Source organism: Centruroides vittatus, unplaced genomic scaffold (genome assembly GCF_030686945.1).
Source record: "Centruroides vittatus isolate TY-2023 unplaced genomic scaffold, ASM3068694v2 contig_3254, whole genome shotgun sequence".
NCBI lineage: Eukaryota > Metazoa > Arthropoda > Arachnida > Scorpiones > Buthidae > Centruroides > Centruroides vittatus.
The window spans coordinates 173,477-317,655 of record NW_027122087.1 but is presented as its reverse complement, the minus strand read 5'-3'; the positions used below and the strand labels follow the sequence as shown (position 1 = coordinate 317,655).

The 144,179-nt window shown below is 26.5% G+C and overlaps 3 protein-coding genes and 1 non-coding gene across 7 annotated transcripts; 2 read left to right on the top strand and 2 right to left on the bottom strand.

The window, feature by feature from the left end:
* The first annotated feature begins 4,385 nt into the window (after nucleotides 1–4,385).
* Nucleotides 4,386–16,664, top strand: LOC136973630 (anoctamin-7-like). The gene is made up of 18 exons (XM_067268367.1): nucleotides 4,386–4,538; nucleotides 4,608–4,926; nucleotides 10,032–10,122; nucleotides 10,525–10,625; nucleotides 10,713–10,788; nucleotides 10,862–11,213; nucleotides 11,286–11,327; nucleotides 11,410–11,513; nucleotides 12,324–12,535; nucleotides 12,619–12,771; nucleotides 12,846–12,882; nucleotides 12,969–13,078; nucleotides 13,151–13,308; nucleotides 13,724–13,877; nucleotides 13,957–14,086; nucleotides 14,165–14,298; nucleotides 14,375–14,455; nucleotides 15,378–16,664. The coding sequence occupies exons 1-18, from the start codon at nucleotides 4,435–4,437 to the stop codon at nucleotides 15,567–15,569; spliced, it is 2,550 nt and encodes an 849-aa protein (XP_067124468.1). The 5' UTR covers nucleotides 4,386–4,434; the 3' UTR covers nucleotides 15,570–16,664.
* Nucleotides 16,665–25,898: 9,234 nt separating this feature from the next.
* LOC136973628 (chitin deacetylase 7-like) lies at nucleotides 25,899–42,708 on the bottom strand. Of its 2 annotated transcripts, none has more exons than XM_067268363.1 (4): nucleotides 42,530–42,708; nucleotides 32,253–32,474; nucleotides 27,551–27,884; nucleotides 25,899–27,473 (listed from the first exon to the last, which is right to left on the bottom strand). In XM_067268363.1, exons 1-4 carry the CDS (start codon nucleotides 42,600–42,602, stop codon nucleotides 26,621–26,623), a joined length of 1,482 nt encoding a protein of 493 aa, XP_067124464.1. In that variant the 5' UTR covers nucleotides 42,603–42,708; the 3' UTR covers nucleotides 25,899–26,620. The 2 variants fall into 2 exon arrangements, with proteins under 2 accessions (XP_067124464.1, XP_067124463.1); XM_067268362.1 differs by lacking the exon at nucleotides 42,530–42,708 and adding an exon at nucleotides 33,442–33,692.
* Nucleotides 33,475–33,546, bottom strand: TRNAT-CGU (transfer RNA threonine (anticodon CGU)). The gene has a single exon. It is a non-coding gene; the product is annotated as a tRNA-Thr (tRNA).
* Nucleotides 42,709–53,717: 11,009 nt separating the features above from the next.
* On the top strand, nucleotides 53,718–139,294 carry Pdzd8 (PDZ domain containing 8). Of its 3 annotated transcripts, XM_067268365.1 has the most exons (26): nucleotides 53,718–53,917; nucleotides 77,888–77,951; nucleotides 90,142–90,318; nucleotides 98,437–98,555; nucleotides 100,126–100,204; nucleotides 101,192–101,284; nucleotides 103,334–103,510; nucleotides 104,359–104,439; nucleotides 104,558–104,771; nucleotides 106,392–106,501; nucleotides 109,782–109,868; nucleotides 110,991–111,073; nucleotides 111,150–111,246; nucleotides 115,373–115,538; nucleotides 118,496–118,698; nucleotides 118,790–118,933; nucleotides 119,984–120,090; nucleotides 122,830–123,126; nucleotides 126,506–126,578; nucleotides 128,873–128,967; nucleotides 131,401–131,483; nucleotides 131,576–131,676; nucleotides 132,462–132,638; nucleotides 132,777–132,968; nucleotides 134,067–134,577; nucleotides 138,135–139,294. In XM_067268365.1, the coding sequence occupies exons 3-26, from the start codon at nucleotides 90,172–90,174 to the stop codon at nucleotides 138,182–138,184; spliced, it is 3,486 nt and encodes a 1,161-aa protein (XP_067124466.1). In that variant the 5' UTR covers nucleotides 53,718–53,917; nucleotides 77,888–77,951; nucleotides 90,142–90,171; the 3' UTR covers nucleotides 138,185–139,294. The 3 variants fall into 3 exon arrangements, with proteins under 3 accessions (XP_067124466.1, XP_067124467.1, XP_067124465.1); XM_067268366.1 differs by lacking the exon at nucleotides 53,718–53,917 and having other exon boundaries at nucleotides 77,879–77,951; nucleotides 132,789–132,968; XM_067268364.1 differs by lacking the exon at nucleotides 53,718–53,917 and having other exon boundaries at nucleotides 77,879–77,951.
* Nucleotides 139,295–144,179: the final 4,885 nt, after the last annotated feature.

The window sequence follows — 144,179 nt, the reverse complement described above, 5'->3', positions numbered from 1 at the left end:
AAATCCGCTCTAGAGACCCGAAATAGAATCCGGACGGCTCGAAAAGTTCCAGAAATTTTTCGGAGTCCCGGATTTGTCGGACCTCTGGCCTCCCTATTGTGGGCCTGGCCGAATCCATATGGGACTTGTTAAAAACAAATAATTAAAGAAACATGACTGCATTTCTTAAGCAAGCTCGACTGTGAATCAGAAATACATATATTTTTAAAAATTAATTCTGCATAAAAGTAGTAATTTATAATATATTTTTTCCAGTATTTTGTGCTAAGCCGTGTTTTGTATAAAAAATATATGTTAAATTTTTCTTTTGTTTCAAATATTTTAAATTACCAATATTTATAAATTAGTTTATCATTGTTATCAAAGTTTGGAGTAACCTATATAAAAAGACATATATATAATTACCTTTTCTATAGAAGTTACTTTAAAGACATTTATTTATTTTTGGGGGGTATACCAAAATACACTACCTAAAAGTAACTTCTACTAATGGATTCTCTGACATATGGATTTGAAAAAAAAAAATTTATTTGGATCCTAGTGGCAGTAACTTGAAGTATTGTGCGCTCCAATTTGTTGTTAATTTCCATTGTTTTCTCGAGGTTTACGGTTTTAATATGGAGTATATATTCGTTGTTTTATACTCTTTTCAACGTTATCTATTTAGAGAACGTCCATAAATTATGTAATACTTTTTATACCAGGTTGTAAACATTTCGATTTTTTCTGGAAGTGATTAGAGAAAATGTTCTAGAACTTTCGAAGTGAATATATAAGTAGAGTAACCAAAGAGCGACTCCTCACATATTTAATCGGAAATAGATGCGTTAACAATATCTAACAATATGAAACTGTCAAAAGAATGCATTCGAGTGCTGTTGCTTTATCATTTCAAAAGTAGCGACAACGCAACGAAGTTTCAACATCTCATCTGCAAACAAGGCCCTACCGAACAATTTTGGTGTCCGGGGCAAAGTTTATACCTGGTCCCCTGATTCAACGTTGATCACAAAAAATTTATGGAATTTAATTCTACGGATTCATTTTGGAGCTCACGAGGTCGGTCGATACCCGGGGCACACCTCTTCCCTTAGTTACGCATTTGCCTGCAAAGCGTTTTTTAAAGCGTTCATGGATAAATAAAGAGCTGTTGCAAATGTCAAAGGAGCAATAATGCAGAAGAATGCGATGATCTGTGTTTGTTTGGTGTCATCATAATGAAGTTTCTTCTAACCAACATCATTGTCACGTAACAACTCTACTGTGAACAGCTCGATCGTTTGAACATCAAGATCAAATAACTTTGTCCAAAAGTTGCCGAAGGCCGTCACCGCCACGACAGCGCGCCAGCACACAGCAAAGATGACCTTAGAGAAGCTGGCCAGTCTGATCCGGGAGGTTCTGCCTCACCTTACAGCTCAGACTTGGTGCTAACTGACTACTATTTATTTCACACCTTGCAGAACCACGGTGCCAATATACAGTTTAATGACAATTCTCTAAGCTCGAGATTTCTTCAAAGAAAAACCAGTCATTCTACGATCACGAGATTGAAAGTTTTCAGCAAATATGGCGAAATATGATTGATATTGATGGTGATTACCTACCAGGCTGAATTGCAATTGTTGTTGAGTTAATTGTCAACAAAGTTATTTTTAAAATGTCTAAATTTCACTTGTATAATCTGATACTTTTCAACAACTACCTTATCTCCCGTAACAGTACGTAGTTACGCTGGCGCATATACCCACCCCTAAAATTACGTAACGCCTATCGTCGATAAACTTTCTTAATTGTACTAAATACTAATAATCGAACGTTGTATTTATCAATATTTAGAAATTACATGCAAAACATAAAAAGCAGTAACATAAATTGGAGTTTTATGCAATTAGCAACAAGCTAAAACTGTATATAATACATTATTAGTATATTATGGAATATTTATTGTTATATCTGTTTTATACTACTAAGTCATAATTGCCTACATTTTCAAATTCATATATTGTATTTTAATATGTAATTTTCAGCCATGATATCTATTTTATTTCGTAATTTAATGCTGAAAGGGTTGTAAGAGATCAAAGTTCCAGGCAAGTTTAATCTTTTAGAATATCAAAAAATGATATGAGTCTATTAAATTACTTTAGCTCATTATTGTTAATCATAATTTGACATAGAACTATGTTTTTCCCCGCGCTGGGTATCCGTGCACTGAAGTTACGGAAGGTTATGGGTACACGGATACAATGGAAATACGACACATTTAAGAAAAAATATAATTTCTTACAAGACTATACATTTACACGAGTCTTTATCCTTCCTATATATAGGAAGGATAAAGACTCGACTATATAGGAAGGTCTTCATCCTTCCTATATCCTTCCACTATACATTTACACGAGTCTTTAGAAATGAAAATATATCACACTTTAAACACAAATATCTTCGAAATAACTTATGCGAAGGATAATACACCATTAGAAATTTTATAAAGTCTCATTTATAGCGAAACAAGTTTCAACCCAACACCGTTTAATTGTAATTTGTAACTATTTCAAATCCTAATTGGCGACTTTCAGTAATTTCTTTCTATTTTAAGTTTTCCTAATTAATTTCTCGATCGCCATTTTTATACTCTCAATATTCACATATATTTATAATTTTATTTCAAAAAATGTTTTCATGAACTTTGGAATAGAAAGTGCTATCCGACTTTAAACAATTTGGAGAGGTAGAATTTTAGCTAAACTTATCTGCCACTCAAAACCGCGTTACCCTATATAGTGCTTCAACGTGTTTCCCATGCTCTTCAATTGGGAGTTTAAGTTATTTTAACTGCGCTTTTATTCCTCGAGGTTTATGTGAATCTCAGGATTTCATATAGAAAATGCTGAAAATACTTTTATATCTTAAGATTATTCGAAAAAAGTAGACATCTTTTATCTTTAAAACATAACTAAATTTCCCGACTGTAAGACATATTTTTCGATTGAAATCATTATTCGATTATATATTCCAATTTTCAATTAATGATTTAATTTCTATTAAACAATAATGATCTGATAACAAATTAAAATTTTTTTATTAATAAAATTATCTGAATTTTTCAAAACTTAATTCAAAGTGTAATTCTTATTTTCTATTCAAAGAACATTTTTGAATAGACTAAATTGTCAACTTTAGCTGATACTTGTGAGTATATTCTTTCAACTGAATATACATAAATTATAAAAACTATAATATAATAAATTTAAAAAATAATTAAACACATTATGAACATAATACATTAACATAAATTTAAGTTATTCTTTATTTTATATTTTATCACAATAGAATATGAAATGATTGGAACATAGATTATTTCTTCTCGTATATAAATTTAAAAAAAAAATAAACTGAATTTAATTTTTAAAATTTTATTAATTTTTTCAAAATATTTTAGATTATTTATCAGTTAAATACTTTTATTCAATGAGGATTTTAAAAAATAACAATATTTATTAAATTCAAGTACCGCTTCACATGACAAATTGCGCTTGCTCGGGTTGTGTTTTCATTATTCGAAAAAAGAATTAATTTAAATATAAAGGATTAAAATCGCTTCTAATTTTAAAATAAGAGAATATTTAGAATAACGTTTAATTAATGCAGAAATAAAAAATTTCAAACAAAATTAATCTTTTAACATTGGATGACCGTTAAATCGCTGGTTTTTTAAAAGAAAATATATAGCTTAAATATTCAAATTTCATATAAGGTAATTTTTATATTTTAAGCCTGAAATAATAATAAGAAGAAACTTTAATTAATCATCACTCAATTATTCTAATTCTCGATAATTCATATTTTCTAAGGATGGTTCTTGTGATTCTTTATCCATTAATAGATTAAAATCCGTTATAAGTTTGGAGTTAGATGCACCTGGTTGAGACTTTTTACTTTCCGGTTTGGTTCTGTTAACCGGAGGTCTACTTCATTTAGCTGGTGAACGATGCATTTTCATTAGTTGTTAATATTTCTTCGAGAATGATGATTTCTATACAGTTTTAGTAATTTTGGGTAATAAAATTAGAGAAATGCAGTAGTTTCTTAATTCTTGTTGAAGCACAAAGCAAAAGTCACCAACAGCACCCACTGTCCCGATAATTCATATTTAATCGATATAATATCAAAGGCTTATTTTCAAACGAATTTTAATAGTAAAATATATTTCACAAAAAATCTACAAAATCTAATAAAATTAATTCATTTTACTATAAGTGTATTATAATATAAATATCCAAAGAAAAATATAAATCGTTTATAGTCGTTTTTATTACTATATTATCACTAATTTTTTGTGTTGAGTAATGCGAACCAAAGAGGGCGTTATAGTCGGTCAGTCGATCGCCTGCTAGTCGACAGACGAGCAATGCAGTCACAATCGAGCAGATGATTGTCAAAGGTGAAAGTACCGACTCTAAAAGATGTAGTATAAGTAACTTAGACAATAAAGTTATGTTTAAAGTAAAAGTTTGCAGAAGAAAACGTAACAAGTGAGTAATATATCTAATCGTTAATTAGGGATTTCGACGTTCTGAACATTAAAAATCTTCATCATTCAGTTTGTTTGTAAAAGTGCCAAAGATGTCAATCGGCCAAAACGCTAACAATAAACCCATAGATTATGTTCTGGTGTACGAAAGAATTGATTACGAATACGGTGACGACGACGAAGAAGACGAAGAAAATAACGAGAACGTGAAGATGATGAAAGAAAAACAAAGACAGATGTTTAAAATGGCAATGCAAGCGGAAGGTCTTGAATTGGAAGAGGAAAAGATCGGAAAATACGTATTTATAAAAATCCATTGCCCTTTTGGAAGATTATGCGAAGAAGCCCAAACGTTAAAGATGGAATTCCCGCTACTTGGACTCGATTGGGTAAATTCATTTATTTATTTTTTTGTTTTTAAATTTTAAAGGAAGCGGGATTTGACAAACGGATGTTACTCAATATCATACATTTCCTATATAAAATAGGTGAAATATTGAAACCTCTTTACCCAGTTAATTATTTTTTTTTTAAATGCCCGTGTATGTTTACTGTTTGTATTTATAATTGTATTTAATGTATAAAAATATATAGGTATGAAACGTTATTATTTCCAGGTATTCGTACATTCTTAACATTGAGCAAATACAAAGCCAGCACGAGTTACTCATTCGCACGGAAAATAAAAAATAAAAAAATGAATAGTAATAGAGTTACTCTGCAACTAACTGGTTTTCTTGGCAGTGTCCTTGCCAGCGGCAGAATAAGTGGTTTTATGAGTTATTGTTGTGTATACAAGTTTCCAAAGTATTGGCAGATTACTTTGTAATTTAGACTTAAATACGTAAAATTGGATGTTTTGTGATTAACTCAACATCGGAAATTACTGTTTCAAAATTTATATTAGTAATTTTTGTGATAATTATCATTTTTAAATCTAGAGTAACCTATTTTTTTAAAAATTTATTACAGCATTTATTAATGCAACGTTTAAATAAGTTATTTAAATCACTAAAAATATTTTGTTTGGTTATATTAATTAATGTAATTAATTTCTATGAAGAGCACAAGTTTTCGTGCTCTTTCTAGAAATTTGTAATTTAATCTCGAAAAGAGTAATTTGGGATTGAAAGATATAGAAAACTGCTCTTAATGTATCCTCCTACGGAAAATCATTTAGTAAAACTGAAATTCGAAACTGTTTAGGTCTTTATCTCCTAATGCTGCCAAAACTAAGCTGGAAAAAAAGATGATAAATTATTTGTATTGATTATAATTTTGATAAATCGGTTTTTAGTAAATATAAAACTGAAGAAATGACAGATAGAAAAAAAAACTAAGCCTTTAATTTATGTCCTGTTTGTATGGAAAAGTGATGAGGAAATCTTTTCTTACACACACATGAAAGTAATTACTGTTCTTACTCAATAAAGACGTTGTTTAGCGTATTCATTCGTGTAAAAAGTAAAAAATATTTCGAATAATTAAATTTATGTGTAAAACAGATAAGAAAACAGTTGAAGGTGTTGTCTGTTGTTGCATTTTACAGTTTAAAATTTTTATTGAATTTGAATGTGAATATAATAATATATTTATAATTTATTTCACGGTAAAATTTATAATTTATCAAGGACATTTTTTATGCGTTTTATTCTACCGGAAATAAATAGCGGAATATACAAAAAACAAAAAATATTAAAATAAATAGGAATACTGGATCTAGTTATAATATATTTCTCCATAAAATTGTGTTTTTGGAGCATTTTGTAATACTTAATTATTTCATTACTAATAGTAGATATTGATAGAAGATATTGATAGTAATTTGAATGATTTCTATAGAAAGCTGTTCTTGTTCCATTTCCATAGTTCAATTTGCATTTTTATTGTATAAATAAGACTATTCGTTGTTACTCTTTTATTATCTTAGAATGAGACAAGGAATAAATTTATATAAAAAAGGCAACTAAATAATTCTGAATTTTGTATTTTATCAAAAATATAACGAAAATAATAAATTTTACTTTCAATTCAATTATCTATCATCAAAAATTATTCAGTTTATTAATACAATATTGCTTCTCGACATGTTTCAGTTAATATAGAGCTTTTAAAAAGATAAAAGTTTATAATAAAATTTGATGATTAATAGTAAACATATATAAATTTAATATTAGGATCGATCTGTCATCATAATTTCAAGAAATAAAACCATTAGCGTATATAATGAGTATTTTAAAATTTGGTCAGTTAATATTAAATTTCGTGTTAGTAATATCGTTGAATATATTTTTAATCATAGCAGGAATAAATTTAGTGTAAAAATAGTTTTGTGTTAAAATTTCAGTCAAAAGAAATAAGTTTTTAGGTTAAATTATTTCCATAAATTTTGTTATAGAATTAGCACACTTTATCCCAATAATGTTTTATCGATTCTAATTTAAGTCAGCATGCGGGAAAGTACTAGTTTTATGAATGTTGCCTTCACGTTATCGATGTTACATCATGCAGAGTCTTTCATCAAGAAAACATCTACTTCATTATAAAGTCTCATAAAAATTATTCTGATCTTGAAAATATTCTATGATTAATGGAATTTTGATAATTCTCTACATTACATACTGTTGTTTTTATTTAATTTCCAGAATTTTAAAAAAATTAAAAGGGTGTTCATTTATGCAAGATATTGTAGTAATTTAAACCGGTGTTTTTTTTTCCGCATAAGTTATGGCTTGCGTAAGTTTTCAGTTACTATTTGTTGTTTGAGAATAATATACTTACAAAATATATAAAGTTTAAAATCGTGATACTAACTTTTTAAATTAAAGGACTACCTCTTTACAGTATTTTCGTTGAAAAAAAACATAAAATGAGAGTTGCAGACAAAGAGGCAACACAGACTACACCTATTAATATCTATTAAACATAGTGGAAAATTTATTAGTTTATGTAATTTGTAAATGTGGAGAATCCCGTAATTCTAAAGTCCGAAATTAGCTGAATTTTTTCTTGTAATTTTAAGAGGAAAAAAAATGATTCGATAATTAAAAGGTAAATAAGGCTCATTTACTTCCAATTTTATTTTATTCTACACTAAGCAAAGAATAAGTTAAGTAGAAAGCTGATCTTAGTAAATAAAAAAAAAAACTCGTTTTCTGTTTATCTTAAGAGTTTAGTATTTTTAGAAAACTATATTTAAATTATTTTTTGTTTACAAAAGGATCCCACTATTGGGTAGTGAAAGTGCCTTCAATGACTTAAATTCGCCACTGATCATGCAAATCAAATAGTTTTCTTGGGAAGTTATCAAATAAGTTAGTTAATAATTTATATCTTGCAATTAGTTGTTGCTTGCTTCTACAGAATGCCCAAACCTATCACAATCCATCCCTAAACGATACTTGTGTTAATGCTGATAACTTATGATACTATTTTTTAGTATTCATTAATTTGAACTCGATAGTAAATGTATTTATAGAACTAAAATAGCTGATTAAAGTTGCATGATTTGAAAATTTTATGTCGTCAATATTAAGAAAGATTTTTTTCCCCCAGTTTTGCTCGACAATTTCGTATCTGTTTCTAATATTGTATATCGAAACATCACGGCGTTGTATTTTACGTTATTCAATAATAATGCAAGTATTATTCGTCCAAGTAACAATTTAAATAATTACATTAACAGATGATAAACAATATCCACTAAACTAATTAAATACATTTTCTAAGATTTATGCAAGTATAATTATACAGTAATTGAATAAATTATAGTCATATTTGTTAATTAATTAATTATATAGCTTTGTCTTTTCTTATAAAATTTTATAAGTTAGCTTGTATGTATGTTGATTTGAACTTTTGATGAAATTATTTTATAATCGACATATTATAATCCGTTTTTTCCTTAATATAATCTTTTAGAAAATCAACTCTGTTAATTAGTAGGAACTTGTGTACCGGATATTGGGGGAATGTGTCATCTGGCTAACATACATATCAGTTTGTATTGACTTTCAAAACTTGTACATTATTTATTTAAAGTCAACCTTCTCCGAGGGATCTTTCTTTTTTATTTTTGTCTTATAAATCACTATAACTTCAATCGATAGAACGTAATTATCTTTACCATGTTCAACGTAGAAAATCCTACATTTTATATAAAACTTTAAAACATTTTTATATTTTACTTTATAATTAAATGTGAAACAAGTCAAATTCGAAACTGTTTCATGATTAATTTCAACGATCCTTTTATTTGTTTATGGTTTCATATGTTGTTGTTATGTAAGTCTACAAAAGTTTTCGAGGAACATAAAAATTACATTGCGTGTGAATATTTTATTAAATTTTGTTTGCGCAATTTAATATTTTTCAAATAAACACGCAACGCTAGACTATAATAATTGAAAAAATCTGGTCCTATTGTTGCTACTTATACAATAGAATCAACTTTAAGAAATTATAAACGATATTATTTCTCGCGCGCTTGAAAATTTATATTTCATCAAATTCAATCAAAATATACAAAATTCGTGAATTCAAAGATACACAAAACATTTGATCAATTTAATATAAATCATTAATTGCAGTACCTAACAGTTCATAATAAAAATGTTTAATTGTTGAATAATTTTAATCAGTTTTGTTTGTATTTTCTAATAGGTATATAGAGAAAATAATAGGTTCTTAAATCTAAAACCAAATATTAATTATGCAAATAATAATTTTAATGTAAATCGAATTCGTTTTTGTTGTAATTTTAATATTTAAATGAAGATAAAAATGTCATCGATTCTTTCGTTTTCTGTTTTATTCGGAACATCTTATAAATATTAATGCGATTTAATTAAATAGACAAACGCCCTATTTTTGTGGCCTACTTGTATTCGGGTGTGGTTTCTATCAACTTCCTCCGAATGATGCTATTCCATTAACAAATTCAAATTACAGACTAAAATGCGAATTCAGAAATTGAAAGTTAGACGTGTTGGCTTTTAAAAATATATTTTGCATGCTCAAAAATTGTGATGTTATATATTATTACTGTATTATTTAAAACCGAATTTCAGTTTTTAATCACATTTTTATCTAAAAAGTCACGTGACTTCCGGTCCAGACCGTAAGTTCTTATATAGTTAGTCGGGGCTCCGGCCCCTACACTTCCAACACCCGATCTCGGTTTTCATCTAACTCCGTTGGAGATTAACAAAGAATAGACGGACGGACGACAGTTAGAATGTCGTCCGCCTGTCTGTCCTTTGTTTCGGTATTCTTATAATAAAATATTCGTATTATAAACAGAATTGTCAATATTTCTTATTTAAAGTCGAAGCTTTATATTTAGGCATTTACAATGAATTTTTAAATTAAAAATTACATAAATTTACAGATTTAAAATGTATTTGATTTTATACCTACGCTTTTAATCCCTATTCAATCACGCATTTTTTTAAATGTCAAAATTATATTAATTAAATTTTTTTTACTTTAATAGATCATTTCCGAAATGGACGAACCTAGAGAATCTCGACAATCATTTTTGGGCGAAGATAAAGTAAAGAAAATGTTCGGCATGGACGAAAAAAGTAAATCTTCATTATTTTATTATTGTACATTCAGTTAAAAAGAAGGAAGATTCCCCGTAGTTCTAAATTTAGAATGCTATACTATTTATTTCTTTGGATGTTATACTCTGCCAAGTTTTTCGAATTGGTCTGGTTCATTCTAACATAACATTTAAAAAAAAATTATATATATACATGTAGGTTAATTCAAATTTGTTGAAACGTTTGAGTCATTCGACGTCAATTTAATTCACAACTAAATATTCATTATATAATGGAAATACTGTATATAAACTATGATATCAAACTACTCGTATATATAAAATAAAATATAAGCTAAGGAAAGTTATATAAATTATATAATTATTTTTTTATATTTAAGATATTTCATATCTTTTACAAAGCAATTTAATTATTTTATAGGCAGTCATATAATAGCCCCCTTTCTTAAGGATTGCAAAGATTGGTTTATCACTCAGGAACAACGCGACACATTTTTTACGCAAGCGACTCGATGCTTATTGGTAACAATATGGATTAATATTAAACTTTGAGATTTTTAGAGATATAATAAAGAACGACATACAAAATAATGTACATAATATTTGCAGGTACATAATATTTTAATCAATATTGACATGGGAAAAGTCGCAAATTTAAGTAACTTGACGTTCACCGAAAAACAAGGCAAGTTTTAATTTATCTATTTTATTCTTTTTAATTATAGAGAAACCGATTGTAACGGCATATTTTTAATTAGGATTGCTGAATATGCTGTTAAAAAAAATATATTTGGATGCCTTTATACTTCACGACCGTTCTTCTCGAGAAAGTGGCGATGAAGTTCCAGTGCGTTATGATAATTCTATTGTAGAAATGAGCGAAGATATTTCCTCTTCTCCACCAAGTGTTCCCTCAATAACAGAAGATACCAGGATGATTTTGGATCGACAATGGACCAAGTTTCTTAAACGCCAGCCTCTTCCTTTGATACGAGATTACTTTGGAGAAAAAATTACTTTTTATTTTGCATGGGTTGGAACTCTTATTATATCGTTGTTTATACCAGCTGTATTAGGAGTAGCTGTATTTATATACGGAGTTATCACGAGGTTCATTCAAATTATATTTACATTTAAGTTTATTTTTGTATAAGAGATTTATAATCTTTCAATTTTACATAGATTAGTAAATGACGAAGAAATTATTTTTAAGAACGGTACCGTGTAAGTGACGTTAAAAAGTATTTGTAAACGTATGTTATTTGCTCTTATTGTTGTTATTTATATAAAAATGATTATTTTTCAGTATTAAAGATGACAGAAAAGGTTTCCTATACGGTATCGATGTCATTAAATCGTCCAGTGATAACATCTTTACTCCAGCTTTTGCCTTCATTATTTGCCTTTGGGGTAAGTTAGATTTGTAAGGTAAACACAAGTAAAATTTTGTATTATGCATTTTAAACTCCGTAATTGGAATAATCTAAATAAAAATAAATAATTTAGAAACCATCAAAATTTGTTTAATCGTGATTACTTAAATCCTATAATTGGTTTATTCTCTTTTAAAAACAATACTAGTAATTACTAGCTTTGTCTTTGAAAGAGACATAAACTGAATTCTTTAAACTAAACGGTTGTGTGACCATTTCTAACTTGATGTTTACTCGGAAATTAATGAAGGTTATTTTAACAATTTAATAGACGTATCTATAAGAAATGCCAATTATACATTTATACGAAATTCATTTTGATCGTAATTCTTTTATCTAAATAAAAATGATGGCCATTTTTTAAAATTTAATACGAAATTTCGAAACAAATTTTTAAAATTTATGTAGGACTAATCATAAATTTTTAACTTTTATCATTTTGTTTTAAAGTTTTCATTGTGCTTTTATTATTTTGTAAAAAAAAAAAAAAATTGTATTGCTGTTAATTCATAAATAAGGTACTTTTGAACTACTGGAATTCTTGAATGACTTCTATATACATATTTTACATATCCCTTATTTTATATATAATAGATACATACTCTATTAATATAATAGAGAATTATAATTTGCGTGAACATTTTCAAAAGTTAAAAATTTTATTTTTAAACTTTTACAATCTTTTGAATTTATATGGAAAGAAATGCGTTGTTCGCTGTGTATACTTTTAATCGGCTTTGTTTGGAGTTATGAATCACTTTTTTACTTTGTATTAATTTAATAACAGGTACAATATTTTTAGAAGTATGGAAAAGAAAACAGGCTACTTTAGCTCATCAGTGGCATGTTGAAAATTTTGACATGGCAGAACAAGAACGTCCACAATATTATGGAACAGAATGTTATCAAGATCCTTTTACCAGACAAATGAAAGAATATTATCCTTTTAGACGAAGATTTTTGAAATATCTGTTTTCAAGTTTTATTCTAATTATTATGGTATGTTAATTATAAATTATATCTAGTTAAGATGGCTATCAATAAACTTAATATTATTAATATTTTATATTACAATCAAATAGGTTTGTGTTGTCTTCATTAGCGTAACATCTGTGATACTGTACAGATTATATACAGATGTAAATGTATGCAAAGAAAATACAAAATGTAAAATGTTGCACGGTACTGTTATTGCCGCTACTTTAAATACTATATCTATCATGATATTAGGAAAGGTATGTAGTTTTATTTATTCTTAAAAAAATTACTTGTAAACTTATCACTAACCACAATTTTTATGTATGCTTAGATTTACAATTTCCTAGCTGTTAAACTTACAGATTGGGGTGAGTGACCATCCTATCTATATTATTTTATCTGTCCTACTAAACTAAAAATCGATGACATAAATATATTTATTTTTTCTTTACAGAAAACCATCAGACCCAAAGTGCTTACAATGATGCTTTAATCATTAAATTATTTGCCTTCCAGTTTGCTAATACTTATACATCTCTATTTTATATTGCATTTTTTAGAAAGGTAAGTATTTCAAGTTTAAGGGATGACGTTAGATTTTGTATAAGATTTCAATAATTTTTGTTACTTTAATAGGATTTAGGGGAAAATGGAATGTTTGGAATGGGCAAAGAATATCAAGATAACTGTGGTGATCAGGATAATGATAATTGCATGTCACTTCTGTCTTTTCAACTTTTAGTTTTAATGATTATGAAACCCGTTCCCAAATTTACTTCAGATATTATTATTCCGTAAGTTTAACTTTATTTATATTTACATTGTGTTTTTAAATATTCATATATTAAAAAATTTATGATACAAACTGTTTAGGTAATATTAAATGAACTGAGCTATAGATAATATAAATTAGTGGTTAAAAACGTATGTAGAACTTTAATTAGAAGAGCTGCACAAAATATATTTTCCGCTAAATTCAATTCCTTTTGTAAACACTAACGGGAATTAACTTTTTTTGTATCATTTTATTGACTTGTTTATGATGTGTTGCTAAGTTACTAAATCATAAACTGTAAAATCTATACGTAAAGCATTTTTGCTTAATTTTTTAAATATCTTACTTAGAAATACGTTTATAATTTTATTAAATAGATCTATATTATATATATATATTTTTTTATGAATTTTATTTATATATAATTTTTTCAGATGTCTGAAGAATGCATTCAGATCACTCTCAGGTTTGAATCAAATCAGCAATTCAAAACAACACTATTTGATGAGAGAAATGCTTAAGCCAACGGACGAAAATTTTCGCTTGGATGAATTCACCGAAAAAGTTATACAATACGGATACATTATGGTAAAATTGTCATTTAATTTATAAATTTGAAATTAATTATATAGTACATGTATTAAATGTTGAATTTGGTAATTTTTAGCTGTTTGCTGCATCGTTTCCATTAGCACCGCTTTTAGCACTATTATTTAATGTAGTGGACTTAAGAGTCGATGCCAAAAGACTATTATGGTGGAATAGGAGACCAATTCCTTACAGAGATAATGATATAGGTAGGTTTTTATATAATTTGCATTATAATTTTAAAATTTTGTTACAGTTACTAATTATTTAAAAAAATCTCATTACAGGCATATGGTTTTACATTATTCATTTTGTTAATATATTAGGCACTATTAGTAATGCTTGCCTAATAGCATTCACATCTAAGTTTGGAAGAAAATATGCTTTGACACAACAGCTTATAGTTATTTTAATCTTCGAGGTTTGTAATTTAAATGTATCAATTTTTGTTTAAAATACATAATTTTTATTGAGTAATTTATACGTTTTTCATTCAGCATTTTGTTTTCGCTGTAAAATTTCTATTGGACATTGCCATACCTGATACTCCAGAATCCGTTAAATTAGATAGGAAAAGAGTAAGTATTTGTAGTTATAATATTGTTGCTGCTAAGAAATATTGAAAAGCTTCGGCTTACTTTTTAAAATTTCATTTAGAAAATATGAAATTGAATTTACATTGTTATTTGGAAATAGAAAATAATATAATTGGGCTGCAATTTGAAAAAAAATATTGACCTATAAATTCTCACTGTCGTCCGTCCGTCTGTCCGTCTTTCCTTAATCTCGAGAACGGAATTAGATAGATGAAATCCGAGTCAAGATATGAAAATCGTACGGGCAGGAGGCCCCAATTAACTATACACGAACTTTCGATGCAAACCGGAAGTCACGTTATTTCAATTCAAAACTTTTCCCCTGAAAGCAGTTAATAGATGACCGGCACGACTCTGTTGCGAACGGAAAAGTATGATGTACAGGGGCAAGTCACTTCAATACTAATTTGAGGTGGAGAGGATATATTTGAAATGAAATAAATTAAAAATTGCAGCCCGTATTGTGACAATGTCACAATAAATAATTGCTCGTTTTATTTAATGAATTATAATTTACATTACTGTTTTAATTCGATTAACTTATAAACACCACGCCTTCATAAGATATCTAGTAATATACATTTATTTTCTAAAAACTTGTACTGTACTGTACTGTACATGGATGCAGTAAATATAAGAAAATAAAGTAAAATATATACAGTATATAGGAATTCGAAAACATTTTGATTTTAAAAGGGTTCGTGTAATCATTCAGTGTTCAATAGTCTGTGAACCGCCGCTGTAGGTTGATACTTGGAAATTTGCAACTAGAGCACCAACGTTAGTAGTTCCGTCCCTGCTTGGCCATTAATAAAATTATTTATCATAATTTGTATATTTGAAAATGTTTGTCTAAAAGTTATCCTGATTCGCATAAATGTAACTTGTATTAATTTCTTTTTAGGATCGCTTTGTAGTCGCTCACTTTATGTCCGTAGTTGCTGGTGGCGGCGGTGGAGGTGGTGGTGGTGGTGGCAGAACTGATTGGACGAAATCTCATCTTGTTAGCAAAGGTTCGAGACGTTTTAAAAATCCTCCAAAATTCAATGAAAGTGACACGACGCTGCGTGTGGAAAGTTCAGAAATAGAAACGTAAAACCAAAGTTATTCAAAATCAAATTTTCGATCATCAATTCAATTTGCAGTATTATAGTAATGAAATTTTCACGTGAAAGTTTCGTTTTAATTCATTGCCATCTTCGGTTACATAACAGTATTTCTGGCATTTATCTAATTTTAATCATCGTTTCGAAGATATTAAATATTAAGTCATTTACAATATTTGTATATAAATATATTTTTTATAATGAATATTTTTATTTGCTCTTTGTAAAATTATTTACCTAGTCATTTAACGTTACCAAAATATTTGTATTTTATAAATATTTAATTTATAATTAGAAATCATTATGAAAACATCTAAATATTTCCATAGATGTTTACCCAATATATTTTGTTATTGGATACTTCAGAAAACCCAAATTTTCCTAATTTTTTTATGTATGTATCAATAGCTTTTTTTGAAATAGTACAAAATAAACTGGAAGTTAGAATTTAGGAACTGAGATAAAATTAACGTTAAACGAGTTTTATAACCATGTACTTATTTGAAATCAATGACATGGGGTAAACAAAACTATTTAGAAAAATATTTTATGGTAAAATTATCAGAATATCTTTTAATCTGTACTTAATATGAGATAATGTTTCTCATATTACTTATAAAAAAAACCATAAACGTTCAAATGGTTAGCATGATTGATAGAATTCGTTTAATATTAACATTAACTCAGGAGTTTAACTGTCCAAATATTCATTTTTTACGTGTGAAAAATGGCTTGTAAGAGAGTTTTATAAAACTATAGGTATATTGCAGTTCCTGTTTTAACTACAATCTTCACTTCGTGATAAACTCAGTACTTAGACTATACATAGGCCAAGATAATTGTTATTTGTTACATAGGTGTACAGTTATAAAATTTAAAAAATTGGAAAAGTTAATGTTAACAAGATATCTAAGATTTATTGCAAACTATATTTGAGCTTTCATCGTATGCATGGAAATTACATAAGCCTTAAAATAGAGCTAGCGAATGCGAAATGTATGCCTTTTTAATATTAAAAATTCTATTTATGTACATTTGTAAGAATTTGTAAAATAATGTGTGTAATAAATTAATTTTGTCCATGATTGTCATATCTTTTTCAAAGATTAATTTGGAATTTATTAATAGGCCTGGATCTGAAAACACTTTACGTATAACTTTAGCAATCGATAATTAGAAATTGCATTAACGTTACTCTCGATTATTTTATCTCGATATTTTTAAGTAGAGCTCATTTGCAAATATTTAATATGCACTTCAAAAATATGATATTAAAAAAATACATTTTTCCAAAATATTAATACAAGTATTATTTAAAAATTTTCTGTAATTCTAAATTTATATGTATATATATATATATACTAATGATCATTATTTTTAAAAACAAAGATTATTAATTATGATTCAGTAATACAAAGTGAGTAGTTTGAATTACAAGAATTTTAAAATAGATGATTTTTTTTTCATTTTCTCAATTCCTGTATCGTGATATTCCACTCTAACAAGATAAACATGTCCGTTAGAATTCGGTGATTGTTTATACAACAATATAAATAACTTCTGCGATTTATTAAATATAATATCACCTTCGATCGCGTGAGTTAAACTAATGAATACAAACTATTTGATTAAATACAAAATACGGGAATCGTGTCATTCTAATGATATTTTCGTATTGTTATTTTTAAATAATAATACTACTACTTAATAGTAATATACATTATTCTCAAGATTTTTTTTTGTGTTTTATGTGTAGCAAGGTTAAACATATCTGCATTTTTAGTGATATTTTCTAGTCTTTGAAAATAAACGATTTTTGCGGTGATAATATTGTATATTTTAATATGATTATTCTTTAATTAATTAAACTCGAAGTGGCCAGCCCTTGGCGAGGCTAGAACACCAGTCTCGCCAAGGCCACTTTGAATTTTCCGGACCTCCCGGGAGACATTTCTCCACTTGTTCATGTGTCGCGTTGCTTTATAAAACCAGACCAAACCGGGTTTTCTTCAAGTTTGTAAATCTAAATAGACGTTTCCCATGAAAAGTTCTCCCGGGAGGGATTCTTCTTGGCTGATCGCCCATGTGTTCCGTTGCTGTATTACGAAAAACCAAACCAAACTACAGTAGAGCGTCGATAAGTGGAACCAATTGGGGACTGGGGTCCTTCCAGTTAATGATTTGTTCCAGTTTCCGACTTTGTACGAAAAAATACATTAACCTGTCCGATGTTCAAATTTTTCTCCGTTGCGTATCGCTTCCTGTTGAATTTTTCTCCGTTGCGTGTCGCTTCGTGTTGAATTTTCGTCGATTTTAAGCCTAACGAAAATTTTTATAATAATCATCGAGGCTATCGTATCGTTAAAAATTATTTCTGCATTTTGTACAAACAAAATAAATATATTAAAGAATATAAAAAACATGAAAATTATACTTTAGAAGTAAATTTAGTATCAAAAACATTCGATTCAGCACGACAGTCCGACTGAAAATCGTTCCATTTTCCGGCCATTTCACTTACCGACGTTCCACTTATCGACGCTCTACTGTAATAAACATATTTGTAATTTCGTGATTCAAAGTCCCATCTGACTTTTTTTTTTTTTTTTTTTTTTTGATTTTCGAACATTTTGTATGTCCATACAAGTCATTAAATTCCCGATTATCTGATCCTCTCAAATTCCTCGGTTGTGACGGGGTTGACCTCGCATTTCATTAATTATCATCAAATAAATGACTTTCTATAAATACAAATTATATCACAATTACGTAGACATTCTAAATTACTTTAAGAGCAAGATGTTTTGGTTACAGTGTGTTAATATTTTGTTTCGTTTGACTGATTAAATGGAAAGCATTTTGGTCAGGAGGACTGACGTCACTTCTGTTGAATAAAAATGGCGCGTTAGTGAAGAACTTTTACGAGTAGACGAAAAAGAAACGAAAAACTACAGTCGATTAATTAAACGTCGTCGACTCCGCATAAGTCGACACCCCAAAGGGAAGTGGAAATGTGTTAAAAAAAAGTTGGAAAAAAAAACCACAAAACTACAATTAGGAAAATACAGTAGTGCGTTATACAGTAGTATAGGCTTACAATACATTGTGTCCTCCATTTACAATTACTCTGTAGACGAAAAACTAAAAAATTCGTTTAGTGTTGTTTGTTTTGACCACTTAACCGTCTCGGCTTTCTTTTTCAACGATCACGAACGCCTTGAAAACATCATCTTCGCAATTGTCAATTGTTGGCAAGTAGTGTTTAAGGATTCTTAATGCCTCTAGCCTGAGAAAATGCAAAATTGGATTCTGGTATGACGTTGATGTAGATTGTATATTTTCTTTTTGTTTATCTGTTATTATTTTATACATAAAAATACATAAAATGTTAAGGCATTTTTATTAATATATTATTATATTATTAAATATATTAATTATATGAGTTCGCACCACACGTGCGGAGTGAATTCATTTTTTAGGGAGGGGGTGACGACTTATCGGAGTGTGGGACAGCAAAAGTATGTCGACTTATCCAGTGGTGACGAGTTAAACGGTGTCGAGTTATCCGGGTGTCGACTTATGCGGACTCGACTGTATTTCTGTATGCGAATTAACTGTGAAGGTATTTATTTATTTATTCAGACATTCAAACCTTTTCAAAGAAACAAGGATGGCGTGGTGATATACAGTACATAAGGACATGCGTTTGTTGAGTACAGTATAATACTAGTCGTCATTAGGAGGTGCACCAGATAACTGAAATCTTTGTGCTGTGTTTCAACAGAAATTTATTATTATTTTTAAAAATAATCCAGTAGTTAGTTATAACAGCAAAAATACATTTTTGTAAGCCCTACTCGCTTGTATCAACGCTCAGTGCCGTAACTAGGCATGTGCATCGGGTGCAAAGGCACGGGGCACAGGGTCCAGAGCCTAGGACGAACGGAGACTTGAAACGGGGTACCTAAAAATGATAAGTATTAGACTGTATTTTCATTATCAAAATTTAAATTTTGCTTCCACGGGCCGATTCCTTAACGTTTTTGTTTAAAGTTTAAAAAATAAATAAATAATCGGCCATTTCTATCGTATTTTTTAAAAATAGTTTTTCCAAAAAAGGGAGCGCCAAAAATAAAAACTTGCCCAGGGTATATGAAAAACTAGCTACGGCACTGTCAATGTTAATAGCTATCATACAATGCTAAAACTCTATACTAATTTACCGTTTAAACCTGATAAGTTCCGGTTCAGAGCTGTCACAACTACCAAATTATAATAAAAATACAAAAATATTTTACATTTTACAAATATAATATAATTACAAGAATAAAAATAAATAAATAAATGTAAATATATTGCGCGTACGATATTATAATTTAAAGATATAATTTTAATTTTACTAGTTGTTTGCGTTATTGCCATTATATTGAATAATATACAGTAGTTACTATTTACAAGTTACATTAGTATGTACAAAAAACATTACTAAGGTTCTTCATTGATCTGGTACGAAAAGAGATCCATGGAGGCAGTGGCGCACTCAAGATCTTGGGGGAGCCGAGTTAAACGGATAAAAAATTTTTAATGGGCATTCAATACGATTCCCATCTTATCTGACTGCTAATTCATAAGTAATGTAGAAATAGTACACACGACACAATATATATAAAACAAAAAATGAATTTTAATTAGAAAAATATGTTTTTTGCAAAATTTACTAGTGTTTCTTTTCCTTTTATTTTTGGGGATGCCAGGGCACCTTGGCCCACCCCCTGGTGCGCCATTGTATGGAGGTGACAATGATGTTACCAACTCTAATTGCACAGCTGGTAATATCACATTACTTAACCGGAATTCAGTTATTTCTATGTCTTTATCATTATTTTTTATTATAGTTTTATTTTAAGATTTATAATTTAATGCTGTTTCTTCATACTGTAAATATGTAATAAATCACTATCCTTCAACGTAATTGTATTGGAAAGATCTTGAAGGATTATTCCATAATTCTTTCAAAGTCAAATGTTCATCTATTATATGCATTTTTAAAATGTTTTATCAGATTTAAAGTTTTTATTATTATTATTTTAGTAAAATATAAGAACATTTGTGATTTTTGTTATTTAAATTTATTAGCTCCTATCAAACCTAATCTTTAGCTACTAACTTATTCGGAAAACTTAGCTCAGGTATTTAGAAATACATAGATAATCTGTGGTCTTGACAGGCGAGCAGAGAGCTAAGCTATGAATTTGGACCAGTGCTTTCGTGCTTTTACAAAGTATAATTTTATTATTATTATTATTCATAATTTATTTACGTAATTGTAATATTCTTCAAGAGAGGGCAGCACTTTGTTGAGTATTATTTTTTTTTAATCAATATCTTTACTTTTAGAAAAAAAATAGGATTTAATTCGAATAAGAAATAAAATTTTATTCCAGAATTTCTCCTTATTTTTTAAATTTTATTTTGAATAATAATTACATAATGATTCCATCAATAGTCTTTTTTTGTTTTTCTTTTGTTTTTTTTTGTTTGTTTTTGTTGATATTATACATCTGATTGTAATGCAAAAAATTAAGATTTATTTTAAAAATTAAACATATATTATTATGTATTATTATTATTATATGTTTTTTAATGTGATTTTTTACTTTTTCTGACAAATTGTCACTATGTGACTGTTTTTTCCTCTGCCTTACCTACAACAATAATTGATGTACGCAAGAGAGCGGAATTTAAAGGCATAATTATTATGAAATTAACAATATAATAATCAAAATCTGTTTGTTTATGGTATTTGTTTTTTATTTCTCAACAGATGGCGCTACTTCATAACAGGTCGTAATATTTATTTATTTATTATGTTATTATTTTATTATTATTATGTTATTATTACTTATATTTTTTTTATTTTTTTATTTATATGCGTGGTACATCGATATCGATTCCCTATAACTCTTGCTATTTTTGTCCAGTCCAACGTCAATGACGTCATTTTAGCTTAAGTTGCATTTTTAAATATTTTGACAAATGACATACAGTAGAGCATCGATTATCCGACTCCCGATTAACCGACTTATCGGTTAACCGACCGCGTTCTAGTCGGCAAATTCAAATGTCCGCTAGTGATGTGGCGCTACAATATTTGGTTATGTCTTGGCTACTTTAATATTATTTTTGTTAAATTGTTGCATGTTTTAGCTGGCAGCACTGGCTCGACCATGAAAGGGAGGCTAGTATTTAAACCAGGCCTAATACACTATACTAATAATGTATTTTTCATACTTTTCGGTTATCCGACTTTTCAGTTATCCGACCAACCCTAGTCCCCAATTGAGTCGGATAATCGATGCTCTACTGTAATTTTAAATTTAATAACGTTTCATCGCGACCACGTGACGCTCTATTATCCAATCGGAAGTAATGATCTATCGAACCTAATATTTAAAATATATTATCGTGCATCAATTAAGTTCGGATGGATAGTAATGGCTACTTAATTTGTAGAAATATTCGCCACTCTTGAATTTCTTGAAATCTCTACTCTTCCCAATTCTACTGGCCGGATGGTCAAGCGGTGGCAACCTACATCTCTATCCGGGATCCGGGATCGAAAAATCCCCAGAAATTTTTCGGGGAGTGGTCGGTCAGGATATGTCGGGCCCCATCCCTCACCACCCAGCTGCCCCATTGTGGGCTTAGCCGAACCCATAATGGGCCTGCTAAAAGAGACCCTCTTAGTGCCCAAGAGCGGAAAGAGTTTTTAAAAAAAAAGAAAAAAGAAGACTCGACATATCTGGAAGAACCTCCCCTCGAAAAATTCTTCGGGTTTTATCCAGCAAGCGATAAATACATGTACCAAAACATTTTTACAACATTATAAAGTATTTTAATATATATATTAATGAGAATGTTTGTTTGTTTGTCTGCTATACACTACTAGGCCATTCGACCAATTATCACGAAATTCGGAAGGTACGTTCGCACACTTCTAACGCAGACAATTTCGTAATTCCACCCCAAAATATCGATTCAATTTCTATAGAGCAATTAATTTATCTATATTCAATTCGCTGCCTTTATACTTAGCGCCATCTATTGGCAACAAATTTAAGAAACTAGTAAATTAAATATAATTCTTACAAAACAGAATATAATTTTTAAAAATATATATATATTATATTCACTTAATGTAACTGTGACAATGATATAGCGCGAAATAGACGCGCTATATCATTGTCACAGTAATACGACAAGGCAAGTGCTATGTACAGTACTACCTGTCTGCGACAGGTAGCACATACAGAGGCGGATCTAGGTTTTTCGGGGCCTAGATCTTATTGAAGTCCAATAGGACCCCATTTTTTGTTAGATTAAGAATCTTTAAATTGAGGTTTAAAATTCATTTTTAATAACATCAAAATCAGAGTTGAAATATATTTATTTATGAAGTGGTGTTGAATGACGAACTTTATATCTTATATAAAAAAAAAAAAACATAAGAAATAAAGAAATATTTACATTGATTAATTACTGACCAATTACGTTATATTGATTACAATAAAACAAAAAATACTATAATTTATCATTATTATTACGTTATTAATATTTACTACTTTTTACTATACAATAAGTGCTCATTGTTAATGAAAAAGTATTCAAAATTTATGATAATAATTCAGCTTTTGTGGGCCCTTGACACTTGGGGGCCCAGGGCTTAAGCGCTATTAGTCCCGATGTAGATCCGTCCCTGAGCATATTGCACTTGCCTTCGTAGAATCGAAAGTGGTAACCTGTGAAAAGTCTGTTAATTTAATTTTTCACATCTAAAAACTCGGGTTTTTCATTTCTGAATAGTACTTTTTTGACTGTAATAAGTGCCCTCCAGTAGCCGAGTGAATAAAACCACCGAACTCTGTGGGTTCGGGCATGGCCAACGGCTGGTCACGTGGGGTTTTCCGGGTTTTCTTTACGTTAGTAACACCTAAATAGTGCCCAGCTTGCTATAAAAGTCTTCCTGGGATGCATCCCCTTCAGCAGATCTTTCACAAGTCGCATTGCCGTAACCAAATGAACTAAACTAATTCTAACGAGCGATTATTTACTTTGACATCGTCACAATGCCGGGCTGCAATTTTTCGACACATTGTTCTCAATTCTTTTAGTGGTGTCTTGCCCCTGTATATCATACTGTTCCTGTTAGCAATAGAGTCGTGCCGGTTATCCATCTAACTCCGTTCAGAGAAAACTTTTAAATTGAAGTAACGTGACTTAAGGTTTGCACCGGAAGTTCTTATATAGTTAATCCGGGCCTCCAGTAGCCGTGTAAGCAGGACTAAACTTAGACGTAGCTATAACATATAACAGGTCTTCCCTCCACCAAATAATGAACGACATACGCAGAAATGTGAGGCCCTAAGCTATAAAGTATCGACTCATAACGCGAGGCCCTAAAATAATGTAAAATTGATTAATAATCATAAAGTGATAATAATAAATAATTAATAATTTGAATAATAATTATTTAATAAACGATTGCAAACTTTTATAACAGATGGCAGCACAATATAAAAAGTTGACACATGTTTATTTCTTAGAAAAACAATTGAAGGAAAAAAGCAGTACTTTTTGGCGGAAAATTTAAAATTGGTTTCCAATGGTTTGCCTGATTTTATTTGGCAGGCCAAATCTCAAAAGCGATTCCGAATTTGAATAACGTTTATAGAGGATTTTAAGCTTATTCTTGATTTTAGAATCCATTCCTAAAATATTGGTCAGAGTTTCGTTACATCCTTTATACGTATATTTAACATTAATCACGATCTTATATTGGAAATATATAAGCTATTATAGCTCATAAAGGCATTCATAATTTATAAACATTATAATTACAATTATAACTTTGCAACTTTCTATAATAAATAATTGAAATTTAATTCAAACAACAGAATTTCATCATTTTTTTAAAAATTACTAATGACGAAATTTATTTTTATCTAAATAAATACTATTGTGATTGATAGTTTCTGTTATTTTATTCCGTTTGACAGTGTTTTCATATTAAATAAAATGAAAAATTTTAAAATAAAAACTTGAAACAAAGAAACAGATTTAAGTTTCTTTCTTCTAGAACTAAATCCTGATTTATTACATTTGGCCTATTACATGATTTGGCCTATCAAATGAATCTTTTTATTTATTTATTTATTTATATAGTAACCCCTCATATCTAATTGATTTTTAAAATATCTTAATGTTTTGTAAGAGAAAATTAAGAAATTATTTTAAAAATCTTAATAATCTCAATTATCTCTACCACATATCATCACTCTCAAAACTTGAAACCGAAAGATATGGGCATGTAAAAATTATACAATTTGGTTCAAATTGAATCATAAATTTTACAGTTGCCTATAATTATCAGTAAAAATAATTCGTGTATAAATGTAATAGCTGTAAACAGATTTTACTTTTTCACATTTATTTATTTTGATAAATTTCGAGCGGTTGTTATATAAGACATTTCATGAAATTGAAAAATTACGTAACAAACATAATTTTCAGTTTCGTGTAATAGATCGTAAACTTTAATTTCATGAAAATAATAATAATATTTTTTACATTATAATGTATTTAATGTATGCCATATCGTTGCGACGTAGACGATGACATATTAGTTTTTATAAAGATCAAAATCCATAATTTCCTTTTATTAATACAAAGTAAATACGGATGAACTAATCAATCAAAAATACTACGGTATTTTTACTTTTAAAACTTCAAAGATAATTTAAAATTTTCGATATTTTTTTTGCATAACTTCAAAATCGTTTTATGGAAGCAGAATTATAAGTCTATAAGGTATTAGTTATAAGATCCCTTAGTATAAGCTTATAAAGGTATAAATTAGTATAACGTATAAAGTATAAGACCTGTATATTATATTAGTTTATAGTAAATTGTATTATAGACAATGTTGCCTGTGTTCTTATATTTATATAGGCCTATGCATGGTCAACTTTATACTGCTTACTTATAAATAAGTAAATAAATTTCTTGAAAACAGTATAAAATTTTAGTTTTTGGCAAATTATTATAACTACAATCGTTGGTTTTAAAAGGTATTATGACGTAATTAGCCTATTATCATACATTATGTATTCAATATATTAAAATTGCAATCTGGTATATGGTGCTTATTAATTTTCGATTCCATCTAAGGTTTATATTTATTATTAATTAGTAATTGATAATAAATATAAGAAGACGGATGAAAATGTTTAGCTTGATCAAGATTTAGTTCATTTTACCTTAAGAAAAGTCTTTTTTTCTCTTATCTTTCTTTTTCTCCGGTAATTCAATGATGAAATACAATTTATTGGAAAAAATAACAATACATAGAAAAATAATTAAGAAACACATATAATTAATGATAACCCCTACATGAAATAACATGTCTCACATTAAATATTTACAGGAATATACTGAATTTTTTCATTTAAAAATCATTTTTATTCTTTACAGTTTGAAATGACCGTTAATCAAATGATACAAATATTTACAATACAGCGAAAAAACTAAAATTTATTGTCATTGCGCCATTGCAAATATTTCTTCAAAATAATAAACTAATATACTTTTTACCAGATTCTTTTTTGAAAAATTATCAAAAAAATTCTCAAATTTCTCGTTGTATACATTATAAAATATAAAATAAATGATAATTTAATGAATATAATTATCGTTAAATGTTGAAATAAGTAATACTTATAAATCTAATTCTATCTAATCTAACGTTTTCCCATAGTTAGATTAACCTCTTCGTTTAGGAGGGTTTTTTCTATAAGCATTCTCAACATATATATATATATATTTTCGTGTAGAATTGCAACACGATTAATCAGTAAACGAAAATATGTTTATATTCTGTAAAGTCACTGTATAAAAAAATGTGATTGGCACATCGCCTTATCGTTCAATACAAGAACTGGTTATTTACAGTTAAAGAAGAAACATAATCATCTTAAAAGTTCATCTATTTCTTCTTTTTGGATGCTTCGTTATCACGAGCCAGTTCTACGATTTTTTGTCCTTTGAAAGAGCCATCGTAATTTCCCAGCCAAGGATACTTTAAGGGGCATTCGGTGCATGTTTCCATATAACGAATTTCATTGATGTAACCGGCAGTAAATGGAAGTGCACACGTATTTGGAAGATTACATGCCGGTTCTCTCGTTTCGCATTGCCAAGGAACATAATTAGCCAGCTGCGAATTTGGAGTAGGGTTTCTCAACCATAACAGTGCCTGTTGCATGGTGACAAACCAAGCATCTTTGTATTTGGTTAACACTGCTTCTATAAATTTGGTTAAGGCTTTAATCTTAACACGCTCGTTAAACCAGTTGACGTGGAAATACAGTCCAAATGGAGCCTTATTTGTCGAATAGTGACGCAAAAAATTTTCCATCAAGAACTCGTATATGATATTGTCGTCATCTGAAAATACACATTGATCTGCTAACACACAGGTACCACCCGTTCCATCCTCGCTATGAAGTGTGTTAAGTGGCATTTCCCATATTCCCGGAAATGCCTGAGTAGGACAACTACCCGATAAGCATCGGTGAGGAATCTTATAATCAAAAGTATAGGGCCAAATAGGAGTCGTACTCATAGGTGCTCCTAGGGAACTATCGTAAACAAAACCATAATCGTAGATCATATTTAACATGACGTTGCCTCCCGGTTTTAAATATGGTGCTCTAACTCCAAGGAGAGAATCACGAGATACATTGCCAAATTTATGAAGAATTTCTCTCATTCCAACCATTTCTTCAGTCCAATTTTCATAAGAAGCCTTGGTCCACCATTCTTCTGGTCCTCGATGACTAAAATATAGTAATATATTATACGCTAAATTAATTTATATTCTTTAAAGCTACGTTTATATTAATTAAATACTTACCTAACTGAATGGATTGCAATTTCGTGTCCAAGGGAATAAAATTTCTGTATATGGAAATAGCTACTGTATTCATGAGAAACGAAAAATGTTGCTTTTATCGGGCATCCATTAGGATTTTTCCTACTTTCATTCAAAACTGATCGATAATTATCGTATGTTAAACCATTAATTGCACCGTCGAAAGTGATAAAAATCATTTGTGGAGTTTCGCTAGGATCTAAGTCTCCTGGAATTCTCGTTCCATCAGAACTACAAAAACAGTCTGGTAATTTGCATTGAGACGTATCACATTTTTGAGCCGCTAAAGGATCGGGTGCAGGAGGTTCTGTTGTTGCTGAAAATGATTAATAATTAAACAGTCTGTCAATAACGTATTCATAAATTATCTCCACTTATTTATAGTTTATAGATAAGAGTCTGAAACAAATACAAAGAAAGATTGAATCTAGGTTACAAATTAAAAGTTAGAACAATTCTGGTGTGTAGTACGGGATATTGACAGATAATTTATCAACGCTTGGAGATCAATTTTGCTATATTTTGGCCAATATTTCTTTCAGTTCATGAAGTTATTTCATGTTGAAAAATAACTTCAAATAGAGTATTTTAGATATTAAGAAAATTGGATAATAACCAACGCATTTCAGTTTTCATTGTATTTAGTTATTGTCTTTAATTTTTTTTTCTTATTGTGTATTATTAAAATTTTTACTAATTTTGTAAAACAACAAAATGGTTGTAACCCAAATGTAAAAGTCGACCATTGTTACGGTTATTGAACTCTGTCCAAGATTCGTTGAACCGAATAAAATTTGGTTGAACGAACAAAGTTGATTAACTTCTAATATTTTACTTTAACGAAATGTAATTTTTTCAATGAAATTACGCGATCAAATATGCAATTTGATTTTTTTCAAGTATGAATCAAAACTATAAAATTAATCTAGAGGCTTTCACACGATTGGTTTTAAAATTTTATTTACCAGTAATTAATTTTTATAAAAATAAAAAATAGGGATTATAATTAAATAATTTTAATAAATTATGGCATTATAATCAATGCAATTTGGCTGCTTTTATTACAAGTCTATATGATGAATTTTATCATTAGGTTACGTTATTTTTAGTTTTGTTTCTACTTCATTAAGTATGACCTTGTCTGGAAGAAATCCGACGCATTGATTTGTTAATTGAAATTAAGTTCTTCGCATGAAAAATATAAAAAGGGGGAAAAAAAAGGTCAATTTTAAATGCACATTTTCGCATAACTAACCCAATAATCGATAATGTTACTTTAATGAGCGATAATTTCAAAAGAGTAAAGAAATTTTCGCTGTTGAAATCGAAACTACAAGGATTTCTCTTAACAACCACAAAATTACTATCTCTAGAATGTTAATGCCGTTTTACATTAAGAAACTATTTGATTTTGAAATGTTTTCTGATTCATTAATTCTATTTTTAAAATCATTGGTGTTTTCTTTGCTTCTTTTGAAAAACCCCCAACACTCTTAGCACAGTGCAAATATCCTTTCTATTAGTCTCTTTTGTAGCATCAAGTAATATAGAAAGTATAGCAATAGAATTTGCATAGAATATTTTCCTTATGAGAATCATATAATTTTTAAGATTTAATCGTAAATTTTAAGTACAATTTTATATTCAAATACATGAAATCTCTTTCGTATAGGCCAGTTCTAGTTTATTCACATCTAAACCTAAATTTTTAATTAAATATACGTACATAAATCTTACGATTAAGTCGAAACTGATCACGCATCATTAACAATATCGGGAATAATTTATCCAATCGAGTTTTATGATTTTAATTATCCTTATTTTTAATATTACGATATTAATCTTTCCATTAGTTTTATTTACTGGACTCTTCTATTTCTAGGACAGTAAGTCTCGATACTGTTTTTTTTTTTTTTTTAATTATAATTAGTCTACGAAATTATCAAGCTTCGATTAGTGATAAACTGTGTCAGATGTTCAAAAACAAGCAATGGGGGGACTGGAAAGAGAAGTAATCTCTGTTAAACCTAATACAGGAAGAATAATGAAACTGTTTTTATTTCATAACTGTCACTTCCATAAACAAAGAGATTTTAAAAAAACAAGTATCGAAACGGGTCATTTCCTAGTCGATAACATATAAAAAAATATGGAAAAATCCCGTAGAGAAAATATGTTTTGGTACAAGAACTGATGGATTATATTATTAAAAGATTATCATGGAAAAATAATAATAATACGAGGAAAATGTTTAAGGAATTAATTAACTAACGTGGGAATATTATTATAGAAAATTTTATTTTAAAACAAGATATTCTGTAAAAATGAAAAATGACATATATAATAGTACTTATTATGGTTATAGTTTGAGACCAGGAAAAGTTTTATATGGAATCTTATCAAATGTGTTAAATCCTAGGCTAGCATCACTAAACGCCAATTGCTATCTTTCTGGAAAATTAAATAAAATAAACTAAGATAATTGTGTAGAAATAAATTATCAATGTAAAACTAGTGAAATTTGATGATATGAAATGATTTTCATCTCTATATCTGATATTAAAACATTGTCCCAATTGATTATCTTGTCATTCAACTTTCCTACAGTATTTATCCAATTATATTTCTTCTCTGATTTTCCCATAAAGAAATTATAAGAATTTATTGATTATTTCTGATTCTCAAAACTTATTTTCTTAAAAATTATACGAATTTTTGAAGTGTGTTTCAATGATAATAAAATCTATAGATGAAAAATAATCATCATCTCAAAACCTAAAAAATAATATTAAAAATGGAATTACTGTACAGTAATATTAAGCATTATGATGGTGGACGTTATGAATTCATTAATAAAACCTATACCTTACATTATAAAACCTATTTTATTGACACAAATAATTGTTTCTAAGGAACTAATACTATAATTAATTTTTTTTTAAATATGTAGTATATATTTTTAAAATTATAGTATTATAATAATAATATAGTTTACTTGATTTGATGCATTAAAAATTGTTTTTATAATTGTGTGTTGTGTGAAAGTAAGTTCTTAGGAAGTAACTACATAATTAAATTACCTTAATTTCAGAATATTACATAATAATAAAAGCATGCTTATAAAATGAAAAATTCTGACAATTATTTTAAATGACTTATAATAATTAATAGAAATTATTTATAATAATCAAGAATAGTAGGCTATGAAATTTATAATTGCTTAATTAGTAATGAACATTTAAGATAGAATATTTTTAATAAGATTTAACACAAAGATCAATATTATATTAAGGATGTATGTTAAAAGTCATATATCATCCCAAACTGTTTTCTGGAAGATCATACTATGCTAAACTCAGCATTATTTTAAAGAATAATGTTTAAATTATTCTTTAGTATCTTCATCTTAATATTTTTTTCATTTTTACTTCAGGAAGTTTTTCTTTGTATTTGTATGTGTTTTTATGGAGGAATTTGTATTAGCAAGATTAATGTACGATGTGATTATTAGAAATAGAAAACAATATATTTTCTTATTTTAAATAACTAATGTTTCCTTTAAACAATATTTATTACAGGAAGAAGCTTAAATCTCAGATAATAAACACGCCTAAATACAGCGACTGTTTGGCGAAGTTTCACTTTAATAAGACGGAAGAAGTTAAACTCTTGGCCTGGTTGGCCGCTCAAACGGAATTCAAACATCATTTTAAAATTATCATTCGAATTTGTTTAGGAAATAATTTGAACACCGAAACACTTCATTACTTTTCTAACGATCCAATTTTCCTGCTATCGTTTTCAAGTGTTTATTAATAAATTCTAATATCCTAATTTAAAAAAAAATAATAATAATAATTTTGTTAATGTCTATCTAGATGCCCCCTTAACGTACGGTTTTCTAGCAAAAAAAATATAAATATATTAAATATTTCGCATTATATATTAAAACTAAAATATTCAAGCGTAATTTTAGATAACTCGTTGCTTAAATTAAGACAAATAATTCTCAACAACACGAATAAGAGTGGACTTCCTTGACATTATGAAATCGTCTACGACCCTGAACATTTTATTAATGGTTGTTCTCAAGAGATAAACACGTATCTATCCATTTGCGCAGAATTTCAAAGTAGTTAAATTATAATGCATAATAATAACGCGGGGATTTTACTATTGGCGAACTCAGTTTAATCAATTGAACAACAGAAAAAAAAGAAGCAAATGCTTAATCTTTATAACGAAATTAAACAGTGTTTTACTCGATGATGTCGAAGACATCGTTAAAGTAATGTATTCTAATTTGAATTTAAAATAATTCCTCCTAATTTCAGAATAAAAAGAAAAAAATAACATATATGTTTTCACGATCATCGTTCAGGCAAAACGAGGTGATTTATTTTTATTACATTTTCTTTACGCCTATTGAGTGCATCAGTCATGGATGATTTTTGACCTTAAGTTATAAAATGTGGTTGCATTGGATATAATGTGTCTTCTACTCCGAAAAAAAAGGCTTAAAATGGAGCAAAAATATAATTAAAATCAATAAGCAATAGGATAATAAAGAGTTTACTTCTAAAATAAGTAAATGGTGCGGTAATAATTTTTTTTTTTTTTTTGTAACTATCTGAGAAAATATCTGTAAATCATCAAAAGTCGGCGATGAATGGAAATTACTTACCTACGGTTACAGGCCCGCAAGCCAAGTCTTTAGTTTTTCTTGTGCAAAACTTTTTTATATCATCGAAATAAAGAGATGGAGGACAATTTTGTGTGAAAGGATGCCCACCCGCGCAGATAATAAATTTTCTGCACGATTCTGGATCGGCAAATAAACCGTCTGGAAACGGGCACTCGAAATCGTCATCTTCTCGTTTATGTCTTCTCGATGGACTGTTTATAACTAAAAATAAAAACGTATATATAATATATATATATATATACATATATAAAAATTTTAATTTTATTCTAATTATAATCTGGCATAAAGAGTATTAAATTTAAAATCCTTTCTAATAAGCCTAATATAAAAAAAACTTTAGTTAATTATAATTATTTAATTTAAATTGCTTATTAATAATGCAAAAATTTTTAGTGTAAAAAAAATTATTAATTAAATTATTTAAAATAATTTTTTCTTAATTATAAAGAAAAAATTTTAATAAATCAATATTAATTTCTCGCCACCAGATGGCAATAAGCTAAATTTTATCTACAAAAAAAATTATAAATTTGCATTTATTATACAGTTGCTATACAATGGTTCCTTCTACACGCGACGCAACATAATAAAAATATTTACTTTCATATAGCAACTAAATTATTATTATTTTTTCAAATTATTGATCTCTTTTTAATAACATCAAAAAAAAAAAGTTCAATATTATTATTATTATTATTACACGTTTGTTTAAGCATTTTCAGATGTATTTTTACTCAAAAATGTCCTAAATTTCTATCAAATATTATTTTTATTATTTTCGAACTTTAATTATGAAGCTCCCCGGGATATTTTACAGTTGAAAAATCTGTAAAGTACACAATAATCAAAAGATCCTGTCTAGACAGCTGGTGTTTCGAGTACACTCTTTTACTTATACATTAAGTTTATTATAATAATTTGAACTATTATAAACTATATATAAATAAAGTATTATACAATTATTTAAATTGGATCTATTTATTTTCTATTTATATAAATAAGGAAGCATATTTAAGGTATATATAGTATATTATAAATGTTTGAATTGGATGATATCAGTCTTAACATCGGTTAAGTTACTATAAAAATAATTAAAAATCTTTAAATAAAAAATTTTTAAAAATTACTAAATACGTCTAAATGAGTTATATATTGATTAATAAACGACACAAACAAAAATTTTTCGAAAAAAAAAAGTGAAAGGCCCAGCAGGGATTCGAACCCTGGACCTTTGGTTTACGAGACCAACGCCGTACCACTTGGCCACTGGGCCTCCGACCAAGGTGGCTTGTATAAATGTCTTTTATTTTCATCACATCGCTTAATACCGTATACATTTTAAAGTTTCTCGTTTATTTTAGTCGTTTATTGAATTTAAAACGACTCCAATAAATCTCTTTCAATCAAATACTTCAACCGCTTTAATTATTTTATCAATCGAATAATTTTATTCAAATTTTACTTTCCGAAACGGAAAAAAAACATGTCAACATAATTTATAATAGCGAATTTAATAATAATAATAATATTAATATTATTAAAAAAAGATATGAAAGATATCAATAATTCTTACAGTGTTAGAAACCATTAGCATATTATAATCGATTATCGCATTTAACGTCACAGTATAGAACATAGATGACGTATAATTCAATAATCCTATAAACGTCACTCGAAACGTATAATACGATACTTACACAAGCGATTATTACGTTTTTCTCATTCATACATTAGTAATTTTATGACTTAATATTGAGTTCAAACTCGGGATTATTTTATGCTGCGTGTAGTTACTATAACCCACGCTGTTATCGATCAAAGGTAACGAGAAAGTATTAAAAATAAATTTAAAAAAAAACAACCTTCGGATATAAAATAAATAATTACTTCCTTTCGAGATTGTAAAATAAATTTAAAGTGAGCTTAAAGTGCTATCGAGTTCTCAAAAGAAAAAAGTAGGCCATGGTTGCTACATCTATGAAAAAAAATTAAATAAATAAATAAATAAATGTGAATCTTCCCGGAAATAATCCAAATTTTATATTCAAAGGAAATCGAGATAACAATTTTAAAATATTTTTAAGGTAAGTTCAAGCTTATTTCTGGTTACAAATTAGTTAATTAGCATTTTTTCCTTTTATTTCCTTTTTTTTTTTTTTTTTTTTTGCGTAAGAAATTTAATTTGCTTAAATATAATCCGAGTCATTACGTAAACTATAAATAATCCCGAATTTCTTGTAGAAGAGGAGTTTCATTAAAAGCTTAATTCGAGAAAACGAGAAAAATAATGAAGAAAATAAAAAAAACCCAAAACTTTTAGGTTCAGTTGTTACGTTTGACGATCTTTGACACGGTAAACAGCCTATTTAGGAAAAATACTTTGCCATTTTAGGCCACACGAACTCATCATGAAAGTTCACGAAGGAATCGGGCGCGCTTAATGATTAACCCTTTAAATTTTAAAGTACACAAACTAATAACAGTCTGCATAGACCTCATTCGTGATTACTTTTATAAAAGCGAGGATTTATTATATTTTTTATACCTTTATCGTTTAAAATCTTCCACACAATTTTATCACTTTGATGTGAATTATAATTTTTTTTTTTTTTTTTGGTCTTTCAACCATGAGTTAGACAAACAAGTTATGATAAGACCTATATCGAATAGTCGGTTAGTTCTGCCTTGTGCCAAAGAAAAAAAAATTATCATCATCGATTGAAAATCATATGAAGGTAACTTTTCTGATGATGGTTTATATATAGAAATGCAGTAATTTATTTTCTTATTCTATAAATATTTGGCCGCCTGTAGTACTTTCTTCTATTAATTGCATTATATAGTTGCCCTATACATTGCACACTCGATGTTTTAAACAAATAACCTTCAAACTGTTGTTTATAATTTAAAAAAAGCTTTGCATTATAAGATTATTGATTAGTTACTACAGAAAATTGAAATATTAACGGTCAAAAAAATACTTCTCTGTGGAACGGATCCAATTATTCACCTGGCACTTCCCCCTTTCCTAGTGAGATCGCATTTATTTAATAGTGAAATATGATGAATATTCTCGTAATTCGCCTTTGTTTAAATTATTTATAACGAACAATTCTTTATGTTTCCACACATTCTCTTTTTTTATATCCTCGTATAATATTTTATTGCGATAATTAATCATTTTTCCATTATTGTAAAAATCTTAATCGTTGTTAAAACAAATTAAAACTTTCGAATATCTTGCTTTATGAGGTTATGTCATAATATTTGAATTAATATTACTGAATAGAAAAAAATATATTATTTTATTATTATTGCTAGGCTCATATTTTCTAATATTTAATATAATAACACGGAAAAAATAGCCATTATTCGAAACAATAAATAAAAGGCAAGGAACATATGTCTTGGACATCGAGTAATTAGTCACTCGTATGTCGATTCGTCATCTTATTTTATTTGCCATGTAAATAATACATGTTCGTGGTATATTTGTTTTGTTGAGGCTTTTAATGTCATGAATATTTATAAATTTCTTGTGAAAGCATTACTCAATTAAACCTATGCATATTCAGAAAGCATCCAACGAAGCATTCGAAGCTATTTAACAATTCTCTTTAGAAATTCCATCTTTCTTTATCGAATATTTAAGTTTAATAAACCAGTTACTGTTATTTTATTTTATATTAAAAGCTTTGTTTCTATTTATTGAATCACTTAGTCATTTGAATTTAAAGTTCCGAATTTAAATTACAATGTAATAAAATGCTATTAATCCAATAATTAAAGGTCCTTATAATTATTCAAATATTTTTAATTTTTTCCCTTTGGGTTCTTCTGGATCCGTCACTGATTTTGCACTTCATAATCTTTAAATCTAAATTTTATAGGATGAAAATAGTGTATGACTAATCTATGTAATATGTGCAGTAATAATACAAGGTAATAATAAAGTATATAGATAACCACTTTCCTAGTTCAATGAAAATATCATTTCTATAAGTAAACTTAATTGCTGTTCTGAAAGACAATTGATTTAAGATAGATTTGGATTGTATCATTAACAAATATAGAATAGGTTTTTGAACCTTGATTAAAACTTTATTTAATGTTTATTTTATTTTAAAATATTAATGTGATTCTTAACTTAATATAAATTGCAATAAAAAAAAAAAGCTAGAAGCTTTATTTATCTATAGACTCGTAATTAGAGTAGACAAATATAGAAGAAAATATATTTGTCTAATTTACTTATAAAATATTTTTAAAATAAATAATTTATTATAAAAAAAAACTTAAGTAAATGCCATTCTTAACGATGAAACAGGTTAATTCGGCATTTCTTTAACGTAAAATAATAGTTTTTGTGAACTGTGGCCATTACAGATATTGATTTACTTAGTTTCATCCAAATTAGTTTTCTGTTTGCTTCTTTTTTTATGTCCATTTTTCATGTCACCAACGAAAATAATAATAATAAAAAATACTATCGTGTCACTAAAATTTAATTATCCCGGTTTCCAACTAAATTAAACTAGTTTATAAGTAATTTTCTTCTGTTTGCCCAAGGCTTGTAATTTTAGTTGATTTATAAGACGTAACTGGTGCGAGAATGTCATTTGCCATTCTAGATACTCTATTCATTAATACTTGATTATCCACGGTTATAGATTTTTAACACTCAGTTATTTACAGTTAATAAACCAAAGGTTGATATTATAAATATTTTATTTGTCCATTAATTATGTGTTTAATATGTAATTTTTGTTTTAATTTTCTTGCTATGAAAGCTGACGGCCAATCGCACAGAAAATGCTCGCTTAATTATTTTTGTAGAAAACATTAGCAAGTTTTATTTGTCAGTAATATTACAGTTTAAAATTGTAATTTGATGGGTTTTGCTTGATTTCAGGAGGATCAAATGATATATTTTTACGCTATTGATATAATTAAATGGGATTTATTTCGGTATTGACAGAAGAATGAGTTAAGATTAGTTCATTGATGAAGCATTTAATTCTTCAATATTAACATTTTCATACATCATCAACTGTTATAAAAGTAATAACATTGACAATGAAAACCTGTTTAAATAATTAATAAAATAACTAATAATTTTTTTTTATAATTTTTTGACATTTAATGTCTTGTTTATCTAGGTCAGTAATTTCAAAATTGTCATTTGTGGACCATCAGTAGTCCGAGAAACTGCAATGAATAGTCTTCAACTGGTCACGGTTTCGTTTAATTAAGAATTTAAATTCTTTTTTTTACAGCGACGTGAGAAATCTTAAAATAAACTAAACGGTAATTTTTATAAATGACTTTGTGTTAACAGGCGATATTTGGTCTGCGTAGACCATTGCATTGGCCTAAATCGACTATCATCCAGATATAGGAAGTTACCGGTTTGAAGGTCAGAAAAAGGGCTCGAGTCGCTATCAGGAAAATTTTAATCATACGAGAAATATTATTATAAACAGCTAAGGTCACGGTCAGATTTGAAAACATCGAGAATAATAATTTTGAAAAGTCAGGTCATCAATCATTGTTAAAGATTATAATCAGAAGAATGGATTACATTGAAAGAAAATCTTTGATGTATTCATATGCAAAGAATTGTCACCTATTACTCAATATACAAAGACACGATATGAATATAACCCTTAAATATTTATTGATTTAGTAAATATAGGATATTGTAAATGATGATAATTAAGCATCCGAATGAATTGTTTAAAATTTTATATAGTTCTCGCCTATACAAACTATTAAACACTACGCTCCTCTCTCACGAAAACTTATAATTTATTCGGTTTGATTTTCTCTTCTGAAGAAAATACAACAATTAGTCTATACTTAGTCTATATTTAACTTCATGGAGTTAAATGTGGATTAATTAAAGACGAAAGAACCATCTGTTATATGCATTGGTGTATTAATACGAACACTATAATAAATATTAACTGTTGTTTATCTAGACGTTATGCTTCACGAATAAACATTGATTGATGATGTATACACGCTTAATGTTTTCACTAATTTATTCTAAACCTATTACTAAACGTAAATTTTATTAGTAAAAATAAAGTAATATTATTTTCTATAAATAATCTGCATAAATCGTGAAAAATGCTGCAAAAAATGTGAATCCTTGTATATTAGAAGTTATATAAGGATATGAGATATACAAATAAGCTTTTAAACGTTTTAAAAAATATAAAAACAACGAGTTTATGATTCATATTATAGTGTTTGATCAATATATTTTGGCAAATTTAATTAATTAAATATAAGAAATTGAGGAAAGTCGTCTTTGAACACTTTTAATTTTGTTTAAGAATAAGTCATAAAAAATGATCCCATGCAATAAAAAAGTGTAGAAGGAAAATTATTACTCTAGAACAAAGAACGAACTCAGACATAAACTAAACGAACGATAATAAAACATTGATAAGATAGTATTTATGTGATTATCTCGATTATTCTATTGTTTTCGAGTATACTTGATATGTACTAATTACATAAAAAGTAACTTAGTTAAAATGAAGTACGACTTTAAAAAAAAGGAATGAAAATAAATACATTAAATTTTTATATCTGTCCGGATTTTATATTATTTTCGCTCGAATATTTACAATTTTCATTATTTTTTATGTCATTTTTTTTACTTTTGTAACTTTGTAGTAGAATATTATTTTTGTAGCTTTTTATAGCTAATTTTCAAATAAATTTTTACTAGAAGAAATAAGATTTAAATCTTATTTATTTTAACAAAAATACCTTATTTTATTTAATTAAATAAAGCTTATATCTGTTAATAAATTAGATGCAAGAACTATTGTTACTATGGATTTGAAAGCCATAGAACTCTCTCTCTCTCTATTCGTATCCATATTCTCATTCAAAGAAAATGTATAAAAAATATTTTAAAATTGCTAAACTTAATCTTTCACAAAATTTCATTTTCATACGAAATACAAATAATAAAAACTTTATTTAAACTTTATAATTATGAAAGAGCTTCTGTTATAATTTAAAGATTTACTTGGCTTTCAGAATGTAATCGATAATGGATTTCTATTTTAATTTTCGCCTAATCTTGCAATAATATTTTATTTTCAGTGTATTCATAAAAATATAAATAGAAATGTAGAAAACGAAATAATATCTCTCGCATCCATCCTTGTCCCATTTTATTTACAACGAGAAACTCGTCCTCGACATGTACCTTGAGATTCCTTCAAAATATATCTTAAAATGAAAAATAGTTTAGGATTATTCAGAGATAATCTTCCGACAAAGAGCAGCGTGACTAGACTCAAAAATCCAGTAATTTTCCCCTTAAAAATTAAAAATAAAAAATTGTCCTATATCTTGGTCATATCTTCAAAATAGAAAGTTATAGCGATTCGTTAGATATTAACAAATGTAGTACAGAATATTAGGGGAAAATTTATATTAATTTAGCCTATATTGATATACATGTAAGCACTCGACCTAGGCCTACTTATTATAAACATGACTTCGGGCAAAAGAATCAAACCACTATGCTCCAGAAACTTGTAGGTCCTCATTTAAAGTGAATATTATCAAATTATTTTCAAGGAAATGGATTTAAGAATCAAAATTTTATCTTGTTTATTAATCATTCTGTTACATCTTGATAATATCTAAACAACGTTCATTATTATTTTGATGCATTGCTGTTTCGTGGCTCGTCGTACATGAAATCTGCCCAACGAGAGAATATCCTAAAGAAAGTTTAGGATATTTGACATTCCTGAAAGTTACCCCATTTGAATACATAATTATGCGTTTCCTAGTAAACGGAAAAATCAAAAACAGTCCTATTTTCTTCTATTCTCACGATTATACACAAACAAAAAATCTACTTTTCTACATTCCAAACAGGTGGCTTCCGACCTCAACCCGTGACCTAGTTAAAACATCGTCTGAGCCGTGTTAAAAATATACAGTAAGTACTGTACTTATAAGACAGTTGCCAGCTTTACATTAAACAGGTGGTTATAATAGTACATACGTTCTTTTACATAATTTCGATGCAGTTAGTAACAGAACGGAGTTACAGATCATTCAATATTTATGATGAGAATCTAAAAAAATATACTAATATTTTTATATTTAAAAATAAAACGTCCTTAACCTATCAAATCATCTGAAAATCAAGGTCTATGAACTTGCACATTTTATCAGAATTAAGAATATCGACCACCTAAGGTTGACCTCAATGGAGGTGAATTAAGTCAAATTTTAGTAATGCAAACGAAATTCTTAAGCTTTGTTAATGATGTTGCATCTTTTAATTTTTTTTTATAATAATAATAATAATAATAATAATAATAATAATAATAGATTTCTTTATTTTTTAAGTTTATTTATTACAATATAAAGACTCATACTAAAAGTTGATTCTTGAAGTACGGCTTTACAATGCAAAATTATTTAATATTTTTATATTTGTTTCATTCTAAACAAACTATTGAAATAGTTGTGTTTTCGAATGATAGTTTTTTATGAAAACTTGCATTTTTTTAATAGCTAAAATAAAGACATAAACACAATCTAGAGAATCTTGGAAATTAATAAGTTTAGCCTAATTATAATGCATTCTCTTAGATTTTATTAATCATACATGCAGATAAAACTTACAAAAATTCGAATGTATAGCTTACACTAAAGTAGTATCTACAATAAATATTTCTTATTAAGTTACCAAATATGTAGTCATGCATATACAACACTTATTCTAACTGTAATATTCTATGCATGCTGATACCTAATAGTATAGTACTGATCCCTTGTTCATTTAATTAATCTTATCTTGCGTTAATTAATGGGGTAATCATTTTTACAGAATCAATTCTATAAAAGTCCATTATATTTTTCGATATAGATTAATCATTTTATGCAAAAATAATATGCATATAAATTGGCAAAGCATAGAGAAAGTAGCCTACATAAAATAGAAACTATCTCCGAATTAAGGCGTAAGTAAATTTAAATTAAATCTCACTTACTGTAAATTATTTTACAAATACAGTAATTTCTCATTTACGGGAATTCACTTTAATACAGGTGAAATTTTTTTAAAATTTAAATAATCAACTTCATAGAAATAAGTGATAGCTACATCATAATATATGTACTGTACAGTACACTTATATAGATAAGTATATTTAAAACTTTTCTACCCCAGTAAAAGTAAAATATTTTATTTGAGAATATGAAACATGTCCCTATTTTAAACAGCCTTGTATGGTTCCATTTATGCGCTGTTTTCGTGCAACCAATTACTCTCGTAAATGGAGAGATTACTGTAGTAAAACTATGGAGTTAACACAGAAATATACACTAACAATTACTACAATATGACCATTTACTGATGCGTGACAATTTCTTACATTTTGATTTATTCCCTTTTCTTTCTTTTTTCTTTTATATATATATATTGTGTCGATATTTAATTTTTATAAATTTAAACGAAGGATGAAATCGAATGTCGGTCATTCCGTAACATTTCCAGTTAGATTGATACTGTACAAGATATTTTTTTACTGTTCAGGAAGTGAAATGATGCATGATATAAGATGTCATTTTCCGGTAGGTAACATCTTCACTATTGTTTTATTATTAGTAAAGACTTAACTATAGTTTAGATGTGGGATGAGATGACGACCTTATTAACTACATGGCTGAAAAATGTTCATTCTTTACAGAAATAAAAATCTGAACATCTTATTAATTATTTACGAATATTGCAATTAATATATTGATTGAGCAAAGTAAAAGTTTTTAATATTCTGTTATTAATAAATTTTATCTCATTATTAATTTAGATTTTAATGTAGGCATAACTAAATGTGTTTAGTATATATTTTCGAAGTATTTTGTTAAGTAATACAGAATTTAATATAATATGATCTACGTTATTAATTCATAAAGGTGAACAATAGCATGTATTATTTAGACATATTTGTTTATATAAAGTCAAGTAATATTGGTTTTACCTAAAATGCATGTAGGCTATAATTAATGTATGCGGTCTAAAACGCGACGATTTATTGAATTTCAAATTCTATTTATAACGGGAAGATATGCAAAAAGATTTGTAAAAGGGTGCATTTTCTGTAAAAATGCATGCCAAAAGAATTTATTGAACGATTAAGTCGGTCCTAATTATAAACTCCATACACGCAGCGTACTAGAAACGTAGAATAGAACAATGTACTTACCGAGGTGAAAAAGGCCAAGTAGCAAGAAGGCATTAAAACTCAACCGACACCAATCCACAAAGTATATCCACATCGTTTAAATTATCCTAGCAGTACAATAAAACTCTTCTCAGTATATTGTTCGGCTACGTAGTCTAGTGAGCAATACTTGTTACGACAAGTTAGACAAGCTACTTTATGCCGACCCGTGAAAAACCGGGTCTCTTTTATAGGACATCTCCTGCGGCGTCATTCGCCTGGACCTTTATACACCCCTGCCCCCATATTTCCTACAGCTTCGGGCCTTATAAAAATCCACCCTCTGATGCCATAATTGTAGAAAAGCCTATGCTTCATCACCGAAAAAACCCCGAACGAATATTTATTTTAACCAGGCGTTTTTTTTTTAAAAAGATTACGCTTTAAATTTTGTGTAATGTACAGTACGTTTTAAACAGGTTTTGTTGGATTATATCTTAAATTAAGCGATTAATTTAGAATTAAAAAAAAACATAAATAAAAACAATTCCAGACTGTTTTGACAGTTATAATATTCCTCACGCCCTTACTGATGAATGGATTTCAGAATAAAAGTTAGATGAAGCTGTTGTTATTCGTGTCGATTATAGATCTATGTCTTTGGCCTGTAAACTGTCCTCTCTGTCTCTGGCCTACTTCGGCGTGTAATGATCAATACTAAATCTACAATAAAAATCAAACAGAAAAAAAAAGAAAAAATGCGCATCATACAAAAAAAAAAGAAATTTTTTTACAGTTTTAAAAACTCGTAAGCATTATATTTAAAAGATAAATAGTCGTTTTTGCGAAGATTAACTTCGAAATTATAAACCTTCAACTGATAAGCTTATAACAGGACAAAACCGTTCATTCTTTTTTCTCTAGGTGCTATCCTCATATTAAATTTTTAAAATTACATAACTAAAATCCTTATTAGAATTCGATAACTGTAAAATAAGTTTCAATTTAATTTAAAAAAAAAATTCTGTTGAAAGAATGTTCAAAGATTTATTTCTTTAATTAAAAAACAACTTTATGAACTTAATTTATCTTATGAATTTTGAAAAAATTTACATTAAATTCTCTTTTTTTTTCTGTGTGTGTGTGTGTGTGGTTTTTTTCGTGTCAAAGATATTAAAACCCAACATATCTAATCAGTATTGGAGGTGAGAAGAGTTATTTTCTCGGATGAGTACTTGCGCATTAGCCTCACTTTCATTTGGACTTCTCTCCTTTTGCTGAAAGTCTCTTTCAGGAAAGATGAGGTAGGTTTAGCTTTTCACGATTTCTTCTGCTAAAATATCTTATAAGAAAAAATATATATTATTAATTATATCTACAATATATACCACAGCTTAATATATGATTAAACTTATAACTTGTATATATATATATATATATATATTTAAAAAAATGAGTATTTTATTGCGATAAAGTATAAATTATATTAATCTTTTCCTTAATTTTCAAAATAAATCTCACAGTAACAGATTCAATTAAATTGCTGACCTCTAAATCGTTCAGAAATCTATTAATAGATCCTGTTCTTAAATGATTACATATTTTATATTTCCTGATAAAATTTATAGGCTATTTCACAACAATATTTATATATTTTTATAATTAATAAAATAACAATAACAATAATAATTTACTGTTACCGTCGGAATTCCTGTATTTGTAATATTTATAATATTTTAACCTAGTTATAAAAATAATATATAAATTAAATTATAAATCAGTGTCTTGAATATGAACAATATAAATTATTTTTTCTTAACTTATAAAAAGTATTGTCCGTTCTAACGATATAAATTTGTTTATAAGTTAAAAAATACTACTAAATATTACTTATTGTGACGTCACAATGCCGGGCTGCAATTTTTTTTATTTCAAAAGTCACATGATTTCCGGTTCAGACCGGACGTTCTTATATAGTTAATCGGGGTTCCGACCCCTAATCTTTCCATATCTGGTCTCGATTTTCATCTATCTAACGTCGTTCTCGAGATTAAGAAAGGACGGACAGACGTACGGATGGACAAAGTGAAAATGTATAGGTCTATAATTTGAAAATTGCAGTCCAATTATGCGATAGAAGCTTATCAAAAACTTATAACAATATTAGTTTTTTAAATGTTTTTATTGATTTTAAATTTTAATTGATCTTATTTAAATTAACCTGAACAAGATTATATTTTTAATATATAATTTTAATTAAATTTATGCAACGTTTACTATATTTTTTTCTTTAATTTTTAATATAATTTATTTTCTTTAACATAAACAACATTAAAAAGGATGTAATAATTTTTTCCGGGAAAATCCATTTCCTAAGCTTCCCAAACTTCCTAAAGTTACTTCTAGATAATTTTAAATGAAATTATAAATTAAACTACTCGCTTGATTTTTATGAAATTAATATAATTAATTATAAAGTAAATCTACATTTATAAAAATCCCGATTTCTGAGGTACTTTAATCTATTCATATTTGATAATTTCCTCTTTTAACACTCAACACTTAAATATTTCAAAATTAATGTTAAGTAATAATCTACTGATCATGAAATTTCATAAATTTTACATCTAAAAATATTTATATATTAATTTATAATTTATATTATGACGTATTATTGTAATTAATATCTAATTAATAAATAAAATCTTGTATCTAGTACCAAAATAATGATAATTTTAATGAAAAATAATTGAATTAAAATATACATATATATATATATATATATATATATATTTTGCTTAATATAATTTATCATCCTCGTATAATTTAATATGTAAAAATTTCGCTTCCTTATTTCATTTGCTCTTAATGAAATATTCAATAAAATGTACTAGAAATTTGTTTAATAGCAAACTATTTTTAACTTGGTAAAGCATCCTACTTAAATTTTCTGTATATTATAAGTATAAAATTAATTATTTTGATTTTTAAACTTTATTTTATCGATCGTAAATGGAATCACGTTTCTGCAAAGATTTGCTGAAACGTGACACTTTTAAATAATTTTCAGTGAAAGATTTTGATTTTTACTTTCCCTGCTGTTATATATAACACAGGGAAAGTATGACGATCGGTCAAGAAATGACCCCACGTAAAGATCTTTGTGGGTGCTACATTTTTGTTCACTCACTTTGAAGCTTAATTAATAACTCCTGTGTATTTTGTCGAAAATTCCTGAAATTTTGCAGGGAGGTTCATAAATAAAGGGCGTTAATACTATTAAATTTTGGTAATTAAAGGTCGAGAGGATGGGGAGATAGAGGGGTCACGTGTCATCTCCCGAGTAAGGTCGAACTTAATGAGGATTAATTAGCATTTACATTTTTAAAAATATATATAAAACTCATCTCTATCTCCAAAATTAAACCTTTTGTCTTTTTATAATGATCCATATTATAAACATTTTAAAACAAAATCTTATAACAGATGGCGCCACGCGCAATTTTAAGCATTTTTGCCGGGAAAGTTACACAACTTGCTGCTGGATTTGTTTTTGCTTGTGATGCGGAGCCTCCATGAAAATTCTTGCTAATAAATGTCGTTTTTTTTATGTTAGTTTAAAATTTAATATATTAATTTTCAAATACTTAGAAGCAGTTTTAATACAGTGTTTGGTGTACTCTTTTTAGAGACTTTCTAGAAAAGTTGTAAACTCGAAATGGCCCATTAAGGCTTTTAAAAAATAACGTTTATTATTATCGATTGGTCCTTGCCATTTCTTCGATCATCGAAGAACCGAAATACATTCTGTTGATAAGAACGTGAAAAATTTTGATCGATTAAAAATATCTGACTAACAATTTATCTAGGCTTTATCTATTTTTAAAAGTCTAACAATAGCTACAAGTTTGAATTATTATTTACTATCGATAAAGCTAATATTGAATAAGATAATATTTGTATATTTCAAAATAAATTAATTAAATTAAAAAAATAACAATTCTTGTAAATTCTTTGTTAGAAACTAGCAAATTAATTGTTTAATGAATACCATTATAAATTTATTTTTTATATTATTTAAAGTAATAAAAATCTAAATAAAAGTAATATTTAGGAAATTTTTTGTTGGAATAAATTATTTTTAGCATTATTTTATTGTGTTTAACATATTTACAGAAAATCATTATCGTACACTTAACTATAAACTTTCACTTTTGATTGGTTTAATTTATATTACAGTATGGATCTGACATGTTAATTATTCCGCTATTCTGTAATTATTTTTATAATTACACTTCTGTATCGTACATAAATTAATTGCTTTAATCCTTTTACTATAATCTCCACAATTTCAGCAGAAAAACACGAAACGTATGTAAGAAACTGTTAAAATTTATCGCTTTATCCGTTCTTTGTTGGGTAATCGCAATTTTCTGATCGTTTTATATGACTTTTCGTCTTTGAATTACAAGGAAATTATCTCTTTAGAATAATTATTTTTCATTGATTAAAGTCGACATATTGTACAACCACACCCTTCGCTAGAAATGATGTTTAGATTGCGTGACACGAAATGGAATCTGGTCCCACCAGTTTGTATTATTTCTCTCTTTCTAAATATATATAAATAAAAAATTATTTTACAGTTAATAAAATACTACTTCGCTGTTTTAATATTAATTTACTTTGTTTATTCTTCTAAAAGTTGCTCATTCATTTTACCGTTGAATGTCAAAACGACTTGCACGAAAGCTCATAATTTTTATATAGAATACATCGATAAAAATTTCAGTTAGGTTTACAAAATAATTTAAATTTATCGATTTTTTTAAGTCGTAGAGGAAATATATATATATATATATATATATATATATATATATTATGGAATTTAAAAAAAAAGTAAAATATTTATTGTATATTATTCACGAGTATATATAGGAATTTCGGCAATTTCTTTGTATGTTTGTGAAGAGCTATGCGATGGAAAAATCGTGCCAAGGACTTATATATGACATAAGAATAGTAAGACAGCTTCCGCGAAAAACAACTACAAAAAAAAAATAATAAAATAAAATAAGCATATATTTGGTAAATTAAATTCAAACTGCTTCAAACTGGTGTCTATTATGTAACTTCTATAGAAAAATAATAAATTTCCATTAAAATATATTGAATTTTTAATATACAGTACTTCAATAAAGTAAATATTTATAGTGTTTTAAATTTACAATTTTCTTTCTTTTTTGTAATTTTTAAATTATTTTCTGACCTAAGCTTATTAATAACATTAAAAGTTGATGTAAAAAAATGAATTTTAAGTTGATAATATTATTTCTAGTTTTAAAAAAATATTTATTTTAGCATTTTTTTTTAAATTTAATTTCTTAAAAAAATATTTTATTTTATTTCCTATGAAAAATAAACTTATTTATTTTCACATGTTTTAATTAGAAATTATTTACTGTTATTATTTTCGGATTTAAAAAATAACTAAATAGAGCAAAGAAGTTTAAAATTAGCTTTGATCTGTCTTAAAATTTTAATTATATTTCTTTTACAGAGAAATGGGCTAATTGCTTTTCCACGAAAGCTATCTTAAGAATGAGAAATATCACTTTTGTATAACACTTTGCATTTTAATTTTCTTTATACAACAATATTTATTTAAATAATAATAATAATAATAATATTCTTATATGAAGAGGTTTATATTATAAAATAATTATAATATAAATCAAAATATTTTTATAATAGAAGTAAATTTATAAACGAATAATATTCATTTTATTTTATTTTTTTAAATCATTAAATTCTTTTAAATGTTTTTATTCAAATTAAATTATTTTATTCTTAAAATTTTATTTACTTAATATATATATATATATATATATATAATACTAAATAAATATTATTCCTTTGTAAACTTTAAAATATAAATACATATAATACTTATATTTTAAAATTATGATGAAGATGAAATAAAAAATGTGTATTTAATTCTTTGAAAAATAGCTTTTACAAATTATAATTTAATAAATATAAATGGTATTAAATAAATAATATAAATGTATATACACACTTTATTAATTTAAATTTAAGTAAATTAAATAAATAATAAAATTTACATCTACAAACTAAAAATTAATGAGCAAATTAATATTTTATTTCAATAAAGCTAATTTTTTTTCCACATTGTTCAGAAATAATGAATTAATTGGATTTTATATAAAAATAAAATAATTAAAGCCTGTATTTTTCTTTTCGAATGTGTAATGGTTTTTTGTTTGAATATTTATTTAAATAAATAATCAAACATCCAACAAAATTGTTTTGCTTATTTGTGAAGTATTACAAAAATATTCGGTATTTTTTATTTTATATTAAATTATTTATTTACTACTAGAGTTTATGATAATATTTTATATTTTGAACAAACTTCAAATTGTTTTTGTTTTGATAACCCGTAAATATTTCGTTTCGCAGCAAAAAATCAGCATAATGCCATTTTCTCTCTGTTTAGGTTATTGATCTGCGGAAAAATAAAAATAAACACTTATTTAACCGAATTTTTTTGTCTAAAATGATTTAGTTTTTTAAATGTTTGTCGAAATTAAATCATTTTTACTTATTTTTCCTTTTTACTTTGCAATTATTATAGTTTAAACATACAGAATTTATGTATGCATATCTGATAAGTCACCGAGTGTAGATAAACATAAAAATATGAAATTAATATTTTAGCTTAAATTTTAAATTGAAAATCATTACTTTATTTTCTATTTACTAATTGTTTATTTGGAAATTTTCCTTTATAAATTAATTATATTGCTACTGATTAATTTAAATGTTAATATTACTTAATATTTCATAAGTATAATTTATGATTTTTAAAAATTTTATTTAATTATAAGTTTAAAGATCAATATATAAATTTGCAATTTTAATGAAGATTTATTACCAAAATAATTAGATTTTTTTTAAAAAAATAAATAAACGGTTATTTGTACATTAACGTAAATTTATTACAGAAAACTACAATATAATAATCTTCCAATTAATTCATATTTGGTTTATTACTTTCATAATATGATAATTCATATTCGCTGCTAGTTGTTAGCCCTTATATTATCTTATTTTCTCATATATTGTTAGAAATATATTATTATAATCTATTTCAATAACATAGGAAACTTAGAAATCGCGTCACGTAAGCAGTTTTATTGAGAATCGTTTTTTTCTTGGTTTTTTTTTCGAAACCGAATGATAAACTTTTGTCATTTTTCAGATAATATCCATATAAATGATATAGAGAAATAGCATATCAAGATAAAAAAACTATATAATATTTTTATAAATTGATTTTAGCATTATATAAGAGTTTATAGCTGATTTATGTCCTTTATTTACGTTAATGTTTTAAAAAATGTCACGTCATATATTCTTTGTTAATATAACTGAAATAATTTAAAAGCATGGATTAAAAATTATATTATTCCATAATTTAAAAATGTAACAGGTGTTCTTTTGTATCAGTTAAATTAATGCTCGTGTGTTTACTTTGTTACGAAATTTCCTTTATGCTAGAGATACATTTTAAGTTTTATAGCATGTAAAAGAATATAACTTTTATAATAATTTAATCTTTTAACAACTTTCTCTCAAGAAAATTTTTTGAATACAGTTCAGAAATTATTAGCTAATTCTTGTATATTCATAATAATTTTTAAATGAGGCAAATTCTCATTTATTCTTTATTATTATAAATATATAATAATTAATTTCTAATTAAATTATTCACCGGTAGAAAAATGTTTATTATTAATGACACGTAAAGCGCTTTATTAATGATTAATGTTCTTGTTATATTTAATACATAGCGTTATGCAAATATGGCAAGCTATTGTTTGTTCTAAAGAAGAAATGCTGAAGACATTTTAAAATATATACAGTATACACGTATTATGAGTAATATATGTTTTTTATATTCTCGAATAATACCGTGCAATTTGGCAGAAAATCGAATAAAACATGAATTATAGAAAGTTTTTTTATTCGTTGGCAATTCTTAGTTCAATCATTTATCATAGTTTTTTTATTACTAGTGCTATTATGAAAGCTTTCAAACAGAATCATCAAAACTGTAATACAAAAATATTGTGATTTATGAATTAACGATTAAACAAAATGAAAATTTCTAAATGATTTATCGTTTTTTCAATGCCATTTTTATTAAAGATATAAAATTCTATTTCTTGATAATTTCTTAATTTTTATTTTAACAATAGAAAAATCCTAAATATAAATCGTTTTGCACATTTCTAATTTAAATGAACAATTTATTGTTTCTAGCCGAAAATATTTAAAATATTTTATTAAAATGAAATTAAGATTTAATTTACAATTAGAACTGAAAGTAGAAAAAAGAAATATTTAAAGACAAAAATGATAAGATTTTTTCTAAAAATGTGAGTAGAAACTTTTATGTCTGGAATGTCTGGAAATATTAACCAGAAACTACGTTAGATAACCCAAGAATTCTTCTAAAATCGCTATAAAAATCATTTTCGTGCAGATTTCATGTGATCAGAGTCCGAGTTTTATATTATGTTCACTAAATACAGTTTTGTTATTTTTCCAATGAACTGACATTTATTATATATAATTGCAATTATCTAAATTAAAAATGAAAAAGAAAATTCCCTATCGTTACTCATGTGAATTCCTTTATATTCCAATGTTTACACGTAGAATGTTTTTATTTTATTTATTTTTCCTTTAAAGAAAGACAATATTTAACATCAGTGTACCGTTCTCACTTTTCAGTCGATGCCAATGACAAACAGTATTTTAAAAATTTAAATTTTAATAAACAATTATAGTTAATTGTATTCTGATATAATCGCATTTTATTTATAAAATTATTACACATTTCTCTTGTTGAAATATCTGTTAACTACAGTACAAGCATTGACTGTACAGCTACACAACAAGCACATCTACTATTGTTTTATTGATAAACAATAGTCATTCTGCTGCATTGTTCGTATTGATAAGCAAAGTTTATTTGTTATGTCTTATCTTAATTAAATAATTTAATTACTCGTTATATCTAATTCATATTCACACGATTAATTTCTATTCCAAATAATATTCGTATAATGATGTATTAACGATTCTTCAAGTTAGCAAGACGTCTAACAGCAAGAAATAATTGTTAAAATAAACTGCTTTTCCTGTACCTGATATAAGCCAAAATTTTACTTCAAAGATTCTATAACTTGCTAATATGAGTTGATGTATTGATACAACAGGAGCGTATACAGGGGTTGCTTATGGTGCTGTAGCACCCATTGATACTAAAGCAGTTTTGTTACTTTAAAATAAAAATGAATACATAGCACTTGACTTCAATTAAGCAAATTAAGCAACTAAAGCAATTCTAAAATAATTGAGTAACATTCTCCAGAAAATAATGCTTGGTTTTCCCTATTCTGCCTTGAGCAGCATCCATATTCTCAAAATCCTGGATACTCCACTGGTTTATAACATTTACTTATGGTTCGTTTAAAACACACGCTACTGACTGGAAAAAATGATGTTGAAAGTAACACTGAATTTTTAAATTAATTTATGATAGAAATGTGTAGAATGGCAGAGTAATTTAATTTATACTTTATATAGAAATTTCGTAATATATTATCATGTTTAAGGGTTACACAATTGCTATATAGAGATAAGAAAATTGCTATAATAATTCTCATGTTTAAACAAACTGAGTAAACAACTTGATAAACTAATCCTATTACTATAATTTCAAATTATTCTTGTTTTAAAATCAAAAATAGTAAGAGAAACAATGTAAAACCGCATAGTTTATAATAAAAATATAAAAAGTATCTGTCAGAGGAAATAATCACTTAAACGATAAATTTTAACGTATTTATCCCCCTTGCAAGATATGAAGAATTTTAATTTCATTAATTAGTTAGACCAACATGAAGTGCAAATTAAAGGATTAATAATATGAATTGAGTGAAAAATAAATACATAAATTAACTATAATTGTGTTTGTATATATACGCATATATAAATCATAAAATGTAGCAACAGTGGCAAATCCAGAAGCACCCATAGGGGGGCTAACTCAAAAATTAAATATCTATTGCAGATAGTCCGATAACCCATACTTGCCGTCATAAATATTTTTAATAACAATGTTTTGAAGTCCGAACAAATAAATTTTAATATTTTGTGTATTACTGGGGAGGGCTTAAGCCTTCTATTGCCCTCCTGTAATATCCGTCACTGTATTGCAATATAGTACTATATTAATATATATATTTAAGCAAAATTTTTAAAGCTACAGTAGACGCTATATTAAATTATTATTCATTTGTGTCCATATATATTATTTTAGCCTTCGACAAATTATATATAGTACCGGTATGTTTGTTAATTTTACATATAAAAAATATTGTATACCATTTATAGTTTGTATTCTGTGTTAAAATAAATTTAAAATAATAAAGATAATAACTTATAACGATTCAAGAAGTATCGATAATAAATTTGCTGTTAACGATTCTATATAGATTTCCGATACAATGCATAAGATATAGTTTACTTGATCTAATTTAGATGAACTAAAAAAAGCTCTAGAATGGAAAATGTTATTTATAATGTATAATTTAAAAATTGAGGTGTTATTCATTAATTTTATAATAAATTCTCTATGTGGATTTCATGTTATCATCATAAATGGTTTCATTAAACCAAGATTATGATATGCCCATGCATTTAAAAAAGATTGTAATTCATGAACCAGTATAATATTATTATATTCGAATAAAATTCAAGAATATATTACGAAAAAAGAATTTTAAACACGAATAATTTTGAATGTATGTCCTACACCGTTGAAATATTTACTATATAAGAATACAGTCAGTTCAATATATTTTGATATTGTGATCATTTCGATTTTTCCCCCTTCCTTCTTTCTTTGATTTAAACAGTTTAAAAATAGAAACCGGCCTTTAACAACAAATCATTTTTCTTTTTTCAATAAAGGAATTTTATATAATGCCATAAATTCCGCCGTTTTATTAGTTTTTTGAAAGGTAATTACCTCAGTCGATTTCTGTTTATATTTATATAACGTATTTTTAAAAATATTTTCAATAACATTCTTGATAAAAACTTTCTAGAATTAAACACGAATCAAAATTCGAGCCGATATGGAAAAGTTTAATATTATTTCTAGAGTTATTTATAAATTCTATATTTAAGAATCTCGTGTATTTTCTCGAATAAAATAAAAAATAAAAAATAAAAACCAAACGATTCGTAGTATTTAAAGAGCATTTTTAACCACCAGGGAGCGCTCTGGTGACAAAATCAGTCAGTCGATGGTAAGAAAAAGAAATTAAGGTATTTATCCTTATTTACTTTAATTATTACTTAATGGCAAATCCAGATTAATACTTGTAGTATTTGTTTAAACTTTCTGTTATGTGTTATGTATATAGAAGTATTTTCTATTATTCAGCTTATCGTAGATAACAAAGTAAACGTATACATTGATAATTCGTGAAGTGATTTTAATAACATATTGTTTACAAAATTATGGAAATTCTATTACAATAAACCATGGAAATTCAATAAATTAATTTCATAATCTTTTAGTTTTCTCCCTTTATTTTTTTGTATAAATTAATTTTATTACCTTCTTTTAAAGGAAGGATAAATATTTAAAATTGTATATTTATATATATATATATATTACATAAAAGTTAACTGTATATTATGTGTATATACACGCAAAAAAGTTAACAGTTTAAATTGAATTTTTACACAAATTTATTTAGTTTATAAGAAAAACAGCTGCAAAAAATTTAATTTAAATTGTTAACTTTTCTATAGTTGACTTATTCCGAGACCATGTCTTCTTTTAATTATTCTTTACTTCGCAACTGGGTGCATAGGTAGACACTGGGCATCTTTAACATTGCTCTTTATTCGGGAATATCTTACACACCGGTGTGTAAGATATTCTGGAATAAAGAGTGTGTGCAAACAGTGGTGGTGGTTTTAGCACTCCAGGTGCAATTCAATTTTAAGGCCCCCCTCTAAATATTTTCACTACCCTTACACTCTACAGTGTGCATTCTATGTGCATGTTTTTTTACTCTGGCAGGCACTATATTGATGGTCCAAAAAAGAGATATATGGAAAATTAACCTGCTTGGATGTATTTGAAAGGTTACTAATGTTCATATTGTATTAATTAAATTAAAACTTATTGGTAGAAGAATTATTAAGTTTCAATAGGTAAAAGTGTTACAAAAAAATATATAGTAATCCGTGGATGTAAAAAATAATTTATTTTTAAATTTTACTACTGATTACCACCCATAAAACATGTAACTGGCATTATTCATTTGTCAATTTAATTTAGGGAATACTGCTAAATTATTAATTATTTTTATTATGAAAAAAATAATAATTAAATAAAATAATTGTTTTTTATTTATTTTGAGAGCCGAATTTTGAGGCCCCAGGCATGTGCCTCTTGCACCTGTGCAGAAATCTGCCACCGTTTGTAAGATATTCCTGAATAAAGAGTGATGTTAAAGATGCCCAGTGTCTACCTATGCATCCAGTTGAGAAGTAAAGAATAATAATCTATAGTTACCATAAACAATTAATCTCTCATGATTTTAGCAAAATGATTTGAATTTTTAGCAAAATTATAATGTTATTAAAACTTATAATAATTTTTTCTTTGGAGTTTTATTTAAAATAACTCTTCTTGTATAAGTTTGTACAAAAATATATTTCTTTGAAACTAATGATTTAATACTGATGTGTTTAATTAATATTAAGACATATTTAATCTTTTTACTAATAAAAAAAACAGCTTTATATAAATTTGAAGAAGTTAATATAACCTATATTAGTAATTTCTTCATAAATATTATGAATGAAGCATTTTATTTTTACTGTTTATGCATATGACTGTTAAACGTTTCACTACTGTGATGTAAGATACTGAAATTACAGATTCTATATGATTGTGATTTAAACTATAATGGAAAAATACAGCTGGTGTGTTTCTGGGTTTATTTGTCAGATTTATTATATTAGTTAAAACATATGTTTTATAAAATATTGTGTGTAACAAAAACAAAATATTAAACTTGATATGATAGAACATCTGCTTTATCAGTTTAATGTTTTTGTTTTTCAAGTCTTTTTTTGATATTTCTGTTAAATGGAAATAACTTTCCTATGAGTATAAATGATGATAATGTATGTTGTTTCCAAATAATGAGAACATAATTATTATTATTTAATTTATATGATTATTATATCATTGTATTTTTGATCATGATATTTTTGATAACTAAACTAAAACTATAACTAAAAATGGGTTTTGACTGTAACATATATATACTGTTTTTTTGCTGTCTCATTTTATTGTAGCCAACCTATTCTTCTTATTAACTTAGGAGACTATTGGCAAAAAATAAAAATTGTACCATCAATTTCTGAGTTCTACTTTATAGAAACATTATCACTTTCATTCATGACAGTCTTGTATCCCAATTTTCTCTTTTCACAATGAAATGTTTTTCATGTAGGGATTTTTCTGAAAAGCTAAAAAGATAGCAGTTGATGAGTATGGTATAATATATGCCACTTTATTTTCTAACTGTATAATTTGACTGTTTGCTAAATATTGACTTGTAGAGTTATCAAACAAAAAATTCAAGCTTTTATTATCTGCAAATCAATTTCGTCATTTAGTCGTAGACATAAATACAATGTTGAAGCTTATGGTAAAATTCAAGTTTTGTGGAAATCTTTAAGTTATTTCTTATAATTCTGGGAAAGAAATGAGCATAATCTCTTAAAACAAAAGAAATGATTTTATAATCAGCAAATAATTTATTGAAATTGTATTCTGTTCTGTTAATTTAAAATCAAGTAACGATGAACTAGAATGCTTCAAAGCATTTCTAATGAAATAAAAACTGGATTACTATGTTTGAGATGTGCATAAAATGACATAATTAGCATGAAATGATCTTGTATGGCAATAAAACAAGATTTAAAAGTTTTTGAGACTAACATAGTTAACATTTTTCTGTATTATATCTTTTGAGAAATACAGTTTATTTATATAAAAGGATTAGTTCATGTTTGTGAATACCTCTCTTATTGAATGGTTTTTATGCAGTTAATGTTTGTATCAATCAAAACTAATGCTTTTTGTCATGTCAATGCATTTAGTTGGAATAAAGTGTATATAACACTTGTTACTGCATATTTTATCATAAATAGAGTAAAGACAGCTGCTCAAAGGGTTGATGGTTACAGCCATTGCCACCATTATGCTATTTTTTGAATATTCTCCACATTCTCATAATTAAATCATTTTAATATGGTGTTAATTAATATTAATTTTTTAATTCTCTAGTAAATAAAGTAGTATTTTATAATGGTTATACAGTTGATTCTTGATAACTTAAAGTGGATTATTCAATAATAATATTTTTTGTGATTAAGTTATTGGTGTGAACCTTTATTGAGCAAAGGGCAAAAACATTTCCAAATGTTTTCAACAAAATTGAAGAGAAAAAAAATTCTGAGTGACTTAGTAGAAGATTCCACAAAACTAATTTATAAGGACCACATGAATCTGCAGTATATGCTTGACTGATTTATTTGTTATTTCAATCAATGACTGATTTATTTGTCATTAAACATGGATAACATTGAAAAGACAGTGTTCTCAGTGTTAATTTATTTCATGTGGAAACAAGAAAAATAATAAGTCATATGACATCCTGTGCATTGTATAAAAGCTAGTTTTTTTACATACACAGAGGCTTTTCAGAACATTAATAGCAAAACATGTTTTGTTAATTAATATTCATAAAAATTTTAACTGTTATCTGAAATTCTTTAAAGAACTATGCATAACACAACCTTTTTGCAAAAAACAAGGCTGACAGTTGATAGTGGACAATTAAATGACTTTTTTGCACTCTTCTCAGGACAATATTCTGTATTTTTGTTCATTCAGAAATGAACAACTTTAAAGATGCTTATAAAGTTTTTTACTTGTCTATAAAAATATACATTGCAAAGTTGACTTAAAGGTGTATGCTGAGGAGGAATGACCTTGGTATTGCACATCCTAGATTTTTATCATTCTGAAAGATCTTGTCATATTAAAAAAAATTTACCCATCAAGATGAGCACCAGTGATCTTGCAAATATGAGTCAGCACACTGTTGCTGAGTCATGTGGTCTTTGATAGAAAGCTTTGCAAAACTAACTTACGGCGGCGTGTGGTGACATTTGATGATAGGGAAGCTGTTCTGGCCGTGGATAGAATCGTTGGAAGCGTTATATGATATTTTGGTGTGGAGCATCCATGAGCTAAACTGTGTGAAGTTGGTGCTCTGTAAAGCAGCCAGATTATATGCATAAATGTGTATAATCTGGCTGCTTTACATGATTCAAATATTTTTGCCGTGGAAGCTATCTCATATATGACAAAACAGTGCTTCCATTGGGAATATCATTATATGAATTTATATTCGAATAGTACAATAGCAAGAAAGCACACGTAACATAACATGAACAACCCAAGGATATCTTCAATTAGAAACTGAATATGACTATTTACAAAAATTTAAAATTTTCGAGTCCTTTCTTACATCCTTTTTCACTCCACCACAGAAGTAACAGCGTATTGGCTTGAATAAACTTCATTCGAACAACAGGTAAATTATAAAAAAATTTTTACACAAAGTTAAAATTGATCGAAACGCCGACCTTTTATTAGAGGATCCGGCGTTCTTTAAACTAAAACCATGGTTACAACATTTAAATCACAACTACCTTGTCCTTTAGCACAATATATTACTGGTTCAGGCCCTCTGGTGGTGGTTTCGGGTAATCAAAGTTCATTTGCATGAAAGCACACGTAACATAACATGAACAAAGAAGTAAGGATGTAAGAAAGGACTCGAAAATTTTAAATTTTTGTAAATAGTCATATTCAGTTTCTAATTGAAGATATCCTTGGGTTGTTCATGTTATGTTACGTGTGCTTTCATGCAAATGAACTTTGATTACCCGAAACCACCACCAGAGAGCCTGAACCAGTAATATATTGTGCTAAAGGACAAGGTAGTTGTGATTTAAATGTTGTAACCATGGTTTTAGTTTAAAGAACGCCGGATCCTCTAATAAAAGGTCGGCGTTTCGATCAATTTTAACTTTGTGTAAAAATTTTTTTATAATTTACCTGTTGTTCGAATGAAGTTTATTCAAGCCAATACGCTGTTACTTCTGTGGTGGAGTGAAAAAGGATGTAAGAAAGGACTCGAAAATTTTAAATTTTTGTAAATAGTCATATTCAGTTTCTAATACAATAGCAATTTTATAGTTGTTTTTCACATGTACAGAAATTTGTAATAAAATACATGATGAGGTTATAATAAAATATTAATTTTAAGTAATTTAAAGTATGTACAATTATTTTCATATTTTAACGTTATGTATTTATAATTTAGAAAATACATGGAAAGCAGTGCTTCCACAGCTTCCATGCCACTGGTAACTCATAAGTAGCTTAGAATGTTTTAATTTCAACTTTGTTGAAAAATGTGGTTTCTCTCTTTGTTCAATAAAGGTTCATACCAAGATTTATCCATGCAAACAGTATTTGGATTTAACACACACAATTTCCAGTCCATATATCATATGTGAAAATTAACACCTTTTTAATTTTAAAATGCTTTTTATATGTATTTAAATTAACAGGTCTTTTCAAATCCAAGAGTCAGCATTCAAAGTGTATTTTTCAAGAAATGTTTATTTATTTATTTTGATTTAGATCGTAAATTTGTTTATTGCAGTCTCAGAACTACAGTGACTACATAAGCAATAAAACATATAGAAAACTTTTCTGTGAAATTAAACATCTCATACATATATCACTTTAATTACACAAATGTTTCTACATAAGTAAAAACAGATAAACTAACTAATTTGTTGATTTTTTAATACATACGTCAAGAAAAACTACTTTGTTATATAATGGACTTTCAGCTTTAACAGACATCCCTCACTCAAATTAGTCCATTAAATTGAAGTTTTACTGTATCGAAATTCCTAAGAACCACACTGTAACCTCCTTCCTTTTGTTAGATCTTTTCTATTGATTCAGTCTTGTTTTACATTTGACATTTAGAAAGTTCTGTTAAAAATTTAAAAAAGAGAACTCTATGAAATTTCATTGGCTAATTTGCATTTAAGAATAATAATGTTACTTTAGGTTGAGATTTGTATTTTTATGTAGTTGCTTTGGTATTTTGGTGTTGTGGTGTTATATGTTTCTTCATATGTATATGATTAAATGTTTGATTTTATTTCAAGCTCATATTAATATGATTTTAATGTAACTCTCTGTAAATGTAACAAAGTGTACAATATCAGACATGAAATAAATTCACTGGAATCATAGATTTCAAGTTATCAAAATGTTCTTTTAAAACCATTTCAACATATAGGCCTAGAGATGGAAAATGCATTGAATTTTTGGAGTTAAATTGTGATGAAAATTGGATTTGATGTAGAAATTCAAGTTTAATCAAGAGTTTACTATGTTTACAAGCAAAAGTTAGCCCTGATAGACTGTCATTTGAATAGAATGGCTAATTCTGATCAATATTCTAACAAAGGTTATTTTAATACATTTCTGCAACAGAGTCAACCATATTTAAATAGTAAGTTTAAATGATGTAACAATATTTGCCCACATTTGGAATTAAAAATAGAATAACATTGTGTTAAATTAAGTTCATTCTGTATGAACACTGTGTTGACTTTGAGAATAGTGAGAATTCATTATTTTTTGCCAACTTAATTGAGAAAAATTCCACCCCAATTAACTTGTACTGTATAAATATAGTATTATATATTGTCTATGAATAATAATTCATAGAAATATATAATACTACCTATAATATTTTTTAGTTCTTATCTCTGGTTCCTAAATGTTTATACATTTATCATTTATCCAATTATTGTAGGAAAATATAAAATATGATTTGTATGAGGTCTGTCTGGAAAATTTGTGAACTTTTTAAATCACTCACCAACTGATGATTGAATCTGAATGCAGCTTGTACAAGTCTTTAGTGGCAAGTTTAGTGCCCTATCTGCTGAAAGCAGTTTCTTTCAATTGTTGTCATGTTGATTGCATTTTGCAATTTTCTTTTAGTGAGTGCAAATGAGAGAACTGGGATGGGCTAGATCTGATGAAAATTTCATGAAAAACATCACTGGGGATGAGACATGAGGGTTTGGATATGATGTGGAAACAAAACATCACTCATCACAGTTGGTGAGAAAATCTTTACCTTAACCCAACAAGCTGCAAGGTGCAAGTCAGTCGAATGTGAAGGTCTTGCTCACTGTTTTGTTTGATTCTGAAGGTGTCATTCACCACGAATATTTTCCAGAAGGGAAGACAATCAATAAGGAATACTATCTGAAGATGATGAAACATATTTGTAAAGCAGTGAGGAAGAAAAAACTGACTACTTGGACAGAATAGCATTATCCATCCACAGATTACTGCTGATAACAGTTTTTGACCAAGAATTCAATGCCACTTTTTCCCAACCTCTATAGTCATTGGATTAAGCTCTGACAGACTTCTTTTTGTTTCCCAAATTAAAATTTGTTCACAAAAGTCAGTTTTGAAATCATTGAAACCATTAAGGAAAATTTGCTAGCAGAGTATTTGTGCATATTTCCAAAAGAAGCATTTCAGGAAGCATTCCTTTCATGGCAGAAATGCTGGATTTAGTGCATAGACTCAGAAGGGGACTACTTCAAAGACAACAAAACTGGCTTGCTTCTAAAAAGAACTATTTGCGAAGTTCATGAACTTTCCACACGGACCAGACAGATATCATTCTCTATTTTGATGCATTGCAATTTGCAAATTAAAAAGTAGCAATAAAGTCTTTCTGGTATGCTTTATAATAAAAATTCTGGTTTTAGAGTACAACAAAACTTTTAATCTTTCTTAGCATTTCACTATTTTTCAGTAAATATTGATATTATGCCTGATTTATTTATATTATAAATTTATTTTTAAGATAATCAGATTTTGGAACCATATTGTAAGTTTTGTGTTGCAAATTATTTCTTTAGGAAGGAATATCAAACCACATCATTACTTGCAGGCCATATTTATTTCATCAATTGACATAGGCATGTTTTGGAAATTTTTTTGAAATTTTTAGTATGATACCTGAGCAAAATTTTTTTCTTATTTCAATATAGTTTTATAATTCATATTTTTGTATAAGTTTTATTCTTTAGATAAAAAGAAACAAAGAAAAAATGTAAATAAAGGATGAAACTTTGTTTTACGAATTATGAAGTTGTACTGATAAGTTTTCCAAGTGCCATATTGAAGAGGGGAAGAAAGTTCCCAAAACATGTCTATGGCAATTGATGTTCAAATGAAGATGGTCTTATAAAGCAAGTATTAGTATGAATTAATGTTCCTTCTTAAATAATTAATTGAAATACTTCTTTTTATTAACTTTCTCATTATACTACAAACTCATTTAATTCAATTCTTTAAAAAAATTGTAAAGTTGTTAATCTTAATTTTTAAATATTTCAATTGAATAATGTCAAGATTAAATTTTGTAGATCATTTGACGTCATACAGTACTGTACTGTACATTTAAGTGAATGGAAAGCAAATAACTGATTAATTGCAGAAGCTAACCTGTATGAATTAATTGCAATTAGTAAAGTAGAACTAATGTTTACAGGCTAATATTTACAGAATTAAGCATATATTTTTATTTTAAAATAAATTTTTCATTCCAATTTAAATAATCTAGTAGTATTAGGAAAATTTTAATATATTTTTATTTTATTATATATTATATATTGAATTTATGAGAATCAATAATCTCATTAATTATTAATTAATTAATTGATTCCTTAAAATAAAGGAATCAATCAATTAATAAGGGATAAAGGAAAAGTAATAAAGCATATTCTTCAAAATAAAATAAAATATCAGTAATTAATGACTCCAAAGCAGATTTATCAAAAATTGCACCAAAATATCTAAACTATTCTATTATAATGTAAATTCTTGTCTTTTTTTCTTCAAAATTTTATTATATAAATAACAGTAAGAGCTTTATCTTGATGATTACTTGTCAAAAGAAACTAGAGTAAACTATTTTGTTCAACCTATAGCTAAGGTTAATTTCGACCAATATTTTTATTAATAAAATTAAAGATTTAATTTCAGGAACCATTTAAAATTTATTGTTCCCTGTACATATAATTAACAGCCAGTTTAATGTAAATTAATATATACTTATGTAATTAATAAATTTTAATATTTTAAAAATTTGTTATAAAAATACTCTAAATTTTATTTAATTTATTAAAAAAAAATATTTTAAAAATATTATTCTAATTATTTAGTGAAAATAATGATTTCATTTTAATGTAGTTTTAAAAATGTTTCTATTTCAAAACTTTTATTTATGATAATATATTAAATAACAACATATTAAAAATGATACTAACATAATTTTAATCAATTACTACTGAATTAAGTGAATACAAAACAAATTGGTATTAAATTACAATAGAAATCAAGATGAAATAGTAGTTTTTTTCTCTAAACATAATGAATAAAATAAGATCATAGGATCCATAAGGATGTTTTTAAATCATTCATATGACCTGAAAAACAGTCCTAATTTCAATTAACTTACTTTCAGCAATGAATAAATTAAGATTTATTTATTAAATTATATTATTGAAATACTAAATTACATTCATTGACAAAAAAAGTTATGCACCAAGAAGAAAGTGTTGGAATTATAAGAAACTTTACTAGTGCAAACATGACAATAGTAATAAGTGATTACAATTTCCTCAGGAACAGTAGTACAATTTAAAGGAACCTTTGGTACCTTATAGAAACTACAATTATCTGCATACATATGGTAATATGGTTGAGCATGGAGCATTCAGGCATTGATTGTCATCCTGCAAAAGATTTGCTTACAAATAATGCAACTTCCACTTCAAACCCCTCACATTTTTATGTGGCTGAAAGCTGGTATTCCATCTGGTCCTACAAATGCTTGACAACAAATCTGGAGATTGGTCAGGTCAAGAAAGTGTAGCAATGTGATAAAGACATTCCTGGGAAACCCTTGCTGTGTGTAGCTGAGAATTAGCTTGCTGGAAAATGGCTGTTTGCATCCCTGCCATCAAAGACAAAACACAAAGGCTTCCTACAGCACTATTGCAAACAGCTGACAATGATGGGGACAATGAATACTGTGTTATGCATTAATGCATAACACAGTAATCACTATACATTCAAATTTGCCTTTGCTAGTCACCTGCCAATAGTATGGGAAGAGAGCTCTATAGCAAGGCTGTCATCTTTCTTTGGATGGTGGATAAAGAAACTTATTGCAGATGTTTGTGCTTGTCTTACTATTAGATGATCATCCTTTCTGATGATCTGTGTGGGACATCCAGAGCTTTCCCACCATGTTTGTGTGCTCTTATGTGCCCACTGCCTTCAACATTTCCTTACAATCAGATCAGAACAGTCCAGATGGTGAACAGTGAGATCAGCAAAATGGCCATCTTGTTTCTCTCAGCCTGATGAGAGAAACAGGATGGCATCTTTCTCAAACTTTATCAGTTGTGTATAATGTCTTAGGTATGATTGTACAATGCAATCGGACATTTGAAGACTTATAATGGTACTGTACATTGAAAATTCTGAACATGGTGAGTCCCTGTGAGCCTTTTTACAGCATACTGGAATACTGATTTGAAGACACTGTAGTGGCATTACTTAGTATGCAGTCGTATCACAATTGTAATCATTTACATATTTATATGAGATGTAGCTGTATGTGATGTTTTGCAGCCATCAGACAACCTTATCTGGACATGTAACTTTTTGTCTGTGATTGTATTTATTTATTAGATTATAAAATGTAAAAACTTTTTACATCTGTCAAATCTTAATTATGGCAGTCTATAGATTGTCTGTAATTAAAATTTACCTGATCTGACAGTCATACAAATAAACAAACAAAAAAAAATGAATTTATTTGCATTCTTATGAACATTTTTATAATAATTTTAAAGTGATTTTAAAATTTTAATCTGATAAATGTCTTTTCTGGAACAAGAATCTAAATAATTTTCAGATTTAAACATCTATCTTCAGGAATCAACTGGAAAAAGAACCAAAAGAATTCAAAGGTAGATAGCAAATTTTATGAGTTAGTTAATGTCACAACATTGTAATTGAAAAACTTCAAATATTGATGGCAAACTTTTGTACTCTTATACTCTTTTGTAGTATAACAGCTTGTTTCATTTCTTTTTATTAAATTTAGTTTTGTTAATTTCAGTGGTCAAATTATATGAAATAAAGAAAATTCAGTTACCTTTCTACAAGATCACTTTTCTAAACTCATTTCAAAAATTTCAGTCTCAAAAGCTGTGACTTGAGATGAGTATAATTGTAAAATACCTTCATTTGAGTAAATTGATGTATTGTATTGTTATCATCTGACTAATAGAACTTTAATGGATCATCTCTTTTTAAGCATAATTCACTGAAATTATTTATCATGTTATTTAGTATCTGCAATAAGTTAGCCATCATTAAATCTATAGAACATCAGTAGATACAGATGATTGTATAAAACATGCTGTCAAATTAGTTTTATTATCTCTTTGTGGCCAAAACTTTTTTCTTATAAAATTTGTTTCTGCACATTCTGGAGAAACACATCATCCAAATTTCACTGTAATCTGTTCATTAACTAATTTGTTTTAAGTAGTATTTAATAGAGAAAGTTTGGTTATATAAATACTCAGTATATGTGTACTGTACATGTATTGATTATTTCTAAGATTATGATTTTAAGTTGTAAATTTTAAAATTATTAGATTATATTTTTACATCTTTTTTACAGGTTTTTAAATTTACAATAGAGACCAAAATGAAACCCGAAACAATACATCAAATTCATTGCCTGCTAAACAACAGTCTTAAGGTTTAAAGCTTAAACTACAGTTTACAGCATGATGATAAATTCTTAATTTCAATTTTAAGTAATTTGTAATGTTTTTACTTTTGTAGTAGATTTAATTTTTTGTAAATGTACATAAATATTTTGTCATGGAGATTTAGCTAATAAATAATTTATCAAAGCACTTTGTCCAACTGAATTAAAAAACACTTCACACTACTTTTATTCCAGCACAAAAAATTAAAGGAATGCACAAACATTTTCAGCCACTTTAAGGGGCTTTCATCATTTGAGAGTGTTGTTTTGTATATTGAGCAAAATGAATTATTTCATATATATACATACAGTAAGATCCCACTTAATGCAGGGGATGCATTACTAGATGACAAAGCGCTAAACGAAACAATGTTAAACGAGGTCATTTTAACTTAGAGTAACTAGGGATAGGGGAACACACGACTGCAAATAAACAAATTTTACTTTAATTTTAAGTTATTTTTATATTAATTTGTATAATAATATATGTTAAATAACACATAAACATATGCACACAGAAATGTAAAGTTCATATTTGTGATGAAGGTCCTGACTTTTCTGAAATTCTTGTTTTCTGTGATAAAGTCGGGTAGTTTTATTTGTCACTTTTTTCTTTCCTTAAGCAAATGTCAGTAGCAGAAGATCGCATCCAAAAACGCTTAGTTTTGCTTTCAGTGAGAAAGCAAAACTAAGCGTTTTTGGATGCGACCTTTCAAAATCTGTATCATTCGCTACAATTTGATCAACAATTTCGGTTATCATTACCAAACTTTTACTGAGGAAATGTGTAGAGAAATTTTTGAGGTTCTTCGTTTTCAGAATCTCTATTTTCCAGTTCTACATGAATTTCTTGTTCTGCTAGTTCATGAAGGTCATTGTTGGTAAGGCTCTCACCAGAAATTGCTGTAATTCCTCAATATCCTGCTAGTCTACATCTAGTCCTGCTGTATTGGTTAGGTTGTTTGGTCAACCTAACAATACCGTGATAGGTTCTTCTCGCTTGGATACCTTCAGCCATAACTTCTTCCACACTTCGTTCCTGCAATTATCAGTTAATTCTTGCCAAGCGAAGCTGATATTGCCTATGGCATCCATGATGTTATATTTTTTTCAAAATTGCACCAAACAAACATAGATTTAAAGAAAGTACACCTTTTTGCCATCTTTTTCTGATTCGTTCATGTTTGTAAATCGTATTATATAAGAATCAGTGAAATTCCGCGATAATTTAAATCAGCGTAAATTTTTAGCTTTTTTGTAGGCTTTGAGCTGACCACATTATATTGAAACAGCGTTAAGCAGGATCTTACTGTATTACCAACTGAATTATTTCATAATAGAACAGTTTTTAAAAAAATGATAAAATTTAGAGAATTATAACAAAATTTTGTCCTTATGAGAGCATACAAATGCTTATGTATAAAAGTAAATTATAATTATTTACAATTTTTATTTATTTATTTAATTAGTTTATTTTAAATATGTTTATCATATATTTAGGAAAAATTCTGTAGGTATCATGTTTATATCTCCATTTTAAAATTACTGAACAAATTTATATATGAAAATCATGTTTTCTTGAGACAAGAATTAAATGTTGCATTTCTTAGTGAAAGTTTGTTTTGTTTTCAATGTATATTTCAGATTACTTATAAACAATAATAGAATATTTCATATATTATAAACGAAAACAGATACTTTTTAAAAATAAATGTCATAAAACAGTGTGTCTAATATTTTTCTTTTTTATTTTTTTAAATTTTTTTCACTCTTAATAAGATAACTATTAAAGGATACACCATAAAAAATTATATAAATAAATGATAAAAATCAATATAAAAGTTACTTTTTTAGTAAACATCATTAAATAATGTGTATAAAAATACAGTACAGTGGCACACACTTGACTTAATGTGAACTGAGAAAGTGATGAGTTACTGAAAATTATGAGTTTTACAGATTCCTGTGTTAACAGTTAAGTGAGAAAAATGAGATTGGTGTTAAAATTTTAATCAAGTTTGACCATCTTTTCATCCGAAGGAACATGTTGCCAACTGTAGCAGAATTCCACTAAATTAACAGATTTGTTTAATATACAGTGGCATCACAATGATGATAATCTAAATAGCAGAATTTTCATAATGCATACAAATTCGTGTGAAAATTCATATACATATTAATTAAATAGCAATAATAACTACAGGTAACCCCTGTATAACATGGTGCTTTCATAGCACAGATTCACTCTAACATGGTTCGAGAATTGAGTAAAATCCTCGTACAACATGAAATGTAATAAAAACCATTAAAAGCATTTTTAATTGATTAAAAAAGCAGATCTCAAAGGGTTAAGTTATTATTTATTTGTTATCTTACATTCATAAAAATTTGCCACCCAGGTGCAGGCACCCCTTCATCTCCATGTTGCAGCAGCTCTGTAATATGGATGACACAATCCTTTGAAAAAAGTTAGTGTAATGCTAGTTCAACATTTTATAACTATTACTTAAATTATTATACCCATTAATACTAGATTTAGCAAAAAAAATATGCCATTTTCAGTAGGTGTGCAATACTTTAGAACATCAGTGTACAGTGGTGCCTCATTCTTTGAATTTAATTCATTCCAAGAGACTGTTTGAACTCCGAATTGTTCAAAGTCTGAATCAATTTTCTCCATTAGAAATAATGGAAAATGAATTAATCCATTCCCAGGCCCTAAACAATACCCATTTTGATAAACTTAAACAACAAATACATATTATTTAAGGTAAAAATAACACAATTAAATGTCCTATATAATAAATTAAAACATGAAAAGAATAAATAAAATATGTAAATACTATATAATAAAATGAAAATTCCATTTATTGTACCTTAATGAGGAGTGGTGATGTCCTGTTTCTTAAGGTCACTGTACAGCTTGCTTGGCTTTCTCAAAAATAATCCTCTTGAAGATGATATTACCTGCCAATTACTTCTCATTTATCCACACTAGGAAAAGTTTTTCCATCTGTTCAATAACATGCAATCTCCTGGAGGTCAATGTTGTCTTACCTTTAGCAATGTTTATTGCTTTAATTACTTTTGTTCTTAAGAATGGTGCACACTTTTGACTTTGGCATCTGAAATATAGCCACCAGATTTGCCACATATGAATTACTTTAATGCTTTATGATAAGTTTCTTTTTCACCTCAATTGTCAGTACTATGACCTTTCTCTTAGGCTTTGGATGCCATAGTTAATAGGCAGGGATTATATAAATATAACCAATACACCAAAAATAAAGCAAAAAAGCACTGAAAACACATGACTGTAATGCAAGAGATGCTTTCACAACAAGCATGAGAGAGACTTTCTGCTGTTTGGTCTTTTGTTTCCAAAAAGAAATGAAATATTTAGGAACAAATATTGTCTTATATTTCAAAGCAAAATTATAAAAACTCTTCATTTATAAGATAGTCTTCTTTAGGATCAATTTTATAGATTTAAATTGCAATGAGTGAATGTTTTGTATTGTACTTTATAAATTAACAAACATGAAAAGAAATTTTCTTTTACTTCTGTTAGGGTGGAATATTGAATTCCAAGAACTGTTTGAGAATACAGTAGAGTCCTGGAAACTCAACTCTTGATAACTTGACATTTCATAAAACTCTTCATTGAAAATAATAATAAAATACATGTAATCTAATTTTTACCTCAATACTTTAACACTAGGATCAAACAAGATATTGTTTGTCACTGATGACACTTGATAATAGCATCAATTCTATGTATTAACAATGAATATAACCATGCAAAATGCCACAATGTGAATGTCACTAACTTGAAAGTAGCACTGAATAGTCAATAGTTTTTAAATTAAACTACAAATAGAAATAGTCACTATTTGTATGTAATTAATACATATGTATATGAATTTGCATGAAACTATTATAATACCTTTACAGAAAGTCTGCTATTTAGACTAGCATTGCTATGTTTAAAACTTGTCGTTTTTAATAACTCATCACGTTCTCAGTCCACATTAAGTTGAGTTTGCAGGACTACTGTAATAGAATTTCTTGGTTTCAAGAAATTCTATTAGGATAATTGACAATTAGAAGAAAAAATAACTTAAAATTTCCTTTTGACAATTTGAATTTTCACATCAAATTCCAGTTATCATTTATTTACCAGCATACTGTAGCATTGATTAAAATGTTAAATTTTAGAGACAAATTTTGATATTAAACTATTCTAACAATTTACTAAACTTTGCTAATCTGCCATTCCTTGTTCGGAGTGGTGTTAAAGTGTAAAGTCCTAAAACCTGCCAAAAGGCAATGAATTGTACGACCTTTTGCCTTTTGGTATTGATTCTTTTTTGGAGGCAGGCAACAAATATGGCATGCTGACATGCAATACTGTACACAGAAAAATGAAATGTGAATAAACAGGAAAACAGGATGTGTGACTGACTAACATTTTCATTGAAATTTAAACACAGGCAATCAGATTGTGGGTATGCCAGCAATGAATGATATGACCTGATATTTGAGAAGCCAGATTAACAAGAATGAACTATATTTGTATCTGATTATTTTGTATAGAATTTATGAAGAACTATCTAAGATTTTATTAAAAAATTAAGTAAAATAATGAATCGGTAAACACTTATTATTGAAACAATAAAAGTTTAACAATTTGTCTTATTTTCCTCACTCTGTGATTCTCTCTGTTTTTGACAGAAAAAGTTTTTATTAAAAGACATTTAAAAATGAAATTATTAAAAAACTAATATTAAAACTACAAATGAATTATTGAATAATAATTTACTGGTTATTAAATTATTAATTAATTAACATTATAAGATTATAGGTAATATTTAATAAATTTAAGATAATCATAATTTCTGCTTCAGTATTTGTATATTCTGTTATTTTTTGTAGTATGAAGATGAACATTAAGCAAATTTGTTTTTGTTTTCATTTTTTTTTTTTGGAATTTACCATAGTGAACAATTTTGAAGTTCATTATTGAAGTTAATTTTTTTTTCAAATGCTTGTCATCAGATTGTATATTGTTAAAAATATTATTAGGCCTACTGATTAAAAACAATAAAGTCATTGTTCTGTAAATTATTTAAATTTTTGTTATCACTTGATATAATCTTCAACATGTTTCTCTCTAAACTGGACAATTGCAAATTAATTTTTAAAAATTGCACACTGGAAAAATAAATTAGTGATTGTGCTAACAGATATTGACATTTTTTTAAAACTTGAGTTATAATGAATACTGATTTTTCTCTTTTCATCAATATCCCATAAAGCTGCAGTCATTACTCACTTGCTCATCTGGTTTAGTCTGAGCAGCAGTTCTATTGCTTATAGAAATCCAAATTCTGCTTAGAATGCATCTAGTGTGTAAAATATTGGTCTTTTTGGGGTGTAGCTCTCATTGAATATTTATTTTCCATATGATTGACATTGAATGTGCCACATTAGGTAATATTATAGAATTTTATGTTTTCAGAAGCTTTTTGTCTTTGCATGTTTCAATGTTTGGATGCAGACTGCTCTATATATCAAGATAATTTTTATTATCTTGATATACAGAGTGGTTCATTTTAATCAACCCATGAGAATAACTCAAAAAATATATGTCCAGCAAAAAAATTTGTTAAATTAAAAATATTAGACTTTAAGGAGGCCACTAAATAGCAATATTGGTTTTATCATAGATGGCACTTCAATTGGCAAAAATAAGGGTCAACTTCATTTTCTTAAATGGGAATCTGTCATTTTTTTTTATTGCATATTATGATTCTACATAAAAAAATAAACAAACTTCTATCTGAAACATTTTTTCTGAAAGATGATGTGAGAATTTAAACTCGTAGCAGCTGCTACACCACATGTACTATATATATGTCTGTGGAAATCTGTGAAGTTTATTGAAAAAAGGAAGAAAAATAACATAACCCAGTACAATGGCTTGCACAATCACTGGACTTTACCTGACTTTTACTTGTGGGGGTATTTAAAGAATTCTCATGAACAAAAACCAACTAGAGAAGATATGATTGGGAGAATTTGAACAGCTTATCACAGAATATGTTATTAAAAACTGAGACATTTCCAACTGAGAATTGGCTTATGTATTCAGAAAAATGGAGATGTCTTTAAACATTGTTTGCAGTAAGAGAAAACTGTGAGAGAAAGGAAATTCAGTTAAGCACTCTGCTAAAAGTTTAATTAACATGAAAAATATGTTGAGAAAATTTAAAATGACCTCAAGCTGAGTTTGAGGATAAAATTTAAAATCAACCAAGATCAATGTTTTTTTCTTTATTCAAACTTGAGGACTTTAGCACACTGTTGCACAAGTTTTTGCATCAGTTTGTTATTTGAAGGAAAAGATTGATTACTAAATAATAAGTTTCTTAATAATTTTTCTTCCTTTTTTCAACAAATTTCAGATATCCACAGATGCACACAAGCATAGTTACCAACCATCAGTGTTTGGCATTGACTAGGGACAGGCTGATTTTTCCTTTTATCAGCATTTTTAAAGAATTTGTTATCATCACATAAACACTTCATTTAATGAGTCTAGTACCAATATATATGCTGAAGACATTGTATGTATTTTATTATGAATGACAAGAAAACCAAAATGATGTTCTCATATTCCTTAAATTGGGAAAGAACCAAGATTGATATTTTTATATATGTATGTAGGTATGTGTATGAGAATTTTAGCTCAGATATGATCATTTTAAATGGCAGATTAGATAAATTGCATCTTTAAGTCTGGCAATGTTAGAGCTGTCATGTTGGCTGTAAAATCAATTACAGCCGACTCATCAGCAAGAGGAAATGAGTTACTTTTATAGTTATGCAAATTATTGAGCAGTACTACAGTTTATCCACTCAAAAAGAAGAAACATCTGATTCATCACTTAAGACTATACAGACCTTATGGTATAAACTTTTTCAAGAAAAGAAACCAGATGGTTCTTTGAGATTTGTGGGATTTTTACAAAGGGTGGACCAATAACTTCAAAGCATTATAAGGTTAGTGTGGTCTATTTATAATTAACACTTTATTTATTGGATGGTTTTTATTAGATTTTACAAAGATTTGTAATCTTTGTAAAATAGTAAGGCTGATGATGGTTTCACCACACAGCATTGCATGACCTCCTCTGCATTGCTATGTGGAAAAAGGAAAAGATATTCAGTATGATTAAAAAAAGAGAGATAGGAAATAAATTACAAGAAAAATCATTGTCCTTAATAATTGCAGTGAAAGTCAATAAACTGACTGATAGCAACTGTCATGAGAACATTAACAAAAGAAATTATTAACAAAGTAAAACATTGCACAAAGACACACAACAGGAGGCACTCATCATACAATATCAAGACTCATGACACATCAAGATGGTCTCTTAATCTGGGTGTGGATTTATGATGTGTTCTGTAAAATACTTGACCCTTTTTAAATTGTGATGTTAACGAGTATAAAGATATTGCCATCCTCTTGCCAATGTTCATGGAAATAGCTTTATAAGATACCATATGTAGAGATGACATTAAATTTTGTTTATTAAAGGTATTTAAAATAAGCATTGTGCAATATCAATGTTAATAAAGAATTTTTTCACTTTTTATCCTGTTAGCATCTTTCCATTTCCCATTCTAAAGGTTGGCAAGTATACACATGTACAATGTGTAAGAAGAAATTGTACTGAATTTCTGTATTTGATGAATTAAATAATTTTAATTCATCAAATAAATAAATAAATCTAATGCAAAAGACTAAAATTTGTTCCTTTTACTATATTTGGCATTGTAGGTGAGCATACAAAGTTTTACAATCATGGAAATGTGCAATGTGGCAGCTGCATAAAAACTTAAATGCTCATAAATGCATCTTCTGTAAAAAATATTTCAAATGAAAGTTTATTTTTGTAGAATCAAAAGCAGCAAGAAAATGGGGTTTCCATTTAAGAAAATGAAGTTGATCCCTTTTCACTACTTGTAGCTCCTATACCATAATGAAACCGATAGTCTGTCCTGTGGATCCTTTGAAGTTTAACATCTTTGGTTTAATGAATTTTTTGCAGGATGTGTATTTTTTTAAGTTATTCCAGTGGATTTATTAAAATAAACTGCCCTTTATAGCAAGTATTGCCTCCCTCTGTTTCCACTTTGCCAATAATTGTTATAGAATACAGCTTTCGTGAGTGATTACTATAGATTGAACTACAGAAGGAAAACATGCACAAACAAGTCAACACACATCAATAGTTGGACATACTGAATATTTACATGCCCTTCACTAGTGCAATAATAAATGTGTCAGCAGCAAATAATGCCTAGCATAGATTTAAGAAAAATGAAACTGTCAAATTGATCACTAATGGCTCATTAACTGCTTTCAAAAGCTGGATAGTTTAATCATTTAAAGTGAAAAATTAAACTCCTGTTGGTTTGAAGATAAGATTTTTGGTATGTGTAGATTGATCACAATCATTCTAGGTATAGGTTATATGGACATTCCTCTAGAATCTACACATTTTTGTATGAACATATATATCCATGAATGAAGAAAAATCAAAAAATTTCAAACTCATACTGCAAAAATTATGAACTGGCCAAAATGACCATTTTTGGTTGTTCTAATGTTAATGCTTTAGATGTTTTCTTGTTGTTTTTTTTAAAATGCAGATAAAATATCAACAGTTTTTAAATATTTTTTGTATTTTAAAATTTCAAAAAATTTAATTTATTTTGAAAATTAAGCTAAGTTACTTTGAAAACATGTAATAAGTAAAATTTGAACTTCCAAAATGTTTTGCTCAGAAAAGAAGGTAAATTGTTTTTTCTTGAGGTAAAATATACCCTCCTTAGCATTTAAAAGAGTTTTTCTAATTTTATTATTATTTTCAGAATGAATTGGCTGTTTTTCAATACTTTGGATTAATTTAAAATTTTGTCATTATATAAAATGGACATCCTGTAATCAACACAAAAATTCAAATGTTGGCTATTTAGTAAAATTCTAAAATTTCTTTTAGAATATTCTTTTAAAAATTCACATTTAAATTTAATTTATTTCAAATTAGAAACTATTATTTAATATAGCTGTTAGTATAAAATCAGTTGGGGATGAATCAAAATGACTTGAAAACGTTTTTGTTGAAAAAAATATAAGTAATTTGCTATACGAGTATTTCGTATTATAATTGGATTACAGAGTTATTATTTTCTATGTGAAGTCATAAAACTGATAACTATATAAATTGATAAAGTTCACAAACAAAATGTTTTCAGTTTTTATGTTAAAAATTAATATAGTCCTAATATTGATGATGATAATAGTAGTAATTGATTTTCTATTGAATTTGTATTGAAGTTTATTGATAAATTTGAATTTAAGTTAACTGTACATTTAGTTTCCTAATTAATCCAGATTTTCAGTATTATAAGTTAAAAAATTGGTAGTATAATTTATTAATTTGGAATTTGAAAGATTAAATTTGAAATATAACATTATTTTCATTTTATATATTCAAAAATAGATCTTAACACTGTTTTTCTAGATTGTTTAAAATTTTGTTGCATTCAGATTAAATTGTCTCCACAATGTCAAATATTCTTAATTTTCTGTATTTTATAAGCCTGTACTTCTGAATTTTTTCTTAATTCCAAAACAAAATGTCTAATTCTTTAGAATAAAGAATAAATCAATAATGAGCTATTTTGTTAACAAAAAATCTCTAGCAGATTTTGATATTATTTTCTTGGATTTTGGTTCCTTTTATATAATCATTGAATGGATTTTGGTTCCTTTTATATGATCATTGAATGGATTTTGGTTCCTTTTATATGATCATTGAATGGATTTGTTCTTATTGTCTGGTCATATCCATGAATCATATTTGTTGGAAAGAATTTCAGTGATATTTTTTTATGATTAGAGTTTTGTATATAATTTAATTCTACTAATAAACCAGTTTTAAAAGATAATTCTGTTTCATTTTTCTTTCATGTTTAGATATTTTGGCTGTTTCTATCAGATCTTCAATCATAAAACATCTTGTATAATATGGTCAGAACTCTCTAATCTGACCAACTTGAGACTATGATTTCTGATGGTCAAAAAAGAGAGAGTTCTTCAAATACATTTGTGACCATTTTCAAAAACAACTAATTGTTATGTAGCAAGAGTTGATTTTATTCCTTTATTCTGTTATTTTTCAACTTAACAAAGCTCTGAATAATAAATATTTAGGCTTATTTATTATTGTATTACTTTTGAAAAAAAATGTGTTATACTGGTTAATTTTAATCCTTGTTGTTGATAATATTTAATAAATAACCTCATTTTCTGAAATGCTGCAATATTCTTCTTGTGATCTTTTGACATATGTGGAAAACTGCAATAAAATTTTTTGCATTTTTAAAGCTTCTGAAAAAGGTTTTTCATATCTTCTGGTTGACATTCTTCTACATCTTCACAATTTCATCTATACTGTTGTCAGAATCTGTTTCTTCAACAACACATTCTTCATCAATGTTTAAATATTCATTTTCACTTATTGACTCTGATTATTTAAATTTGTTAATGCATTCTTGAAGAATAATATGTTCATTAGTCTCAACAGAATCAATTATGTTTTAGATAAGTGTGGTATGATTCCAGCAATTCCAGTACACTACTATAGTACTGTACAGTAGTGCTTATAATCATATGCTTATTTAATGAAGCCTAGTCAGTCAGACTGACTACTTTAGGTTAGAGATTGCCAGGTGCGACACATGTAACTTCATTTAATGATCGGTTACTCATCCAGCAAGGATGGGACATTAGCACAACAGATTATTTTTGCAAATGAATCATTTCTATTGTTTCTATTCACTATATCTATCAAATACTCTATACTGGATGAGGAAAGATAAGAGGAATGATTTTTATTTAATCATGCAAATTGGAACAAAAACACCTGCTGTTCAGATTAGAGAATAGAGCGAGACTTCAAAAAGGATGGTTATGTTAGCTCTGGAGCAACCAGTTTATCTACAGAGTCCACAGATGGGCCTGTGCATTTTAGTTGGATTATAGAGGATCAGATTAGAAAGCTCTGACTGTAGTCACTTTAATAAAAAATCACAATGGATTTTTAATATCAAATTTTAATCATACTTTGGAACTGATTTGTAGTTTCTATGCTGTTAATTATTTTGTCAGGAAGGAAACACTAATCTGACAAGGCAAGTGTTGGTGTGAATTAATGTTTCCTTTCTAAAGAAATAATTCATATCATCAAATTTTAAATTTATTTTTTTTACTACTGCTTTTTAAGTGTTTATAGAAATAAATTAATCTTTCATAAATAACTTTTCTCTTTAGGATTTATATTTATGATTATTAAAATTTGTTAAAGATTTGTGTGTAAAAATGGCACATTTTTATATGGATTTTAAAGGTTTTTTTTTAATTTTGGTATTTTATGAAAAAGTATAAACATTTTTATATAAAACAATTTTTACAAAATTAAATATGAACCATTAAGTTTGTTTAAAAAAACTTTCAAAATAAATAAACTTTTAAATTTAATAACTATTTAAAATAATAAATTATTATTATTCAATTTAAAGTGATTGATTTATAAATTTATTTTATCATATTTGAACAAAATTTTTATACTTTACTGTAAATAAAAACTTTAAAAATTTTTAATTTGATTATAATGTTTAAGTATATATACTTTAATGTATTAATGTAATAATTAGATTAAATTTTTTTCTTTTTTAATATCGGGGATTTTGTAGCATGTTAGTGAATCTCTCTCTGTTCATAAAACACTATTAAAATTTGTTAAAATTACAATAAGAATTTAACTTCATTTTTCATATAATTATAATATTTGAATGAGATTTTTTATAATATATATCAACATTCTGAAGCCTGATGTATTGATACTAATCCAAACTCTTGTGGTAATTAATTGTGCTATTATTATGCATTATATATTATTAATTATAGTATAATAATCCGATTAATTATGGTGAGAGTTTGGATTCTTTATAATAATAATAATAATAATAATAATAATAAAACTTTTTAAAATATTATATTTTTAAATGTAATTTTCAATATTTTATTCATAATATTGTTATATAAAGATTTTAATAGTAATTTTTTAAAATTTAGAATTAAGACTGAACTCCTAAATTGAAGACTTTCTACAAATTCCATGGATATGATATGAAGAAAGGTATTAAAACAGTGGATTTTAAATTATAATTTTTTTCAAATTATGATAGATATATATAACTTCTTAGTACCCAAAGGGTGAAAAGAGGGAGGTAAAAAATATATTAATGACATAAATTTTATATATTAAATGTATTTTTTATATTTTGGTGGAAGATAATTTTTAGCACATAAAACTAAAAATTATCTTCTAACTTTTAAATGTTCGAAATTTTAAAATAATTTAAACACATTGTTTGACGTGTTTCATATTTGAATTGTGAAGATATGCTTTTTTCTTGGTCAAAAGAAAAACACATGTAACAAAAAAAAACGAAGCGGAAACTTTAATTACGGCAAAAAAATATCTACAGGTTCTTTTCTAGGATGCCAGAATATTTTCTATCCCGACAGATGGAAACAAGCGTATGAAAGAACAAGGTGGTACATACAAAATTCCGAATATATATGTTACGCGACAAAAGAGAAATAATTAAAGTTAATCTTACGCTAATATTAAACTATCAAAAATACGAATAAAGATAAAAACTAAGACTAATATTAAACTATAGTAGGAGAATAGGGGACAGGAAGGAAAAGTAAGAAATTAGATAGGGGGTACCCAGTGTTGGTTCTTGAGATCTTCGAAAAACGGCCCTTTTCTTTGTAATGTCCATAGCAAAGGTTTTACACAAAGGAATGAGGGTATTTCCTTTGTTTCTTTCAGTTCAATCACTCGTCGACAGTTTGGATTCGATAATTTACCATTGACTCCTCGAATCTATACCAGAAATCCTTATTCAGTCTACCTTTCTTTCTTCTGCATGCTGCCAACAATGCACCAGAAGCTGGTCTCCTTCCTTTCTCTCTCGAGTCTGAATTCTGTCTCTCTCAGATTCACGACCCTCCTGCCCTCTAGTCTCGTACTCGTCGCCTCAGGGGTCGCGCACCCTTTTTTTGTTTTAGGGGATATCCGATGGCCATAAAAGGAAAGAAATTTCGGAGACATTCCAAAGAGGAAAGACAATAGATAAAGAAAAGAAAGGGGAGAAAAGCATGTGAAGCGAAATAAAACTAAAAAATAAAATATATAAATTATATACAAATACATGGCATACAGCCACAAAATTGTACTGGTCAGAAGTCTGAGGAAGACTGTGATTATGGTCAAAAATGTTAGTTTTATTTAAAATTTGTTGTTACTGGGATATAATAAGGTTCTTGTGGGTTGATTATCCTTCCCAGTGATTCTGAGAGAAGTTGTTTTATATTAAATGCAATTTTGAGTTTGTTCAAATTGTTAAATTATGTAACATTATTAAAATTATAAAAAGAAGGATTTGGGATATATATTGTATGCTAATATTGATATTGTAATGTGAACGTCAGTATGTAATTACTAATTAGTATTATATACTAATGTTGATATTTTTAATGTTATTAATGTTAATATTTTTGATGATTCTCTTGAATTACATTACAACAGATGTTTTACATGACTAAACATTAACATGAAGAAATGTGCATTGTAGAGTATTATTAAAGAATTATCCCCCCCATTACTGCAGAGAAATGCAGTAATTGGATAATAATTCTCTGCATTTCTGCATTTTTGCATATATCTATCTTTAATATTTTAGGCAACAAAATTTGGATTAGATTGAATTTCATTAAACATAATTTTTGAAAGATATGCCATACTTATTTATAAAAGGATTACCAGAAGTATCTAATGTTGTGTGGGAATTGGAATATTTTTAAAAAAACTCCATCATTTGACCGTTAATTTTCAGTAGATTGTTCTGTGATTCTCAACCTTTTGAGGCTGCAGAACACCATCATATTTATTACATTGAGCATTAACATCAATATGTTTAAAAATTGATACACAAGTCCATGTTTGCAATTCTCACGAAATAATGAAGTAATAAACTAGTAAATTTTATTGTATTGAATAAAATAGTAAATATCTGCAAATAAAGTAATGGTATTGTAGTACATTGGAATAAAATTTGCAATAAAAACTTTGAAATTGTTTTTTTTCCTTTTTTTTTTAGTGGAATACTCTGGGCAAGACTGTGGAACAACTATGTTCCATGGAACAAGGGTTGAGAACCACAGTTCTAGAGAAAAAAGTTTAGTTCAAACATGGTTGTCATAGAAACATATTCCACCTATAAAATTGCATTACTCTTACTTTTGTCATTATTATTGTTTATTTATCAATAAATTATTAAACTTTATTTTCAATAAAGAGAAGTATCTTTATCATAATAATTAATTCATTGAGGATTAGATTATTAACAGAAATTCTTATAAACTAAAAAAAATTCAAGACGTAGTCTTCTAATTATATTCATGTTGTATTTATATCAAAATAATTTTGACCCATTTCAAGTTTTTAAAAGTTTTAATTTTCTCACTTAAAAGAATTTCTGTTACTAACTAAAAACAATTTTTCTATTAATTTTTTGTATTTTTAGTAAGTTAATAATTTATATAAATAATTTACCAGAATTAGTCTAATATGTAAGATTAATTTTCAAGATGAAATTTTTAAAGTTTTTAGTATTGTTAATCTATTTATAAATAAATAAATATTTAATTTAATGATATGATACATTTTAAATAAATAGAATATATGGACTGTTTATTTTGAAAGTGGTGTAAGTCCAGTTTTTCTTCTATCGAGATATTTAAACATTTGCATTTTAGTTGATTCAAAAATATAAATAAAGTGTACTAAGTTTGACAATGTTTCTATCACTTTAGAAATATGTAAGTTAATTGCATAAAGACTTCTATGTGAATTTAACTAAACTAATATATTTTTTCTGGACCATTAATGGACTTACACGACTTTCAAAATTATTGAACTGTAAAACTCATTAAATTTCTATTATGTAAAACTCAATTTCACTGAAACACATTGTGTTTTATTCTGATTTTGTTTATATATAATAACAAGAAATAAAATTGTGTTGTTAATTTTGAACATTAAAAATATTTATTTATTGTTAAACTGTTTTATGATAAGTTTATCATTATTATGAGCTACCACTAGACACTACTTTTCATTTAGGTTCATTACATGGATTTTTTTTCCATTCTATCAAATTGTACATTTATTATATTAAATTGTACATAGTTTTCCTCCTCAGTTATAAGGGGCTGTCCATAAATGATGTCTACTGGAAGGGAGGGAGGGGGTTAATCCTTTCCTTAAGACAAGTCAGGCAAGAATGGTTGAGCATTAGTGGACATCCATTTATTTCATTAAATTTTATAGAGTTTAAGCATTTTATTTTAAATATATTTCAGTTTCTTGTATGTTTCATTTATACTTATGGTATCTATCATTCATAAAGTGATGAAGGTTTTAAATGGGGGTTGAGTTATGTTGGACATCAAAAGAGGGGAAGAAGTTACAAAAACGTGGAAAAACTGGGACAAGAGAAGGGAGTAAAAGTTTCAAGAAAAATGCACATATAATTTATGGAAAGCCCAAGTGCTTAGACTGCAGAAAATGGACTTACACCACTTTCGTAATCAATGGTTATGCAATGTCATTTTCCAATGAATTTTTAATTGATCAAAGCTTACGGTTATTTTAAAATTGTTTATAAATAAAAAGTTCTCACTAAATTATATGTATATTATGTGATTTCTCAATTTTTTCCAAAAACGAACTTACACCACTTTCAAAATAAACGGTCCATATATTAAATATTTCACTTTATATAATATGTTTCAATATTTATTCTTGAATAGATAATTTTGTTTTTTAATAGTCCGTAGTACTCTTTAGACAAGGCTAAATTAGTTAATACTAATTTCATAAGGTCCTTTTCCCTCCTTAAAATTTTTGCTTAGCATCTTGATGTATTTCATCCATTTTTTTATTTATTTTTTTGATATTTTCATCACTTAATCTCCCAACTATATTTTTTTATTTATCATTTTATCTCATTTTACTTGATAAGATTTTTAAAAATATTTAGTTTATGTAAGTATATCATTATATTATCTTTCTCCCCTATTGTAATTCCTGTAAATTTTGTGATTTTATATTATGTAAGTATCATATGTTGTTATTAACTGTCTGTTGTATATATGCAAAGATATAAATACAATCTTTAATTTTATGTTAAATTTTATTGAACATACCATTGCTTATATAAAAAAAGGGCTTTTATACAACATATATAGAAACAATACATATATATATATAGTCTGTGTGTAAGAATTTGATTTCTTAGATTTTATAATTTGTTAATTTTGCAACTAAAGATATGAATTTTTTTATCTACTTTTTGACAGTAAAAATTTCATACATACTATAAAATTTTTATTAATACTCTATTAATTTCTTTTCTATGTCAATAACAAGCCATCATTTGTAATTAGTTTTTAATTTGATTGTTGAATTGAATTTATATTCATTTTGGTTAGTTTTTCAACTGTTGATAATTCCCTTTCATCTATTGTCAGTTTTATCTTTAAATTTTAAATTAAGACTATACAATAAAAGATGTAAAAAGTGCAATTAATGAACTTGTTTCATTTTTTCCCTTATAGAGTGTTGTGCAGATCTTTGAAATTGATTAGGAAAGAATGACCAATTTAAGAAACGAATATTTAAATCCAGAATTGTAATTTTTAAAAAAGATATATTTTCAGCTTTTGAACTACAAAGCTTAAAATCCTAGATCAAACTGTTATACTGTATATAACAGTTTATACTTAAACTGTTATAACTCTTATGAATTGTTTAATATATATATATATATAAAGAATTCCAATTTAAGAATATTTTAGAATTTCAATCCCATATATATGGGATTGAAATTCTAAAATATTGGATGAGTGGTTTTATATTTCAAAAATAGAAATTCTTTTCTTTAACTAATCTTTTCTAATGAACATTATTAAAAAGTTTTTATATTTGAAAATTGTATTGGCTTCATCTTGTAGTTTTATGAATAGAACTTTTTTTGAACAGTATAAAATTTGTATTGATTATTCTTTTATGTTTCTTCAGAACCATTGTAAGCATAATCTTACATTTTTAGAAAAATGTGAGGTTTTGCTTACATTTTTTGGCTCTTTAGTACAGTGATTCTTAACAGGGAGGCCACGACCCTCTGGCAGTCCATAAGTTTGCTGGAGAGCCGTCAAATTATGCAAAATCCTTCAAAATATAATAAAATGAAAATTGATGTATAACTGAATATCATATTGAAAAGTGAAATAAGAAAGATAAAGTTTTCCTATTTAGATTTTTTTATTTATTTTTTATTTCTTACATACAACTTTGTTAGTACAGAAGAAATAAATGCAAATATGCTACTTACACTGCAGTACACTGCAGTTCTTTTATTCCAAAGCAATTCTAAGAAACTATTAATGCTTGGAATTTTAAAAATAATTAGGAAAAATAGTAGGTTTAGTAGTAGGCTTTGAAAATTTAAATATTTTTGCAAAAGATATGCAAAATCTTTACGACAAGTTGTGGGTGTTTTAATTTTAGTTTAGTTTTAGCATCGACTTTGGATCGATTTATCGACATGTTTCTTATTTTATTTTCTGTTAAAAATTAATGCATTTTCATGTTTAATTGTGAAGTTTGAATGTTATTTAAATAGATAATGAAATAATAAAGTTATGATTTACATTTATTATATAAAAAAATAAAGCAATAATAAAAAAATCAATTTATTATAAGATAATTTAACAAATATGAATTATTATTAAAAAATGGGGATCACAAAAAAGTTATGAAATATTTGGTGGGCCGCAAGTATAAAAAGGTTAAGAACCACTGCTTTAGTACAGCACACAAGCTGAAGAGCAGCAATATTAAGACTTTTCTGCAGAGAAGCATCTTAAGAGGTAACTAGTTGAACTTTTAACCCTTTCTAGTGCTGAAACAATGCATTTGAAGGATTTTAGCATTACTAATATTTTTCATATATATATAGAATAGATGCTTGCATCCATTGATAAGCATGAAATTTGCCAAAAACGTTTAATCTCCAAGTCTTATTATCATTGTTAATTAACAATTAATGAATGGATTATTCTTATTAATTAGCATTGACTGAATTATTACATCCATATTGCTAAATTAGCCTTTTAGAATTCTAACATTCTAAAGAATTTTAGAATTGATTTGTATTTCATGTTGTCTGTGAATAGATGTTTATCTTCAAATGAAAACTCAATAATATATTTTATAACACAAAACAAACATTTAGCATATGAAAAGAAATAAACATCAATAATTGGATATTTTTAAACATTTGGTAGTTTCAAATATCTATAAAGAAGAAATTTTAGACTTTCATTATCTATAAAATTTATAAGAAACAAATGTTGTTATAATCTTAAAAGGATATCTTCATATTCAAATTATTTTTGAACATAAAAAATTAAATAAAATTTAAACAGTATTTTTATAAAAAACTAAAGCTAAACAAATATGTATATACTTAAATATTAAAATACTAATAATGTACTACTAAGTAAATACTTTAAAAGTACACTACATTTTAAAGTATAGTGAATCAACATTTTTGCTATTTAATTAACTATGTTTTAAATTCTGTATTATGTATTAAAATTATGTATTTTAAATTAGATAATGGTCTGATTACCATGAATATATTACAAATAAAATTTTTGATGATGTAAAATTGAAAAAAATCAGAAAGAATTACATTAACAATAGTAGTAGTAATAATTTTATTAAAAACATTTTTTTTTCCTTTCAAAATTTTCATAGACAGTTTGCATAGGAAAAAAAATCAATTTTTTGAATTGATTATGTTTAAATTTGAAATTGAAAAAGTTATTTTCATATTAAACTTTTAAGTTCCTCTTAGAAAGAGGATAATTAAATGTAAATAAAAAAGTTTAATTAACTTTATTTTACTTGTTTAATAAGGATGCTTATTATGTACCAGGTGTACCAGTTAATAATGCAGATTTTGTTCAATAGATGTCATTACACGTATGTTGATATATATGCAATTTCATATATATACCATTTTGTTGTATTGATAACAAGCTTTAGAACTTTATATGTCAAATTTTCTGAAGGTGTAACATCATAAATATTTTTATGCTTAAAAATGTCAAATTTTGTGCCCCCCAAAAAAAAGCATTTGAAGAAAGTTTTAATTCATTACTTTATTTTGAAAAAAATGCTGCTGAAAGTTATAATATACTTCAGGAAGCTTATGCTAAACATGTCCCATCTCAAGATACTTGTGAACATTGGTTTAAATGCTTTAAATGTGATGATTTTGATGTGAAAGATAAGGAACGTTCAGGTCAACTGAAAAAGTTTGAAGATCAACAATTACAAACATTATTGGATGAAGATGCATGTCAAACTCAAAAAAACTTGTAGAAAGATTAAACATTGCTCAGCAAACAATTTCTGATTGTTTACAAGCAATGAAAAAGATTTTAATGAAAGGAAAATGGGTGCCACATCAACTGAACAAAAGACAAATGGAAAACTGAAAAGTCATCAGTAAAATGTTGTTTCAACAGCATGAAAGAAAGTCTTTTTTGCATCAAATTGTAACTGGTGATAAAAAGTGGATTTATTTTGAGAATTCTAAATGCACAAAATAATGGGTTGATCCAGGTCAACCATCAACAAGCAAGACCAGATTACTTTAGAAAGAAGACAATGCTCTGCATATGGTGGGATCAAGAAAGTGTGATTATGAGCTTCTAAAACCAGGTGAAACTGTTAATACTGATCGTTAATAAAAAACAAATAATTAATTTGAACCATGCTTTGATCGTAGAAGGACTAGAATGGGCCAGAAGACATGACAAAGTAATTTTGCTTCATGATAATGCACCATCATGCACTTCAAAACCAGTTAAAGACACGTTAAAAGATTTTGTCTGGGAAGTATTAACTAGTGATTGCATTACTGGTAACCGGTTTACCGATATACTGGTAAAATAGGAAAATTATACCCCGGTAAATTTACCGGTAATTAATTTTTTTTGCTGGTATTTCGGTAAAAAAAACCATCTTAATTAATCCGATATTTATTTTCTAAAATTCCCACGGATATTTACCGTGGGAAGATTTCTTTTTTCTCTCACCCCATACTATAGCGAGAAAACAGTGCAGGTTTTTTTTTTTAGCTCTTTCCGCCCTGTGGGCACTAAGAGGTCTTTTTTTAGTAGGCCCATTATGGGTTCGACTAGGCCCACAATGGGGCGACCGGCTGGTGAGGGACGGAGCCCGACATATCCGAACAGACCACCCCCCGAAAAATTACAGCGCAGGTTGTAATGGGTCATTCCATTTGTAATTTAAGGTTACTAAAAGCAATTTTCTAGTCTGTTTATAACTTGATTTCCTATATTATACTCCAAAACGGGTCTTGTTTTTGTTTTCAAAATAGCTGAGATGCAAAAGGAAACTTTTTACAAAGTCTTGATAGTTCATAAATACGTGCTGACCGAAAACACGACTTACAGAGTAAGTAATATTTTTGTTTATTGGTTTGTGCCTTATGAAGCTTGTGGCAGTATGCCATATTATATATATATAAATATTTTATTTTTAATTGAGTATATAGCTCCTTTTATTTCTTTTTTGTTTCATTGTTCTATCCCTTCTAGAATGTTCCTTCTTAAAACAATCAAAGCAGTTGGAGGAAGTACTAGCGGGCTGCATAATCACCTCATGTGACGTCATGATATAAACTTACTGAAAAGAAAATCTGAGGAGACAGCCGGAAAAAGTGCACAAAATAAATATAATTAAAAAAATAACTACATTTTTCAAGAAAGAAAATGACGAGTCTTTGCCTATAGTATTATCTTGTATGGCTTCAGTTTACGGTCTGCCATTCTCCAAATTTTGCATGTCGAAAGACCTAAGACGACTTTTCTCTGCAAGCGGATATGTGAATCTTCCTAAATCTCCTCATTCGATTAAAAAAATGATCACTGAATTTGGAAAAAAATTCAGGATGAGATTATTAAAGATATATCGGAACGAAAAGTTGAAAGAGAATCTTTCAGTATATCTTGTGATGAATGGACATCACTTAACAACCGTCGATACATGAATGTCAATCTTTACGCAAGTAACAAATTTTGGAATCTTGGTCTGATTCGCGCACGTGGATCTATGTGTGCTAAAAAATGCGTTGAAATTTTAAATGTCAGATTAAAAGTATTCAATGTCGATTATAACAATCTAATTTCAATTGTCACGGACAGAGCTGCAGTGATGAAAAAAGTGTCAAGATTAATCAATGTAAACAGCCAAGTGTGCTTTGCTCACGGCTTACACTTAGCAGTAGTGAAAGTTCTATACAAAAAAGGCCATGTTAAAGAAAACAGTACTGAACCCATACATTCGAAACTGGATGAGAAAGATTCCGAAACCTCAGACAATGAATCTGATGATGGAGGATTTGAAGTAATACAGGAAAGCCTTGATGACACTATGTTTCGCAAGGATGTTTTTCAAAATAAAACTTTAAATTTTTTAATTAAGAAAATACGAAATGTAGTTAAATCGTTTCGAAAATCACCACTCAAAAATGACATTCTTCAGAAGCATATTAAAGTTGAATTAGAAAAAGAATTATCTCTACTATTAGACTCAAAAACACGTTGGAGCAGTATGTTGACCATGCTGGAACGTTTTTCAGAGGTCCGAAATTCTGTCAGGAAAGTCTAATTGATATTTGTTCAGATATAATCTTTTCTGAAGATGAACTTGAATTGCTGTCTAATACAATACACTCATTACAACCTATAAAAGTAGCAGTCGAATCATTGTGTTGCGAATACACAAATTTGTACGTTGCAGATCTAACGTTAGAATTTCTGATAGAAGAACTATCAAAGCAGGATTTCTTTTTGTGTAACGAACTAAAGAAAGAAATTATTTTTCATGTGAAAGGGAGACAAACCATTTACTCTGATATTTTAATGTATCTACATAACCCAGAAAAATTAAACAAACATAAGTCACATGAAATATTCAATGATGTTAACAAAAATACAATTTTAAATGGAATTGTACAGATAATTAAGCACTTATCAGAAAATGAAAACGAATCAAGACCTGTCGATGTCGCTGAAATTAGTTCAGACTCAGATGCTGGTGAGAGGTGTTCATTGCTTACCATGCCATCAACTTCTCACGTCGACACGAGAAAAAAATCTACAATAAAGAACTCAAATTTAACAATGAAAGAGAAATTGGATTTATTCATTAAACATCAAACGAGCGTAGACACTGATAACAGTAATATTAGTAAATTTAAAAGTGTGAGAGATATAGTTAAGAAAGAAATGAATTATTTCGTAGTGCCAAAAATACAAGGTACGCATCTTAAAAAGGTTTTCAATGCTCTAATGACAGTACGTCCAACTAGTATTGATTCCGAGAGAGCTTTCTCTAATGCAGCTGCCATTTGTACGAAAATTAGATCTAGATTAGATGACGAGAGCCTAAATGTATTATGTTTTTAAGAGCCTACTTTCAAAATAAAGAAAAACATGATTAATAATTAACATTATTTCAATGTCTGTTATGTCATAATAATTACTATTATAAGAATATTGTTTGTGTAAACCAGCGGTTCCCAACCTTTTTTTGACCAGGGATCACTTTGATTTCATTGTTGTTAGCAGGGACCACAAGGTTTAAGAAAAATAAACTGTGTCAATCTAAAAATAAACTTTAATCAAAACTTTTAACATAAGTAATCGTTAAACTTGAGAGTAACATGCTTTAACAGTACTATTATAATAGAAAACATAACGTTTTTAGTAAAAATTAAATTCAGTTTGTGTCAATGTGGGAATAAAAATTTAAAATGAATAAAAGTTTTAAATCTTTCGCGGACCACTGGTTGGGAACCGCTGGTCTAAACTGATAGAAAACTTAAAAATAAATGGTTGTTCAATAATTCTGTCAGTAATTCAGTTTCGTTTTAAATCATTTCTTAATACGATTTTACCGGTACACCAGCACTTCAAAATGTATGAAGAAATAGAAAAATGGGTCTATGAATGGTTTGCCTCAAAACAAAAAGTTTTATTGGGATGGTATCCACAAATTACCTGAAAGATGGAGGAAATGTGTAGATAGCAATGGACATTACCTTGAATAAAGCACTTTTGATATTTCTCTTGAAATTATTGTTTTTTCTTTGATTAAAAAATTTGCATTATTAACCGGTACACCTGGTAAGTCGTAAACAAGAAATCTTATAAAACCTTGATAAAAATAAGATATTTTTTAAAAAATAAATATAAAAATATCTTAATTTTTATTTTACCTTTTTCTTTGCATACTACTATCAGAAACAGTTTTAGAAATAAATTTTAATTCTTGAAATATACCGAACAATACAGAAAGTAAAATAATATATGAAAATTATGTATGATATTAGAAACAGAAAATGACAATAGAGATTGCTTATAAAATTTATCAAAACTATAAAAATATATAGATATTTTATATATGGATATATAGATAAAAATATTACAAAGAAAAGTAAAATACATTATTTTATTTTTTATTGTTTTATCTGTAATGGTAACGAATATAACAGAAATACTTAAAAACTTAGAGTGCCTTTAACAGAATGTACGAGCATTTAACATAGTTTATCTTGTACTGCTTAGATAATTTTATATACATATGTCTAAGGTAGATTTATGTAAAATTAATTAATTATAAATTTAGATTATAACTATTTTTATAATTAAAGATAACTGCTGATATATTTATATAATTTAGGTAAAAATATTTTTAGAAAAATTGATAACTGATATTATTGTGATCTAACCAAAAATAAAATATTTAAAAGATTTTCAGAGTTTAATTATTTTGACATTAACATTTATGGCTGCAAAAAACTTCTTTCAATTGATTTTTCAAATATCTTCAAAAATCTATTTCAAGATTTTAATTATATTGAAAATAGCAATTATCCACATACAAAATATCACTTTTAAAAACTCATTAATTCTAGTTAAAATATAATAATTAATAATTATTGTTAGTTCATAATCTTCAATTAAAGTTTAAATTTGAATCAAAATTTAATATTTGAATATAAATAAATTTTAAATGTATAACATAAATATAAATAAATAAATAAACATTAATATATATTTATTTATTTAAATTTTTTTCTTTTTAGACATATTCCATAAAATTGTTGGATTTTATCATGATATTCCTAGCTATTTCATTTATATGTGTGGGATCAATAATAACAATAGTACTCCAGTTCTACCTCATCTACAAATTCTTCCTGAGATTGCCTATATGTGATTCACCATCTGTGCCTGAAGTTGTACCTTGCCAATTACCAGAAGTATGATTTAATTAGATTTCTAATTTAAAAGCAACTAATATTTTTACATTACATATTTTTAAATATATTAAAAAATTATAAACAATAAAAGTGTAAAGTAGAAGTTTGTTAATCTGCCACCTACAGGACTAGAGGAATGTCAGATTATTGAAGATGCTGGATTACTGCCATTTTTGTTCTATCAAAAAATTCAAGAGGTTATGTATAATCTAAATATTATGGATATTGCTGTTTGTTTTATACTACCACATGCTGCTATATGCTTTGGATTTGACATTTTACATGCTCTTTAATCAATCTAAAAATGATACATTGCATGACTACACTGTGTTAAGATTGATTGAAAAATTTTCAAAAATGATAATGAGCACATTACTGCACAAAATCAACTTGTACAATGATTTATGTGCATATACTGCAATTTTTTCCCAAACATGTATTGTCTATAAATGATTCACATGCTGGGTTGTGTTGCTTTCAATCTCGCAGTTAGTCTGCTGACGTATAGCATTGAGCATGGTTGCATCCCTATCTTCACTTCAATTTCACCTGGGGTCTAACACGTTAAATGTCCAAACAAATTCTGATTTGTGTAGTCCAAGAATGCAGATTACCAGACAATTCTAGATAATTGGATACTTTTCAGGGGGTTGCTAGATTATCAGACATTCCAGATTATTTGATACCAGATTAACAAACTTCTACTGAATTAAATGATATAGATGTATATAGATGTAACAATCTGTATGTACACTAGAAATGCAGAAAGGAATCTACATCTTATCTTTGAACTTTGTGGTGCCTTTTAGGATCATTTATCCCTCTTCAGTATAAAAATTTACTTTGACTTTATCTTTATTGGTCTTGATGTATATATAATTATTTAATGGCAATTTATAAAATATAAGTGTTTGACAAGGCAAACATTGTTTTGAGCTAATCAGTTTTTATAGGAAACTCAGTAAAATACATTATGTAATCAATTGCTAATGTGTTAAGTTACTGTATTTTATGACATAAAAGATACAATTTTTGTCCAAAAATAAGGCTCAAAAATCCCCCTGCATCTTAAATTTGAAGTTACAATCTCTCATAGAATAATGAATTTCCAAGTGACTTTCAATAGGCTATAGGTAATATCCATGTACAGGTGAATAAAAATGCTATTTAATTAAACATATTATTATTATTATTTATTTATTTATTCACGTTGAATATTTTAATGGTAAATTTAAATTGTAAATGATTTTTTATAAATTCCTTTCTTTTCGTGATAAATAAAAGTATACACTCTAATGCTACTTTTTAAAAAAAAACAGAATATAGTAAAATATTTCAGTTGAGTGCCAAATGTGCAGATGGTCTGTATACACTAAATACTTTTTTAAAATATTCTGTGGTGAAATGGGAGGTGTCTTATATGCTCATGCATCTTATGTGCTGTAAAAAAAATGGTATTCAAATCTAATGAAACAACTGTCTACATACAAAATACATCAGAGTGAAAATTTGTCAGAATTTATTATAATTTATTAAATTAAGTATATTTAAATTTGAAATACAGTCAAACTTCAATGCAATGCTACACTCAAAGTGATAATCAATACTTGTAATTCAGTACCAGCTTGATTTAGTGCCAGTTTCAGTCAAACAAATGGTGGTGCCAATTGAAATTGATTGTGTTTGTTTTATACATATTGACTATAACCTAAGACAGTGGCTCCCAAACCTTTTTGATTCTTGGCACTCTTGCTAAATCCAGATTTTCCCAAGGCACCCTATGTCAAATTCCAACAAGTACAATTTGCAAAATAGCAAAATAACCAATATCTTTTTAATTAAAGAGTTAGAATGTTAAGTAAAAAATAAAAAATAAATAAGACACGTATTTAAGATAACAAAAAATGTAATTGAACAAATTCAATTAATTATAATTAGTGGGATGGATGAGCCTGTTGATCATTTGCACATTTTCTCAAATCTTGGAATCAAACTGGACACAGTCATCTTATTTCCTTCTCCACGTTGATTTTCGTTCAATGCTTAGTTTTTATCACAGCGACAAACTCAGCTTCGCACAAATAAGAAGTAAAAAATGGAATTAAGATTCTCTGAGCTTTATCAATCAGAAGGTATATTCATCTTTTACTGATATCCAAAATTCAGTTAATTCCATGCTGCTAAATTTTGTTTTCAATGTTCAATGCAAGATAACTCAATAATATTCCCTTCTTCTGCAGCAGTAAATTCAAATGTAGCACTGGCATTAAATGGATCTTGAATCCATGCAAATTTATTGATATTATCATTTTGAAACTTTTTCTCAAACCAGGTGGTGATAAGCTGTGATAAATGTTCTTTAAAAATGGATTTCACACCTTGAGAGAAACCAACTCCATTGAAGGTCAAAAACTGTTGCAACAAAGAGAAACATTCTTTTCCTCCGTCTTCATTTCCTTTTCTTTTCCATAGTTTTAATTTTTTTATAAAAGCTGAAATTTTCTCAATTGAATTTAAAAGATGCATGTTGCTTCCCTGCAGGGAGAGATTCAGAGCATTTGGCTTTTCAAAATATCACATAAGTATGCTAGTTTTACTAAAAAATCTTTATTCCCAAAATTTTTGGCATACTTATGGTCTTCCTCTTTAAGAAAAATATAAATTTCCTGTCAGTTCAAACGTACAAAATAGGGATTGTAAATTTACCGAATTTTTCATTTACCGGTAATTCGGTAAATGAAAATTAAAATACCGGTTTACCGGTAAATTTTTTCCTGAAAAATAAAATTAAGGCGATAAAAAATATGTCATTTTGATTTCCATTTCACATTTTTTATTTCAAAGATATAAAATATAAAAATTATAAAAATTAAAGTGTTATTCTAAACAAACTAAAATAATAACTTTTAGAAACAGAAATAAAATAATACAAAAAAATAAAAATACAACAGAAATAATATATAGTACCTAATACCATTTTATTGATTACCATTTTTTTAAAAATAACTTCTCAAGAAACTTAAATTATTTAAAGTCTTATTTCCTAATTTTTATCTAATTTTTGTACAAAATAATCCAGATCCCGAGAATACCCTTTCTGATTCAACACTTGTTGGACGAATGGTATATTAAATAATCAAATACTATTTGAATATACTTTCCTCGTACTTTTTCTTGGCGGAAGTACTCTAATTCTTTTTTTACTATTCGTTTCCAATCTTTCGTGTTTTTTGCTTGTGGAACTGACTTCTTGACATTCTGTTTTTTGTTTGATAAGGTCATAGAGTTTCTGCTTCATTGATAATTTGACATTAGGTGTAGAAGTATCAATATTTTTGTTATCTGACTTTGAATTGGAATCCAAATCAGGATCATTTAAGTGTCTCTGACTGCTCTCAACAATAATCGAAAGTATTTCAACAATGCTTTTGATTATCGATGCTTTACTGTTTATATTAAAAATGTCATAATTTTCTTGACCCAACAAAACCAAATTAGGGTCTGTCAAATAGTGTAACATGTCTGAATAAACAGTCCTTCTCTCCTTTATGCTATATATTAATGCTTTTTTAGTTCAACGCTTAAAAATGTATTTTGGTTGGTTAATTCATCCAACATAAATTTCAAAGTAACATCGGCTACATATAAATTAGTCTTTTCATTGCAGTGTTTCAACAGCTAACTTAACGGGTTGCAGGCTTGAGATTATATTTGTAGTAATTTTATTTCTCTGTCATTGAAATCTAAGCTCAGTTTCAAATCTATTAAACTTTTTCGGACAGCATCTTTAAGTAATAAAAATCTTTCCAGCATGTTTAGTAAGCTATTCCACCTGGTTCTACAATCTAAAATTAAAGAAAGTTCTTTTTCAATAATTTCTTTGACATATTTTTGTAGTAATGTATTTTTGGTTGACGATTTTTTAAAAAGTCTTACTATCTGTCATATTTTTGTAATTACAAAATTTAATTCTGCATTTTGTAGAGTAAGTTCGGTACAGCCAGTAGTTTCTTGGTTTATTTCAAAATTATCGTATTCAATGTCCGAATTATCAGAATCAGAATCAGAATCTGTAGTAAGTAGTAAATTAGCATTATATTCATCATCATCCTGTACATCTGATGTGTTTATATTGTAAAGAACTTTTATGATTGCAATTTGCAATCCATGTACAAGACATAACTGATGGTTTTTATTGAGTAATTTCATCGTTTTCTTCATGACGGCAGCTCCGTCCGATGTTATGCAGACAATATTTTTCAAATAAATTTGAAATTCTTTTAATTTATTTTCTATTAATTCTGTGCATACCTCAGCAGGTGCAGGTCCATAAATTCGACTAAATCCAAGATTACCCAAGAAAATAATACATATTTTGCACAATCTTAAGGCATAACATTAGAATCTTGTAATAAATATTTGTATTTAATTATTTTAAACAGTTGTTAGAAGTAAAAAATTTTAATGTTATTTTACAATAATATTGCATTAATGTCCTGTCATAATGTGGTGTATTCAAAATTGCTATTAATTTTAAAAATACGTGAAATATTTACGTATTATTATTTTTAAATATTAAAAAAGGAAATATTTACTTATTCTTTAAGAAAAGAGTTGATTGTAAAGATTTTAAACCTTTAAAAATCTCAAAAACTGCAGAGCACAAATCACATATGAGAACTAGCGCTTTCTGTACAATTTACAGCACCTCTCAAACCCAAGAAAGTTTAAATTAAAATTAAACAAAAAATATCTCGCATAAAATTAATAATTAGGTATATTGTTGCTTACACTTACCTGTTTTTTTATTTTCAATGTCCTTTTAGCCATTTCAAATATCTATAAACAAAATATTTTCTACATAAAAATTTCTAGTATGGATTTTTCATTTACCGAATTACCGGTAAATTTTTGAAATTTATCAGTAAGTTTACCGAATGATTTTTTGTCGATTTATCGGTTAACCGGTAAATTGGTAAACTGGTATACAATCCCTATTACAAAACACAACATTACCTCGAGAGAGTTATCGCTCTTTCATGGTAATGTTTTGTACTTTCTTGAAGTGCTGTAATACAACAAAGATGTGTGCTCAGATCCCATATACTCACATAGTTTTTTGAACAATTTTTCCTTTAACGGCTGAGATTTTATAAATTTTACTACATTTACTACATATTCTAAGGCCTGGTTCAATGTAGGACTCAGATATTTTGATACAAGTGCTTTCCTGTGAATAATGCAATGGGTCCACAGTGCATCAGGGTCTTTGCTTCAAAAAAGTGCTTGCAATCCTCCATAACACCTGGACATAGAATGAGCACCATCAGTACAGATGCCAATGCATTTGGTCCACTCCAAATTATTTTTGGATATAAAAATATCAAAGATCTCAAACAAGTTGTGAGCCTTAGTACCAGCAGTAATACTTTTACAAAAGAGAGTCTTCTACAATGTTATTACTATCCATAAACTGTACATACCAAATCAAGTGAACATCATTATTGTTATCTCTGTCCTCATCCAGCTGCAACCCAAATTCCTTTCCTTCTATTTTTTCAATAATTGAACATTGGAGGTCCTTCACTATGTGCTGTATTCTGTGACTAATAATGTTATTGGACAAAGGCACTTGTGAAAGCTGCTATCCAGCAGACCCACCAATCATAATGTTCACCATATCTACAGCAGCCAATAGAATGAGTTTTTCTGCGATGGTATGAGGCATTTTGCAATTTTGTGTGTCACTTTTATTACTGAGTTAATGATTTGCACCAGGTCTGCTGGATGTTGCATCTTATCACATTGAATTGTAAGTGGAAGTAAAATTATAAAAATTTTATAACATTTTGTGGTGCCCCTGTGAGGAAGCCACAGCTCCCTAAGGCCATGGTTCTCAATCCGTGGTCCACGAAACATGGGTGCTCCGTGAAGCCACTTCAGATGTTCTGCAAAAAAATCAAATATGCAGTTAAAACTTGTTGCAAAAGAAAGATCAATACTATGTAAAATAATTTTTGTATGGGAATGTAATCAGCAAATGTCAATGTCATTATTTACTAGACCGACTGCACTTGATTTCAAAAAGGTTTTCCACCCCTGCTTTAAATCTGATGTATTGTAAGTGTTCCATGGAAAAAATGTCAAAGTTTAGTGTTTCCCGACTTCAAAAAGATTGAGAACCACTGCCCTAGGGTGCCATGGTGCACACTTTGGGAACCGCTGACCTATGCCAATATCAGTAAAATTTAACTACTGGCCAAACTATTAGGTTAGTGTATTTGTGTTACATCAGTTTCAATTATACATTAATGGGAAACTTGGTACTTTATTAATCATTACAGTTAACAAAGTAAAATTGCTTTCCAGAAAGCTTTTTTCAACAAACAAATTTATGTTTAATGAATAAATCTATAAAATAAATACTAAAACAAACCTTTCATTTCATTTTGCATAGTCACATTACTAATTGACACTTTAAGAATATTATTTAAACTTTAATCTCATTATCTATTTTTATCATCTCTGTTTATTCTTATGCTACTGTTTTAATTATTTGATTATTTTAAATTTAAAATATTTTGTTTTATTTTTATTGGCAGGTATTTTTTATCTGTACTGTCAAATTATTTTTTATATGATACTTTTATTATTAAGAATAGACTGTTGATACTTTGTTTTGAATACTGTAATTTTATGTAGATAACCTATGGATTATCTGTATTAAAAATAAATTTGAAAGTAGTTGCAAATTATGCAATGATGCATATTATCTGCTAATTTTAAATTGCAATTACAACTCATCTAGCAGTTTTTCCTTTGTTTAAACTTACTAAGAACATTTGTTACTAAGAACATATTCATATTATCATACAGTGGAACCTTGGTATACGTCTGCTTTAGAATACATCCAATTCGGAATACGGATGAAACAAATTTTGCTTGGTATACGACTTTTGTTCGGTATACGACTTAATTATACACGCCATCTATGAACAAGTAGCACTATCGGTGTACTAGACCAGACTAGATGTTCACGGTCCCACGGTTTATAACTTTGTTAAATTTCTTCTGATTTTAATTTGTAAGTAAAATTTTATTATTTTTATTAATCATGAATTGCAAAAAGGCAAATGAAAAGCAACAGAAAACTAAAAATATAACTAGAATCACAATGAAACTGAAAAAAGAGATTGTTAAGAAATATGAAGGTGGCATGGGTGTTCGAGATTTAACTGTTGCATACCACATTCCGAGAACGACGATATTGACAATCGTGAAAAATAAAGACATTATTAAATCTGCTAACATTGCAAAAGGGGTTTAATCAATTTCTAAACAGATTATTAGTATTAAGGAGAGTTTGATTTGATTTGATTTTTGATTTAATGATTTAAATAATATAATACAATATACTATAATAACTTTAAAAATCTATAATAAAATTTATTTTTTTATTAATGTGCTCAAACAGTGTTTAAATTATTTTACAATCCCATTAATATATCATATCAAGAGGGGGTTTTTTTACATGAGAATGGATTAATCATTTTTACATAACTTCTTATGGGAAAGGTTGGTTTGGTATACATCCTATTCGGTTTAAGTCCAAACATCAGGAACGGATTAAGTTCGTATACCAAGGTTCCACTGTATATGATAGGTTATATGATGGATTTGAACCAAAATTCTCATTTCCATTGCTTGAGGATTGAGTTCAAATCTATCTAGAGGCAGTGGTTTCTGAGTAGTACTTTTCTTAGTCTGTGCACATACCAGTAAATGTCCATAAATTGAAAATAATTAAAGAGTATTTCAAAAGATTTTTAAAAATATGATAATTTAAGTTTTAAATAAATCATAATAAGAAAAATTATTTTGTAATTAAATATTATTCTCTCTCCCTTGTTCATGCTATGCTGCCTTGTTATTGCAGGCAAGGCCTATCTATTGTTATTCAAAGTTTTGAAAAATTCCTTTGTGAAATAATTCTTTAAAAAAAAAATATTTTTTTAAATAACATTTTTAGAATTGAAATATTTTATGCATTTATTTGAAAAACTTATAATATATTTAATAAATATATATATTAATATATAATTTTTATTTTTACGTAAGGAACTATTGAAATATGTTGAAGGAGGTGATTGGAAAAATAAAAAAGAAAGCTGCCTTGCTTTAAACTTAGTATTTCAATTTTTATTCAGAGAATGGAAAGATACTAAAGTGATGAGAAGGTAATTTTTAAATATCATTTAAACTATAACAATGTATTGAAAGTATAAATTATTATTTTTAAAGAATAAAAAAAAAACTAAAAATATTTATTTTGTAAAGAAAAAAGTTTTAAATGTAAACTTTATTAATAATACAGTCAAACCTTCCTCTAGAGTCCCATATTTGTAAAGTACTAATGAATTAATATGATGTAAATAGCTTTTCTTCATAAAATATTAAATGGGAATTCTCCAGTAAAGTGCACCATACATTATATCTATGAATTATTAAATATCGAATTTTGCATTACATATTTTTTATGGGAAGTCAACGAGTTCATTTTAGGCTTCTCTTAAAATTGAGATAAATAATAGGTACAGATACAAGAAAAACATCATAGAAAAAAATTAAGAAGATATCAATGAAAAAAGGTTTTGATTTGAAACAAGAACTGTCAGAGAAAAGATTAACAAAGTTTCAATATTAGGAGACAATGATACAACAAAAATCTTAAAAAGAAAGAAAAAAAGGAATGCTAGAAGAGATTAAAATTATTCAGAAAGAAACTCAAAATTTTCTTGATAGAATGCATTAGAATGAAAAAGATAAAAAGAGTTCATTATTCATTAGAAAGATCAGATGTGTACATGATTCCAACAATTTATAGTCAGACTAAATAAAATGTTAAATATATCTGAAGCCTAACTAGTAGGTTAAAAAATGAATACATGTATACCAATAAAACATAGTAAAAGATTATTTTAATGATAACATTAGCCGAATATGCAATCAGTAATGAAGTTAATATAAAATAATAAGAGACTAAGCTTATTCAAACAATAAGAGAAAAATTCTCAATTGTTAAGAAATATTTTTTAAATCAGTGTGAATGAATATGATATGATATAAATGAATCAATAGTTCAGTTTAACAGGTATATACTGTTAAATTAGAAATTTAATGTTGTTAGTTTTGTAATCTGTAAGTTAGTTTTTTGTTATTTATTTATTTATTTATTTTTGTTTCTAAGCAGCTTTAAAATAGTCAGATGAGTAGTTCAGTTCCTTCAAAGTATTTGATAAACTGAACTTTTATATTTCTGTATAAAGAGTATTTTATTTATATTTTGTAGATGTTTAGTATTGCAACAAAATGTTAAATGAAGTTTGGAAGAATTAGAACATGGAATTTATGGAAGTATAGAGGAATCTGATAAATTATTTTTCTTCTAGATATGCTTTTCTTTCAATCATTATTTTGCAGTTTCAAAGGATAATACTTTTTTAAGATGTAATCTATTCTTTTTCCTTTTTAGATATGCTAAATACTGATATTCTAAATAAGAAATGAAAATTTTCTGTAATTAAAGTCTCACATAAAAATGCTCAACTGAAAGTGTATTTCAAAATGAATTCACTTTATTATTTATTAATAATTAATTAGCTATGTATAGAAAGTTTTATCCCTTTTATATATTTTATATGATATTTAATCTTAGATAAGTTAGATAACCCAAAATTTTAATTGCTTTTTTTAAAATAAGAATTAAAATTATTTATTAATACACTATATTAATTAATTGATTTACAGATGGTTTCTGAAGAAAATTAGCCGAGAGTTCCTGGATTTACAAAGAACAACTACAGGAAAACTATTGGAACGAATAGCAGTAAGAATTTTTAATTTTGCATTTATCTTATGTTTTACAAAAGTGTCAAACAGATAATTTGCTAATTCAGAAGAATTTGCACATAAGTATTCCTTCTAACTGTCTTTCAAAAATAGTGATGGTAATTGCTTTATTTTAAAAAAATTTAACAAAAATTTTATATATATATTTATTGAAATACTATGCACATTTTTTAAAATTTTCCATTTAAATAATACGTTTTCTATTTTATTTATAAACTAAATTTTGAAAATTGTAAAAGTTTTTTAATGAATACAGTAGAGCGTCGTTAATCGGAACGTTGGTAATAGGAATGGCCGGTAATCGGAACGATTTTCAGTTGGACTGTGTCGTGCTGAATCGAACATTTTTGATACTAGATTTACTTCTAAAGTATAATTTTCATGTTTTTTATATTCTTCAATATATTTATTTTGTTTATACAAAATGAAGAAATAATTTTTAACGATACGATAGCCTCGATTGTTGTTGTAAAAATTTTTGTTAGGCTTAAAATCGACGAAAATTCAACACGAAGCGACACGCAACGGAGAAAAATTCAACACGAAGCGACACGCAACGGAGAAAAGTTTGAACATCGGACAGGTTAATATATTTTTTCGTACAAAGTCGGTAATCGGAACAAATGACTAATCGGAACAACCCCAGTCCCCAATTGATTCCGATTTTCGACGCTCTACTGTAATACATTCTATGTTGTTGTTTGAAATAAAAAATCTTATTTTATAAATTGTTTAATATTGAAATATTTGAACACAATAAGAAATTTTAATATTTAATATTGTTATAAATCATTAATGAAATGGACAGAAATTAACTAAGGAAAACAAAATATTTTATCATCTTTTTATTTACAAATTTTCTTAATGAAAATTTTTAGCAGTTATGAATGATTGATTATTACTAAACAGTTAATTATTATGAACTTTTCATATATAATAATTTAACTTTTTATATTATTTGTAGATTCGTGATTTGCAATTAGGAAACAATTTGCCTATAATTAAAAGTGTTACAATAAATGATATTTCATTACATAAAGAAAGAAAAACAATTGAGGTAAAAATTTTAAATACTTTTAAATTAGAGTTTTATTTAAATATTAATTATATACTCTTTATTTCTTGAATATTTTCTTGTTTTGATAACAAGCAAATAAAGTTTTATTTTATGATTTACGAATTTATTATTATTCTTACATTCTATAAATAAAAGCTAATGATTTCTTTCTTGTCTGTACCTCATTCCTGTCTAAACTGACAATCATTCATTTTTCTCTTGAATTAATTTCTTAAAGTTTTGACAGTCACTTCTCTTATCCCACTTCTGATGAGGAAGCAACATGTGAAATGAGCAATCAAATTTTTTCTATTTTCTGTTCAATTAATAGAAAAATGATAAACTATGAAATTTTATTTATTCTGGAGACGTTTGGATTATTGTTTAAACACTTTCAGAGACATTATTTAGCATTATATTTTATTTCAATGTGCAATAGTTAAACCATTAACCAAGCTTGGTCTCTAGAGCATTATAATTGTAAAACGAGTCCAGAAAACAAAGAATAGAAATTTGAACTAACTAACTGATCTCATTTTCTCATATTTAAACTCTTATCAGTTAGCTATAAAAAAACATGTTGTCTGTTTCAAATATGCTGTACATTCATAATCTTTCCATTACTGTACTTGTTGATGATGAACATAGCAAGCCCATAGGATGAAAATAGTACAAAATATTAGTTCAATATATAATAGTACAAAATATGATCATTTTTGAGATTGTCACTGTCTTGGATGATTGCATAAACATTACTCATTGTGTAACATTCAATATCATCCTGCATACACCTATGTTGAAAGGAAGAAACATAGAAAAAAAAAATTTTTATAGCTACAGATTTGCTATATTCAAAGTTGAAAGTTGTCATCAGAATAATTTGTTTCTGAAATTATAAATTTTTTTACTTGTGCCTTTGTTTTCTATGGCTTCAGAACTTATCAGATTGTTTTTATGATTCTAGCCATAAACAAAATGTTTTGTTTATGGCTAGGATTTCTATTCAGAGTGAACAGTAATGAAAGAAATGCAGAAAAGAATTTATGATAGATATGAAATTATAATATTAAAAATCTGAAAAATTGCACTTATATGATAAAAACCAGTTTTATTTACTATTTTATTTTATTACTATTTTTCTTTTTAATTATGAGCACAATATAAATTTATTTGTTTTTTTATTATATTATATTATATTAAATAATTAAATTAATTAAATAAACTAAATAAATAGTACACTATATTTATTCATTTATATTATTATTAAAAATATAAATAAAAGTAAACAAAAAGTAGATCTCTTTTCTATAAAACAACATTAATAAAAAGAAACATGCTTTTTTTTATTACTTACATCACTTTAATGAAAATCTGTTCCTTCTGTGATTATTACAAAAGTTTGTTAAATGGTTCAACATAATTTTTTTATACTTTGGTTTTTGTTAAAAATTAAATTGCAGCATGCTGAAACACTTGTTTATATTATTTAACAATACAAATCAGTAATGAAAATCATTGCAGTAAAATAAAATTACTAAAATTATCAATTGTTTTATATGTAATCTTAATATACAGAAATTTTAATTAATACTTTCTTAAGCAGTAATATTTTATCAAATGAATAGTAAAACTAAAAATTTTGTAACTTTTTATAATTTTTAAGTTTAAATATAAATTAACATTATTCAAACATATTAACATTTTAATGTATATACTTATAGCATGCATAATTAAAAATATTAATTAATAATGCATTATATCTTTTTTATACTATATTAATAATGCAATATGCAATGCATTTATATGATAAATATTTTTATAATTATATCATGCATTATATGAATAGTTTGTAAAACAGTAGCTTTACTTTTATGCTAAATAGTAAATAACATCAATTATTATCTCCTTCACAAAGTTTATTTTATGAGCCTAAATTAATTAAATAGATTTCAGCCCAAAAGATCTTGTGCTTTTATTGTTATTTGTCTTAACTAGAAATATATTTTTATATGATGATTCTTATGGCTTTTTACACTTGTGTATATTTAGGAACTTGATATGGCAGTTGTTATAGAATATGATGGAGGTTTTCAGTTATCAGTGGATGCTGATATGGTATTAGGTCGCACAGCATTTCTCTCTGTTTGTATTACTAAATTGAAGGGAAAAGCAAGACTTCAACTTACGAGATATCCTTTCACCCACTGGTCTATATCATTTTATAATGTAAGTTTGATTATATGTTAATATAAATTTTTAAAATAATAAAATGTTTTATGTGATACTAGACAAACAGTGGGATTCTTTATTGGGCTATAAGTCTAAATAATTACTAAGCAAGTTGGCAGGACACACTGTCAGGTTACCATATCTTGTTAAATATAATAATTATAAATAAATAAATAAATAACTATCAATTTAGTTGTATTTATTACATATACCAGTGATTTGCAAACTTTTTTGATTCTAGACACTTGCTAAATGCAGATTTTCCCAAGGTGCCCTATCTCAAATTATAACAAGTTCATTAAATTCTAACATTATAAAAAGTTTATAACATTTCATGGCACCCCTGTGAAGAAGCCATGGCACACACTTAGGGAACCTTTGTCCCTGATATATACAGTGTATACCATGTCAGGGTTTTATGTGATATTTGAAATTGGCTAAAAAGCTTTGTTTTATAATGAATAAGTAAACTTAAGTGTAAATATAGCTATCTTTATTTTAAAGCATAACTCAATTGTGTCTTCTCAAAAAAATAAAACATTAATTAAACAAGTAATTTTATAATTGCTTATCTATAATAAAATTAAATTTTTAAACTAATTTTTGTAGTTTTTATTTATAAATGTGTAACACAGAAAACTGTTTGAAAATTATAAATTGAAAAAACAAAATTATTAAAAAGGTTATATTAAATATTATTGCTATCATAAAATAAGCATAAATTTTATAATATTCAAACAATAATAATATATTTCTATTATTAACATTTATATCTAAACTTTTACAAAAATTATTTAGAAAAAGAAAAGATAGTTACAACTATTTTAAATTATAATTTATTTCAGGAACCATATGTTGATTTTGCTGTGGAATCTCAGATTCAAGGAAGACCTTTGTCACAAATAACCTCTCTAATAACAACGCAGGTTGAAATGTTAAATTGTTATTTTTATTGATGCAATAATTTAATATATAATTATACAAAAGAGAATAATAGACAAAATTTTTTAAATTAAAAGATCTTTTAAAATATTTTTTTTACAGATCAGACGAACATTAAGGAAAAAACATACTCTTCCACATTATAAAATGAGATTTCGTCCTTTCTTTCCACTTCCAGAACCTCCTGTCTATCCAGTAATTCAACAAACTAATGACGAATTAGTAAATGTAGGAACTTTAGAAATTGGTGTAATTGGATGTACGAGATTACTTAAAATAGATTCTTCGTGCCAAGTATACTGTACATTGGCTTTAGGTATATTTATTAGAAATTTTTTCAATTTTTCATAATTTATAATAAGCTAATTGCATTTGAAATTTGTTTATATAATGAGTTGTTATATTGCTTATTAAAATATTTTTTGTGTCAATTATATTATTATGCTTAAATGAAATAAATGAAACTATAAAGGGTATACACTTGTAAATTTCATGATAAATAATGAAATTATGTGAACATTCAATTTAATTTCTACTTTATACTTTAATTTTTTTGCTTAAGAGTAAAATAAACTTTACCTTTTATCAGATTCTTTATCCTTTATTCATTATCATCTTATTATAAATAATAAGGCTATCTCTCATTTATTTTTTATAATAAATTTCTTATTGAGAACTGTGTGAGTACCGACAGACGTAGGACAACGTCGTACCTCCGGTTTGTTCGGCTTTCAAGTCAGAGGGACTTGCCCATGAGTCGAAGATGGCTTAATTTTTCTAGTGTTCCTGAGGGGATGGGACTAATTTACGTCGGGTCGAGTGGAAGGAGAGAGGGGAGGAGGGGAGTTGTCGGTAAGGCGACCGGCGATATTCGAGCAAGGAAGACACCAATTAACAAGGAAACAATGGCTTATTGGATACTAACGAGACGTTACAAAAATCTAACATTGAGGGGAGTTATAAATCCCTAACACATGAAGGAGAGAGAGTTCACATAAGTGGGTTCCATACCTCTTTGCTAATCCGTCTATTCTTAACAATCTAATTGGGCACCAGGGTAAAATTATTCATTAGGCACAACAGTAAGATGGTAAATCCAATGTGACTTGATCTTGGTCGATGATCTTCTCCCCTGAGGGGAGGAAGGAAGCATCTTTTATAGTGTTTTGATGGGAAAATCGGTCAGTGATTGATGGCTGATTGCAATTAGGGTTATAGGTGTTCCTGGGATCCAAAACAAATGACGAATTCCGATGCTAACTATAAACTTAAGGTGCAAGTTGATCTTCACACAGTGTAAAAACAATGGATAGTTGACAGTTAGGGAAAGAGGGTCTCATATTTTTCTCAGCTAAGGAATTTTGTCGACTAAGCTGTTGTATAATAGAGAATTATTAATATTAAATAATTAAAATTTTAGGCTATAAAATCCAGATCTCACATTCACTCCATGCTTTCTTTAAAATCATACTTATGTAGTGTGATTTTAAAAGGATTATATTATTAACATTCGTGGGCAGAGGTATGTTTACAAGTGAAATTTTGGTTTTTTTTCTATTTCTCTCTCTTGATAAACAATTGAAAACAAAGGTTTACAATTCGCGGCGACTTATTTATAAGAATTTTGTCAGTTTGTTTAATCAAAGATTAGCTAAATGAGCTTTATTAATCAATAGATTGATAAAATAAGTTTATTACAAATTATTGTTATTTTTTATTACATTCCTCAACTAGCTTTTTTTTTTTTAGTTATGTAACTAAAATATAATTAAGTTGAAAAATTTAAATTTATGAGTTTTTAGTTTTTAACCAAAAGGTTAAATGTCTGTCATTTTTATCTTACATTTAATTATTATAATTCAGTTTGATAAAAATTGTTTAGTATTTTATACTAGATTTATATTTATATTTGAACATTTGAAATAATTGTTTTTAGATTCTTCAGCATGGGTTGATTTAGTACAGTCTCAAGGTAAATCTTGGATACTTTTAGATGTTGAAATATGTGTGAGACATAATCAACAATTAGGAATGTTATTTAAGCAGGTAAGAACCCATTTAATATTTAAAACATTTTTTATAACTGTTAGGTTCAAATACCAAAATTGCTCATTGAGCGAAAAAAACAACCACAACACATTGTGGTTATTTCAAAATGGCCACAATGCATTGTGGTCATTTCAAAATGGCCACAATGCATTGTGGTTGTTTTTTTTCGCTCAATGAGTGATTTCAGTCTTTGAACCTAACATAACCACACACACTTTTTTTTAATTATTATGATGCTGTTTATGTAATATAAATCATTTTATATAGTAGTAATAGTAGTAATTAATTTTATGTAGAAATTTAGATGAGAAAAAATTTTTATTGAGTATTTAAGTAATAAGTCCCATAAACTGGTGTTTTGCATTCAGTGACAACTGTTTTAACCTCTTCTTCCAACAGCAGTACAGTCAAACCTGTTTTTATGCGGGGGATAGGGACCGCATTAAAAAAAACGCATAAAAAAAATCGCACGAAACTTCGCGAATGGCTGTAAAAAATAGTTTTCGCAACACAATTAAAAAATATTTTTTTTATGCGGTCAACGGGGACCACATAAAAAAAGTCTCACATAGAAAATAACTCAAAACCGTACGAAATAGAATTTATTGACAACAGATGTCAGCACTTGACTGCATCGTCTGGTCTATCATCTGTTTTACATATTTTTGTCCAGGTGGTGTTTTGTTGACTTAAAAAGTAAATAATTTTGTTTTTCGCATATTCCTGCAATAATATTACTATAATAAGTGCATTTATGCTATAATAAGTTTATTTAGCTATAATAAGTCAACGTGAGACATGACGGATCGCACGAGACTAGTCGCCAACTATACCGCACAAATAAAAAATCGCACAAAAAAAACCGCACAAATTAAAAATTCGCATTAAAAAAATCGCACAAATAAAAAGAGTGCATAAAAACAGGTTTGACCGTATTTTGTTTTTTTTTACTTTATTGAAAAATTTCAGTCATTATAAAATTCAAAGGTAACTGTTGTTCTATGGTTTTGATTCAAAAATTGCATATATTCTATATTCCATTCCATTATTGTTTGATTGTAAAATGGTTGCTCAGTCAGCTGAAAACATTTGACAAATAAAAGTATTTCTGCTGGTAGTGGTTAGAACTGTTATAATTGCCATTCAAAATTAGATATAATGCCAAAATTTATAGTTATTTCAACAGTTTGTAAAATTTAGATTAAGCCAAATGATCACCATTAATAATTGGGCTATTATTATTCTAAAATTTAGATTTTAATAGAGTTAAAATTTTATCTATAACTTTTATTACAGTATTTAAAGTTATTTAAAAACTGATAGTTGCATCAATTTAATATTAATCTTTAAAATATTAAATTTATTATCATAAATTTATTTGTTTATTTTTAACTTTCTTTATAAATATGCTTTGTTAAAGTTATTTAAAAATCTATATGATATAAAATCATAGATTTTATATCATATAGATTTTTAAATCATTTAGATGCATTTTGTAACAATTAAAACAAAAATATCTATTGTTTTCTTCATTTTTTAAACAGTTTCTAGTAAAAGCTAAATAATTATTTTATAACACAAGATAATTCAGGACACAGATAAACTTTTTGATTAACTTAAAAATATATATTAATTTTAATTAATTAATTAAATTAATTATTGTGAATTTGTGTGTTGAATTTGTGAAATATGTCTGTTAAAATTCAAGGGTCTTTTTTTTAATAAAGAATTTCTCTGTTTTTTTCTGTTTTCATAAACACACATGTGAAAGTGTCTTTTTTTGTACCGTTTTTGTTATAATTTCAATTACTGAATGTGAAGACAAAAAATGAATAAAGGTTAGAACAACAAAAAATGAACCATAACTTCAGTATATCTAACACATTAAAATATCAGATCAAACTACAACTTAATTTTCTCTCACCAAATTGTCTGCCATTTTCCCTATTTGATAAAATGGTTTTATTGTATCATATGCTAATGTCTACAATATTCTGTACAATGAGGCTATTATTTATTTTGTCTGTATTTAATGTTTTAATATAATTTTATATATTTAATTTGTGAGTGTAATAAATCCAACTGTAATTAGAAAATCATTAGGGGCATCAACAAATGTTTTGATAAATTTAAAATGTTATTTTTTGATGTTGATATGTGAATTCTTCATTTTTTGTTATTTAAGTAGAATCATTCAATTCATGTTTCCAAAGAAATTATTTTCTCATTTTACATGGTAGAAAAACTTTATGGGAAATAAATTAGACTTTACAACCGGAATATTCAGTTAAATTGGAAAATATTGGATATTAAATTCAATTGAAAGTAAAAATCATTTTAGTACTGTAAAAATAACTTTTTGACTTCAAATGTTAGCATGAAAAATAATATCTTTTTAAATATAAAATTAATTTTTTTAAATTAGTTAAAAAGTGAACAATAGGTGGTGCTGAGATTAGCATTATCATTTCTGTGTCTCACCAACTCACTGTTATGTATAGGTAACCTTGTATAAAAAGTACATATACAACACAGTTTCAATATAATATTGTTATAAACTGTAGCAATCCTTGTATAATGCAGTACTTAAACAATGCAATTTTGATATGAGAGTTCATATGAAATCATTTGTTTATCTTATTCAAAGACAATTAGAAATTTATTTAGCACCACATAAGAAACATTGAAAACAATTTGCAACAAAACACTCAGCAGACCTCTAACTGACTTCTTCAAAACTAAATCAGTTGAAGAATCCAAAGAAGTTGAAAGAACAATATTGAAAAGGTTTTCAATGATGAAGCCATCTGGCCATTGACTAATAAAGAATATTAGCGAAATATTTTGGAAATTTATTTTTTGTATGTATGAAAGATTGTTATATGCAATTCTTTATATTATGAATTTTAATAAGTTTCTTTTTGTTTTGTAATTCATGTTCTGCTAAATGAAATTTTCTGAGTTAAATACTGTGTAAATAAAAAACTGTTTTTATTTACTTGATAGATAAAACTTATATTTAAAAACATTGTTTTGGAATGCAACCTCACTTTTTATATGTAATGTGAGTCTTGCATAATGCAATTTTTATAATGTGACATTTTGAGGAACCTAATTTCTGTTTTATACAAAGATACCTGCATATAATAAGTTAAGATAGTTATTAAAGTTATTAAATTATTGTAATATGAAAACACAAGTAAAAATCATTTTGAAAAATATTTTTTACTTTCATATTTCTGATAAAATATAAGTAATGTTGTTTTTAATTTATTAGGAATTTATTGTTGGAAAATATGACTATTGCATTGTTGTAGAAAGCGTCATACCAAATTCACCTGCGGCTGTAGCTGGTATTAAAAAGGTAAGTTTAATACTTATATTGTTTAGTAAAAGTAAATATAATACTTATATGAGTTATAATTTATTTATAAAAGTAAGTTATAACTTATATTGCATTTAAATTATTTGAATACTTGCATTATTTCTATCAACAAATCAATTCAGGTTAAACATTTCCATAAATTTATGGAAATATTTTCAGATTCCTTCATGCATAATATTTAGCTTTTGAAAAATATTGTTAAATTTTAGGAATATTAAAGTTATTAATTTGAAGAGTCAGTTTCTTTGTATATTTTTTGTCAAATGTTATACATCTAATCATTTTAATGAAAAAATGAGAAATTTTCTCATTTTTAGAATATTAATTGTCACTTAAATAAACTAGAAACTCATTTTATATTATAATATTTAAAATTTTTATAATTATCTTAGATATTCTGTTTAACAATTAATGTATACAAATAGCTTCATTTTAAAAGTCATTATCATTTCACATTATGTGTTGTCTAAACATTTGCAGGAACTTTTTCATCATTAAACCACTAAAATAAAGGAATATGCTTACAGTGTATTACAAATAAATAAAAAGTATTGAAGCAATATTTATAAATAAATACTTGTAAACCTTTAAGAAAATGAAAAACAAAAAGAAAATTTTGATCAAATGAAGAATTGCATCATAAAACTTAAGTTTAAAATGCTTATAACAAGTCTTTGTTATTTTTCTATGAATATTTTCTTTGTAGTTTTCACAATATTGTAGCTTTCACTTTTAATTGTGGACTCGGAAAATTAGAAATATTGAACAGTTTACATTTATTTTTGCCCATCTGCAAATAATAAAATAAACTATACATTTTATTACCATTTAAAATTTTTTTTATTGTATCATATAAAAAATTTAATAGATTTCAGATTCAAGTTAAAAATAATAATTTAATTTTATTATTTTATAATAAATTATGGGACTTTATAATTCATGTAAATTTAATTTTATTTGTTTGTATTTTCATATTCAATGTTTATAATGTTGTTACAGAAATTCTTGATTTATTGATGCTCTGTTTTTCTATATATTGTTTACTTTATCATTGATATATTATTGAATGATATTGTCTCTTCAAATTTTTTTAATATATAGAATGATATCATAATATCTATTGGAGGGACAAAAGTTTGTGATGTTAAACATGCTACAAAAATATTTAAAAGTATGGGAGAAAAGTAAGTTAAAATATTTAACAATATTTTGCATTAAATGTTTTTATGAACAAAATTAATAATTGTGATTATTTTACAGATTTTTATTGTCTGTTGAAAGACAATCTACTCTTAAAGTTTCTAGATCTCAAGAAGCTCTTAACAGAGAGGTCTTGTTAGAAGAAGATTTACTACGAGTAAGTTACTTATTCCAAACCAAAAATATAAAGCTAATTGAAATATTTAAAATTCTGTTGCTAGCTTTTAAAGGTATATATTATTATTTATAACTTTTTCTATGTAAATTTTAATCATTACCCATCCTAAACACTTTGTTCTGTTTTTAGTTTATTTTTCTGTTTTTTACATAATACCGTGAGTGATCGGTTAACGAACATAATCCGTTCCAAGACTTTGTTCGCTATCCGAATTGTTCGTCAACCTATTATCGATTTACCATAGGCTTTAATGGGAATTTAATTAATTCGTTCTGGAGATCCCAAAAAATAAAAAATATATACTTTCGTACTACATTTATTTATATGTAATAATAAAAATACATATATACACAGTCTTGCATTTTTATTAGTCATGTTTTTTCCGTTTGAGGGGGTTAAAGAATCTGTCTAATGTCGATTGCTTTTCTCTCCTCTTCAAGATTTTTCAGAAGTAATTAATAGGGCATTGTAATTGTAGAAATTCCCAAGCCTCAACCTGGTTTGGATGCTATTCTAAGACAGTTGTTCTGACATCCTCCTACTTTTTCAAAAGATGTTTAATAGCAGATATCGGCATTAATTCTCTTTTTCAGAAAAAAAAATATCTCGCTTAGTTTCTTGGTGTTCTTCATTCAAGAGTTCTTAGCATTCTTCTGTCTTCAGATTAGTTTCAGGTTCCATTATGAGCTCTTCAATGTTCTTTATTTCTCAGATGTGATTTTTGTTATTCCTTTAGCTGCTTGAGTCTTCTTGATTATACTGTATCTTTCTTAAATAAGATTGAACTGTGGCCTACTGTAGACCTGTTCAAGCCATACTGCCCAGCAACATTAGGCATCTTCTGCCCACTCTCTACCTTTGCTATTATACTCTCACTTTTTGAAAAGAAAAGCCCATGCAAAACTTAACGAGTGCCTGCACGACAGTCTTGTGAATACTATAAAAATATTGTTTCTGTTAGAAAAATCAAAGGCTGGAATTTCAAGGGGGAGTTTCAAAGTTTGGAGGAATACTATCCGATCAGTATATACTGGGTTGAGCATCGATATCGATATTGATGTCTCCCACACTCCAAAAAGTTTCGAATTGTTGCCCGAAGACAAGGGAAGACCAATCGGTATTCATTATTTTACGTCGCTTCTTCTTGTGTTTGTTCTGTGAGGTGTTTGTTATCCGATCATGTGTTCGTTATCCGAACACAAAAATCTTTCACGAAAGTGTTTGTTATCCGATTTGTTCGTTAACCGATCACCCACTGTACTGTATTTTTGTGAATTGTTAAGCATTGTCAGTCTATCAGATATTTTCTTATCGTAAAAACTGGCATGCCAGTTTAAGTAAAGTTATGCACCCCTCTCTAGAGAGCTCATTAAAAAAAAACAAATGAATTACATCATGTAAACCAAACGAGTTTTTATTCTAAAACTGTGAAACTGTCAGCATTACATCAAAAACTATGATTATATGTTTAATTTCTTCATTTTATCTTCTTTCTAACAATGTAAAATACTCATGGAATTTTGAAAGTGCTTTTTTTATGTGTATTTTATGGTTATTTGATTCAAAAATGCAAAAATAAACATACTAAATTTAAGAAAATCACTGTAAATTATCTCAGTTTACACAGATTAGCATGGTTTTGTGTGAAATTTGAAAGGAAGGTGTTATTTTTAAGGTCTGGGTAGATGGTCAGTGTAGCCCTCACTGACTACTGCTGCTGCTGCCGCTGCTGCTGCCGCCAATAAGTTGTTAATTGTTTTATTGTCTTGTAAATGAAAACTCTCTTCTTGATTTTAAGTCAGTCAAATTACAATGCTATTATTTTATTGGACTCGGAAGAATGTTTTTTTTAACATTTAATTAACAACTAGTTTTGTTAGGTCTGATTAATTTTATATTTTAGTCACAGTTTAACTGGCATGCCTGTCTCTCCCTTTTATGTGTGGCATGCCAGTCATTCTGTGAAAATACATTAAAATTTAAAATATTTTTAAGGTCTTCTTTACATTAAATATTATATAATATTCATTAATATATTTCTGACATAGAAGAATATATGGAAATATTAAATAATTAATAGAAAGCAATAAACAAGAATAGATTAAAATTAAGAAATCATCTAACAATTATGAAAAATTTTTTTTGGGTCTTCAGCATTTTAGTTTCATTTCATAGTATAAAAAATTTGTATTGAAAATTCAGATCAGCTTAAACATTAAATTATAAAATGAAACATAATGTATGTTGAAAATAAATTAAGGGCAGGACAATGAAAACCTGAAATAAACCTCATAATTTTTGATTTATTAACTATAAATTAGTTTTAATTTGTTATTGTTTATGAAATAAAAAAATGAATATTGATTTACTTTAATTAAAAACTGTTCATAAAATAGTAATATCAGTTAAAGGAAATTAGATTTAATTGGAAAGAAAATCACAATGAGATACACAAAGATAAAAATAACTTATTAATGGCCTGATGGATGAGTTAGTTAAGGTGTCAGCTACCACCATGAGGACTTGGAATGAAATGCAGGCAAGCAATTTGCTGAAATTTCTCAGTGGTCAGTCCTATTGACCTTTGCAAGAAGAATCTTGATGTAAAGGAGGGGAGGAAGTTACCTCCCTAGCCTATAACCCAGCAAGTAGCTGGACCTCTGTAAGACAGACAAGAACGCTGTCAGTGTTTTTATGTATTATTTTATACTATCCTGTTTGTACGAATACATGTTTAATTGATAGATAAAGATAGAAAAGAATTAAAGAAACGTCATCCTTGTAATGCGAAAGTGGAACAAGGTGATTCTGATCCCCAAAAGGGGAAATGATGAAAAATTAACGAAAAAAAAAAAAAAGAAAGGGGTCAGTCCTAAACCTGTTCCTTATCACCCAGCATTGTGGACTGGCCACCATACCCAATGGATTATGAAAAAGGCTCTGTTAGTGTCCACAGGGCAGAAGGAGTTTGAAAAATCATCTTATTAACAAACAATGCAGGAAATTTATTTACATTTAAATTTTAAAATACAAAAGGAAATGGAAGGATAATTTAATCAATTATAGGCAATATGCTAAATATTAAATTTATTGATACAATTATTAAAAAATTATGGAAAGAAAACAAAACATAATTATTTAGGAAAAATTAAATTTAAAATTTTGTACATATAATTTATGGCTACTATAAATTTTTATTACATTATTTTAAAATGAAAAAGTATTTTTAAAAAACCAGTAAATTCTACTTTTTTATATTACAATAAAAAATTTTTATTGAAAAAAGTAATACATATGGTAATTACAAAATTTTATTTTCATTAAAAATAATAGAAAATGATGACTTCTCCCCTGTATTTAAAAAAATTGGTATTCAATTTAAAATTTTTGCTATGTTACTAAGTAATTGTTTCTATTTCCAAAATATTTTATTTTCTTACTGTAAATAGAGAATTAACAAAAAATATTAAAAACAATTTTTTTTTCCTGGAAAATGTTTCATTAAAATAATTAGAAATGAAAATGGTAATTTAAAACTTATATTTTATACACAATATAGCAGATAATTATAATTATAAATAGATATTCAAACAATTTGCATGAAAATTACAAACATTTTAAATATTAGTTTGAAATTTAGTTAAATTTTTGAAAATTGATATTATTGCATAAAAGCCACATAAAATGATGTAATTTTAATATCTGATTTATGAATAATTTTATTTCACCCTACTTGTATTGTAAATTAGTTGTATATGTATGCAGTACACATGTATGAATTTTTGTATATTGGCTTTTTGAAGTTGAAATATAATAAATTTAAAGCATTTAAGAATGAAGCTAACTCCTCTTGCTTAAAGTTTACTGTTTGTTAAAAATAACTTTTAATAAATCTTAAATAACAATATTAAAAAAAAAATAAACTTATGAAATTTGTGTTACTGATTATCGTAGATAATGAAACATTACTACATGTAATGTTTGTTACTATTACTAATTATTTATTAGGAAATATTTAAAAAGCTATGAATATTTTTAATTTCACTAAAAAATTTACGAGTTTGAAAAAATGTATTTGATAACTAACTAATGTTTTAATAACTAGGAAGATGATCTTGAAGATGTTACACTTCAAACTTCAGTAGTTGATGATTTTGTTAATATCACTTTTAAAGATGTTGGATCTCAAGAATCTCCTAAAAGAAAGCCTTCAGTTACTGAAAATACACTCACGACAAATGAATCACCTAAAAGAAGAGTATCAGTTGGAGGTAAATCCATTAAATCAGATAATTTACATTTTGCAGCAATTCAAATATAAGTTTTCTCAATATTGTTGAAGATTTCTTTTCAGTTTAACTTTGAGAAAAATATAGAAGTTAAATTAAAACAAATATGTTTTAAACATTTTTCATATTTTAAAATTTAATTAATTTATCAATAATAAACAATATCAATGGTGAAAGAAGAAAATTGTGTAACTCCATTTCAACAAATTTTACAGGAGATTAATTAAACTTTGTATTTTGAAAGTTACACATACATTGTGTATGAAATTTTCCAGCTATTGAATTTATATTTATTTACATTTTATATGAATTTAGAAGTGATACAACAAAGATGTTGGTTTCTACCATTACCTTTCTACCATATTATGTGTTAAAATCCTATTTTTAATAAAAGGTGGATTTACACACACTTCTGATTTCACTGATATGCAATGCAAGACATGATGAATACAACAAATGCCTGTAGAACTGGATATACAGTATATCATGAATATATAGGATAATTTATCAATTATAAATACATTATTGTAAATACACAATTATAAATACAAAAAAAATTACTTAGGGGCTGTCTATAAATTACATCCACATTTTAAGTTGTAAGATTTAAGTTGTAAATTATAAATGTTGTTGATTATATACATTTAATATTACTCTAAAGATAAGGATAAAAAAATTTAAAAAAGAAAATAAAGAGAATAAATTGTATGTCAAAAAATATTGGCAGTGGCAACATATTATCTTAGTCTGTCCTTTAAAATAAAGGACAGACTAAGATAATATTAATATTAGATAATTATATAAATATAAGAAAAAAGTAAATAAATAAAGGCATATTTTAAAAAATTTTACATACAAAAATTCACTTACATGAAAAATGTGTTAGCATAAAATATCTTGAAAAGGTTTATCCAAGTCCTTTATTTTAAAGGCCAAACTAATAAGAAATATTGTGATTATATTATGTATTTTTAGAAAAAGTAAAATTATGATAATTTATAGTTATAATAGATAAATCAAAGTATAAAAAGTAAAATAAATAAAAGCAGAAATAAAAGCTTACAGTTTGTAATAGAAATCAATAAATTCACATTTTTTAATCTAGATAAAACTTTTTCAAGGTATCTTTTTTGCTAAAACATTTTTTATATAAGGAGCTGTCTATAAATGATGTCCACACTGGAAGGGAGAGAGGAAATTATGACAATTTAGACAAAGTTGGACAAGAAAGGAGGCGTTGAACTTCAATGGACAGCTATTTTATTTCATTAAATTTTTCACAGTTTATACATTTTATTATTCATAAAGTGATAAAAATTTCAAGGGGAGATTGAGTTTTGTTGGATGTCTGAAGAGGGAAGGAGATTATGGAAACTTTGACAAACTGGGACAATAGAAGGAGGTGGGGTAAAAATTTCAAGAAAAATGTGGATGTAATTTATAGACAGCCCCTAAGTAATTTTTTTGTATGTAAACTTTTTTAAAATATGTTTTATTTTATTTATTTTTTCTTATATAACTTTTTAAAATTATATATTGTTTTATTCTATTCTGATGATATACTTAAGTGCACTTATTAAATAATTATTGCTTTAGATCATTTTTTATTGTCTTCTTCATCAGTAATATCAGTAAACAGAAATTAACTTTTTTTTTTTCTTTTTCGGAACGACTGTGTCTTTTTTAACCTTTTAAGAAATTAACTTATTAAAATAAAATTTCCTAAAATTGAGGTCGACATTCTAAATTTTGTAAAATAATGTAATTTACTTATTTACAAGTCCTATATTAGATGAATATGTTATATTTCACAATTTAAACATTTTTAAAATTAATTTTATTCAGATATTAATGATTTTAAATTAATAAATTGTAAAATTTATTATCATTCAGAAAATTTTATTTTTCTTACAGATATTCAAAAAGTCTATAATTGCTTACAGTTTTAATTTCCTGGTTTTATACTATATATAACAGAGGTGATTGGTCAAAAAACGACCTCCCAAGATTTTTACATTTTTTGGACTTAGGGAACATTAAAACATCAAAGTGAAAAAGAAAGTTTGGGGTTTTTTCTGTATGTACAGATATTAGTGTGTGTGTGGGCACAATTTTGTTCACTTTCTTTGAAGCTTAATAATGCCATTGCCTTTTGTCAAAAATTTTTGAAATTTTGCAGCCAGGTTTTAGTATTAGGGGGATTGATGCTATTAAATTTTGGTTGTTAAAGGTTGAGGGTACAGAGAGATAGAAGAGTCATGTGTCATATCTCAAGTTGGGTTGTACTCAGTGAAGATTTTACCTTGTTATTTATTGCAATTTTTTGTAAAACTCAACTCTACTCTGAAAAATAATCTTTTTGCCATTTTATAATAATTAATAATATAGAGATTTTTTAAACAAAATCTTCTAACAGATAGTGCTACACACAATTTTAACTTTATTATGTAAATGTCTACTAGGACATATCATATTAGTTGGACTTATTGTACTGGTGTTCAGGTTCTGAAAATTTAAGAAACCTATTCAGGAAAAACAATCTTCATTTTCCACCTGTTTCATCTGTACACACTTCACACACTATGTTTGTGTTTCGGACATATTGGTCCCTCATCATCAGATTTACAGCCAATAATTGAGTTTTTTGATGGTTAAGTACATTGAAATTTAAAAATATTAACAGAATAATTTGTATTATATTTCCAAAAATGTATCGCACTCCTACTTTTTCTTGTACAATTGTACAAGCAAAAGTAGGAGTGCAATATGTTTGTGAGTGTGATATGTGAACATCAGATGTCATCAATATTATATGTTTAATTTAACAGATGTTTTTATATAAATTTGTAATCATTGTTTATATATTGTGACTATCAAATGATTTAAATATTTGAATATTAAATAGTTTTTTTTTTCATTTATAAAACATTAATCCATAGGCATTGTACAAGAATTTAAATCAACTGAAAGAAGAAGTTCAGGAGATGAATTTGAAAATTCTGACTTAAAGGATCGTTTTGTAAAAGACACAGATGTACTTGATCAATTAAACAGTTCTAAAGAAAATATTGTAGAGAACATAGAGTCGCAAAAAGCACAAAATGTTGACTTGAAAAAGACTCTCTTGATAAAAGCAGTGCAGGTAAGTTTATAAACAAATTTATGTTTATAAATTTGTATTATATTTTAGAACTCTTATCATCATAAAAATATTTAAAAATCAAATTTTTTAGGATCCAGTTTGGAATGAAAAGTTTTTATTCAATATCACTAATCATCATCATTTTTTAAATCTTGGCGTTTGGTCACGTTCTCCCACTGCTTCACCTTTTACGAAAGCATCATCAAAAGGATTGAAAGATAACTTTTTAGGACATGTGAGTCAATAAATTTTAATAGAGTTAAAATTTGCAAAATTATATCTTAAGTTATAGATAATTTAATTTCAATTTTTAAAATGTTATTTATGAGATAAATATTTTAAGTTTACCATTACAAAATGTGATCATGCACTACAGTTTGCAATATTAATAGCTTTATTTTTAATAGATTACTTCCATTAAAATACAATAATTAAAGACAATAAATTCAAATCAATATGAATCATTAATATTTTATAATTTATTATGAAAAATTTGAAAATTAATTCTCTCTACTGAGAGTAGTACTGTTTTATTGCAAATTAGGCCTTATATATGCAATATGTCTATATCTGTTGCAACAGTTACAAGTTTGAATCTCAATCTGGATCAAGCTTTCCTTCTAGATGTCCTAAAATTATTAATTAAAAATTTTGTTTAATTGATAAATGTAAATATGTATGTACTGACTATTAATATTAGCAGGGTTTTAAAATAATTAATCAATTTATGACAAGGAAAATATCCAAAGATTAGAGAACCTCAATTATATGAACTATACTCTGCAGTGGACAGCATTTGATGCAACATTCACTATTATGTATCAATGTGGCACTTCATGGACAATTTGTGAACACTGAACTTGAGAAGCTGTTCATTAATTAGTCATAAAGTGTAACTAATCTTAATTTTTGAAAATTTCAGCACTTAAGGACATATATTGTTGCTTTTTGTAAGCACCATATGTATTGCCACTTAAATCGTTTGTTTACACATAGGAAAATTAAAAAATCAATTTTTAGTTCTACAATATGAAGTTAGAAAGACAAAATATCAATAAAAATATCTGTAATTTGATCATAAAAGATAGCATGAAATACCAGTATTTAAGCATACTAGAAACCAATATTGCATTCCCTAATTAGATTTGATTGATGATCATTTGATAACTTTATATATAAATAAAATTATCAAAGCCTTAAAACATATTTTTCATACTTGAAAATTTGACAATGTAAGTTTTATATTTAAGCAAAATTTATTTTGACTTCAAATATTTTCTATTAGATTAGTGTACCATTGATGCCCATTTTAGAAGAATGTAGTACAACAACACAAGGCTATCATATTCAGACATTTAGATTACAACCACCAGATTCACAGTCAGGTCACAGGTAAGTTATTTAATTTTGATAATTTAATAATAATGCTTAAAATATCTTAAAACACTTCTTTCAGTCATATTAATAAGAAATATAACATTAAGTTGCTTTATTAAAATCAATAACACATTCATAAAACAATAGTATCTTCAAATATTATGAATACTGTTCATTTCCAAAATATTAAAAACAATCCAACTTTAGAGCATTTTTCAATTTAGCATGTGACTAAATAGACTGTATTGAGTTTAAATATATTATGAAGAATTTTGTCTTTTTGATTGTGAAAATAAATAGCATATTTTTTAACTTGTCTCTATTTGTAGGATCATTTACATTTTTTATTTATAATTCTTATTTAATTTGAAATTATCTTCTGGGAGAAATCAATAGTCAACTTCAAACTTATTTTTTTGGTATAATCCTAACAAAAGAGAGGATGCACTAGATGTTTTCATTTCTTTGTAAAATTATTGTCTTTACAATTATGTAACAAGATCACCATTTTTTTCCTGTTTATATTTATATATAAGTTATTTTTACTGTGCTGATTTTATCTCTCTTTCATGTTAAATGTTCTTTCTGTTTGATATTTTCCCTCAACCCAATCTTATTGTTGCAATCTTTATTAACTTCAAAAACATCTTTCTGCATTCGAGATATTACTTAGAATTAAAGTTGAGATAGTTGCTGTCCATACTGAAATATATCTTTAACTGAATATTATTATCTAACCATATTTCCTTAAAATAACTCTGGGACAGGATTAGCTACCTACCTGGAATGATTGTTGGGAATTTTGGCACATGCAAGTGAATAAGCACTTGCCTTTTACTTTAATGTACAGTACCAAATAAGTACCAGGACACTTATTTGAATCACGTTAAAGTTAAAAATTTGCAAAATTTTGCAGATTTTGACATCATCAGTATTGAATATGTTTTATTTTAGACTACAGTAAAATACAAATTTGCTGAAACTGTTTCTAGAAAAAATTTGTTTCCATTTTTGGAAAATTCATGTGAAAATGGGCTGTTGCACATATGGTATTATTCTTGTACCAAGGATATAATGTCTTCCTTTGTACAGGAATAATACCTATAAAATGGCTGTCTTCTATTGATGTTTGCCAGTAGTAGTTCTACTGTGATTAGTTGGATTATTGAGAAAATCAAACAATAAATTGAATAAAATAATTATTTTTGTTATTAATTTGTGGTAATAAAACAATTAAAGTTTTTTTTATTGTTTTATTACAGTACAGTAAAACTTTGTTTCTATATTGGATAATTTGAAGTATTGTGTAATTTGATGTCGAATCTAGTGCCTGGCCAAGAGAATAGGATTTTGCACATATTTCAGTTCACACACAAATATGCATACAATGAAATTTGAAGTCATTATCTGGTTCAGTGACTCAAAAAAATATCTGATTTTAAAGATTTTAAATTAAATGAATTTAAAATCTTCCATTATATTATGTGTTTATAAGAAAGTTTCCAGTTTATAAGAAGGTTTTGGTTTTACCAATTATACATTGTTCATTCATTGGACACCCATTCAATTTCATTTGGACATTGTACTTATTACCAATAAAGAGAGAATTTTTTTTAAATTTTTATGGAAGAAATCTGTTTGGCATTTAATTATTTTGGACATTTTTTGAAAAAATGTATTGTTTTTCAATATTTCCAAAGTCCATTAAATGCATGTATATATTCACAATAGAATGTGTACTTATAGCTTTAGCTGTTAATAGAGCTTGTTTTCATCAGATCAGATGATTTTCATAATCTTGAATTTAGGACAAAATTCACAGTAATTCTTATTGAAGCACTTAAGATTCCTTTGTATGTTATTTTCAGGTCTTGTTTTGAATGTAATTTGATTACATTTTCATTGTTTTCATTAAGTACACATCAACTGACTGTTTTTTCGAAATAGCTTAAATTACTAATTAATAACTAGTAATATTAATGTATTTTTAAATGAACTAGTATATGAGGTAATGTCATAATTTTTTTTCAAAAATTACAAAAAACTTTGATTCAAAAAAAAGTTTGGATAATTTGAACCTGGATAATTCAAAGTTGTGTTTTTTTGGTCCATTGAGTTTCAAAATAACAAGGTTTTACTGTAGTTGCTTTTATAATTTAGCAGTAGGGAGTTGAAGTTTTTTTTACTAAAAATTATATTACCATATTAAAACAGTGTGAATTACAATAGTCAAAATAATCAACTGTAAAAATTAAGCATCAGGTCTTAAATAGTTACTGGTCTTAAATAAGCACTGTGGATTTGATCCGTCAAAATGAATAAGTGCCATAAGTGCACAGATGCTTATTCAAGGAAATATGATAATTGATGATAAACTATTTGTTGATTTTCAGCATGTATCTATAGTATTGTCGAAAATTTTGCTGGCTTAATATATTCTGAATTACATCTGAAGTTTTGTAACAGACACTTATTATGTATTTACATACTTATATATACATATTTATTATCTTTTATACAAAATATTATATTTTAATTGAAGTAAGCAGTAGCATAAATTGCATTATAGGTTCTTATTAATTGATTTATCATTCATATTTGATATATTTGTTTCCCATCCTAATTATCACATATTACTGATTTGCTGTTATTGTTTAATAAATAAATGTAAATAATATCTCTGTCAGAATGTTAATTATTTGCTTGGAACTGATGATTAAGATTTGTATGCGTATATAAAAATTTTTTATTTAGACAATGGAAAAAATGGGCAGTCCACTCTGGCTTTGATTATCGGTTATGTTATGGTGATATTACACTTACTTTTCTTCATAAACCTAAGAAGCCAGTTTTTGAATCACCTAAATTGAAAAAGAAGTCTTTTGTAACTTTGAAGAAAACTTCTGAATTGGTTAAAAAGTCGCAAGACAAAAATATGACTAAAAAATCAGGAAATGCTGAGACAGCCAAAAGATTGACTGATATTACATCAACAGAATCAGCAGCAGAATCAGAAGATGAATTTGTTGGAATAGAGGGAAACATAGCAAAGTGAGTTTAAAAGATCAAAATTTTTCAATAAATTTTTGTATTTAATTTTAAAATTATCTCATAAATTCATTAAGTTTGAATTTGTGAGATAATGCATAAAATATTTATTGAAAATTTTTTAATCTAATATTTTAAAATAATAATTAATTAAAATTATGATTTATTTTAAATACAAATTTTAATTTTTGAATTAAAAATTTAAATAAAATAGTATTCCTTTCATATTAATTAATAAAGTAAACTTTACAAGAAACTTAAATTTACATTGTTCTGGAAAGTACAAGAGTGCTTCATACTTTTGCTGCTGCAATTGAAAAAAGCTACACCAAATATGTTTATTTATTTTTTCATAAAGTATGTCATTGTTTTACATAAATTAAGAATAGAAATTATTTTCATTTTGAACCATCTTTATGAAATTATGTGTGATGATATGAAATTGAGTCACCAGAACCAACCAGAGGACAAAATGATGAAAAATCATTATAATATGTCCTGGTAAAGTAAGAAATCAAGCAATTAAACATAATTTCTATAATGTTTCTTATACTTCACATAATAAATGACATCTGAAAAATAATGTGTGCAATTTACCAAAAACTTCCAGTGTCTGAATGATGCAAAATTGTGTTGTCATCATTGTAGGATGATGTCACATAATACAAGATCACATCAATTGATAGCAAAAGTATTAAAATTAAAGCATAGCAAAAAATTATTTTAAAAAATTTAAAGTTTATCTAATTTAAAAGACAAGGCTAATTTATAATTAAACAGTTAACAAGTGTTATTTTTAAAGTTGTAAAAATTGTATTTTGAACAGCAAATTCATAAATCAGCAGAATCATCAAATTTATAATATGGATAGTTAAAAACAGACAATTAAAATAAATAATTTATTAATATTGATCATTAATTATACAAAATTCAGTAAATGAAATGGGTGATTAGTAGCTTGTGACTATAAAAAGATTAATTAAAATAACAGCCAAAAAAATAAAAACCAGATCGTGATAACATTAATAATGAACATGCACTAATTTGAATAATAGTCATTTCTAATCATATCATTTTTACCTTATATATATCATTACATTATGTAGCTCACATAATTGTATAAACTATGTTTCTAAACTAAGAAATTTTTATTTTTCCTTTCAGAAACTTAGAATTAAAAATTTGTCATTTCACAAACCATGAAGCAGAAAATTAGTCATAGTATCAGCAGGAAAAATTAAACATTTTTACAAAATTTCAACAAAATTCTAAGATGCTTTTCTGTTAGTTAAATAAACACCTTATTTATTAAAAAATAACTTTTAGTTTGATCTTAAGAAACAAAAAGAATTACCTTTAATTATGTAAATTATTATACACATAAATATCTTAGAAATTAATATGAATTAATATTGAAAGAAAATTCAAAAATTTATTATTTAAAGTTAATAAAAAACTAAATATAAAATTTATTTAACATTTGAAATGAATATGAGTGCCCCCTATAAATTTTTTCCCAATTAATACTTTTCCAGTAGAGCTTTCTTAGTTTTTAATACTAAACTAAGAATACTAAGTTATAATAATTTTAATAATACTAACTTTCATATAACATACATATTACTCAATACATTTTTTTGGCCAGTGTTTATATAGGAAAAATTTATATTTACATCCTAAACCTCAATTAAATATTCTTAATGAAGTGATAACTGTGAAAAGCCTCAAATTACATTCAAAATATATATTTAATTTTTGTTTTTGACATCTCAAAAATTCAGATGTTAGGGATTTTATAAAGCAGAAGTCTTCTAGAATTCCTTTACAAATACAATTGAGTTTGACTTCCATGTTAAAGTTTTGAAAAGCTTGCTAAATATCAATAAATGTAATTTTTATATTACAGTATGCAAAACTATGCATGTTAATGCATACAAAGCAACTATTTGTTAAAAAACTTATTACAGTGTTTTCTTGATTCTAATGTGCCATTGAACCTAATGAACACCGAACTTTCGAAAGATTTTAAAACCCAAAAAGTTACCGTATGAATGTAACACTCTATATCACTAAACATGAAGCAGAAAAATATTAACGTATTTAAACAGTAATAAACAAATTTTAAGAAGCATTTTATTTTTATGTTTGCAGTGCTTCACAATGTATTATATTTTCAAATTTATGACTCCATTATCAGGTACAGAGTATCTGCAGACCAATACAAAATCTGTCAAAATTACTGTACAATAAACATTGTAACAGTGAGATTTCATTTCAGGCTGCACTAAATTGACTTTGTACTTGATTATACTGTGCACATTGATTCTGATGTGTACTCCAATTTTTGAGATCAGAAAAGTCCAAAAAAAGATGCACGTTAAAATCAAGAAAACACTGTTATTTTTTTGGTGTGCCAGGTAGCAATGCTTTAATAATTTTACATTTGAAATGATAATTTTTTGCTTATTTGTAGAAGTTTTTGTTAGTGTTTTAGTCTTATTAGGAAATTATTTGGGAATTTTAAGTTGATATTGTAACACATTATAATTTTTTCCATTAAAATAATGGGAAATGGGCTTCTAGTTAATTGTTTCATACAGAACATCTCATTTTCTAGAGTGGATTACTTATATTATGTGTGAGATGCCTGTATTTGAATTTATTCTTAATAAAGTTATTAATATTTTTGCATATTATTTAATATATAATTATCAGATTGCTTCTTAGCATTTTTTAAATACTGTTATTTATTTACTTTATTTTCAATAAATTTATACTTATGTAATTACAGACATATTCACAAAATCATAACTGACTGTATATTTAAATATTTATTTAATCACATATATTTTAATATATAAGAATATGAGGTGATCAAACTTAATTGCATTTATATCAATCCTTCATGAGAAACTAAATTGAAATTTTAAAATACAGTTACTTTTCAACACAGTAATGTTGATGTCTAATTATTAAGGTTTTTAATGGAAAAATTCTGTTGAAATTAATTCCTCATGAGATTACTATAGAATACTTCTTACAGTATAACTTTAATATTGATGATACATTTATTGGCATTTAGTTAATTCTTTAGTGCAAAAATAAACAATTGCTGCTGGTTTGTTTATTTAGAAAATTCTTTAAAAATTATTATTATTATTTATTCTTAATATATAAACATTTTTAATTAAGTTGTTAAAAATATACTTACTTAAATAGATGATAAAATTTAATAATAGAAAATGAAATAAGATCCTTAAAGTATGAATATAAAATTAGTTATATTAAAATATTAACCATTGAATTATAAGATTTTTAACAATAATATTATTACTAATTTTTAATTAATAATTAATTTCATTTTAAAATTGTATTAATTTAGAAAATCTGGTGCTCACGAATTCATCAGTACTCACTTTCATTCTGCCACAGTTTGTAATTTCTGTAGTAAGAAGGTTTGTTTTTAAAACTGTATTAATTTAATAAACTAACTAAACTAAATAATTAACTAAAATTTAATTTTAATAGTACTTTTTAAATTAAAGTAATATTTCATTTTTTTTTCTTTATAACTAGTTGAATGATATCTGTTCTTTACAGGTTTAAAGTGTTAATTAATAAATTTAAAATTCCTTGAATTCAGTTAGCACTGTTGTATATTTTATGTCTAAATATTAATTATGGAGTCAGTAGAGTCAAAGGAAAATAAAACTTATGCAAAATCATAAAGATTATATTATTAAAATTCAAGCTTTATTGCTTTTAGTGTAAAAATTATATTATAATTTCTAATTTTTCATTTTGCCAATTTAAATTCTATTTCTTCTCATTTAAATAAATATTTCGCGATTATTAAATTTTGGTACAAAAACAAACAGTTTCATTAATAAACATTCATAATGAAAATAGAAAAAAACATTTTACTATTGTTTAATAGTTAACAAAATGACCATTTAATGTCTGTTTGAAGGTTGCCTGAAGACTAATAAATACATTTTTTCATTAATTGCTATATATCAGCTTTAAGTAATGCTTAAATGTTAGCATTATCATGAATGCTGTATTTACAATGACTAAGGGCCATACTTATATGCATTTAAAATTGCTATATATACAAATATATGCACATAAAAATTCCAGATATATACACCTGCTGTATGCACATTAAACTAACAAAATACAGTAGGATCTTGCTTAACAAGCATCATTCATTTCAGAATCTTACTCATAATGCGAAACACTTGTTAAACAAAACAATTTTTCCCATATAAATTAATATAAAATATGATAATGCATTCCATGCTGAAAAAAATATTCAAATATTTTATGTATAACGTTTATTTAAAGAAAATTATACAATATACATTGTTAAGGAGCATGAATCATCATCATCTTTTCTTCTAGAACAGAACGAACCAACCTGGAATGCAAATCCAATATGCAGAAAACAAAAAAAAAATTGAAATTTAATTTGGAATTGGTCAGTAAATTTAATATGAGATGGCAGCATAACTGCCTACCTCTAGTCAAATTATTTAATTTCTAATATTTAATGATAGCCTTTACATAGCCCAAGAATTTGGCATATCATTTGGCATGTTTATTATATAACAGGTTGTGATTATTGATGTTTATACGTAATATGTCTGAACACAAGTTTGGAAAAATGTGTGATCACAAGCAAAACTAAGATGCTAGCAGAACGAGTGCTAAACACAGACTGATATAACATGCGCACAATCCAGGACTTCCCATCTTCTCATCACTTGATATGTAAAATGTTGCTCATTAAGCAAGTCATTTTTTTACAATTTTTTTTGCTCATTATGCGAATTACTCATTATCAGAGGTGCTAAGCATGGTTCCACTGTATGTATTATGCATGTTAAAAGTGTCACTAATATACATTAAAGGTTGGATTACATACTATTATGTACAATCAAATTAAATCTTATTAATGTATATTACATCACACTTTTTAGGTTGGAGGGAATGAAGACAAGTACTGTACAACAATATGTGAAAATGGATTTGAAAATGATGATATAGGGATTTGAAAAACGAATAATTCAGCTGTAAAAAAATTAACCCCAAAAAATATAAAAAATGAAAATGGCATTTTTCAAAAAACTTATTTTTAAATTAAAATTTGAACCCAGAACACCCATGGGATAACTCATAGGCCTATAGGTAACTACTATCACTGGTATGTCAATCACCTTAGCATATGAAATCTAACTTAACTTAAAATTTGTTTCTTTTTCTGGAAACTGTTTACACTCTAGGATAGGAGTTAGTAATGACTATGACAAATGTCTGGGATTGTCGTGGAAGCTACATCCATTAATGACAAAATAAAAGAACGTAGTAACATATGAGATATAATAAAAAACAAAGTATAAACATATCAGCATAACATTTTTTTTTTGTGTCAATTATTATTGTTTCTTGAGCATTCTTATTACATTAAAAATGAAATTTTGTTAATTTGATATCAAGTTAAAACTTAACCCCTTTTTGTCCGGAGTCGAACCGAGTTCGATGCACGAATGCGTGATGGCAGACCCGCAGTCGAACTGAGTTCGATCAACACGTCATTAAAATATCAGTTTAATGTTGTATTATTTTAATGTATCTTTTATTTTTATAATTTTAAAAATAAATTTTTTAGAACAAAAAGTATTCATTTAGTAATTTTTTGATTTTATTCTAATCTATATCTCAATTTATTTTAAAATGTTTCTTTCAGATTTGGTTGAAAGTTGCATTTCAATGTCAATCTTGTGCTATGATTTGCCATAAAAAATGTATTTCCAGATGTCAAAATCAAACATCATGTCCTCCGTAAGTTAGTTTATTTATTTTAAATTGAATTTTATGTAAAAGAGATTTTTGTTGTTACGCAGACTAAATAAAGTTTGTGTAATCAAATTTTTGACTAATTTGTCATTCATATGAAACTTTAAAAAAAATCTTAACTTTTTGAAAATTATTATAATATGGAATTGTTTTATTCATTTATAACTTACTCAATAAAAGATAAACTTCTTTGTATAGTTCTGATGGTCTATAATGGTCATGCCATTCAATAGGATGCTGAAATTTTGTTTCATTCATTTAATTACTGTTTAGAAAATGTTATGCAAAGATTTTACTATTTTCTTCTAACTTAAAAATTATTGAATGATAATTTAAATTTTATATGAATGCTATTTTAATTCACATACAGCAGAATTCTGTACTATAGACCAGGGATGGGCAACCTGCGGCCCCCGGGCCGCATGCGGCCCGCATTCATATATTTTGCGGCCCGCGACGCATAAAATGTGAATAAATATATCAATTTCCCAGCTTAAGGAAGTATGTAGCAAAAATTCAAATGTTATTTTTACAACTTATGTATGTGAATACTTTTTCCCGCAATGAATTTAGTAAAAATTAAAACAAGAAACCGGCTAACAGGCATATGGAAACTAATTTAAAACTAGCAGTGACGAATATTTAACCAAATATTTCCAATATATTACGTTTACATCAGTTCCAGAAGCTAAATTAAGTATACCTAATCTAATTTATAATTATATATGAATAAATAATTCTGATTTACCAACATTTTTTTTCCTCTTTCTCTTGTATGCGGCCCGCATCAGTTCAAAAGTCTTAAAATGCGGCCCTTACATAGAAAAAGGTTGCCCATCCCTGCTATAGACTTTAAAAAATGAAGCTAATAAATCAAAGTAGTAACATTATTATCTTCATTTCTGCTGTCATTAGCAAAATAGTGAAAATGAGACAAAACATTACACAGTTAATATAGGCTACCATTTTAAATCTATATAATTATTTTAGTTATTATATTATCATATTTTATTTTATTTATAAAAATGCATTAAGCTTATAACATGTTATCATGATAATTATCATGTTGATTGCTGTAATCATTAAGACTGACTAACCACTCATCAGAAATGATCTTAAAACATTCATCTTTTATTGGACAGGTTATAGACAGAATAAATTTGAAAATATGATTTATATTTTTTCATTTGAAAAAAGTAGATTTATAGTTTTAAATCTCTTTCATGTAGAAATCTGCATTAAACCTTTTACTTTCAGTCCTTATTGTAAATTATGTCTTTCAATACTAGAGACTCTTTTGTAATTACATTCATTGTAAAATGTGTGCATGTGAAATTAAGTGTTCGTTATTAAGTAAAGTATTAATTTGTGTTTTTGGTATTTTTAATTAAGTTCAGAAAATATGATGATGCAATTACCCTATAAATAAGCAAATATAATAATTTGATTATTTTATTATAATTTAAAACACATTTCCACAGTTTTATTTTTGTCTTTTGTATATTATTTCATAACATTTAAACCTAATTATTCATTTCTTTGTAAACATGACATTTTTAGGATTATTTTTAAGACTTAATTTATTTTTGAGATCACATTTTATGATACATGTGCAGTTATTACACTTTATAATGATTATATTGATGTTAATAACAATTTTTACATTTTTAGGATTTGAAACACTTTTAATGACTTTTAAAAAAATTATTAATAATTATATATAATAATGTTTCATGCATTAAGTGTATCCAAAAATTTTCTAAATTAATTGCAAATAAAATGAAATCCTATCACTTAAGAACTTAAATATAAATGGAACGCTCTTCTGTTTTAAGTAAACAATGAAATATCAGTAAACTGAAAAATTATTAAAATATATAAAAATTTAAAGCAATAATCATTTGTTTTCATATTAAAAAAAAAATAAAATAAAGTATAATAATTCAAATTTTAAACAATATTAGATTAAAAATTAATTAAAAACGCATTTTTAAAAATTTCGTAGAAAATATTGTACCTGTATATATTTATCCAGGAAGTTTCTTAATTTCTTTAAGAAACTGCCATCAGAAAGTTTGCAAGAATAATACAATAGATTACATAACAACAAGCAGATTATTATTTATAGAAATTTCTGGAAATTTCATAAAATAAAATTCAAATTCAAATTATTTTGTAAAAAATGAAACTTCTAAGAAGAAAATTTAAAAGTCAAAGAAAAGTTTTATAACATGTTTGTTAGAAATTTTTATTAACAAGTATTTAGTATTTATATTATAGAAAATTTATAAATAATTTAAAATTCTACTCTTGCCCATTATTAAATAAATACAATCAAAATTTTAAAGTTTTTAATGATCTTTAAATAATTGTGTCAGATTTCCAATTAAGTTTATGAAAATTTTTTTATATTTTTAGTGAAAGAGTAAAATTTTATTTGGAAGAAATTCAAGATGGAAAATGTACAGTTGGATATTCAGCTTCGGAACAAGCTTCTGCTAGTAATTAATTTTATGAAATTGTTTTAAATATGAAATATCTTTACAATTTTAAATTTTACATTCATATTATTTTCATAATTTATTTTTTTTAGAAAAAGAAGAAAAGTTAGATTCTGGAAATGATTCAAATACAAATTCTCCCAATAGAATTCAGATATCTGTTTCTGATACTCCTCCATCTTCATCTCCAGGGGTATAAAATTTTATCTTCCAGTTAGTTTTTAATGTCTTTCAATAATTTCTTATTAAATGTCATATTTCATATAAAATATTTTAAATGTATTGACTTTCACTTGGTTATTTATACTAATATTTTTTATTAAAATATAAAAAATATATATATCAAAGATACAAAATTATCTTCATCTTGTCATTTACAATCACTACCAACAACCTGAAAACAATTTTCACTTACAGAGATGGCCATTGCTGGTGATTGTAAATGACAGAAGATGATCTTCAATGTATTGTATCATTAATATATATATTTTTTATATTTTAATGTAAATACAATCGACCAATTTTTAATTTTAATCAACTAATATTTTTTTATAGTATTAAAACATTTTAACGATAATTTGGGCAATATATTTAACTTCTGTTTGGAAAGTTAAAGGTGATCTAAGTAATGTTTAGCTTTCATTAAGTTTGAGAATGATTATAAAGTATGATAATGACAAAATGTCTTTCTCTCTTTATTTGAATTGATAATATTGGTTCAATAACTTTATTAATAAACTGTAAAAATTTATTATGTACATTTATTATCATATGTATATTTGTATGGTATTTTTATGAGAAAAATATTGCCTAATTTATCTCAAAATATAATTTAAATAAATTTTAGATATAGTGATATATAATTTAAATAAATCATATTAGAATATAAATGGAAAACTGAAAAATATTAAGAAATAACAATTTTAAGCTTTAAATTTTGTTATAAATCTTTTTTTTAAAAGAGATTTTATTTTTCAGTTAAGAAAGAAAAAATTACAAGGACTTATTGCAAATTTAGCAAATGCAGGCCGTTCCAAAAATACAATGACTAGAACTGGTTCAGCTCACAATCTCATACCTCCTAATGAGCACTTATGTCCTTCTTCTAAAAGTTTACCACCTTCACCACAGCATTCACCTGCACAAAGTAGAAAGGTAAAACTGTATGAAATAAAAATATTATTATTATGCTCATTAAATATATTTTACATAAGATTTAACCAGACATAACCAGATTTAAATAAATTTTTATATAGTTTTTATTGTGAAATTTTTATTCTTACTCTTCTCTAGTCATCCTTACAGACTACTTCATTTCCATGGTGGGATCCTGCTACTCTTGAAGAACAAGATCTCAACAGTATTATAGAGCAACTTCTTGCTATGCCACATGATGAAGTAGTTTTATCAGCTGCAAAAGAAAGAGGGAAAGAATTATATTCTACACTTCTATTAGAAGAAAGAAAATCAAAATTGAATATGATGGTAGCTATTGAATAAACTTTTTAATATATTAATGTTTAAAACACTTAAATTATATATAATCCTTGTGAATTATGAATACATTTATTTCTGAACATTTACTCATAAAGCAGTTATTTTCATTATATTAGTATTGATTTGAAATGGGAAAAATTACTGTTTCTTAATCAAAATTATTAGCATTCAAATACATCAAAATAATACCTATTTATATAAACCAAGATAATAATTTCAATAAGTAACACTAACAAATTTAGAAAGAATTAGAAAAAATTATTTTTTTTCTAATTTGCATTCCAAGAGTTACTGAAAGAATATAATATTTTAACATGTAGAATGACTCTTAATATATTACAAAAAATCAAATTTCCTGTATAATTTTATGTACTGTATATTGAATTTAATTTTTTCATAAATTATTTAATGTATTGCAAATAAAAATGTTTGATTAACTTGATTAGGTATTTGATATTCATTTATTTGAAATTTATCTTTGTATACTAGTACATTTATCAATTAACAGGACTTATTATACTGGAATATTATGGATGCAGATACAGTCTTACTGATCAGAAATAATATTTTTATTTAGTTAACAGGTTAACTAAATAAAAATCAGTAAGACTTTGTATCTGCATCCATAATATTCCAGTATAATAAGTCCTGTTAATTGATAAATGTACTAGTATACAAAGATAAATTTCAGCTATTACAAAGGACACAAAGGCATAATAATTGAATTCATTTATTTAGTAAACTGAACTAAAATAATTACCTAGGTAGTTAGTTTCTTATTTTACAATCAGATTTCTTATATAAATTCTATCAATAGTTTATTTCAATGGAGTGAGTTAGATATAGAATAAAATGAAATGTTATTTAAAAAATAAATGCAAAAATTTTTATTATTAGAGATTTAAAATGATAGTTTTTAGAAAAAAAGAAAAAACTTTATTTTAGGAAATGTATAAAAATATATTATTATTTACTAAGTTTTTTGAATTTTTCTAATAATGTAATTCAAATTAAATATTAACTTAAGATCTAAAATAATCTTTAATTAATTTATTATATTTCCATTATTTAATGTATTAATTTCAGATTGCAAAGTTGCAAGAAGCAATTAATTCAGAAGCAGAAAATCGAACGGAATTAGCTCGGGATGAGCACGATGCAACAGATTCTTCACAAAAAGCAAAAATAGCATTCTTAATTGCAAAATCTGATGAAAGAACTCAGGCTTTAGCAGTTCTTATGTTACATTATTTATCTGGTTTGCAACATTGTTTTGATCAAGAAGAAGCAGCAAATTTAAATGTGATAAAACCTGAATTTGAATCTACAAATGTAAATAATAGTTCAGATTCATGTTCAACTAATTTACCTTTTGTGAATGTATGTAAAATTGAAAGTGAAGAATTATCTATAGATGAAACATGCTTTAGCATAGAAAATGATAGTAGTAAAGAATGTAAACTTTTAACAGCTAATGAAGTTGATAAACAAGATTTAGATAATAAAATTGATGCTGTTCAAGAAAATGGATGGAATAATGAAAACATGATACAGTTAAAAAATTTCCTATTGATACTGCAAAAGCTGTTTGCAAACGGTAAGTTTGATTTTTTTAATAATTTTTTTTTATCTAAGATAATCCTTAAATGAGAACAATCGGTTATATAAAAAAATTTACGAAAGATATTTACACCAAATATAATACACTACAATCTCTTTAATCTGTCATATATGGGACCAGAGTAGTGTCAAATTAAAGAAATTTTCAGATTATTGGAAGTAAAGCGAATTTAATGGCATATAAAAGGAATTTGACAGTGCAGAGTCAACTGTAAATGATGTAGCAGAATAATGTACAAGTTTGACTAATGATCAAAACATCTGAGTGCAATGCCTTCACCTTCACCAATACTCAGTTCTCAAGTTGGTGGATTCCCACTAAATTTAGTGAGAGTACAGTAGTTTTGGTGGGAAATTTTGGGAGATTGATTTTTATATTTATACAGTATTGTCATAAGATACTGTATTTTTTTTTGAGAGTGTAAGATGGTGGGCATAACAATCTTTAATATCATGCCCAATCCTAAATGTTCAAGCTTAGGTTTGATATCATGCTACATTTAGTGAGAACTGGACTTTGAAACAGTGGGTTGAAACAATGGCTTGGCAACAATGCCAATAATACCTGAGTCAACTAGTCTGGGCTACTGGACATGTTGAACTAGGGAACAGCTAGATTACTGAGATTGTACTGTAATGTAATTGCTACTAAAGCCAGTTCCATCACAATAATAATTTACATTAATTATTGCTGCTGTTATTAAATCTGTCATATTACCGGATGTCAAAATCTTTATAAATCAATAATTTTTTTATAAAATAATTTTTTTTATTTTTTTTTTAAATTAATGATAAGTGATGTCCATAGATTGCACCAAGGATATGTATGTTGTTGGGAAACAAAAATTCTAAATGAATATTTTTTAAACAGTCTTTTTAGTATAATATAGAAGTGATAAATTGTTTATTTTAAGCATCAAGGCTTAGTGTTTTTCTAATAACCAAAAGTTTTTTTTTTTTAATCTCCTTTTGTTGTATTTGAACATTAATAGACGTTGATCTTTTACTTTCTTTAAATGGAGTAGTGTTGAATGTATATCAGAACAATCCAGTGTACCATGATAAAGTAGTCTTGCTTCATCAATATTGAAGATGTCATTTGCACAAAATTTTTGAAACAAGTTGTGAAATTTTGTGAATTTTCATTGTTTAGTGCACACAACATCAGTATTGACCTTCTTACTGTTTGCTTTCTTGAATTTAATATCACCTACATTTCTCTTGAGATAACCAACCATCTGTTGCTTTAAAATCTTTGTGATACCTCCTCCTTTTCATGTCTTTATTTCATTAGTACCAGTCATAAAATCAGTCAAAAATGATACTAACAAAATATTGTTACTTGGATGCTTTAATAATACATTGAAAATAAATTTTATATAAAAAGAATAATTGTCCAAAAGTATCTTAAAGTACTTGATTAAATAATATAAAAATAATTAATGATGAGCCTGATGTTCATCACATCTGATGAGACTAATTTTTCTACATCTAGCTGAATATTAGTAAACAGCATCCTTAAATCGTCTGTTCGATTATTTGTAGTTGGAGTAAGACAATGGACTCTTATTACTTTAAATAATATGTTACAAGATTCTTTCAAACACTGTGTGAAGAAACAATTGGCAACACTTTCACAGCAAAACTTTTTAATAAAATTATAATGAAAATTTTATGGATATTGCAAGCTTCAGAGTAACAGTTAAACTTGTCAAAATGAAAGAATATAGTTCATCCTGCCATTATTTCGGCTTTATTTAAATAAAAAAAGCTTAACTTTACCATATTAGCCCACCTTCTATATATTTTTTATATATTAATAAAATTGTGCTACCACTGAAATTAAAGCCAGTAATAGTTTTATGAGAAAATACAAATTTATCTCATAATTTCTTAATGAATTGGTCAATCTCTCCAATAATTAGTGTCAATAATTAATTTAGTTTGCTTGATTTATTCAATTGCCTCTTTTGTATTTCTCATTAACTTTATAAATAGAAAAATACTTTTTGCAATCTGCATGTCTTTGAACAAGAGTTTTACTGTTAAACTTCAAATAATCTGTTTAAAATTTAATGGTAAAATGTTTTATTTTAAAATAAACTTTTATCCCCCTTGTTTTCCAATGCTTCCTAAAGTCCTCTTGTTTTCCAGTGCCTTTTTTAGTTGTCTTCCTCTCCCAAGGAGGACCCACTTTGGGAATCATTGGCTTAGAATAAGGTGTAAAGCAGCATCTTTTATTCAGTAATAAAGATTATATGCATTTATATTTTTAAAAAAAATTATTATTATGTGATGAAAAGTAAAAAATTAAATGCTGCATTGTCATTGCATTCTGACATTTTTTGGTATTTAGTGAACATACAGTTTGTTCAGCAAAGCTGCAAATATTTATGACAACCAACAAAATCATTTAACTTCCTATGAACACAGAAGCATTAATATTCCTTCATTACAATTTATCACCTTTGAATTGTGATTATTAATAAATAGTATTTGCTCAAGGTCATTTATTGAAATTATGTTTGTTTCGAAAAGAAATAAATAACAATATTTTTAAGTATCTGATTTTTAAATGTTCTTTTCATTTTATCTTGTGTTTTATTTTTTTCTCTTTCCTTTTCTCTCACTCTCTCCAACTAAAGTGAGATTATTTGGCTGAATAATTAAGCTTTTAGAAAGTATTCAGTCCAAATACCCATATATGTGTATTTAGTAAAAAAAAAAAATATATAGAAGATACAAATATGTCTTTACTTCTGCCCTTTCCAACCACCAGGAACTAACAAACACTCTTCCTTTGCAGAGAGAACTTTTTTATTGTAGGCTATAACTCTGCTACAATATGCAAAACAGTTTTAAAATGTTCACTGATGATAAGCTATAAAAACTTGTAAAAATTATATAGTTGATTTAAAATGGAAGATGGTATGTTTACAAAATACAGAAGATACAAAAACATCTTCACTCCCACCTTTTCCAACCACCAGGAACTAACAAACAGTTTTCCTTTGCACCATCCTAGCCTATAGTAAAAGGTCGTCTCTGCAAAGGAAGACTGTTTGTTAGTTCCTGGTGGAAAGGGTGGAAGTGAAGACATTTTTGTATCTTCTGTATTTTGTAAATATGCCGTCTGCCATTTTAAATCATGTGTATTCAGTATTTTGCCGAACACCAAGTAATGTCAAATAGTCAGTCCAACACTAGCCTTTACAATAACAGACAGATCACCCATGAAAAATTTCTGGTGTTCTCTGCTCAGATTTATCCCAGGTCTCCAGAACAGTAGGCTGATTCTGCCTCAGCCATTCAGTTAACAGTTTTGATAATTTTATAAAAAAAATTATTCATTAATATAAGAGTTTACTAAAATGTCAAGGATGATAACTATTTAATCATAACTGAATTTAATTGTTGAAAATTTGTAAAATTTATTATTTATTAAACTATAAAGTGAGATATTTTTAAAGAAATCTAGTTTAATGGTTAGTTAGTTAATGTTGTTAATTATTTATATAATATTTTTTCATTTAGGGGACATACTGATAGCATATCTGAAGAAACTTCAATTTAATTTTCAATAAGTACAAGAAAGCTTAATACAAATTGTTTCACAATATTTGTGGAAATTTCTGAATGCATCTTCATTACATAATACTGTTTTCCTTTAAACATTAATGAATATTAGTATAGTAGCATACTTAATTTTAAGTAATGATTTTTGTATTTAGATAACAAAAATTGCATATTGTAATTTTTGAAATCTTTTGTATTATGAAAAGTTTCTAAATTTATTTTTGAATATTATAATGGTCTGATTTGTGTAAATATATTTATAAAATATATATTTTTTAAATTTCTGTTTACATACTGTAGATATTGAATATATTTTATTAATTATTTAATTTAATGTTAAAGCAATAATGATGTTTATTGAGAAGGTTAATAGTTTTTGCTAATGTGAATCATAGAAAAATGGTTTTAGTTTTTCATTTGGTATTTTATGTTGTTTGCCTGCTAAATATTTACATTTTAATCTATTTAAAAATAAATTAAAAATTATAGTAACAGTGAAATTACTACATTATTTTGAAGAAGAATAAACAAGTAACATCTTAGTCAATATGGAATATTGTAAAATGCAAGAGACAGAAAAATTTAGGTAATTTTTATAGTAATGTTTGTAAATTGTAAAAATATTTTAATGAAATCATCACTTTAATCCATAAAAGAAAGAGTTGGTTACAAATTTGATGTTAAAATAAAATGCAAAAAATTATTAACTAAATTTAAAAAACATAATTGGATACTAAACTACTTATATTCATGTTAAATAAATAATCAAATGCCATAGTATTTTAAAATTGTTATAAAAATCCAAATTACATAATAAGTTTATGAAATTGCTATAAAATAATTTTTTTATTTGAGTCTAGCATTTGACTAGAGTAGCCAGATATTTGGCTTTTGAGCACTGTTCTTTGTCTGGTGGCACCATGAATTGAGTGTTAATCTGCTCTCCTTTTTGGAATCTGCCTAAAATAGATGGACCATATCATTTACAATCCAACTGGGACGTTTCAGAATCAATGAAAATGGGATCTATAACTGATTGACTTTTGATTACCTTTTAAAATTTATTTATTTATTTATATTATTTTATTCAACAATGAATTTATAGTCAAATAGGGACATCTGGCCTCACACTACCTAAAAATAAATATACAGTATCTAAAAAAAAGAATTTTATACAAATAAAATTCATAAAAGAATTAGTTCAGTTTGAGTTTCTCAAAAGCTCATACTATAAGAAACTGGAAGGACAATGGTTTTAGGACACAAATCTCCTTTCTAAAACTACTTTGTTTCTCATATGGATGGGTGTCAATTTTAATATCTGTAAAACTGGTCATTTATGCCAGATAGTTACTGGAAGAATGTCGTATTTAGTAATGAAACATGTATTTCATTTTCCTAAAGTAATGGAAAGTTGTGGATACAGGTATGAGGACAGTTCACACCTAAATCCTGAATGCCTCGATCTGACAAAGGGTTGTAACCTTTGTCAGATCAAAACTTTCATATGGGATTGTAGATATAATATGTGATGCTCTGTTGATATGTAGACAATGCCTTCCTTTTTTGGAGATTTAGAGATGGCCACTTAATCTGAACTGATAAATTGATATAAAATAATAACAGTTTATCATAGATGATTCCTGTTTAATGTAAATAAGTGATGTGCTCAAACAATATCAATTAGTATACTCATATTTTATCTATATCAAAATGAAGTTATTTTTCAAAATAAATAATATAATCAAAACTAACTTTAATTTTGAATCCAAATTATTTGATTTAATAATAAGTATGACCTATAAAACCTTTTTCCTCTGAAGGTTAAATTCCAAAAAGCTATTCAAAATATGCCTTGAAGAAATTATTTGCTAAGAACTTACAACTAATTCAATAACCAATATTATTGTTAGTGTTAAATTTATTATGTAAAAATTTACAATTAGATTTTGATATTACTCTGATAAAAAAATGTTTTATTTTTTTTACAATGTTAATTTTTATTTACACAATATATTTGTAATTTTTGTAAATTATTTTTCATTTTTATTTTATTATTGTTTAATAACTTAAGCTAATCCAATGTATAAAACCAAAAACAGAATTTATAACAAATCAAAAAGTACAAATATAAGTTAGAAATTAAGATGATCATGTTATAAAATAGCAAAACACATACATAAAAAATTTATTACTAACCAACATAAATCATTTTCCATATATTTGTTTTAATACTCAACAAACTTTGAAAGTATCCTATATGTATAATTTTATATATTTATATAGAAATCTACTAAACAAAGTTATAAGCAAATCGCAGGTCATATGCCATTAGGTATTTTAAGATTATTTTTCAACAGGAATTTAATTAATTTAGATCACCATTTAATATATATAAAAGAGAGCAGCATTACGTATCTTTAGACAAAATTATATTCTAAATTAAATTCTGGACAAAAAATAGCCCAGAAAAAAAATCAAACACTGATTAATTTATATAATCAAATCAAGAATCATACAAGGACATATTTTTTTCAACTTCCAAAGTGCCAGGAAAAAAATGAACAGTGATCAAAACTGTTTTATTTACAAGTTAGATACATTTTTAGCTATTTTTCTACATAATTGCCATTTTGATTTAGACATTTATTATACCTCGGCACCAGCTTTTCTATATCCTCATCAAAGAAGGTTGCTGCCGGGTCACTTAGCCGATCCTTCACGCTAGCCTTCAACTCCTTGTTAGTTTGGAACTCATGCCCTCCTAACTACCTTCAAGTGAATGAACAAATAGAAATCACTCAGTGCTAAGTTTGGGTTGTAAGACAAATGATCAAACACTTCCTATTTGAACTGAAGGAGTTCTCTTGTCTACTGCAATTGAGGATGAGCATCATTGTACAGCCAGATTTAGCACTGATGATTTCTATCTGTTCATTCACTAGAATTGATGGTTTTGGAGGGTAGGAGTTCCAAATTAATGAGAAGTTGAAGTCTAGCATGAAGGGGCTTGGCTAAGGCAACCTTCTTTGATGAGGATATAGAAAAGTTGGTATCACAATATGATGATCACTGTTTCAATTTAGGCATTTATGAAAAAAAAGTAGCTGAAAACTGTGTATAACTTTTGTAAATAAAACAGTTTTGCTCTACACTGTTTGTTTGTAATTTTTTTACCTGATGCATTGGAAGTTGAGAAAAAAATATCCATCATACATACTTGTTTTTGGAAGTGCATGTAGTTATTTTTCATTTTATTAAACAACTTTTAATTTGTTCTTCCACTAGTAAATATTCTGGGAGCCTTGTGTTGCATATTCAAACATCAAACTGTATATAAGTACTTAACATTTAAAGGGAATAACATCCAAATATATTTACTTGTGATTTGCAATATCCCTCATAAGTCTCTCATTACTCTTGTATACCAAAACTTCTGTGTTATGGAAAGTAGTTAAAACTAAACACCTTGTTTACTTTTAGACATTTCTGTAATTAACAAAGAAGCACATATATAAGTAGAACTTGAGAATGAAATATATATTACAACTGATGATATATTTCATCTCTTGTAGTATTTATGATTATAATATTTTCTTACTTTCAAATCTTATCATTTGTTTTCAGATTGAACAGAGTAATTATAAATATTTATGATGCAATAAACCAACAGAATATATATATATATGTATATGTATAATAATGATTTACTAGATAATCTGCAATATGGTCATATGTACTACATATGTTAATAAAAGATCCTTATTATTCAAATATTTTAAATTAAAATTTGTGTATGTGTGTATGTATATAATATATATATATATCACAGTGGAAGATCCAAAAGAACTCAAAGGGGGTTAATTTATTAATTATTCAAGTACTTTAGTACTTTTAATTTTTAAGGATCTTTTATTAACATGTACAGTACATGATGATTGTATTACTAATGGTCCAATAAACCTTAATTGATATTATAAATGCTTTTAAAAACATTTTAAAATTCGAACAAATTTAAAATTTATTTTTGTGTTAATAAGAGTCCATTGGATCTGCCCCTGTATATCTATATATTTCAAATAAGGTTCCACATTCTACATTGATGTTTCATTTAAATTTGAAAATTTATATAGTTAGATTTAATTTCTAATTTATGTTTGTTTAAATCTAAAAAGAAATCATCTGCTGCAGTATAATACAAGTGGCTGTGAAATAAAAATAACATTAAAATGATTCCTCTTTTTATGGCATGCATATATTTCAATTTTAAGAGAGTAAAACTTATTAAAAATTAAAATAATGCAAAAAAATATATTATTTTTGCATTATTTTAATAGATTGCATAAATTTATCTAATAATATATTTGAAAAAGTTTCAGTTGTTTTTATTTAGATGATGCATTTCACATTTAATTGAATATTCCTGAATTATTAAACAAAAGTATAAATAAAATAACGCTTTATAAACTTTTATGCTTATTTTAAAATATTAAACTTTTTGTGTAAATTTTATTTATATATAAAAGATGATGATAAAAATTTTTAACGATAACTATACTATTGCATATGCTCTACATAAATAATGTACAACATAAAAATGCGATAAACTACAAAAGTGATTTTTAAAAAAAAATGGACATTTATGTTCGAAAAAGTTTTCTTTCATTATAGAATTTTTAAGACCAATAACATCTTTAATCTGAAAATAAAAAAATAATTTTACAATAAAAATTGCAAAAACATTTTTGTGCCAGAAAAATAAATATATTTAAAATAACATATAAAAATACGTCAAATGTGAATAAACTTCATATTGCAATAAAGCTATAAATCTGATTATTGTAAAAATGTAAAATTTCATACCTTTTAGAGAACTGTTAATAATATCACTTTCTCTTTACTATAAATACAGGAATATTTCATACATCTAAATACTACAAGTGCCTAGTCATAAAGTAATTGCTTGTACAAGAAAACATATTTAATTACTATTGTAATAAAGAATGTTTATAACGATTCTTAAAACCGGCACTCAAACATAAGAGGCATTGTTAATTATATTATAGTGATGTAACTAAATGTATTTAATATAAATAAAGGCATCGTTATATTTATAATAGAAAAATGACAGATAAGTAATGATAAATAGTTTATTGCCTAATCAAATGCTTTTACTAGGAGGCAAACATTGTAACAGGTGCCTAGAGTTAATGCGTTCGTTCTCGTGTTTTTAAGATTAATTTTTCTTTCGTGAAAGTTTTCGTAGCTATATATATATATATAGTTTTCTCTAGACTCAAAATATTTTTGCAGTTTTTATAATAAAATTTGTTAGATCAAACAGTAATGGAGAAAAAATTCTTTTATTGGACTTGAAATATGATTTCTTAAAACTGTATGCCAAAAAATTCAAAATATAAATGTGATAATCTTACGTTTGATTTTAAAATATTATTGTTATATTAAATAACAATAATATTTTAAAATCAAACGTAAGATTATCACATTTATATTTACATGCAGTTGACTGTATAGACAAAGAGATTTAAAATTTAATATATATAAAAGTGGATTTGAAGAAAGTTTAATTTGTAGTAAAAATTTAAATTATTGCTTGATATTGCAAATATTAAAATGGTTTCTTATATATTTCACCACTTTTATTTCTCAATAAGTTTTCAATATTAATTAAGAGAGATTTCTTCAATAAAATAAAAAAAATGAACACTTATTGTGATGATGATTGTGATGATTATTGTGATGATTGTGATAGCCACTGGGATAACTTACTGAACTAATTACTGCACCTTGTTACACAAATTACAGTGAGATTTTAGAACACTAACACTAATTTTGACTTTCAACACCCGAGGATGACAGGTTTTCGACTCGATTAACATTAGTGTTTTCCTAAATTTCATTGTTAAAGGTTTAATAATTAGTCCAATATTTACCATGTTAACAAATATGGCATTCAGGCATCTTTCCAAACAAATTTGATTA

Excerpts from the sequence above, each read along its gene's own strand:
- LOC136973630 (XM_067268367.1), top strand. The coding sequence starts at position 4,435 with ATGATTGTCAAAGGTGAAAGTACCGACTCTAAAAGATGTAGTATAAGT. Across the intron at positions 4,927-10,031 it reads CGCTACTTGGACTCGATTGG|ATCATTTCCGAAATGGACGA; the intron begins GTAAATTCATTT and ends TTACTTTAATAG. Across the intron at positions 13,878-13,956 it reads TACAATACGGATACATTATG|CTGTTTGCTGCATCGTTTCC; the intron begins GTAAAATTGTCA and ends GGTAATTTTTAG.
- LOC136973628 (XM_067268362.1), bottom strand. The coding sequence starts at position 33,610 with ATGTATACGGTATTAAGCGATGTGATGAAAATAAAAGACATTTATACA. Across the intron at positions 32,475-33,441 it reads TTCGAAAAATTTTTGTTTGT|TTATAAACAGTCCATCGAGA; the intron begins GTCGTTTATTAA and ends TTTTATTTTTAG. Across the intron at positions 27,885-32,252 it reads TTGCGGGCCTGTAACCGTAG|CAACAACAGAACCTCCTGCA; the intron begins GTAAGTAATTTC and ends AATCATTTTCAG.
- Pdzd8 (XM_067268365.1), top strand. The coding sequence starts at position 90,172 with ATGATATTCCTAGCTATTTCATTTATATGTGTGGGATCAATAATAACA. Across the intron at positions 126,579-128,872 it reads GTAATTTCTGTAGTAAGAAG|ATTTGGTTGAAAGTTGCATT; the intron begins GTTTGTTTTTAA and ends TGTTTCTTTCAG. Across the intron at positions 134,578-138,134 it reads GCAAAAGCTGTTTGCAAACG|GGGACATACTGATAGCATAT; the intron begins GTAAGTTTGATT and ends TTTTTCATTTAG.